Here is a 108,287-nt window from a genome sequence, read left to right as displayed (position 1 = left end):
TTCTTGAATATATTTAATGAATTGGCCTCAACTGCATTCTGTGGTCGAGAATTCCACAGGTTCACCACTCTCTGGGTGAAGAAATTCCTCCTCATCTCATGGCTTTACCCCTTATCCTTAGACTGTGACCCCTGGTTCTGGACTCCCCGACCATCGGGAACATCCTTCCTGCATCTAGTCTGTCTAGTCCTGTTAGAATTTTATAAGTTTCAATGAGATCCCCTCTCATTCTTCTAAACCCCAGCGAATATAAGCCTAATCGACCCAATCTCTCTTCATACGTCATTCCTGCCATCCCAGGTATCAGTCTGGGCATAGCAAGGCATTCTCCCAGTGTCCTTCCCAACATTCCTCCCTCATCCAACACCAGGACAAGCAGATTAACTAGTCCCTTATCTCATTGAGGTTTCTGTGCACAAATTAACTGCCATGTTTGGCTAGTTGGCCCCCTCCTATTTCTCGTCTACATGCAGCCCCTCGGCGACACCATCTGAAGACATGACGTCCGGTTCCACACGTGCGCTGACGACACCCAGCTCTACCTCACCGCCACCTCTCTCTGTGTTGTCACCATTCTCGACCCCCTCCACTGCCTCTGTGTTGTCACCATTCTCGACCCCCTCCACTGCCTCTGTGTTGTCACCATGCTCGACCCCCCTCCACTGCCTCTGTGTTGTCACCATTCTCGACCCCCTCTACTGCCTCTGTGTTGTCACCATTCTCGACCCCCTCCACTGCCTCTGTGTTGTCACCATTCTCGACCCCCTCCACTGCCTCTGTGTTGTCACCATGCTCGACCCCCTCCACTGCCTCTGTGTTGTCACCATGCTCGACCCCCTCCACTGCCTCTGTGTTGTCACCATGCTCGACCCCCTCCACTGCCTCTGTGTTGTCACCATGCTCGACCCCTTCCACTGCCTCTGTGTTGTCAGAATGCTTGACCCCCTCCACTGCCTCTGTGTTGTCACCTCTCTCGACCCCCTCCACTGCCTCTGTGTTGTCACCATGCTCGGCCCCCTCCACTGCCTCTGTGTTGTCAGAATGCTTGTCAGACCTCCAGTCCTGGATGAGCTGCAATTTCCCCCTAATTAAGCATTGGGAAGACCGAAGCCATTGTCGTCGGCCCCCACCACAAACCCTCGTTCCCTCCCCACCGACCACATCCTCCTTCCTGGCCACTGTCTGAGGCTGAACCGGACCGTTGGCAAACTTGCCATCCTATTGGACCCTGAGCGGAGTTTCCGACCCCGTATCCACCCCAATACAAAGACCCGCCTCTGTAACGCGCCTCTGCCTCGGCCCCTCTGCTGCTGAAATACTAATTCGTGCTTTTGTTGCCTCCAGACTCAACTATTCCAGTGCTGTCCTGGCCGGCCTCCCATCTTTCACTGCCAAACAGATCGCCCAATCCAGCACGGCAGGAGATCGTGGGTGCAGGTCCCTGTTCTACAGCGTGTTGGTATTCCAACATGTCTGCCACCCCAACACAAATCCTGCAGTATTTTCAATCACCCTTTACTATTTTCTTCTGTAATCACAGTTACTACCCCTTTTTGCCATCCCCCCAATTTTTTTTTAATTCGTTTTTATGGGATGTGGCCGTCGCTGGCAAGACCAGCATTTATTGCCCATCCCTAATTGCCCTCAAGAAGGTGGTGGTGAGCCGCCTTCTTGAACCGCTGCAGTCCGTGTGGTGAAGGTACTCCCACAGTGCTGTTAGGGAGGGAGTTCCAGGATTTTGACCCAGCGACGATGAAGGATTGGTGATATATTTCTAAGTCAGGATGGTGTGTGACTTGGAGGGGAACTTTGAGGTGGTGGTGTTCCCATGCGCCTGCTGCCCTTGTCCTTCTAGGTGGAAGAGGTCACGGGTTTGGGAGGTGCTGCCGAAGAAGCCTTGGCGAGTTGCTGCAGTGCATCTTGTAGATGGTACACACTGCAGCCACGGTACGCCGGTGGTGGAGGGAGTGAATGTTCAAGGTGGTGGATGGGGTGCCAATCAAGCGGGCTGCTTTGTCCTGGATGGTGTCGAGCTTCTTGAGTGTTGTTGGAGCTGCACTCATCCAGGCAAGTGGAGAGTATTCCATCACACTCCTTACTTATGCCTTGTAGATGGTGGAAAGGCTTTGGGGAGTCGGGAGGTGAGACACTCGCCGCAGAATACCCAGACTCTGACCTGTTCTTGTTGCCACAGTATTTATGTGGCTGGTCCAGTTAAGTTTCTGGTTAATGGTGACCCCCAGGATGTTGATGGTGGGGAATTCGGCGATGGTAATGCCATTGAATGTCAAGGGGAGGTGGTTAGACTTTCGCTTGTTGGAGATAGTCATTGCATGGCACTTGTGTGGTGCAAATGTTACCTGCCACTTATCAGCCCAAGCCTGAATGTTGTCCAGGTCTTGCTGCATGCGGGCATGGACTGCTTCATTATCTGAGGAGTTGTGAATGGCGCTGAACACTGTGCAGTCATCAGCGACCATCCCCATTTCTGACCTTATGTTGGAGGGAAGGTCATTGATGAAGCAGCTGAAGACGATTGGGCCCAGGACACTGCCCTGAGGAACTCCTGCAGCGATGTCCTGGGGCTGTGATGATTGACCTTCAACCACCACAACCGTCTTTAGCAAATGGTGCATGAAGGCGGGGCTTGGAACGGAGCCTGATCTGACAGGCACTGAATCGCAGTCGGTGCCCCAGAATTCGAATGCCCATCATGTGTAATGACATTGTAACTGCATTTGCAAAGGTGTTCTCGGTCTGATCCTCAGGGCTGCCTCTCGACATCTCTCTTGTGCTCGGCACCCCGGCCACACCTGGAGGACGGGCCTCACTCTCGAAATTGTGTTGTGAGCTGACACACAAAAATCTGGTTAGTGGCCAGAGGTCGAACATTTTGGAATAATTACCAGCAGATCTCTTGTGGCATTGCTCATAGTGAGCCTGTTTTATAATGGGCGTTACCAACAAAGTGACAGAAAATGAGTTATTGGAAATGTGTAACCATAACAACAACTTGCATTTATATAGCGCCTTTAACGTAATATAAACGTCCCGAGGCGCTTCACAGGAGCGATTACCAAACATCGTTTGATACCGAGCCACCTAAGGAGACAGGTGACCAAAAGCTTGGTCAAAGATGCAGCTTTTAAGGAGCGTATCAAAGGAGAGACAGAGAGGTTTGGGGAGGGGGGCGGATTAGGGCCTCGGTAGCTGAAGGCACGGCCACCAATGGAGAGAGCGAAGGAAATCGGGGATGCGCAAGAGGCCAGAATTGGTGGAGCGCAGAGATCTCGAGGGGTTGTGGGGCTGGAGGGGGCGAGAACGTGGAGGGATTTGAAAACAAGGATGCTTACATAGGATTACACAGGATATACGGCACAGAAACAGGCCATGCGGCCCAACCAGTCCATGCCGGCGTTTATGCTCCACTCGAGCCTCCTCCCGTCTTTCCACATCTAACTCTTATCAGCATCACCCTCTATTCCCTTCTCCATCATAGGCTTGTCTAACCTCCCCTTTAAATACATCTATACTATTCGCTTCAACCACTCCCTGTGGCAACGAGTTCCACATTCTCACCACTCTCCGGGTAACGAAGTTTCTTCTGAATTCCCTATTGGATTTCTTGGTGACTATCTTATATTGATGGCCTCTAGTTTTGCTCTTCCCCACAAGTGGAAACACTCTCTCTCTATCCACTCTATCAACATTTTTCATCGTTTTAAAGACCTCTAATAAGTCACCCCTCAGACTATTTTCCAAGAGAAAAGCGACCCAGCCTGTTCATCCTTTCCTGAGAATTCTAAAATCGAGGCATTGCCGGGACCGGGAGCCAATATCGGTCAGTGAGGGCGGGGCGGTGGGGCGAACGAGATTTAATGCGCGTTAGGACGCAGGCAGCAGAGTTTCAGATGACCTGATGTTTCCGGGGGGGGGGAAATGCGGACTGTGCGCACGGGACATTTAATGCCCGACAGTGACTGGGCTTCAAAAACAGTTCACTGGCTGTAAAACCCTTTGGGACGTGTAGAAATGCAAGCCTTTCTTTCAGAGGGTGCGCTCAGCATTAAAATATTCCCCTTCCAGGTGTCCAAAGGAGTTGGAGCCCAGCACCTTTAAGGATATTTGTCGCCGTCGGGAAACAACAGCGGGCTGCCCCTTTAAGAGGCGGGGCCGGGCGAGGCAAGATGGCGCTGGCGGGGAGCGGCCGCCCGCTGGGCCGCGGCGCGGTAAGTCCCGCCCCCTGCAGCCCAACATCGCCAGACTCAACACATCCACCTCACACATCAACACGTCCACCTCACACATCAACACGTCCACCTCACACATCAACACATCCACCTCACACATCAACACGTCCACCTCACACATCAGCACGTCCACCTCACACATCAACACATCCACCTCACACATCAACACGTCCAGCTCACACATCAACACATCCAGCTCACACATCAACACATCCACCTCACACATCAACACGTCCAGCTCACACATCAACACGTCCACCTCACACATCAACACATCCACCTCACACATCAACACATCCACCTCACACATCAACACGTCCAGCTAACACATCCACCTCACACATCAACACGTCCACCTCACACATCAACACGTCCACCTCACACATCAACACACCCACCTCACACATCAACACACCCACCTCACACATCAACACGTCCACCTCACACATCAACACGTCCACCTCACACATCAACACGTCCACCTCACACATCAACACGTCCACCTCACACATCAACATCTCCATGATCAAATACAGAAACTGAACTGGAGACACCCATTAGAGCGGGGGTCAATGTGCGCACGCGCACTGGTCCCTGATCCAGGGGAGGGGCTCTGGTACTGGGGGAGGGGCTCTGGTACTGGGGAGGGGCTCTACTACTGGAGGAGGGTCCTAGATGCTGGGGAAGGGGCCTGATGCAGGGGGAGGGGCCTAGATACTGGTGGAGGGACCAAGATACTGGGGAGGGTCCGAGACACTGGGGGAGGGGCTCTGATACTGGGGAGGGTCCGAGATACTGGGGGTAGGGCTCTGATACTGGGGGAGGGTCCGAGATACTGGGGGAGGGGCTCTGATACTGGGGGAAGGTCCGAGACACTGGGGGAGGGGCTCTGATACTGGGGGAAGGTCCGAGACACTGGGGGTGGGGCTCTGATACTGGGTGAGGGGCGCAGATACTGGGGAGGGGCTCTGATACTGGGGGAGGGTCCAAGATACTGGGGGAGGGGCTCTGATACTGGGGGAGGGTCCAAGATACTGGGGGTGGGGCTCTGATACTGGGGGAAGGTCTGAGACACTGGGGGTGGGCCTCTGATACTGGGGGAGGGACCTAGATACTGGGGGTGGGGCTCTGATACTGGGGGAAGGTCTGAGACACTGGGGGTGGGCCTCTGATACTGGGGGAGGGGCTCTGATACTGGGGCAGGGTCCGAGATACTGGGGGTCGGGCTCTGATACTGGGGGAAGGTCTGAGACACTGGGGGTGGGCCTCTGATACTGGGGGAGGGACCTAGATACTGGGGGAGGGGCTCTGATACTGGGGCAGGGTCCGAGATACTGGGGGTCAGGCTCTGATACTGGGGGAGGGTCCTAGATACTGGGGGAGGGTCCTAGATACTGGGGGAGGGTCCTAGATACTGGGGGAGGGTCCTAGATACTGGGGGAGGGTCCGAGATACTGGGGGTGGGGCTCTGATACTGGGGGAGGGGCTCTGATACTGGGGGAGGGTCCGAGATACTGGGGGAGGGTCCGAGACATTGGGGTTGGGGCTCTGATACTGCGGGAGGGTCCAAGATACTGGGGGAGGGGCTCTGATACTGGGGCAGGGTCCGAGATACTGGGGGTCGGGCTCTGATACTGGGGGAAGGTCTGAGACACTGGGGGTGGGCCTCTGATACTGGGGGAGGGACCTAGATACTGGGGGAGGGGCTCTGATACTGGGGCAGGGTCCGAGATACTGGGGGTCAGGCTCTGATACTGGGGGTCAGGCTCTGATACTGGGGGAGGGTCCTAGATACTGGGGGAGGGTCCTAGATACTGGGGGAGGGTCCTAGATACTGGGGGAGGGTCCGAGATACTGGGGGAGGGTCCGAGATACTGGGGGAGGGTCCTAGATACTGGGGGAGGGTCCTAGATACTGGGGGAGGGTCTTAGATACTGGGGGAGGGTCCTAGATACTGGGGGAGGGTCCGAGATACTGGGGGTGGGGCTCTGATGCTGGGGGTGGGGCTCTGATACTGGGGGAGGGGCTCTGATACTGGGGGAGGGGCTCTGATACTGGGGGAGGGTCCGAGATACTGGGGGAGGGTCCGAGACATTGGGGTTGGGGCTCTGATACTGCGGGAGGGTCCAAGATACTGGGGGAGGGGCTCTGATACTGGGGAGGGTCCGAGATACTGGGGGAGGGGCTCTGATACTGGGGGAAGGTCCGAGACACTGGGGGAAGGTCCGAGATACTGGGGGTGGGGCTCTGATACTGGGGGAGGGGCTCTGATACTGGGGGAAGGTCCGAGACACTGGGGGAGGGCTCTGATACTGGGGGAAGGTCCGAGACACTGGGGGTGGGGCTCTGATACTGGGGCGTGTCCAAGACACTGGGGGAGGGGCTCTGATACTGTGGGAGGGTCCGAGATACTGGGGTTGGGGCTCTGATACTGGGGGAGGGTCCGAGACACTTGGGGAGGGTCCTAGATACTGGGGGAGGGGCTCTGATACGGGGGGAGGGTCTGAGATACTGGGGGCGGGGCTCTGATACTGGGGGAGGGGTCTAGATACTCGGAGGGGCTCTGATACTGGGGATGGGGCAGAGACCCTTTAAAAGGGGGGGGCATGAGACTAGCTGAAGTGCTCTTGTAGTGAACCGGCACAGGCTCGATGGGCCAAATGGCCTCCTTCTGTGCTGTAACCATTCTATGATTCACTGATACTAACGAGGGGGGGTGGGTGCAGTATCCCCGTGGGACCACCTGTTCTGAGGGAAGGTGAGCGGACAGAGACTCCCTTAAAATTGGGAGAAAGGAAAAGGAGCCCCTTACAGGCGGGGAAAGGGACAGAGATCGAGGGGCAGGGGGGCAGGAAAGGTCAAAGGTCCCCCTGTACCGAGTAGGGGGAGGGTCAGGAACCGGATCACCTTTCACTAGGGGGGCAGAGACCAAGACCCTGAGAGAAGGGACAGGAACCCCATGCACTGGGGGTGGAACCCTTCGTGTACTAAGGTGGAAGGGGTTGGATGAGATCAGACCTCTGCTGCGGGAAGGGCAAGAAACCCCACCCTCTGCAATGGGAAGAGGGATTAGGAGCCCAGCGCCTGTATTCACTACACTTGAACATAGTACTGGGGAAATTAATGGGACTAAGTGATGACAAATCCCTTGGACCTGACGACCTGCATCCTAGGGTTTTAAAAGAGGTCGCTGCAGAGATAGCGGATGCACTGGGATTAATCTTCCAGAATTCCCTAGATTCTAGAACAGTCCCCAAGGATTGGAAGGTAGTAAACATAACCCCGCTATTTAAGAAAGGAGGAAGAGAAACAATGGGAAACTATAGGCCAGTTAGCCTGACATCAGTAGTAGGCAAAATGCTAGAATCTATTATTAGGGACGTGGTAACAGGGCGCTTAGAAAATCATAATATGATCAGGCAGAGTCAACATGGTTTTATGAAAGTGAAATCATGTTTGACAAATCTAGAGTTTTTTGAAGATGTAACTAGTAGGATGGGTAAGGGGGAACCAGTGGATGTAGTGTATTTGGATTTTCAAAAAGCATTCGATAAGGTACCACACGAGGTTATTACACAAAATTAGGACACATGGGATTGGGGGTAATATATTAGCATGGATTGAGGATTGGTTACTGGACAGAAAACAGAGAGTAGGCATGAACAGGACTTTTTCGGGTTGGCAGGCTGTAACTAGTGGGGTACCGCAAGGATCAGTGCTTGGGCCTCGGCTATTTACAATCTTTATTAATGACTTAGATGAAGGGACTGAGTGCAACACATCCAAGTTTGCTGATGATACAAAGTTAGGTGGGAAAGTAAGCTGTGAGGAGGATGCAAAGAGGCTGCAGAGAGATACAGACAAGTTGACTGAGTGGGCAAGAACATGGCAAATGGAATATAATGTGGGGAAGTGTGAAGTTATCCACTTTGGTAGGAAAAACAAAAATGCAGAATATTTTTTGAATGGTGAGAGACTGGGAAATGTTTGCACTCAGAGGGACCTGGGTGTCCTTGTACATGAATTACAGAAAGTTGACATGCAGGAAAAGCAAACAATTAAGAAAGCAAATGGTATGTTAGGTTTTGTTACAAAGGGATTAGAGTATGAGAGTGTAGGGGGTGGCCTGTGGTGGTGGCGCGTACGTGCGCCCAGTCAGTTATGCCCCTGACTGTTTTATGAGCGGTTCGAATCGCTCCAACGCCCCTGGGTTCTAGACACCGGACTTAGGTACAAGGCGGCGGTACAGAGAAGACTCGAGTAGACAGGTGGTTGGATGTAAACAAAACCAAGATTTTATTGAAAATGAAAAAAATGGATACAATCTTATGGAAAATTACTAGTGTACACTTCTACAGGCGAAAATACAAAAGAAGAATAACTATACTTATACAGGGAATGGGGAACACACGGCACATCGAGGGAAAACAACTATCTTAACAATCCCCTTATCCTTATCCCGCCCCCTATACCTAACTAGGTTAAGCTATGAGGGGTCAGAACTTCATGCTCACCAATAAAAAGGTTTGTTGGACTCAAAACAGCGGTGGGGTTCGGGGTTCGCGCTTGGTGCTCTCTGGTCATCACGTGGTCTTCGGGCGCTGCAAGGGCGTTGTTCAGGTTCGAGTACCCCAAAGTTAAAGTCTCTGTTTGGGTACTTTACCTTGCAGGGATGATTCTTCATCAACAACCGCCAGATTGAGTTGGTGTGCAGTTATTCGAAGGTCGGCTGAGGCTGAAGGCCCGATAATTCGAAGCCTCCCCTCAGTTCGTCTCCTCAGTTGGTCTTCTTCAGTTGGTCTTCTTCAGCCAGTCTTCCTCAGGTGGCCTTCCCTCCGGTGGTCTTCCCTCCTCCCCTCGTCGCGTCCCGCCTCGCCTGGCCTGAATTGTCCGTGTCCGCCCGACCCGGTGCCGGGGCTAGTTCCAGATGGAGTGGGAAAAGGGCACGGGCAAAGGCCAGGGGGTAAGCTTGGAGAAATCTGCGTTGCAGAGTCCATTTTAAAATCTCACAGGCTTGCTGCCACGAGGCACGGATGCCATCTTGGGTACCCTTTTTGATTTAAAATGTCCACACAGGGTCCCGTTTATTAATAACAGCCTTCGGGGAAATGCAGAAATTTTGCAAATCTTACAGAGAGTAAAGAAGCCTTACTACAATTATACAGGGCATTGGTGAGGCCATACCTGGAGTACTGTGTACAGTTCTGGTCTCTGTAGCTTCCAAAAGCTTTTCTAATAATTTGCCCGTAACTACACAAACCACTCTGGGTACAGGTATATTGTGTATCAGTAAAACAGGTTTATGAAGCATTAAACATCCAATACAAAGAAGTAATACTTAACAAGAAGATAGTCACAGTCTGTTCGTTTGAGCCTCGGCATTCCTTCCGAGTGACTGTGGCGCCGTCTCCTTCTTTGTCTTGCTGTGTTCTGTTGACTGAAGCTCGCTTCTCTGGGTTCTTGCTGTGTTCTGTTGACTGAAGCTCGCTTCTCTGGGTTCTTACTGTGTTCTGTTGACTGAAGCTCGCTTCTTTGGGTTCTTGCTGTGTTCTGTTGACTGAAGCTCACTTCTCTGGGTTCTTGCTGTGTTCTGTTGACTGAAGCTTCTCAAACTCTGGTTACATGGTGCGCTGCTTTCGGTGTTCAATACCTGTATATACCCTTTTTCCTCTCGTTTTGCCTACGTGGCAGTAATTAACCCTCTGACACCTGGTAAATGTCTCGCTTCCCTCGTTAGCCATCATATGACCTTGTTAATCCCACTAGGTCTCTTTCTGTGCACAAAGCGCCCTTATCTTAGATGTTCACTTTTCACAGACCGTTTCTTAAAATGTTTTCTAAACAGACTGTCCATCCTATAGCTGTACAAATGAAGGATGTCTCCAACTCCTATCTCTCTCTCTAGTTCTTATCTCTTTAAACATAATATCACCGAATTCCTCGTCTTCGCCAGTCTCCATGTTGATCCAGCACAACATTCCATTACTTCAGTAATCTAAAACAGAGGTTTTTAGTCAGGTTGGCATAATTTCCCATCCTGTTTTTGGTCTCGGCCATTCGCCATTTTATACAGGCTTTTAGGTTTTCAACATAAAATTTCACATATTATAGTTACACAAAAATGGTTATAGAAACTTAATAATGTTCACTAAATCATACAGATACACCTTATCCTACAGATCCCTACCTTGAGGGCGAGGCATTTGCTGACCCCTCAAAACTAAAATCTTACATATGGATTAGTTCTCCTTCGTTTATGTAACTCTAAAGATACTTTGGGCTGTGATCATATTTAAATGCGATTGGGTATTGGACATTAGGTGTTTCAGGTAGCAGGTGTAGAATAGTAAGCATATTAGGACTATGAGTTGGGCTATGACCAGTGCATGGGAAATTATTCTAATCCAAGGAGGGATTTCCATATTTGTTCCTACATCCCACCAGTGTGTCCGAACCTCGATATCTGGAATTTCCTCAGCTATGGCTTTATTCCCCTGCACCAGTGTATAATAATGGCGTTGGGAGGTGCTCACTTGATTTATTAGTTTGGTTAATGCTTCAGGTAGCTCAGGGATATCATATCTGAATTTAGTGACATAAGCTTCTAGATTTATATTTAAATCATCTTCTACTTGTCATACCTGTTGGCCATGTGAGGCTATTGCAAGGAGAATTCTTCCTCCTATTACCGTAGTCTTTGTAGGGGTGATACAGTAGGTCCCTGGGGTTATTGAACACTCGTGTTCCGTGACGATGAGAGTTTTCTAATGTGGTAAAACAATACTTTCCTTCTCGTACGTAGGCTGTTCTAGTCCTTACATCTGAGGGGCCTGTCACTTCCATAGTACAGTTTAACCTTTATTCCAACCATATCCACAGGTGTCCTTTGAATGCCCATACAGTTTATACAACCAAACGAGCATCCTCATTTGTACTACATCCTTGTAGGTTTGGTTCAATCCATGTCAGTTTTTCTAACTACTAACCATTGTGGTGCCATGAGAAATCGATTAATAGTATTTCCTTTTACTACTCCTATATTCTCTATTCTAAATAGGGTTGGTTCGATTCATTAGACTAGGAATTTGCAGTATTAATCCCATCAACCTTTGACTCCCTACCTCGTGGCATTCATGTTTGACGGGGTGGATCCGAATCAAACTTCTGATCTTACATAATTCTTCATCATCGTAATAATTGGACTGCCCTGACAGATGCTTGTTAGTGACCCAAGTGAGGAAACGTCCCTTATTGATGGTCTGAAGGTTTTCCCTAGTTTGTTCAATCAGCCAATTCCCGTACATAACGCATACGTCATTATGGGCTGCTTGATCCGAGGCATTTCTGTTTTCTCTAATCAGATCATTAATTCTTTTGGCGTGATCCTCTATCTCGTGTATGATGTCCCGCAGGTGTATGGTCATTACCTGATCCTCCCTTAGCTCCTCGCTTTCTATGCTGTTTTCCTTACTGAGTATCTCCTTCAATTTTTCCCATACCATTTGTAATTGTTTCTGTAAATCTGCGGAGTCCATTGAGTTAATTACTGAGGTTACCGTGTTGAAACCTGCGAGCCCATCATTTATCAATCCTCTTCTCCGCCTACTCTTTCCCTGGCTATCCTCCTGTGTGGTACTAAGCTATTGGCAGAAGGCCCATTCCGTTCTCTCTATGCTCGTCGACGAAGTCGCCTTTTCCCAGTATTGGCTAAAAACCTGCTGCAGCATTCTTTGAGTTAATTGTGCTGTTTTGTCAGGGCACCACTTTGGTCGTAATAGGTCTGTTAAATTGAGGATAACAGGGGCCACTTCCGGTATTACTTGATGATACACTGCTTTATAGGTAGGGATAATTACAAGGCCATTCCCAGGTCCCGGTTTTAAGTGGGGACATTGTTTCTCGAGTCCTCCCTCTTGGGGTTCTGAATGGTTTGTTTTCTCATAGGGTGCGAGCCTAACGCTATCGAAATACCCACCCGCCCATCGCATTTTTGAATTCTACTATGCTGCTGTCTTTATTCCCGGGATCCCTATAATTTCCCCAACGTTTAAAGGTTGTCATAAAGGGTTTATTCTCTGCTGAGGTGATCTTTATATCATCTCCGGGAATATCATTTCCTGCTGAGGTAATCTTTATATCATCTCTGGGAATATCATTTCCTGCTGAGGTAATCTTTATATCACCTCCGGGAATATCATTTCCTGCTGAGGTAATCTTTATATCATCTCCGGGAATATATATTTCCTGCCGAGGTAATCTTTATATCATATTCAGGGATAGAAGGCCAATCATCCTGATTTTTAAAGCCCATGATAATATTTGACCCAATGCAAGAATACTGGCCGGTATGTTTCTTCCACCACCGAGGCCAGCAGAATTGTATATATTCCTTGCTTTCTGAAGCTACTGGGCCCTGGTTTGATCCTTGTACCTGTTCCCAGATCCCATTATTTTCCTTCCGGAATTTCCACACATTTGGGCCTTTGCTGTCTCTTATCCCACACCTGATGCACTCTGACGTAAGAAAACTACTAGGCACTTGGTCTGAGTATTAAACAAAGCTTTAATCAACTGTTTCACAACATGGAGATCTAGTTGTGTCCTTCACTAGTTCCTGTTAAAGAATGTCCTGCGCAAGCTGGGCCCATGCCCGAGTATTTATACTCTCCCTGGACAGCGCCACCAGCAGGCCACCCAGTATTATTACATAAGTTATTTTCACATGAATGACAAGATTCATGTCACACACACCATATCCTTCTTTTATTTCCCAACTATACACCTTTCCTTGTAGTGTACCACAACCCGTCACATATGTTGTTATATTATCTTTTGTACTGTTTCTGATCCAAACCGGAACACCCCCCACCCCCCGCCCACATATGTCTTAGATGAACCATTATGGTTCTTTGATTGTTTATGTCCGCCAACAATTTGAGGTTCCGTTCCATAGATGGGGAGTGGGGCGCATTCGCCTCCTTCGTCCGGTGTACAGATGTTAATGGTAATGTCAAAAGTTTTTGTTACCTCTGTAGAACTCACTGCACATCGAATCATCAATATCAGTATAGAGAGCCACATCTTTGACCTGTGGGTAGACCAAAACGTAACATCTTAATTCTTAACAGTTTTCTTCTGATTGATATGGAACCATTTCAGTTTAGGATCTCCCTTCAGACCATATGGAACATTCAGTAGATACACAGCTGGATTTAGTTTATCTACTATGGTATGAGGGCCTGTCCATTTTACCTCGAATGAGTGTTTTTCTGGAGAGAAATTTTGTAACATTACTCGGTCTCCAACATCATACTCAAATGGTTTTACCCTCTTATAATATCGCTTGATTTGTTCATGCGATTTGCCTGTGTTAATGGCCACCAGCCTATTCACCATCTATCAAGGTTTGTAACCATTTTTGGCTACAGGGTTCTAACTTTAATGGTGTGTTATTTCCCAATGTTACGTGTCCTAGATAGCCTCATATGGACTTACCCTCGTAGTCCCGTGTAGGGTAGAACGTATTGCCATCAAACATAAGGGCAACATGTTAGCCCACTGAGTGGGGTGTTCTGTACACAGCTTCTGCAGCGTTGTGTTTACAGTTCGATTCCGCCTCTCCGCAATCCCTGATGATTGTGGATGGTGCGCAATGTGCAATTTATATTTTATCTGTAACATTTCTTGTAGGGTTGTGCAAACTGTCCCCGTGAAGTGTGGACCCTGATCACTGTCCACTTGTAGCAGTAATCCCCAGCTACACAACACCTCACTCAGGAGAATTCGGGCAGCAGTGCGTGCTTTATTGTTTCTGGTGGGAAACGCCTCGATCCATTTAGCGAACTGATCAATTACCACAAGTGCGCACTCGTAGTTACCCTGAGATTTTGTTAGTGGGCCAATAAAGTCAATCTGTAGGTGTGTCCACGGTCCCTCGGGAGGAGGCTGCGACTTAAGTAAGGCGCGATTAGAACATGAAGGAGGGTTTGTTTGTAGGCATGGCAGGCAGCGATTAACATATTGCTCCACATGCTGCTCCATCTCGGGCCACCCGCAAACAGGTAATAACTTTTGTAGTGTAGTGCCCGCTGAGTAATGTCCCGCTGTAGGGTGAGAATGGAAGAGGGCCAGAATTTCTTCCTTCAATTGGGGAGGAATACAATTTACTAAGTCTCCCTCTTTATTCCTGACCATTAGCAGCGGCACCATGTTGTACTATAGTTGAGTCTGCCCATGGGGTGGGTGCTGGTAGTGGGCGTCCCTACTGATGCCAGGCTATTACTTGCGCATAGGGAGCGTGTGAATCCTGTCGGGCCAAAAGATCAATGGTTTTGGTTTTAGTGACCGCTCCCACTACGGGTGTCTGAGTGTCCTTCATCACCCACCAAGGCAATAGACAGCCGTTCTCGGCAGCCTCCTTAGCAAGGCGATCAGTTGCCTGGTTACCTCGGGAGTGGGGGGATGAATCTTTCTGATTGGCTGCTACCTTTCGCACATGACAAGGGGCGACTCGAGCCTGGAGCACTTTCCATAGCTTACTGAGGAGACCAGAATGTAATAAAGATTTACCATCTGATGAGCAAAACTCATTTGTATGATATAGGGGAAGAGCCATAACTGCGTTACAGACGTAGCTGCTGTCGGACCAGATATTCCTTTCATCCATAGTCCTTGTGCACCAGTCGCTGAAGGTAAGCATGCAGGTGCAGCAGGCAGTTAAGAAGGCAAATGGTATGTTGGCCTTCATAGCGAGAGGATTTGAGTACAAGAACAAGGATGTCTTGCTGCAGTTTACAGGGCCTTGGTGAGACCACATCTTGAGTATTGTGTGCAGTTTTGGTCGCCTTATCTGAGGAAGGATGTTCTTGCCATGGAAGGAGTGCAGCGAAGATTCACCAGACTGATACCTGGGATGGCAGGAATGACGTATGAGGAGAGATTGGGTCGATTGGGCTTATACTCGCTGGAGTTTAGAAGAATGAGAGGGGATCTCATTGAAGCTTATAAAATTCTAACAGGACTAGACAGACTAGATGCAGGAAGGATGTTCCCGGTGGTTGGGGAGTCCAGAACCAAGGGTCACAGTCTAAGGATAAGGGGTAAGCCATTTAGGACTGAGATGAGGAGGAATTTCTTCACCGAGTGTGGTAAACCTGTGGAATTCTCTACCACAGAAGGCAGTTGAGGCCAATTTATTAAATATATTCAAGAAGGAGTTAGATATATTTCTTAAGGCTAAAGGGATCACGGGATATGGGGAGAAGGCAGGGACAGGGTACTGAATTTGGATGATCAGCCATGATCTCATTGAATGGAGGAACAGGCTCGAGAGGCCGAATGGCCTACTCCTGCTCCTATCTTCTATGTTTCTATGTAATGTGCGGCTAGAATTGCAGCAATTAGTTCTGCTTGTTGGGAGGAGTGGGCAGGAACTTTGAATCCCACCGACCAATTGGGAGCGTCCATATCAATGAGGGCACATCCAGTTCTAGGATGGCCATCTACATAGTGCGATGATCCGTCTACGTACACATTTCGAGCTCCAGGTATGGTGTTAGCCTTTACCGTGTTTGGTTCCATATCTAGTACTGGTAATGGACACTGGTGTGGGCTTCCCTCACAGGCGAGCATAAGGGGTAACAGTGTAGTTTGTTTAGGAGAAATGTCCAGGTCTTGCTGTAACAATTCAAGTGTCCATTTACTGATTCGCTGAGAGGACACCTTAGTCTCACTTGGTTTTAGCAGCAGATTAAGGGGCGTGTGGGGTGAATGCAAAATCACTTTCTGCAGTCCGGTGATGTAAGTTAAATGATTGACTGCCCAAAGTGTGGCCAACAGGTGGCGCTCGCACACTGTAACTTGTCATGCCAATAAAGCGATTTGAATTGAATTGAATGTGCTTTCTACCCCTGGTAAGATACGTGAGGCGTACACGATAGGGCGTCATGTCTCGCTGATTGCTTGGGTCTGACTTAAAACGGTAGTTAGGCTGGTAGGGGTGGAGCCCACTTCAAGATAGAAGGGCTGGCTGTGACCCGGGGAGATGAGAGCAGTAGCCTGCATCGTGGCTTGTTTCAAAGCACTAACTGCAGCAGTATGGTGGTCTTCCCATTTGGATAGTATCTCTTCCGCATCGCCCTTTAAAAGATCATACAAAGGTTTAGCCAAGTCTGCAAAGTTCGGAATAAAATTTCGCTGATATCCAACCAAGCCTAAAAAGGATCGCAGTGCGGTCTTTGAACCTGGCAGTGGAAGTCTCTGAATAGCCTCTGCCTTTTGGTGGTTCGGACTGAGGCCAGCCGCTGAAATCTTTACTCCCAGAAAGGTCACCTCCTCTTTTGCCAGCTGAGCCTTTTTTGGATTTATTTTCAGCCCTGCCTTCTGTACTAACCCTATCAACTCATCTAGAAGTTCTAGGTGTTCCTCCGTTGTTTCGGTAGCCAGGAGCAGGTCATCAACATACTGGAGGAGGGCTGATGGTTTAGAAAAGTCTTTAACTGCTTGTGCCATATATTGATGAAAGATTGATGGTGAGTTATGAAACCCTTGCGGTAAACATGTAAATGTGTAGCCCTGCCCTTCAAACGTGGAAGCAAATTTGTACTGGTCCTCCTGAGCAACTGGAATACTCCCAAAACCATTCGCTATGTCTGGGGGAGAGAAGACCGTGGCCTTGGGGGGTACGGATGTCAGTAGCGAAGGGGTTTGACTAACAGTCGGACTCTGACGTGGGGAAGCTTTGTTTAGGGCTCGGTAATCAATAGTGAGCCTCCAGGATTCATCCGGCTTCCTAACCGGCCATGCAGGGGAAACTGGTGGTAAACGAACCCTTTGCGCAATACTCCCTATTCTTCCAATGAGGCAATGACCGTTCGCAAATACGGAATACTTTCCCGGGGAATCGGGTATTGTTTACATGCGCGATGGGGTGGCCCATTAATTCGCGTTTCCCCTTCCATTCTCCCGCAGCCGTGTTTAGATTTAGCAAAGGCTGCTGAATGTTTGGCTACTAAAGAGTTAACAGCAGGAAGGGAATGTGTCAGCAGTGCGATCTGCTCAGGCTTCTTCATAGCAAACACCGAGTGAGGACAGAGATGCACTTCCTCACAGCTTGTAGAAAATATCAGGGCATAAGGGAGAATTTCTACCCAAAATTCGCAAAAATATGCCCGGAATTCAGAAATTTGAATGACGACCAAAAACTCCCATACCTACTAGGGGAAGAGAGAAATTGTGTAACCTTAGCGGCACACTATGTTACAGCTTGCCATAAACAGAGGGACAACCACTAAATATAAGAAAAGAGTATATACAAATTATATGAATGTATATTTATACACTCAGGGATATATCTGTTTATACACTGTATGGATAGATCTGTATTTTTGTGTACAACCATGAATGTTTTTCGATGCTTTGGCAACATAAGATGTACCTTGTCATGCCAATAAAGCGATTTGAATTGAATTGAATTGAGTGTCTGAGATTTGCACTACATCTCCCGGCTTAGATTCAATCCATAAACAGTTCTGATTGTAATCTATAATAGCTGTCATTCCCCTTAGGGTGTCATTCCCAAGTATTCCCATTCTGTTTGTCATACACATGTATAATGGATCGGTAATTTTTACGGGGAAGGCCTCAAGGGGAATACTCGGATGTTGCCTGACCTGAGTTTTTCCAGCAGTTTCTGTTGTTATTTGGGAATACTAAGTTGCTCCCCTGGATATACGGGGGCTTGTGCCCCGGTGACTCCTGTAATGACAAAGCTACTTTTGCCTATTTCAAGTTGGCGTTCCGGGTCTGGGGAATGCAGGATTGTAACAGATGACCCAGTGTCTATTCGCATGAAGTCTGCTGTCAGCCCCCAGGCAGCAAAGCTGAGACCACCGGTCGACCATGGCCGTCTCGTCTGAACCCCACTTCAGACCAGGCCGATGGGGTCGGACCCCATCATTGTGGGCCGTTGGGTTGTTGTGTCAATGGTGGGGGCGGCAATAACGAGCTCATAGTTGGGGCCACAGGACTCCCCGACATCTGGGTCCCTGCAAGTGTCTGCATCATACATGACATTCTCTCAGTACGTGAGTCGATGGCGTCTAGCCTGCTATCCACTGGATGGGGTGAACGGGACGGACCATATCGCGGGTAACTATTGTTATTCCTCCCACCTCCAGAGCCTGTTTGTTTAGAACCTCGCCAATCCTTCGCAAAGTGTCCCACCTTCCCGCAATTATAACATATGAACAGTTGTCTACGGGGGTTTGACGCTGGAGAGGCCTGGGGTCCCTCAACTACATTCACTGGCGTTGCTGTTGTTGGTGCCTGGACCTGAGTTTTAGTGCAGGCCCATGCAGAATTAGCAAAATGTCTGTCCATTGTGAGTTGTGGCTAACAGTGTGCCCTAAAGCCGCTCGCAGTGAGGTCTGAATATACTTTAAGTATATTTTCTCAAATGCTGCCTCATTCTTCCCGTTTAAGACATTCTCATTGGGGCGGGCCTACATCATCTCATAAACAGTGTGACATGAATCAGTCATTCATGAAAGAAAGACTTATGAAATAATACTGAGTGGCCTACGGGTGGCGCTGTCCAGGGAGAGTATAAATACTCGGGCACGGGCCCAGCTTGCGCAGGACATTCTTAACAGGACCTAGTGAAGGACACAACTAGACCTCCATGTTGAAAAACAGTTGATTAAAGCTTTGTTTAACGCTTAGACCAAGTGCCTAGTAGTTTTCTTACGTCACAGTGTACAACCGATCCCCGAATGCAGCAGGGGTCTCATGAGGCCCTTGTTGGGTCTGGTTTAATTTCTGGACCAAATCAGTAGTCTCCAAGCCTAGAGCTGTTTGTATGTATGTGATTAAGTTATTCAGGGTGTTTCCCACATTAAAGGCCAGGAATGGGAGACTGGTCCGGAGCCAAGGCAGACAGTATAACATTCTTCATGTCACTGTCCTCAAAATTAGGGTGGTAATTCTGGAATGCCACTATACGTTGCCTTAGGCAGGAAGGATGTTCCCGATGGCGGGGGAGTCCAGAACCAGGGGTCACAGTCTAAGGATAAGGGGTAAGCCATTTAGAACGGAGATGAGGAGGAATTTCTTCACCCAGAGAGTGGTGAACCTGTGGAATTCTCTACCACAGAAAGCAGTTGAGGCCAATTCATTAAATATATTCAAGAAGGAGTTAGATATATTTCTTAAGGCTAAAGGGATATGGGGAGAAAGCAGGGACAGGGTACTGAGTTTGGATGATCAGCCATTAAATCTCATTGAATGGCGGAGCAGGCTCGAGGGGCCGAATGGCCTACTCCTGCTCCTATCTTCTATGTTTCTATGTTAGCTCTATAGGGCATGTTCGTGGGTGAACTGGTCCGAATTGCTGGACACAAGCCTGTAGTTCTGCATAATTCAGGGGCTGGGACCGTTCATTAGTGCCTGCCCACTGGCGGTGCTGCTTGTACCCCTTCACCCTCAGCTGCTGGTGCTGGTGGCTCGTTAGGAATCACCTGGACGCAGGTCAGAACATTAACTGGGGCTTTAACAGGTGCAAGCTCGTCCACTGGGGTTTTTATGATATTGGGATTAGCATAGGCTGGGGGCCTCTCAGTCAAGTCGATGGTGGCATACGAGACGGGGGCCTCTCGAGGTGGGTAGCAAGTTAGAATATAGTTCTCCGCTGAACCCCTCACATTCTTTATTATAACTCGCAGGGGGGTCTATTCCCGTGACCGCCGCTATTACCACCCGTTGTTTTCCCAGCTGGGTTTACAACTGTTGTATAATATTCTGGCATTGCCTGCGGTCTAACTCCCTTTGGGGGCACTGAAGAGCCTCTCGCGGGGCCCCTCGTGAATCATTTAATTGGCTGATCAGACGGTCATTGTCTTTTGTTAAGAAGGCTACTTGGCTTTTAGCCTCCTCAAGATTCTGCATTGCAGCGTCGGCGTGAACTGTGTTAAAACTCTGTTGCTGTATTATTGCTGTTGAAGCACCGACCAGTCCCAGAAGAACATCGTTCTTATTTTTTAACTCTACAGCTTCTTTCTCCCATTTTGACTTCTCGCCCAGTAACATTAGATTCTCTTGTATAAGCCATAGTTTGTCTTTTTCTAATTTATCCTGATCATCTTCCATCTCTAGGAAGGTATCTTTATCTTGTTCTACACAATACACTAATTAGCCATTAGCTGCGCTGCCCTATCCGGCTTCCATCTCTTCTCCTTAACTTGTTTATCAATGAACGCAACAACATCCTCGAAAGGTACTTTCACATCCTTTGTTAGACATTCTACTATTAACGTCTGCATCTGTGCATCCTCACACTTCTTCATTAATTTTGCTTTAAAGTCTATTAAAAAATTCTCACTCGACATTCTTACTGTACGTGAAAGAGACACTATCTGTTAGATAACCTAACCTTCCACAAGGACTTTCGTTGATCAGATGAAAATCCAAGCGCCTGCCTTATGCACAATAGACCTGGCTTCAGTTAATAGTCAAGCCCCACGTTGGCCGCCAATTTCTAGCTTCCAAAAGCTTTTATAATAATTCGTCCCTGACTACACAAACCACTCTGGGTCCAGGTATATTGTGTATCAGTAAAACAGATTTATTAAGCATTAAACATCCAGAACAAAGAAGTAATACTGAACAAGAAGATAGTTACAGTCTGTTCGTTCGAGCCCCGGCGTTCCTTCCGAGTGACTGTGGCGCAGTCTCCTTCTTTGTCTTGCTGTGTTCTGTTGGCTGAAGCTCGCTTCTCTGGGTTCTTGCTGTGTTCTGTTGACTGAAGCTTCTCAAACTCTGGTTATGTGGTGCGCTGCTTTCGGTGTTCAATACCTGTATCTTTATACCCTTTTTCCTCTCGTTTTGCCTACGTGGCAGTAATTAACCATCTGACACCTGGTAAATGTCTCGCTTCCCTCGTTAGCCACCTTATGACCTTGTTAATCCCACATCTTATCTTAGATGTTCACTTTTCACAGACCATTTCTTAAAATGTTTTCTAAACAGTCTTGTCTATCCTATAGCTGTACAAATGAAGGATGTCTCCAACTCCTATCTCTCTCTCTACTTCTTATCTCTTTAAACATAATGGCCCAGAAATTCGGGTCCCCACGGGTGAGTACGCACTGGGTACTCACGTGTCAGCCCAACGAAAGTGCCGGTTTCGTGCATGCACTGCGCATGCGTGGAAAACCGGCACTTCCGTTCCCCTGAAAGAAGGGGTTCAGAAGTCGAACGCGTGCGCGGGAGAGGCAGCGCGTGCGCATCGAACTTACATTTTTTTTCCAGGTTTTTCCGGGAGGGTAAGTCTCCAGCAGTTACACTTTTAAAAAGCAGGCGCAAGGCCTGCCTTTAACAAGGTAAGTGGTGAATTAATTAAAATTAAAACATTTTTTCCACAGGTTTATTATTTTTAAATACTTTAAAGAAAGGTAAGTTTATTTTTAGCCCCGTTAGAAAATGCAATTAATTTTTTCAAAAATTTAAATTATTGTTTAAAATAGTTATTTCATGTAATTTATAGTTATTTTAAAAATGTGATTTTTAAAAAAAAATGTATTTGAAGTTTTAGTTATGTTTTGGGGCTTATAGTACTTATGAATGAAGCATTCCCTGCTACCATTGGCTCGCCATGGCCCACGTGATCCCAGGGGACGCATCGAACTAACTGCGCCCCTGGGATACGCAAGCACTGCGCGCCGGCAGTTGGAGCAGGCCCAGGATCGGAATCCCACGCGGGCCCACAGCTCAACAACCAGCGCGCTAGGTAAGTGCAGGTCGGAGGCTTGCACCCATGGGAAGCCCCCGACCCGAATATCTGGGCCAATATTACCGAATTTCTCGTCTTCGCCAGTCTCCATATTGATCCAGCACAACATTCCATTACTTCAGTAATCTAAAACAGAGGTTTTTAGTCAGGTTGGCATAATTTCCCATCCTGCTTTTGGTCTCAGCCATTCGCCATTTTAGGTTTTTAACATAAAATTTCACATATTATAGTTATACAAAAATGGTTATAGAAACTTAATAATGTTTACTAAATCGTACAGATACCTCCTATCTTACATCTCCTTACCTAAGGAAAGACATACTTGCCTTAGAGGGAGTGCAGCGAAGGTTCACTAGACTGGCACCTGGGATGAGGGGATTGCCCTATGAGTAGCGATTGAGTAGACTAGGCCTATACTCCCTAGAGTTTAGAAGAATGAGAGGTGATCTAATTGAAACATATAAAATTCTTAAGGGGCTTGACAGGGTTAATGCTGGGAAAATGTTTCCCCTGGCTGTGGAGTCTGGAACCAGGGGTCACAATCTCAGAATAAGGGGTCAGCCATTTAGGACTGATGTGAGGAGAAGTTTCTTCACTCAGAGGGCGGTGAATCTTTGGAATTCTCTACCCCAGAGGGCTGTGGAGGCTCAGTCGTTGAGTATATTCAAGACAGAGGTCGATAAATTTTTGGGAACGAAGGGAATTAAAGGATATGGGGATAGTTCAGGAAAGTGGAGCTGAGGTAGATGATCCATGATCGTATTGAATGGCAGAGCAGGCTCGAGGGGCCGAATGGCCGACTCCTGCTCCTATTTCTTATGTTTTTATATAGAGCCTTTGATGCAGGGAAATGTGACGCACCAATGGCTCTAAGGCTGTGCTAATACACCCCTGGTTCTCAGTTTGTTGATCTTCCCATGAGACTCTGCTTGCATTAGCTGCTCAAACAACCTTCGGACGAATAGGTTTCTGCCATTGAGCAGCCAGTGAGGTAATCTCTATAAACACTCCTTACAGATCGATCTTATCAACCGAGAACCAGCACTGTGAAATCAGTCTGAGCAGCTGGCATTGGGAACAGAAAACTGCATGTCTATGATTTGAAAAGGAAGTACTTCTTTCAATGTACTGGAGTGGGGATTGATGTAGTTGAGGATGTTAGTGCCCACCTCACCTGAGAGGGGATGTTTGATTTTTCCTGTTTTGGCACTGTAAGCCAGAACCATGCTGCCCGCACCCTAACTCGCACCAAGTCCCGTTCACCCATCGTCCCTGTGCTCGCTGACCTACAATTAGCTCCCGGTCCAGCAACACCTCACGTTTAAAATTCTCATCCTTGTTTTCCAATCCCTTCATGGCCTCGTCCCTCCCTATCTCTGTAACCTCCTCCAGCCCCACAACACTCTGAGATCTCTGCGCTCCTCCAATTCTGGCCTCTTGTGCATCCCCAATTTTCATCGCTCCACAATTGGCGGCTGTGCCTTCAGCTGCCTGGGCCCCAAACTCTGGAATTAATTCCCTAAGCCTCTCCGCCTCTCTACCTCTCTCTGCTCCTTTAAGACGCTCCTTAAAACCTACCTCTTTGACCGAGCCCTGTCCTAATATCTCCTTATGTGACTGGGTACCAAATACTGTTTGATAATCACTCCTCTAAATCGCCTTAGGACGTTTTACTAAGTTAAAGGAGCCATATAAATGCAAATTGTTGTAAGCAACAATATGAACTTCTACTGTTCTGGGTCCTGATTGAAACCCTTAGCAGTTTGGGAGTGTGCATCTCTGGCCATTAGGCACTCAACTGAGATTACTACATTTTGTTTGACAGAAAAGCATTAGGGCCCTGCGCCACCCATTGGTGCATTAGGGCCCTGCGCCACCCATTGGTGCATTAGTGCCCTGCGAGACCCATTGGTGCATTAGTGCCCTGCGCCACCCATTGGTGCATTAGTGCCCTGCGAGACCCATTGGTGCATTAGTGCCCTGCGAGACCCATTGGTGCATTAGTGCCCGCGCCACCCATTGATGCATTAGTGCTCTGCGAGACCCATTGGTGCATTAGGGCCCTGCGAGACCCATTGGTGCATTAGTGCCCTGCGCCACGCATTAGTGCCCTGCGCCACCCATTGGTGCATTAGTGCCCTGCGCGACCCATTGGTGCATTAGTGCCCTGCGCCACCCATTGGTGCATTAGTGCCCTGCGCCACCCATTGGTGCATTAGTGCCCTGCGCCACCCATTGGTGCATTAGTGCCCTGCGCCACCCATTGGTGCATTAGTGCCCTGCGCCACCCATTGGTGCATTAGTGCCCTGCGCCACCCATTGGTGCATTAGTGCCCTGCGCCACCCATTGGTGCATTAGTGCCCTGCAAGACCCATTGGTGCATTAGTGCCCTGCGCCACCCATTGGTGCATTAGTGCCCTGCGCCACCCATTGGTGCATTAGTGCCCTGCGCCACCCGTTGGTGCATTAGTGCCCTGCACCACCCGTTGGTGCATTAGTGCCCTGCGCCACCCGTTGGTGCATTAGTGCCCTGCGCCACCCATTGGTGCATTAGTGCCCTGCGCCACCCATTGGTGCATTAGTGCCCTGCGCCACCCGTTGGTGCATTAGTGCCCTGCGGCACCCATTGGGGCATTAGTGCCCTGCGCCACCCATTGGTGCATTAGTGCCCTGCGAGACCCATTGGTGCATTAGTGCCCTGCGAGACCCATTGGTGCGTTAGTGCCCTGCGAGACCCATTGGTGCATTAGTGCCCACGCCACCCATTGATGCATTAGTGCCCTTCGAGACCCATTGGTGCATTAGGGCCCTGCGAGACCCATTGGTGCATTAGTGCCCTGCGCCACCCATTGGTGCATTAGTGCCCTGCGAGACCCATTGGTGCATTAGTGCCCTGCGAGACCCATTGGTGCAATAGTGCCCTGCGAGACCCATTGGTGTGTTAGTGCCCTGCGAGACCCATTGGTGCATTAGTGCCCACGCCACCCATTGATGCATTAGTGCCCTTCGAGACCCATTGGTGCATTAGGGCCCTGCGAGACCCATTGGTGCATTAGTGCCCTGCGCCACCCATTGGTGCATTAGTGCACTATACCATGGACTGGCTGGCGCAAGTTTGCATGGTGAGATTTTGGTCTCGACTGTGCACAATTGCCGTATGTCTGGTCACCTGCATGTGGATCAGGATCTTCCATTGTTCTGGATGCAAATCCCATCTGTAAAGTTCGGTATCAGTCAAGCCTCCGGTCCCTCCTGTGGGGAAGCACTTGGCCTCCACCAATCACCTCCCCCCCCCCCCCCCCCCCCGAATAATTCTATGGTTCAGTCTGGGATCTCGCCGTGTGAGAAACTACATCATAAATCCAAGTGCGGCCACTCCTTAGTGTATGAGGAGCCCAGAGTGGTGCCCTACTTTGCTTGTAGGAACCTTTTAAATTAGAGTTGCATTGTCCTCTATTGCTGCATTCTGCCTGGTTGTTAAGCAGTGATCTGTTTTAATTATTCCTGTTGTATTTTCAGAGGCGATATTATTCTGCATACACCACTACTCTCTCTCGCAGCCACTTAAAGGTGTGAAGAGTCCAACAGCTTCCCGAAAGCTTCAGCCTCAAACTGTTCAGGTACAGTGTGACACGTAACAGCGACTTGCATTGGTATAGGGCTCCTTGTGTAAAAGAAACATCTCCCAGCTCTGAAACCAGGCTGAAAGTGAACACTGAGCAAGAGAAAGGAGGATATGTGCGAGAAGGCGACTGAGGGGCCTTCAGAGGCAGGAAAGGGAAGCAGTGAGGCAGAATGGTTTTGGGGGAGAGCAGTGCAGAGGGAGCGCAGTGATTGAAGGAATGGCCTGGGAGGGAGTGGAGCTTGAGCAGTCACTGCAAGTCAGAGTTTGGGCAGGTGGCTGTGACTGGAGAGGATTGCTCTGATAGGATGAGGTAAGACTATGGAGGGATTGGAAGACAGGGCCACGATGTTGCCAATGAATGGAATTCTCTACCCCAGAGGGCTGTGGAGGCTCAGTCGCTGAGTATATTCAAGATAAGAGATCGATAGATTTTTGGATGCTAAGGAAATCAAGGGTTATGAGGATCAGGCAGGAAAGTGGAGTTAGGTAGAAGATCAGCCATGAACTTATCGAAATGGCCTACACCATGCTCCTATTTCTTATGTCCTTAATGAGGCACAGGAACCAGCGGAGCTTGGCAAGGGGCAGCGGCATTGAATTTGCAGGGATTTATGGGGAGAGGACTCAGGCTGTGGGGTTTGGAGTCACAGAAGAGGCACAGGTGTCGGCCCTGGCTCAGTGGGCAGCACTCTCGCCTCTGAGTCAGAAGGTCATGGGTTCAAGCCCCACCCCAGAGACTTGAGCATAAATTTGGGCTGACACTCCAGTGCAGTGCTGAGGGAGCGCCGCACTGCCGGAGGTGCCGTCTTTCGGATGAGACGTTAAACCGAGGCCCCCGTCTGCTGTCTCAGGTGGACGTAAAAGATCCCACAGATGCACTGTGACGTGCCACGTATACGATGGATCATTGCACTCTGATTGCGAGAGCAGTCTACAACGATTGGACTTCTGGGGTGACTGCAGGAAAGTGGCACCTGTCGGTCCATTTGATGGTCCAGAGTAACGGTAAAGTGCCTTATTAACCCCTTCAACAGAAATAAAAATATTGCATTTCTATAGCGCCTTTCACGACCTCGGGACGTCTCAAAGCGCTTTACAGCCAATGAAGTACTTTTGAGGTGCAGTCACTGTTGTAATGTAGATAGCGCGGCAGCCAATTTGCGCACAGCAAGCTCCCACTGTTGTACCTGCAGTTGGCAGCATTCGAACATGGTAGAAGCACCTAGAGATAACTTCCAGTGTCTCAGACCGTCCTGTTCGTCATCCTCTGATTTAAAGTCATCCGACCATCTAGTAAATATAACTAAACTTGGCAACAGAAACCTCGAGTTCCAAGAGAAGCACTCGGAACAGTAAAAGTCGACTGTAGGGATTCATTAATTAATACTTGTGCCTGAGGAGGTGGCAGGGCGGTGTTGACCGCTGCAGGCTGCTGTCAGGGTTTGGGCGGCTTTCAGCTTTGTTCTCGCATTTTCCAAACTCCTCAAGCGTGTCACTGCTTCCTGACATACATTCCCTGTGCTCGCTGACCTACATTGACTCCCGGTTGAGCAACGCCTCAATTTTAAAATTCTCTTCCTTGTTTTCCAATCCCTCCAATCCGCTCGCCCTCTCCCTATCTCTGTAATCTCTTCCAGCCCGACATTCCTCCAAGATCTCTGCCCTGCTCCAATTCTGGCCTCTTGAGCATCCCTGATTTTCATCGCTCCACCATTGGTGGCCGTTATAAAGTATGTGTCTATACTTAATGCAATAATGACGAGACAGCTTGGAAGATTCAACGTAGGTCTTTACTTAATACCAACAGGCGGGAAACTGAGGGGAGATCAGTACCCACAGTACTATTTATACCCCTATGGCCAGGAGTGGTACTACGGTATCACTACGCCCTACAAAGTAGTGCTGCCCTGGCCATAGGTTTAAGGTAACATACCTATTACATACACAACATTCCTCCCCTTTTAATTAAAACGTACCCATGCAATTAAGTCAATAGATGCCCCATAACTAGGGCTAATAACATTTGGTAACACAATATACATAACATATTTACATCAAGAGTTGTCTACTTATATATATATATATATATATATATATAAACAGAAACATGTTATAGATTCAGTCTCTGAGGAGGCCTCCTGTCTCGACTAGGATAACGTCTTTCTCTAGTCGGTCTCGGTGTAGGCGGCGGTACTTCCGTCACCCCTTCATCGCTGGACTCGTCGGTGTCTGATGGCACATCCTGTGCCGTGGAGATCACTGGAGTGCTGAACTCCTCGCAATCCTGAGACCTCTGTAACGACGAGCTGGGCCGTGATTCCGCTGTAACAATGTGCTGAGACGTTTGAGGTAGTGAATCAGTTGGGTTTCTGGACTCCACAAGTTGATCAGCATGTCGTCTGATTATGCCTTCCCCTGTCTCAACTGTGTACATCAAGGGTCCCTGGCGGGCCTTTATCGTACCAGACCGCCACTTTTCATTCCTATAATCACGGGCCAACACTTGCTGCCCCACCTCGAAGCTCCGTGTCTGTCTGTCAGGAGCCCTACGAAATACTCGGTTTTCCACATCTCTCCGAATGTTTGGTCTGAGCAATTCAAGGCGAGACCTTAACCTTCTATTAAAGAACATGACGGCGGGGACCTGGTTGGTCACCGTATGTGCAGCATTACGGTATGCGAACAGGAAGTTGTCCACCTTGTGTTGTAGTGGCAACCTTTCCTCCCCCATCGCCTTGATGGCCTTTTTAAAAGTCTGTACAAATCGCTCTGCCAACCCATTTGTAGCCGGATGATATGGTGCGGACGTATAATGTCGCACTCCATTCCTTTTTAGGAATGCTTGAAATTCTTCTGCCACAAATTGTGGCCCATTGTCCGAACAGACTTGCTCGGGCACCCCGTTTCGGGCAAAAATGGTCCTTAAGACTGCGACCGTCTTTTCGGCTGTCGTTGATGACATCTTTATGACCTCCGGCCATTTTGAATGGGTGTCCACTACAATAAGGAACATCGCATCCAGGAAGGGGCCAGCGAAGTCCACGTGGATCCTTTGCCACGGCGTTGAGGGCCACTCCCATGGATGTAGTGGGGCTTGTGGTGGTACGTTCTGTACCATCTGGCACCCTTGGCACGCTTTTGCTACTTCCTCAATGTCCCTGTCAATGCCGGGCCACCAGACGTAGGCTCTGGCGAGGCTTTTCATTTTGACACCCCCCAGATGACCTTCGTGTAAGTCCTGCAACACTTTATGTTGTAATTTTTGAGGGACCACTGTTAAGCCTGTGAATTATTTAGTTAATTAAGACACAGACTAATGAGTAACAATAAAAACAGGTCTTTACTGGTTGGAGGTAGGGACTATACTGAATACAAGATTACTGCACAGTGCTTATATACCGGTGTGTTCACCCCCGGTATTACGTCTACAGCAGCCTGAGAAAGTAGTACATCTCTTAAGGTGGAACAGGCTTAAGCTCTCTTAAGGTGGAACAGGTTACATACACAACACTCCTCCCTTCTTAGCTTTATAGTCATCCCCCCATTTAACCTAACGTAATAACAGATATACATATATAACTTCATGTTTAACGTAACATAATAACATATATACATATATAACTTCATGTCAAAACAGATCACAGATTCAGTCTCTGCGGAAAACAGTTCACAGATTCAATCTCTGTGGTGTAGTAGTTCACGTTACTCATTCAATAGTCCTTTCATGGATTTAACAGCTTGAACTTCCGAACTGATTTGGCTCCGTTCGGAGGGACCACGTGTGTGATCTGGTAGAGGTGATAATGGTTCAGATGGGTCATCTTCTGTTTCGACTTTTCCTTTTCTGCTTCTTGGATCCTCTCTGGGCTCCACTGTCAGCTGCCAGCTGCATGCAAAGTTTCTCCTTCTCTTCCTCCTTTTTCAGTAGTAGCGCCACCATCTCCCGGTGTTTCTTAGACTTTTTGTGATTCATCATGGTTTCTGCACTTTGGGAGTTTTCATCACAAGCTGGGCAGACCAGGTCACTATAATATTCAGTGTCACTCAATAGGTCATGGTAATATTCGGTGTCGTCCTGATCTAGGCCAGCGAGAGGGTCTTCTATTTCCTCCATACCCAGCTGGGCGTTAGCCAGCTTTTGTTCCAAGTCCAGACATCTTTCCTGAAGAGACTTCTTCATGCGTACCTCTTCATCCAGCTTTTTCTGGGCTTTCAGCAAGTCGTTTACTAATGACCTCATTTGAGATTTTACTACTTCAACTTCTTTTGGAGATTGATTGATCGGACTATTCAATCCCTCTACCGGAGCAGCTGTTTCAGCGGTCTGTTGTTCTACGTTGACGTGAGTCAACGTACTTTTGGCATCCAAGGGCTGCTCTGTTGCAGTCATCTCAGTCTGTGTTGCCACCTCAGCTCTTCCAATAACCTTTGAGAGCTCCGAACCCCTTTCGTTTGAATATTGAAGTTCGTGTTCAAGTTTTTCCCATTTCAGAGTCCTGTCCTTCAGCATATGCAGGAGTTGGCTGACTGTTAACTCCTCTGACATCAGACGTTTTGTGTGCTCCTACTCCATTTTCTCCATCAGCTGCTTCTGTTGTCTTTCCAGATTCTCCAACTCTATATCAAAGAACTCTTTCGTTGCATTCAACTCTTGCTCAAAACGGCGAAGCATTTGTTCTAATTGCTGTTGTAGTTTGAAATGGAGTTGAGTTCGAGCCCGGTGTCCCTCAGAAATGGGCACATCAGTAGACTTGCCAGACTCAGAATCCACAGTTAAACTATGTTGTTGTTGCTCAGTGGAATTCTGTGCTGAAACTTTGTCTTTTGCACCTGAGTTGGGCTTACCATCATCCGTTCCAGAGTCTGGGCCGACTATCTTCACCGAGTTCTCACTCGTTATTGTTTGTAGGAAATGCCAGTCCATATTCATTTTCCTAATCCACTCCCGTCCTAGTAGTGGAGGACCTCCTTCAGATATCACATATAAGTCCATTATTTGACTGTCTTCGCCCTTGTGGACCACTGCAACCTCTATTTTCCCGATGGGGTACACTCTTTGCCCCGTGTATGTTTTCAATATAATCCCCGTATCCTGTAGGGGAATATGTTGGAATAACTTTCCGTAATCTTTCTTATTTATGACCGTCAATGCCGATCCAGTGTCCAATTCCAGTTTTACTTGGACTCCTTCTATCTGAAGAGTGACCCAAATTGTCTGGAGGTCTGCACCCTTACCAGCGTTGAGTACTCTTAAGCTAGCCAGTTCATTACAGCTTAAGCTAGCCAGTTCATTACTGCTAGCGTCTGAATCGGACTCCTGTTCGGTCACCTTGTGTACCTTTGCGTATTTTCCTTGCGATGACTTGTTGCTGGTCTTCTTCCCTGACCTGCATACTCTAGCTATATGTCCAAGCCTACCACAAGTTCTACATTCTTGGTTTTTAAACCAACACTGGTTCTGATCATGCGTTGTCTTTCCACAACGATAACATTTGCCAGAACTCACACCCAATTTGTGTGCACTGAGCTCCAGTGACCGTAGCTGCATTACTGCGTGCCTCTCGCTGCGGCTTCGTGTGCTGCTGCCATAGTGACCGCCTTCTCAAGCGTCAGCTCATTCTCCTCGAGCAGTCGCTTTTGTGTATCCTGTTTAAATAAACCACACACAAATTTGTCTCGTAGTGCATCTGTCAGTCCCGTTCCAAACTGGCAATATTTCGCTAATTTACGCAATTCCAGCAAATATTCAGCATTGCTTTCATGCTGTAGCTGCCTTCTGTCATAAAATTTAAATCATTCCGCTAGCATCAGCGGCGTGGGGTTTAGATGATCTTTCAGGACAGTAACAATCTCATCGAACGTCTTATCCGTCGGTTCATCTGGTGATAACAGGTGTTTCAATTGCCCATATGTCTTCGCACCCATTAAATTTAATAATGTTAGAGCTTTATCTTGGTCACGAATTTTATTGGCCTTACAATAATTTTTTACTCTTTCAACATATATGGCCCAATCTTCGAGGTCACTATCAAAGGTGCTAATATTCCCGTGTTTAGGCATTGTAGATTTGCAATTTCTCAGATTTTATTTTCTTTACTTGTTATCAAAGATGGCGGCTTCCCGCTCTTGCCGTCGTCCTCCGCCCACAAAATGGCGGTTTTCCCGCGCTTGGCAGTCTTCACCCGTCCCCCGACGCCGTCTCCCTTCAGCCCCCGAGTGCGGCCCTTATCTTCGCCGCGATCGCCCGAGTGCGGCCCTTATCAGCGGATGCGATCGATGGCCCGGCTGCGCCTCGCACTTGAAAGCGGCCCGGCCCTTATCAGTGCTTGCGATCGATGGCCCGGCTGCGCCTCGCACTCCAAAGCCCTTATCTCCCGATCGCGATCGATGGCCCGCGCTGTGCACCGCGGCTCTCGCGCCTTCAATTTCTGCAGCCGCTGCCCTTTCAGCCCGAGTGCGGCCCTTATCGGTGGTTGCGATCGATGGCCCGGCTGCGCCCCTCACTTCAAAGCGGCCCGGCCCTTATCTGCCGATCGCTATCGCCCTGTACCTTTGTCTTCCCCAGCCCTGTCTTCTACTCCGGTTCACAAGCTGATGGAGGCTTCAGGGTCCTAATGCCTGTCGCTTCCAGTGGGTTGGTGTGGTCTGAAACCTCTCTTCAACCGCCGTGGAATAACTGCCGCAGGGTAAGAACCTGACTCGTCGCCAGTGTTAAGTCTGTGAATTATTTAGTTAATTAAGACACAGACTAATGAGTAACAATAAAAACAGGTCTTTACTGGTTGGAGGTAGGGACTATACTGAATACAAGATTACTGCACAGTGCTTATATACCGGTGTGTTCACCCCTGGTATTACGTCTACAGCAGCCTGAGAAAGTAGTACATCTCTTAAGGTGGAACAGGCTTAAGCTCTCTTAAGGTGGAACAGGTTACATACACAACAACCACCACCCTGGCTCCGCACATCAATGTGCCCCGGCAGACGGACAACTGGTCCTTCCTTGCCGAAAACGCCGGCAATGATGCGTCACCCTGCGCCAGCCAGCCTTTCACGGTTAATTCGTAAACCCTTGCCAATGTCGGGTCGTTCCGTGTTTCCCGCTCGAAACATTGGCTGGTGATGGGCAAGTGTTCCATAACAGCCGTATGATATATTTCCACGGGGTCCTGTACTATCTCTTCGATCTCGGCAGGCAAGGGTAGCTGCGACAGGCCATCCGCATTGCCATGCTGTTTGGTACCCTTATATTCGATAAGGTACTGGTGTGCTCCTAAGAACAGTGACCATCTCTGTAGCCTTTGGGCCGTCATCAGGGGCACCCCTTTTGTTGGATTAAATATCGACACCAACGGTTGATGATCCGTCAGTAGTGTGAAACGTTGCCCATGCAGGTAGTGGTGGAATTTTTTTACACCCCACACCAGACTGAGGGCCTCCCTGTCGATTTGCGCATAGTTTCTTTCGGCTGTAGTTAACGACCTTGAGGTAAATGCTATTGGCCTCTCCGTCCCGTTGGGAAATTTGTGTGACAACACTGCCCCTATACCGTACGGGGAGGCGTCACATGCCAACCTCATTGGCATTTTTGGGTCAAAGTGTGCGAGCACTTCCTTTGATGTAATGAGTTGTTTACCCTTTTTAAAAGCAGCCTCACACGCTTCGTCCCAATTCCAGGAGACTCCCTTTTGCAGCAAGGAATTTAGTGGATGTAAAATGGACGATAAGTTCGGGAGGAACTTATGGTAATAGTTTATAAGGCCTAAGAATGATCGTAACTGAGATACATTCTCAGGGGGCGGGGCCTTCACTACTGCCTCGATCTTTTCCGGGGACTTATGCAGGCCTTCCTTATCTATAATGTGACCACAGTATGAGATACGTTCCTGGAAAAACTCACATTTCTGCTTGTTCGCCCTGAGTCCGTATTGTTGTAACCGCAGAAGTACTCGCTCCAGGTTAGCGAGGTGGTCGTTATCCGTTTGTCCTGTCACCAGGATGTCATCCAGGTAGCATTGCGTTCCTGGAATGCCCTGTAGGACCTGTTCCATGGTCCTCTGCCATATTGCCGGGGCGGACGCCACACCAAATACCAGGCGATTGTACTGGTACAATCCCTTGTGTGTGTTAATCGTTAGGAGCTTTTTCGAGTCCTGCTCCACCTCCATCTGTAAATAAGCTTGACAAAGGTCAATCTTCGTAAAGCGTCTACCCCCAGCTAACGATGCGAATATGTCCTCTATCCGCGGCAGCGGATACTGTACCGTGTGCAGGACTGGGTTAATAGTTACCTTAAAATCCCCGCAAATGCGAACCTTCTTTGGTTCCCCCGGTGTGTTATTTGCAGATTTCTTTATAACTGGGACGATGGGCGTGGCCCACTCGCTCCACTCAATCTTTGTAAGGACACCTGCACTCTCTAAGGCATCCAGTTCTGCTTCCACCGCTGGCCGAATGGCATAAGGCACCGGTCTGGCCTTACAAAACTTGGGGTTTGCATCTTGAGCAATAGTTATTTTTGCTCTAATGTCCTTTAAGGTCCCCAGCCCTTGTTGGAACACCTCTGGCGTTTTTGCCAATAGTTTCGACAGCCTGCTTGTAATGGTTGTATCATCTGTGGTGGTCTCTACTTTTAACTCGTGTATCGACTTCCAGTCGAAATGGATTTTTCTTATCCATTCCCTACCCAAAGGTGGTGGTCCACCGTTTGGTAGGACGTATAAATAAAGTCCTGGCACTTTTCTGCCGTTGTATTTAACTGTTACTTGCATTTTTCCCTTCGGGTAAACTTTTTGTCCCGTATATGTTTTTAATTTAATTTCCGTATCCTTTAAGGGAATGCGTTTGAACAGCCTGTTATAATCTTGTTCATTAATTACTGATAGGGCTGAACCCGTGTCCAGCTCCATATTAACTTCGACGCCTGCTACCTTCATTTTAACCCACATTGTGCTGTGGTCCTCCGTTTTGTCTACACCATATAACTTGAGACATCCCAGACCTTTAGGCTCTGCTTTTGTGCCTTCCTGTGACTCGTCTGAGCTACTGTCAGACATCTTATGTATTTTTGTCCTTGCCTTGGTACTGCTCGGATTGCCCCCATGATTGGGTTTCGTACCAAACCGACAAACTTTCGCTATATGCCCCTTTTTCCCACACTGCCGGCATATTTTATCACGAAACCAACAATTACTTTGGTCGTGGGTGGTTTTGCCACAACGGTAGCATTTACCTTTGTGAAATGTCACCTCATGGGTGTCATAGCCGGTTGTGTTTTGTCGTATTTGAGCAGCACCCTGTGCTGCTGCTTCGTGGGCCAATGCTATTTCAATCGCCTGATCTAGGCTGAGCTGTTTCTTGGCTAGCAACCGTTTACGTGTATTCTCATTTAACATGCCACAGACAAATCTGTCTCTGATCGCGTCCGCCAATATGGCTCCAAACTGGCAATGTTTGGACAACCTTCTGAGCTCAGCTAAATAGGCTGCCTGCGACTCATCATTCCTTTGGTCGCGTCTGTAGAAGCGGTACCTTTCCGCTATAAATGGTGGCTTAGGGTTTAAATGTTCCCTTAACGTATCAACAATTTGGGCGTACGTTTTGTCTGCTGGCTTTTCTGGAGTAAGAAGATTCCTCAGCAGACCGTATGTTTTTGCCCCCATAAAATTTAATAAGGTTGCTACCTTTTGGTCATCTTCCACCTTGTTTACTATGCAATAAAGTTCATGCCTTTCGATATAGGCATCCCACTCTTCTGTGTCCTCAACAAATGCTGACAAACAACCTTCTTTAGCCATTTTAAACGTTTGAAGAGAAAAAAAAACTTTTCCCGCTTTCTCCACTAGATGCCGTTTTTCCCACCTTTTCTCCCTCTGCTGTCAACGACCTCTCTCCAGCGTCATTATTTTTGGCCCTTGCAGCTCCCGTTATTGCCACCGCCACTATTAACAACGACCTTTCCCTCTCGTGGCCCGCTAGTCCTTGTGGCTCCGTTTGTTCCCCAGATCGCCTGCCCGTTCTGGCCCTTGCAGCTCCCGTTCCCCGGGAAGGATTTCAGTTTACCTGGCCCTGGGTGGACTTTTGCCCCGTGGCTGGAGCGCCCGTTCAGCCTCCTCTCAGCTGCCGCAGCCTCCGCTGGAACCCTCTCTCTCTCGCTCCATTGCTGCCGCTCCTCCCGAACCCGGAGTGCTGGGCGGCCTCCTTCGGTCGACGCTGGACTCTGCAGGCTGGCTGGTAAGAAGCCTCTCTCCTTCGCTCTCCGTACTGCTGCCGTTCCTTTGTTGCACCGTGTACTGGTGAGTTCGAACCTTACTCGTCGCCAGTATAAAGTATGTGTCTATACTTAATGCAATAATGACGAGACAGCTTGGAATATTCAACGTAGGTCTTTACTTAATACCAACAGGCGGGAAACTGAGGGGAGATCAGTGCCCACAGTACTATTTATACCCCTATGGCCAGGAGTGGTATTACGGTATCACTACGCTCTACAAAGTAGTGCTGCCCTGGCCATAGGTTTAAAGTAACATACCTATTACATACACAACAGCCGTGCCTTCAGCTGCTGAGGCCCTAAGCTCTGGAATTCCCTCCCTAAACCTCTCCACCTCTCTCTCCTCCTGTAAGACACTCCTTAAAACCTACTTCTTTGACCAAGCTATTGGTCACCTGCCCTAATATCTCCTTATGTGGCTCGGTGTCAGATTTTGCTTGTCAATCGCTCCTGTGAAGCACCTTGGGACGTTTTACTACATTAAAGGCGCTGTATAAATGCAAGCCATTGTCGTAACATGGCCCCCAGAAAATGTTATTTCTTTGTGCGTCATGTGACGCCCACAGCTTTTTCTAACATGTAATTTTGTCCCTCGGTTCACATTCCTTCCGATTCGCTAAGTTACAGCGTGTGGCCATAATTGCAAAGCAGATGCTCAGAGTCCGGCCTGGTTTTGTTGTGTCGTACCAGTCCCACGGAGTCAGAGAGGAGCTGAGCGGAGCTGAGCTAGAAAGAAACAAGGTCAAACTACCGCCTTGGTCTAATGGTGCTGAGTGCTTTTTCCTCCTTCCCAGATGAATAAGCTTCGCAGTAGGCTGGTGATGGCGGCGCTGGAGGATTACAGTCCCGTGTCCAGGGTGGGCATCTTTGCGAAAGCCGGCAGTAGATATGGAGATGCTGGCAACCTGGGCATCACACATTGCCTCAGGGTGGCTTCCGACATGGCGAGTACCTGCTTTGCACTACATGGTGGGTGCGAGAAATTTCTCGCTGCGCCCACTTGAACTGTAATAAGCACCCAGTGCTGTTATTGGATGTTGCCTTTCCGAAGCGCAGGTGTGCCAGGAGATAGCACCACGTGCTGTATAACGGCAGCGTGAAGTGCCGGTGCTGGGAGCCAATTAAGCTAATGAATTATCTCACAAGTAGGCTCGTGTGGAGCATAAGAACATAAGAAATAGGAGCAGGAGTAGGCCATTCGGCCCATTCAATGAGATCATGGCTGATCTTCTGACTCAACTCCATTCACCGGCCCTATCGCCATATCCCTTGATGCCCTTACTAGTCAGAAATCTATCGACTTCTGTTTTGAATATACCCAATGACTGAGCCTCCACAGCCCTCTGGGGTAGAGAATTCCAAAGATTCACCACCCTCTGTGTGAAGAAATTTCTTCTCATCTCAGTCCAAAATGGCCTACCCTTTATCCTGAGGCCGTGGCCCCTGGTTCTAGACTCCCCAGCCAAGGGAAACATTCTCCCAGCATCCACCCTATCAAGCCCTGTAATCATTTTGTATGCTTCAATGAGATCCCCTCTCATTCTTCTGAATTCAAGAGAATACAGGCCTAGTTTACTCAATCTCTTCTCATACGACAGTCCCGCCATCCCAGGAATCAATCTGGTGAACCTTCGTTGCACTCCCTCTATGGCAACTATACCCTTCCTTAGTTAAGGAGACCAAAGCTGTCCACAGTACTCCAGGTGTGGTCTCACCAAGGCCCTATATAATTGGAGTAAGACTTCTTTACCCCTGTACTCAGATCCTCTTGTAATGAAGGCCAGCATACCATTTGCCTTCCTAATGGCTTGCTGCACCTGCACATTCACTTTCAGTGACTCATATACAAGGACACCCAGGTCCCTTTGAGCATTTGCATTCCCCAATCTTTCACTATTTAGGAAATACTCTGCCTTTCTGTTTTTTCTACCAAAGTGGATAACTTCACATTTATCCACATTATATTCCATCTGCCATGTTCTCGCCCACTCACTGAGCCTGTCGAGATCCCCTTGAAGCCTCTTCACAACTGAGCATAAACACCAGCACGGTCCAGATGGGCCGAATGGCCTGTTTCTGTGCCATACATTCCACGTAACATTGTTCGCACACCAAAGTGGTTTGTGTGATTTACTTTGCTGTAGTGGATTGGTACTGATGCCTTAAATAAGGCTGGTCACACAGTCCCAGCGGTGAAGGGGGCACCCTGCTATCCCGCAGGTTGTAGCACTTGCTTTCCCTAGCAGTGCTCACACACTAAACCTTCCTTGAGGTTTGCCATTTCTTGACTAGTCCTGAGTCGAATGTCTCGTGATTATTTATTGGCAGCAGTAGAAAATTAGCATCATCCACCCCAGCCCTTTAAAGGGGTCGTTGTAAGGGACAGATGTTGGGTTTATATAGAATACTAGCTGGGGGTGCCCGGCGGTGCCGAGGCTTTTTTGAGGGCATGTTGTTGTTGGAAGAGAGAGCGAGAGACTGGGGGGAAGAGAGAGAGCGAGAGACTGGGGGGAAGAGAGAGAGCGAGAGACTGGGGGGAAGAGAGAGAGCGAGAGACTGGGGGGAAGAGAGAGAGCGAGAGACTGGGGGGAAGAGAGAGAGCGAGAAACTGGGGGAAGAGAGAGAGCGAGAAACTGGGGGAAGAGAGAGAGCGAGAGACTGGGGGGAAGAGAGAGAGCGAGAGACTGGGGGGAAGAGAGAGAGCGAGAGACTGGGGGGAAGAGAGAGCGAGAGACTGGGGGAAGAGAGAGAGCGAGAGACTGGGGGGAAGAGAGAGAGCGAGAGACTGGGGGGAAGAGAGAGAGCGAGAGACTGGGGGGAAGAGAGAGCGAGAGACTGGGGGGAAGAGAGAGAGCGAGAGACTGGGGAAGAGAGAGCGAGAGACTGGGGGGAAGAGAGAGAGCGAGAGACTGGGGGGAAGAGAGAGAGCGAGAGACTGGGGGGGAAGAGAGAGAGCGAGAGACTGGGGGGGAAGAGAGAGAGCGAGAGACTGGGGGGAAGAGAGAGAGCGAGAGACTGGGGGGAAGAGAGAGAGCGAGAGACTGGGGGGAAGAGAGAGCGAGAGACTGGGGGGAAGAGAGAGAGCGAGAGACTGGGGGGAAGAGAGAGAGCGAGAGACTGGGGGGAAGAGAGAGAGCGAGAGACTGGGGGGAAGAGAGCGAGAGACTGGGGGGAAGAGAGAGAGCGACTGGGGGGAAGGGGGAGGAAGGGGAAGGGGGCGGGAGGGGGAAGGGGGAGAGGGAAGGCAGGGGGGGAAGCCTGGCGTTGCCAAGGCTTTTTTGTAAAACGGCAGTTTACAGGGCCGCGCGGTTTACGGCCAGCCGCTGCCGCTCTCCCGCTCTGTGTCTTGGGCCGAGCGGTTGTGAGGCCCGGCCCGAGTGACCCCAACTCACCTCCCGCTCCGGCAGGCCGGGAGCGGGATACTTTGCCGGAGCCGCACTGTGGGGGTATGTTGTGCTGGTGCTGTCGCTGTTGGTATTTAAAAAATGGCGGCGACGTTTCGGGAGGCTGCAGGATTAGGCACGCCCACACATGGAATGAAACGCCCCCCGTGATGCAAGATAGACAGGGGGGAGACGAGAGAGAGGGAAGGAGAGAGAGAGAGAGGGAAGGAGAGAGAGAGAGAGAGAGAGGAGAGAGAGGGAAGGAGAGAGAGAGAGAGAGAGAGAGAGGGAAGGAGAGAGAGACAGAGAGAGAGAGAGGGAAAGAGAGAGAGAGAGAGAGAGAAGGAGAGAGAGGGAAGGAGAGAGAGAGAGAGAGAGAGAGGGAAGGAGAGAGAGACAAAGAGAGAGAGAGGGAAAGAGAGAGAGAGAGGGAAGGAGAGAGAGACAGAGAGAGAGAGATGGAAGGAGAGAGAGAGAGTTTTGCCGAATTTTGCCGAAGCATCCTTCGCACCCAAAGGAAAACACCAACAAATGCATGCAGAGCCGAACTAGGCAGATACCCACTGATAATAAACATCCAAAAACGAGCACTAAACTTCCTAAATCACCTCAAATCTAGCTCCCCAGACACCCTTCATTTTAAAGCCTTCCAGACCCAAGAGCTAAACCCAGAAAAGAGTCCCCTGAGTCAGCTGCTACTGAAACTAAGTACTCCTACTCAGCCGGACCCTGACCAGTCCCAGACCAACACTGCCGTCCAAACACCAATCCGAGTGAACCAAATCATTAAACAATGCAAAGAAACCTACCTGGAACATTGGAACAAAATAACCGAAAGCCAAAGCAGATTAGAATGTTACCGGGCCCTCAAAAGAGAATATAAACTGGCAGACTATCTCTCGACCATCAGAGACACAAAACAGAGACAGACCCTCACCAGATACAGACTAAGCGACCACCAACTGGCAATTGAAAAAGGAAGATACAAGAAATCCTGGCAGCCTAGAGAGAATAGAATATGTGATCAATGTCTGGCCGGCGAGGTTGAGACAGAGATGCATTTCCTCCTAAAATGCAAAAAATTCAACACATCAAGAAACATATTATTTGACAAGCTCAGCCAAACAACCCCAGATTTCAAGGAACTGGATGACCTGTCAAAATTAAGATTAGTCCTGGGAGAAGGAGACAGACCATACCTTGGTGCCAAATATGTAACAACATGTCACAACCTGAGGACTGTTTAAAATTAATACTGAATGTACCCACTGATGTACAAAGACTGTTTAAATTAATATTGTTTAAATTAATATTGTATGTACCCAACGAAGGTCAAAATTGTTTCACACCTACAGAATGTTGGAAAACTGTACTTTTTGTTATGTAAGCTTTGGCAATATGGTTCCCTGTAAACTTTCATGCCAATAAAGCATTTGAATTGAATTGAATTGAATTGAATTGAGAGAGGGAAGGAGAGAGAGAGAGAGGGAAGGAGAGAGAGACAGAGAGAGAGAAGGAGAGAGAGACAGAGAGAGAGAGGGAAGGAGAGGGAGAGAGAGGGAAGGAGAGAGAGAGGGAAGGAGAGAGCGAGAGAGGGAAGGAGAGAGAGAGAGAGGGAAGGAGAGAGAGACAGAGAGGGAAGGAGAGAGAGACAGACAGAGACAGAGAGGGGGGGAGAGAGAAAGAGTAGAGAGACGGGGAGATAGAGAGAGAGAGAGACTGAGGGGGGAGAGAGAGAGTAGAGAGACGGGGGGAGAGAGAGAGAGAGAGAGATGGGGGAAGGGAGAGAGAGACTGGGGAGAGAGAGATAGAGAGACGGGGAGCGAGGGAGAGATTGGGGGGAGAGAGAGACTGGAGGAGGGAGAGACTGGAGGAGGGAGAGTCTGGAGGAGAGAGAGACTGGGAGATAGAGAGAGAGAGACTGAGGGTTGAGAGAAACTGGGGGAGAGAGAGAGAGAGACTGGGAGACACAGAGGGAGAGACTGGGAGACAGAGAGAGAGATAAAGAGACGGGGAGAGAGAGAGAGATTGGGGGGAGAGAGAGAAAGGGCTAGAAATTCGGTATCGCCCCGTTTGAGAGGGAAGGAGAGAGAGAGGGAAGGAGAGAGAGAGACAGAGAGAGGGGGAAGGAGAGAGAGAGACAGACAGAGACAGAGAGAGAAAGAGTAGAGAGACTGGGGGGAGAGAGGGAGAGAGAGAGAGAGACTGGGGTAGAGAGAGAGAGAGAGACAGGGGAGAGAGAGAGAGTGGAGAGACTGACACATTGGGCAGAAACAACAAAAACCCAAAGCAAACTCAATTGCTACTTGGCCCTAAACAGACAATACAACATAGCTGATTACCTGACCATGGTAAAGGATAACAAACTGAGAAGAACCTTGACAAGGTACAGACTTAGCGAACATAGCCTAGCGATCGAAAAAGGCAGACACAGGCAGACCAGGCTGCCAAGAGAAGACAGGATATGCTCTCACTGCAGTCAGGGAGTAGTGGAGACAGAGATGCACTTCCTCACAGCCTGTGAAAAATATCAGGGCATCAGGGAGAATTTCTACCAAAAATTCTCACAAATATGCCCTGAATTCAGAAATCTGAATGACAACCAAAAACTCCCATACCTACTGGGAGAGGAGAGAAGCTGTGTAACACTGGCGGCACACTATGTTACAGCTTGCCATGAACAGAGGGACAACCAGTAAACTAAGCAAAGAGTATATATAAAAAATGCGAATGTATATTTATACACTCAGGGATATACCTGTTTATACAATGTATGAATAGAACTGCGTTTATGTGTTCAACCATAAATGTATTTTGATGCTTTGGCAACATAAGATGTACCTTATCATGCCAATAAAGCGATTTGAATTTGAATTTGACTGGGGGGAGAGAGACTGGGGAGAGAGAGACTGGGAGAGAGAGCGAGAGACCAGGGGGGAAGAGAGAGACTGGGGGAGAGAGAGAGCGACTGGGGAGAGAGAGAGAGAGAGAGAGACGGAGAGAGAGAGAGAGGGAGAGACTGGGGGAGAGGGAGAGAGAGACAGGGGGGAGAGAGAGCGATTGAGGGGGAGAGAGAGACTGGGAGAGAGAGAGAGAGTGACTGAGGGGGAGAGAGAGCGATTGAGGGGGAGAGAGAGACGGAGAGAGAGAGAGAGAGAGTAGAGAGACTGGGGGGAGAGAGGAGAGAGACTGGGGAGAGAGAGAAAGAATGGGGAGATAGAGAGAGACTGAGGGGGAGAGAGAGAGAGACGGGGAGAGAGAGACTGGGGAGATAGAGACTGAGGGGGGAGAGAGGGCGACTGAGGCGGAGAGAGAGAGACTGGGGGAGAGAGAGAAAGAATGGGGAGATAGAGAGAGAGAGACAGGGGGAGAGAGAGAGAGACTGGGGGAGAGAGACAGGGAGAGAGAGAGAGGGAAGGAGAGAGAGACAGAGAGAGAGAAGGAGAGAGAGACAGAGAGAGAGGGAAGGAGAGGGAGAGAGGGAAGGAGAGAGAGAGGGAAGGAGAGAGACAGAGAGGGAAGGAGAGAGCGAGAGAGGGAAGGAGAGAGAGAGAGAGAGAGAGGGAAGGAGAGAGAGACAGAGAGGGAAGGAGAGAGAGACAGACAGAGACAGAGAGGGGGGGAGAGAGAAAGAGTAGAGAGACGGGGAGATAGAGAGAGAGAGAGACTGAGGGGGGAGAGAGAGAGTAGAGAGACGGGGGGAGAGAGAGAGAGAGAGAGATGGGGGAAGGGAGAGAGAGACTGGGGAGAGAGAGATAGAGAGACAGGGAGCGAGGGAGAGATTGGGGGGAGAGAGAGACTGGAGGAGGGAGAGACTGGAGGAGGGAGAGTCTGGAGGAGAGAGACTGGGAGAGAGAGAGACTGAGGGTTGAGAGAAACTGGGGGAGAGAGAGAGAGAGACTGGGAGACACAGAGGGAGAGACTGGGAGACAGAGAGAGAGATAAAGAGACGGGGAGAGAGAGAGAGATTGGGGGGAGAGAGAGAGAGGGCTAGAAATTCGGTATCGCCCCGTTTGAGAGGGAAGGAGAGATAGAGGGAAGGAGAGAGAGAGACAGAGAGAGGGGGAAGGAGAGAGAGAGACAGACAGACAGAGAGAGAAAGAGTAGAGAGACTGGGGGGAGAGAGGGAGAGAGAGAGAGAGACTGGGGTAGAGAGAGAGAGAGAGACAGGGGAGAGAGAGAGAGTGGAGAGACTGACACATTGGGCAGAAACAACAAAAACCCAAAGCAAACTCAATTGCTACTTGGCCCTAAACAGACAATACAACATAGCTGATTACCTGACCATGGTAAAGGATAACAAACTGAGAAGAACCTTGACAAGGTACAGACTTAGCGAACATAGCCTAGCGATCGAAAAAGGCAGACACAGGCAGACCAGGCTGCCAAGAGAAGACAGGATATGCTCTCACTGCAGTCAGGGAGTAGTGGAGACAGAGATGCACTTCCTCACAGCCTGTGAAAAATATCAGGGCATCAGGGAGAATTTCTACCAAAAATTCTCACAAATATGCCCTGAATTCAGAAATCTGAATGACAACCAAAAACTCCCATACCTACTGGGAGAGGAGAGAAGCTGTGTAACACTGGCGGCACACTATGTTACAGCTTGCCATGAACAGAGGGACAACCAGTAAACTAAGCAAAGAGTATATATAAAAAATGCGAATGTATATTTATACACTCAGGGATATACCTGTTTATACAATGTATGAATAGAACTGCGTTTATGTGTTCAACCATAAATGTATTTTGATGCTTTGGCAACATAAGATGTACCTTATCATGCCAATAAAGCGATTTGAATTTGAATTTGACTGGGGGGAGAGAGACTGGGGAGAGAGAGACTGGGAGAGAGAGCGAGAGACCAGGGGGGAAGAGAGAGACTGGGGGAGAGAGAGAGCGACTGGGGAGAGAGAGAGAGAGAGACGGAGAGAGAGAGAGAGGGAGAGACTGGGGGAGAGGGAGAGAGAGACAGGGGGGAGAGAGAGCGATTGAGGGGGAGAGAGAGAGTGACTGAGGGGGAGAGAGAGCGATTGAGGGGGAGAGAGAGACTGGGAGAGAGAGAGAGAGAGAGAGTAGAGAGACTGGGGGGAGAGAGAGGAGAGAGACTGGGGAGAGAGAGAAAGAATGGGGAGATAGAGAGAGACTGAGGGGGAGAGAGAGAGAGACGGGGAGGGAGAGACTGGGGGAGAGACTGGGGAGATAGATAGAGACTGAGGGGGGAGAGAGGGCGACTGAGGCGGAGAGAGAGAGACTGGGGGAGAGAGAGAAAGAATGGGGAGATAGAGAGAGAGAGACGGGGGAGAGAGAGAGACTGGGGGAGAGAGACAGGGAGAGAGAGAGGGAAGGAGAGAGAGAGACAGAGAGGGAAGGAGAGAGAGAGACTGGGGAGAGAGAGAGAGAGAGAGGGGGAAGGAGAGAGAGAGGGAAGGAGAGAGAGAGACAGAGAGAGGGAAGGAGAGAGAGAGACAGACAGAGACAGAGAGGGAAGGAGAGAGAGAGACTGGGGGGAGAGAGAGACAGGGAGAGAGAAAGAGTAGAGAGACTGGGGGAGAGAGGGAGAGAGAGAGAGACGGGGAGATAGAGAGAGAGAGAGACGGGGAGATAGAGAGAGAGAGAGACTGGGGAGATAGACTGAGGGCGGAGAGAGAGCGACTGAGGGTGAGAGAGAGAGACTGGGGTAGAGAGAGAGAGACAGGGGAGAGAGAGAGAGTGGAGAGACTGGGGGGAGAGAGACTGGGGAGAGAGAGACTGGGGGAGAGAGTGAGAGACCAGGGGGGAAGAGAGAGACTGGGGGGGGGAGAGAGGGAGAGAGAGACTGGGGGAGAGGGAGAGAGAGACTGGGAGATAGAGAGAGAGCGACTGAGGGGGGAGAGAGAGAGAGAGAGAGTAGAGAGACTGGGGGGAGAGAGAGAGAGAGAGACTGGGGGAGAGAGAGAGACTGGGGAGATAGATAGAGACTGAGGGGGGAGAGAGGGCGACTGAGGGGGAGAGAGAGACTGGGGGAGAGAGAGAAAGAATGGGGAGAGAGAGAGAGAGACTGGGGGAGAGAGAGAAAGAATGGGGGGGAGAGACAGGGAGAGAGAGAGAGAGAGACGGGGAAGGGAGAGAGACTGGGGAGGGAGAGAGAGAGAGCGAGCGAGAGAGAGAGACTGGGGGGGAGAGAGAGAGACCGGGGGGGGGGTGGTGGGGGGGAGAGAGAGAGAGACTGAGGGGAGAGAGAGAGAGAGAGACTTGGGGGAGAGGGAGAGAGGGGGGGAGAGGGAGAGAGTGGGGGAGAGAGAGAGAGACTGGGGGGGAGAGAGAGACGGGGAGAGAGAGAGAGAGACTGGGGAGAGAGAGAGAGAGACTGGGGGGAGAGAGAGAGAGAGACTGGGGGGAGAGAGAGACCTGGGGGAGAGAGAGACCTGAGGGAGAGAGAGACCTGGGGGAGAGAGAGACCTGGGGGAGAGAGAGACCTGGGGGAGAGAGAGACCTGGGGGAGAGAGAGACCTGGGGGAGAGAGAGACCTGGGGGAGAGAGAGACCTGGGGGAGAGAGAGACCTGGGGGAGAGAGAGACCTGGGGGAGAGAGAGACCTGGGGGAGAGAGAGACCTGGGGGAGAGCGAGACCTGGGGGAGAGAGAGAGAGAGAGAGAGAGAGAGACTGGGGGGGAGAGAGAGAGAGACTGGGGGGGAGAGAGAGAGAGACTGGGGGGGAGAGAGAGAGAGACTGGGGGGGAGAGAGAGAGAGACTGGGGGGGAGAGAGAGAGAGACTGGGGGGGAGAGAGAGAGAGACTGGGGGGGAGAGAGAGAGAGACTGGGGGGAGAGAGAGAGAGAGACTGGGGGGGGAGAGAGAGAGAGAGACTGGGGGGGAGAGAGAGAGAGACTGGGGGGGAGAGAGAGAGAGACTGGGGGGGAGAGAGAGAGAGACTGGGGGGGAGAGAGAGAGAGACTGGGGGGGAGAGAGAGAGAGACTGGGGGGGAGAGAGAGAGACGGGGGGGAGAGAGAGAGAGACTGGGGGGGAGAGAGAGAGAGACTGGGGGGGAGAGAGAGAGAGACTGGGGGGGAGAGAGAGAGAGACTGGGGGGGAGAGAGAGAGAGACTGGGGGGGAGAGAGAGAGAGACTGGGGGGGAGAGAGAGAGACTGGGGGGGAGAGAGAGAGAGACTGGGGGGGAGAGAGAGAGAGACTGGGGGGGAGAGAGAGAGAGAGAGACTGGGGGGGAGAGAGAGAGAGACTGGGGGGGAGAGAGAGAGAGAGACTGGGGGGGAGAGAGAGAGAGAGACTGGGGGGGAGAGAGAGAGAGACTGGGGGGGAGAGAGAGAGAGACTGGGGGGGAGAGAGAGAGAAACTGCGGGGAGAGAGAGAGCGACTGAGGGGGGAGAGATAGAGATGGGGAGAGAGAGAGAGACGGGGGGAGAGAGAGAGAGAGACTGGGGAGATAGAGAGAGAGAGACCTGAGGGGGGAGCGAGAGAGCGACTCAGGGGGAGAGAGAGAGTCTGGGGGAGAGAGAGAGAGAGACGGGAGAGAGAGAGAAAGAGAGAGAGAGAGAAAGAGAGAGAGAGAGAGAGAAAGAGAGAGAGACTGGGGGGTAAGAGAGAGCGACTGGGGGGGAAGAGAGAGCGACTGGGGGGGGGAAGAGAGAGCGACTGGGGGGGGGAAGAGAGAGCGACTGGGGGGGGGAGAGAGAGCGACTGGGGGGGAAGAGAGAGCGACTGGGGGGGGAAGAGAGAGCGACTGGGGGGGGAGAAGAGAGAGCGACTGGGGGGGAAGAGAGAGCGACTGGGGGGGAAGAGAGAGCGACTGGGGGGGAAGAGAGAGCGACTGGGGGGAAGAGAGAGCGACTGGGGGGGAAGAGAGAGCGACTGGGGGGGAAGAGAGAGCGACGGGGGGGGAAAGAGAGAGCGACTGGGGGGGAAAGAGAGAGCGACTGGGGGGGAAGAGAGAGCGACTGGGGGGGAAGAGAGAGCGACTTGGGGGGGGAAGAGAGAGCGACTGGGGGGGGAAGAGAGAGCGACTGGGGGGGGAAGAGAGAGCGACTGGGGGGGGAAGAGAGAGCGACTGGGGGGGGAAGAGAGAGCGACTGGGGGGGGGGAAGAGAGAGCGACTGGGGGGGGGAAAGAGAGAACTCCCTCCCCCCTCTCCCTCACACTCCCCCCCTCCTCTCCCTCACACTCCCCCCCTCCTCTCCCTCACACTCCCCCCCCCCTCCTCTCCCTCACACTCCCCCCCCCCCCCCCTTCTCCCTCACTCTCCCTCCCCCTCACACTCCCCCCTTGAGCTGAGCGGCAGCCGGCGCCGGGAGCGGGAGAGCGGGCTCTCGCGGGCGGGCGGCGCAGGCGCGGTCAGTGCCAGCGGCGCGAGGCGGCCCGCGGGGAGCAGGCAGGGAAACCCCGCGGCCCGGCGGCCGTTAGCGAGCGGCTCGAGCGAGAAACTTCGGGCGGCCCGCCCGCGCTCCGGCTCCGGCACCGTCAAACCTCCCCACTGACGGGAAGAGAGAGAGGGGGAAGTAGAGAGAGAGAGAGAGGGAAGAGGAGAGAGAGGGAAGAGGAGAGGGAAGAGAGAGAGAGAGAGATAAATTTTTTCAGCTTCAGGCGGCTCGAGCGGGAAACTTCGGGCCGCCCGCGCTCCGGCTCCGGCACCGTCAAACCTCCCCACTGACGGGAAGAGAGAGAGGGGGAAGTAGAGAGAGAGAGAGAGGGAAGAGGAGAGAGAGGGAAGAGGAGAAGGAGAGAGAGGGAAGAGAGAGAGAGAGAAAAAAAATTTCAGCTTCAGGCCTGCCGCAGCCCGCCCGCACTCCGGCACCGTCAAACCTCCCCACTGACGGGAAGAGAGAGAGGGGGAAGCAGAGAGAGAGAGGGAAGAGGAGAGAGAGGGAAGAGGAGAAGGAGAGAGAGAGAGAGGGAAGAGAGAGAGAGAGAATTTTTTTTTCAGCTTCAGGCCTGCCTGCAGCGGGCCTGGAGAGCAGCCCCGAGTCCCCCCTGCGCGAGGGTGAGGAGGAGGCGGGGGGACGGCGGCGGTTAGGGGATCACTTAATTTCCTACTGTTGCTAAACACAATTTAAAACTCAAATAAATTGCTATTTAATTCCCTAACACATAATTCAAATATTTACCTTAGTTCCCGAACACACAGAAAGTGTGGGGAAAAAATCGTGAAAAATCAAGATGGCGGCCACTCACCTCGGTTCAGAACGATAAGGCCCGCCCACACACGCACCGATTGGTCGACCGTCAGGTCACCGAAGCGTAGGATTGGTCAATCGTCAAGTCACTCAACACTCAACTGTAGGATGGCCCGGCAGCAATTGGTCGACCGTCGGTCAACTGTCGACCACACGATTGGTCAACCTTCACGTCACTCAATGCTAATGAGCAAATGAGCGGAACTTTTCCCATTTAATGAGCGGAATTTTGAACGTTTTTTGGATACCGCAGGCGGGATTTTTGTCCGGCCGAAACGTAAATACGCCTATGACCGGTCCGGAATCGCAAGCTTTCTTTTGACGCGACGCGCGCGTAGGTACGCTCTATAACTTTCAAACGTATAGAGAACGGACGGACAGACAGACAGAAGAGCCGCTTTATATATATAGATTATCATATATCCTTTACCTGTAATACAAGTTTGAGGACTAGGAAACAACTGAAAACATCTGGAAAATACTCTTTATTCAATCAAATCAATGATAAAATAAAACACAACATACAGTGCATATGAGATTAGTATTGATTATAACTCACTCGCAAAGAATTCTTCAGAGCATTTAGTCTTGATTGCTTACGCCAGACTCATCAATACTCAGTCAAAAACTGCCCTCCCAGCAGCTCCAACTTCCACTGGGAAACCTCCCTTCCACGAGTCTACCCAGGAACATCTGTCTACTTCTTCATTGTACTCACTAATGAGAAAGGTGGGTATCAGTTATGACCTTTCTTTTATCTCCTCCCAGTACGTTGATAATATGAGCCTATTCATCTCGTAGATGGTTAACAAGGTGACAGCTCCTGCTCCAAGCCTGACCTTGCGAAGTCCATTGCAGAATCAGTAACTAATATGTGGATGTATATTTTAAAAGCTTACTATGGCTGTGCTACCTGGAACATCTGAAAGTTACAACAGTGTTGTACTGGCCGCGCTAGACGTGCTCCTATGTAGCGATCCAGCAAGTTAAACACTCATTCAAAAATAATTCTTCTGAAGCGGTTGCTGTTTTGAAGCTTTACTTGAACAAATTTGTGAAACTGTAAACAAGGACAAAGTATGTTTTGTACATAAACTGAGTACTATACATTCGATATTACATAAGATATAAACATATTTACAACAGTAGAATGGACTAATTGTATAACTAACTAACATTTGAACTAACTTCTGTAACTATTAAATATTAACCTTTTATAAACATAGTATTATCAAAATATTACTCTGACAACATTGCTATTATGCTAAGAACCAAAGATACTCACAGATATTGCGCTTGGCCTAACATATGAAATCAGATTACATTGGATTGTAAATGGAACCTCTCATGGCAGATTCTCTATTACTCAAGTTAGGTTCTTCCTGGCAAAACTGCTTCCTGGGGTCAACAGGAAGAAAGGTAGGAAGGTCAAATGACCTCACAGGAAGAAAGGAACAAAGGTCAAATGACCTCACACAGGAAGAAAGATCAGATGACCTTTCCAGCATACAAACTGTTAACACAATAACCGCCACCAGAGGGTGCTATTGCATATAAAAATGTCCAGAATGTCACATAATGTCCATCGGTCCAGAACACTCCCCGTCTGGGGTCCGAACATAGTCCGAACTCTACTTGTCACTGGAGTCCTCTGGCGACAAAAGAAGAACCACCTCGAAGACGGTCCGTCGGTGTCGATGATAGGATGCAGCTTCATTAGACTGCTGTGAGGGGGTAGGTTGCGTTCTGCTACGCACAGTTCCAATCTGGGTATGGTGAGGTCTGGCTGGGGCGCCAACTTGCCTCTATCAAAAACGAAGCTGATTTTGCTTTGTCCTTCTTGAGTGGTGACCTTCAGATAAGCCACACTTGCAATGGCCTTAGCTAACGTTGCATTTCTGCTTTTATCTTTCAGTGACGACCTGCTGGAATACCTCGGCAGTGGTAGCCTGCACCAGCGACCGCCTAAACGTAGAGAAAGAAGTAGCATACCATCAGCCACAGATAAGTGAGTTAAAGCGACTGGGGAGGGAGTCGCAGCATTTGTGTTGGTAAAGATGTCGGGTAGTGGAAATGGGGTAAGTGGGTGAGACTGCTTCCTTTCACCTTTAGCTGCCGGCCTCAAGGTTGGCCGCTGTGGGAAATAGAACAAGATTACAGTGGTGTAGCACAGGGTGCTCTTGAGATTGGGAATGAGGCCTGTCATTGGGGCAGGGTAGGGAACACCCTCGCCTCTGAGTCAGAAGGTTGTGGGTTCAAGTCCCGCTCCAGAGACTTGAGCACAAAAATCTAGGCTGGCACTCCAGTGCAGTGCTGAGGGAGTGCTGCACTGTCGAAGGTGCTGTCTTTCGGATGAGATGTTAAACCAAGATGTCTGCCCCCTCAGGTGAACGTAAAAAATCCCAGGACACTATTTTGAAGAAGAGCAGGGGGAGTTCTCCCCGGTGTCCTGGGGCCAATGTTTATCCCTCAATCAACATCACTAAAACAGATTGTCTGGTCATTATCACATTGCTGTTTCTGGGAGCTTGCTGATCGGATCTCTTGTTCCAGGTTCCCCCCACCCCTCCCACCCTGAATCTGCAGATGTCCTTTTGCAATGTTAAGTTTCACGCATGCACGAAACTGTGAATGGGCCGCACAGCCCCTTAAAGGGACCGCGCACCCAAAAAGAAATAAGAGGGAACATTGCTCTTTGCCTCTCTCTCCTCCTTTCAGACACTCCATGAAATGTGCCTCTTTGACCAAGCTTTTGGTCACCCGTAAAATCTCTTTATGTGGCTTGGTGTTTGTTTGATAACGCTCCTGTGAAGCGCCTTGGGATGTTTTACTACGTTAAAGGCGCTATATAAATGCAAGTTGTTGTTGAGTCAGCTGGTCTCAACCAGGCCAAGCTGGGATACTACCAGTGGCCTCAGTGACCCTTGACCTGGGGCGGAGGGAAAAGTGGGCCAGGGTCCGCACTGCTGATTCCCATCTAGTGACAGGAGCTGGAAGGTGCGCGCGTGTGCCGCCCTCCACAGTCTAATATCCTGCCAAAAATCACCTCTAGGTTCACAGAGGAAGAAAGCCTAGGTGAGCAAGACATGAGGGGGTTGTTGTGACCCTGTACTGTACTGGCAGCGTGTCAGCGCCATCAGCGAAAATAAATGGGGACACTTTAGATAGAATGATACAGCACAGGAGGAGGCCATTCGGCCCATGGTGCCTGTGCTGGCTCTTTGAAGCGACCCAGTTAGTCCCACTCCCCTGCTCTTTCCCCACAGCCCTGCCAACTTTTTTTCCTTTTCAAGTATATATCCAATTCCCCAGTTAGCTGTGGGTTTCTAATGGGAGGGGCGGGCGGGAGGGATAGGCCCCTCTCTGTAAAGCTGATGTGAGCTTAGCTTGTTAGATGGTGTGCTTTTAAAAGAAAATCATGTGAATTCTCTTGGCAGGAGTAATGGAAAACCTGCAGGCGGCTGCTTATCGCAACACACTCTGCAACCGGCTCTACTGTCCTGACTTCATGCTGCATCAGTTCACCTGTGAACAGGTGAGCCCAAGAAAGACATCCTCTACTGCAGCTCGAAACGGGAACTCTCCACCTCCCTCCCGTCTTCATCATAGCATCATAGAAATTTACGGCACAGAAGGAGGCCATTCGGCCCATCGTGTCCATGCCAGCTGACAAAGAGCTATCCAGCCTGATCCCGCTTTCCAGCTCTTGGTCCGTAGCCCTGCAGGTTACGACACTTCAAGTGCATATCCAAGTACTTTTTAAATGTGATGAGGGTTTCTGCCTCTACCACCCTTTCAGGCAGTGAGTTCCAGACCCCCACCACCCTCTGGGTGAAAAATATTCTCCTCAACTCCCCTCTAATCCTTCCACCAATTACTTTAAATCTATGCCCACTGGTTATTGACCCCTCTGCTAGGGGAAAAGGTCCTTCCTATCCACTCTATCTAGGCCCCTCATAATTCTATACACCTCAATCAAGTCTCCCCTCAGCCTCCTCTGTTCCAAAGAAAACAACCCCAGCCTATCCAATCTTTCCTCACAGCTAAAATTCCCCAGTCCTGGCAACAGCCTCATAAATCTCCTCTGTACCCTCTCTAGTGCAATCACATCCTTCCTATAATGTGGGGACCAGAAGTGTACGCAGTCTCCACCCACACAACTCCTGACCATGCTCACTTCCCTAATAGAAACATAGAAGATAGGAGCAGGAGTAGGCCATTCGGCCCCTCGAGCCTGCTCCGCCATTCAATGAGATCATGGCTGATCATCCAAATTCAGTACCCTGTCCCTGCTTTCTCCCCATATCCCTTGATCCCTTTAGCCTTAAGAAATATATCTAACTCCTTCTTGAATATACTTAATGAACTGGCCTCCACCGCCCTCTGTGGCAGAGAATTCCACAGGTTCACCACTCTCTGGGTGAAGAAATTCCTCCTCATTTCAGTCCTAAATGGCTTACCCCTTATCCTTAGACTATGACCCCTGGTTCGGGACTCCCCGGCCATCAGAAACATCCTTCCTGCATCTAGTCTGTCCAGGCCTGACAGAATTTTATAGGTTTCGATGAGATCCCCTCTCAATCTTCTAAACTCCAGTGAGTATAAGCCCAATCGACACAATCTCTCCTCATACGTCATTCCTGCCATCCCAGGTATCAGCCTGGTGAATCTTCGCTGCACTCCTTCCATAGCAAGAACGTCCTTCCTCAGGTAAGGCGACCAAAACCGGTGATTCAGTCTAACCTTCAGTTTAATTGCTGCTGTTTGGTTGGATCTGTGACGTTTTTAAATGTGTGTTTATTTAATGTTTGTATATTTTGCATCCTTTCTATAGCTTCATAAATATGTCGAGAAGCTTTTCTGTGTTGGACAGATGGCGTTGGTAGGAATAGGTCAGTGTACACAACAAATGTAAAACGGATGGATTGCTTTTAGCACAAGTCACTCTGGTACCTGGTGCTACTGGGTTACTGAGTGCTGCAGATATTTAGCAATTTAATTTCCACAGGGCTTCTCCGATTGTCCTGCATAACTGCAGCGGAAAATCCGTCGTAACCCTGGGGTTTCCGCGTATCTTCTGCCAAAGTTGTGGAGGACAATCAGGAATATCCCCGCGGAAATTCAATCCCTTGGAGTTGGTGGGTGTGAGGGACTTGATTGGAAGGTTTAGCAAGAGAGCACGAGAGTCCTAATCTGAAGAACCAGACTTACTGGCTGGTTTTAGCTGGTGTTTAGACGCGCTGATCCTATTAATGAATTCCACCGATTCCCTGCTAGACAGGCCACCTCATTGCATAGCAGGAGCATTCCATCATAGAATGGTACAGCACAGAAGGAGGTCGTTCAGCCCATCGTGCCTGTGCCGGCTCTTTGAAAGAGCTCTCCAATTAGTCCCGCTCCCCCGCTCTTTCCCCATAGCCCTGCAAATTTTTCCCCTTTAAGTATTTATCCAATTCCCTTTTGAAAGTTACTATTGAATCTGCTTCCACCGCCCTTCCAGGCAGCGCGTTCCAGATCACAACAACTCGCTGCGTAAAAAAAAAATTCTCCTCATCTCGCCTCTGGTTCTTTTGCCAATTACCTTAAATCTGTGTCCTCTGGTTACCGACCCTCCTGCCACTGGAAACAGTTTCTCCTTATTTACTCCATCATGATTTTGAACACCTCTATTAAATCTCCCCTTAACCTTCTCTGCTCTAAGGAGAACAACCCCCAGCTTCTCCAGCCTCTCCATGTAACCTCCATAGCAGGGAGTTAGCAGTGATATCTCTCCCACCCTAAAGCTGTTGCATGATGGTGGCCTTACAACAGGATACACTGACACTGGCCAATGCACTCCCATCTCTCGCCTCGATAAGATCAAAACCATTTGCCCAAAATAAAATGTATGTAAGCACTCTATATCTATGTCGAAACGTCTGAGCTCCCGGGCAACGATAGCAGTACGCTGTTGGGTTTGTCCATGAGGGTCCTGACGTTCCAGGTCCCGAACTTCATTTTAAAGGGGTGGAAGATGCCTGTGCGTGAATTCTTTTAACGTGGGGTGGCCGTTGTACACCAGCTACCACACGGGCTTGACAGAGCACGGTCTTGGTCTAATGGCAAGGGGATCCAAGACGATTGGAGACCAGGCTCTGCTACATCGGCCTAAGCACCTATAGGAAGTGACGCTTAAACACAGTCCCTGCCGTCCAGAAGCAGTTCCTTCTGTTTTGGTGTGATCAGCTGCTGCATAAATGCAAGTGCAGTAAAGCCTCGATCACATGCCCGAATTTTCTTGGGAGTCGAGACTAGTGGAGGCTGGGTCTTCGTTTTGCACAATCAGGAGACCGAGCGTTTGAATTGGTTTTGCAGACTCGGCATTCTTGACCCAGCCGAAGTTAGTTGCTGTCCAAGTGTCCAGCACTCAGTGGAACTGACTGTCCACGCGGCCCAGACATTTAGCATTGGGTTGGAGACCAGCGGGAGGGCTGCTTGCTGATAAATGCATCCGTTTTTAAAATGGAGAAAGTGGGTCTTAGCTGCACGTGCTGGGAGTTTGATTAGGCAACCGAAAGCGATCAGTCTGAGGTGTCTTCTTCTTAGGCAGTCCCTCGGAACCGAGGATGACTTGCTTCCACATTAAAAATGAGTTCTCAGGTGACTGATGAGTCCAATTCGGGACCGGCAGTCTCTGTCACAGGTGAGGCAGACGGTTGTTGAAGGGGCGGGTGGGTGGGGTGCTTGGGTTGACGTGCGCTCCTTGCGCTGCCTGCGCTTGGCTTCCGCTTGCTCCCGGCGAAGATCCTCGAGGTGTTCGGTGCCTTCCCAGATGCTTCTCCTCCACTTTGTGTGGTCTTGGGCCAGGGATTCCCAGGTGTCGGTGGGGATGTTACACTTTTTCAAGGAGGCTTTGAGGGTGTCCTTGAAGCGTTTCCTCTGCCCACCTGGGGCTCCCTTGCCGTGCCGGAGCTCCGAGTAGAGCGCTTGTTTTGGGAGTCTCGTATCGGGCATGCGGACAGTGTGACCCGTCCATCGGAGCTGATTGAGCGTGGTCAGAGCTTTGATGCTGGGGATGTTGGCCTGAGCAAGAACACTGACGTTGGTGCACCTATCCTGCCAATGAATTTGCAGAATCTTGCGGAGGCAGCGTTGGTGGTACCTCTCCAGTGCTTTGAGGTGCCTGCTGTACATGGTCCATGTCTCTGAGGCATACAGCAGGGCGGGGATCACTACTGCTCTGTAGACCATGAGCTTGGTGCTGGGTTTGAGGTCCTGGTCGTCAAACACTGTCTTCGTCAGGCGACTGAAGGCTGCACTGGCACACTGAAGGCGGTGTTGGACTTCGTCGTTGACGTCTGCCCTTGTTGACAGTAGGCTCCCGAGGTATGGAAAGTGGTCCATGTTGACGTATCACCAGTCTGAGGTGTACTCAGCCATTGTCAGCTGTGGCTCAGTGGGCAGCACTCTCGCCTCTGAGTCAGAAGGTTGTGGGTTCAAGTCCCACTCCAGAGACTTGAGCACAGAAATCTAGGCTGACACTCTACTGCAGTACTGAGGGAGTGCTAAGAAGAAGAAGAAGCCATCTTTTGGATGAGATGTTAAACCGAGGCCCCCGTCTGCTCTCTCGGGTGGATGTAAAAGATCCCATGGCACTATTTCGAAGAAGAGCAGGGGAGTTCTCCCCGGTGTCCTGGGGCCAATATCTATCCCTCAATCAACATCACTAAAACAGATTGACGTAAGAAAACTACAGGTACACTATCCCTTATCCGAAAGCCTTGGGACCAGCTGAGTTTCAGTTTTCGGAATTTTTCGGATTTCCGAAGGTATTATTATAAGACTGGGAAATTTGTATTTAATATAAATTTTAAAAGTTCAGGCTACCTCTTGCGACTGTTCCGTGTCTCATTCCCCTTCCTGCTTCTCTGGAAAGCCGGATATTGGCTGACTCCTACTAAGCTGGCCCGCAAATCAGGTCGGGGGTCGGGTCGGGTCGGGTGTGGGGGGAGAAAAGAATATCGGACGGGCCGCGGTTCAGGTCGGGGGGGGGGGGTCGGGTCGTGGGGGGGAGAAAAGAATATCGGACGGGCCGCGGTTCGGGTCAGGTCGGGTGGGGGGGGGGCGGAGAAAAGAATATCGGACGGGCCGCGGTTCGGGTCGGGTCAGGGGGAGAAAAGAATATCGGACGGGCCGCGGTTCGGGTCGGGTCGGGGGGAGAAAAGAATATCGGACGGGCCGCTGCAGCTATCGGACGGGCCGCTGTATTGTTGGGTTCACTCTCCCGGTACCTCCTTCACACTGCCCGGCTCGGCCTGCAATCTCCTACCCAGGAGGGAACTCTGTGACCCTCTGCCCTGCTCAGCGTAAGTCATGCGCCACTCTGGTCATGTCGTGCGCACGACTTACGCTGAACGAAAAAACTTTCGGTTTTTTGAGGTTTTCGGAAGTTCGGCTAAAGGATAGTCTACCTGTACTAGGCACTTGGTCTAAGCGTTAAACAAAGCTTTAATCAACTGTTTACAACATGGAGGTCTAGTTGTGTCCTTCACTAGTTTCTGTTAAGAATGTCCTGCGCAAGCTGGGCCCGTGCCCTAGTATTTATACTCTCTCTGGACAGCGCCACCCGTAGGCCGCTCAGTATTATTTCATAAGTCTTTCTTTCATGAATGACTGATTCAGGTCACATATGATCTGTTCATTATCACATTGCTGTTTGTGGGAGCTTGCTGTGTGCAAATTGGCTGCCGCGTTTCCTACATTACAACAGTGACTACACTTCAAAGAAACTACTTCATTGGCTGTAAAGCGCTTTGGGACGTCCGGTGGCCGTGAAAGGCGCTACAGAAATGCAAGTCTTTCTTGATGTGCCACTTTCCATTACGCCCTAAAAGGTCCATTTGTTCCAGTGAATAATTGTGGTTCCGCTAGTTTTAACTGCTGTTATTGTGGTTTTGTTTCTCGGGCATGAGTCTCAACCAGCTGACAAAGGCAGCCCAGGGGCTATTTGGTAAGAAGAGTGGGTACGGTCATGCAGGGGCAGAGGCCCAGTACGGTGGAGGTAAGCAGCGCGGAGGAACTGGCGAGAGGAGAATTGGTTTGTAGTTTGTTTGCTAGCTCAGCAGCGGCAAGTTATTGGGTCTTCCCGCGTGGGGAGGGACGTAAGAAAACTACTAGGCACTTGGTCTAAGCGTTAAACAACGCTTTAATCAACTGTTTTACAACATGGAGGTCTAGTTGTGTCCTTCACTAGTTCCTGTAAAAGAATGTCCTGCGCAAGCTGGGCCCGTGCCCGAGTATTTATACTCTCCCTGGACAGCGCCACCTGTAGGCCACTCAGTATTATTTCATAAGTCTTTCTTTCATGAATGACAAGATTCATGTCAGGGAGGGTGGGGGCTGTTGAGACCCCAGCCCCTCCTGTTTATAAAAGCCCCTTTCCTCGGGGTTTTTAGAGGGGCTGGGATCGGATATGTGATTAGTAGTCGATGCCCCTGCTTCAGCTCATCTGCTGCTGAAACCCTCACCCACGCCTTTGTTAACTTTTGTTACCTCCAGACTCGACGATTCCAACCTCTCACGGCCGGCCTCCCATCTTCCACTAAAAGCAAAATACTGTGGATGCTGGAAATCTGAAATAAAAACAGATAATGCTGGAAATACACAGCAGGGCAGGCAGCATCTGTGGAGAGAGAAACAGAGCTAACGCTTCAGGACGATGACCTGAAACTTGAGCTCAACGAAAATTCTGCGCCCCCCCCCCCCTCCCCACACTGTATACTAACGCGCACCCAGTCCCCTTCACCCATCACCCCCTGTGCTCGCTGACCTACATTGGCTCCCGGTCCAGCAACGCCTCGTTTTTTAAAAATTCTCATCCTAGTTTTCAAATTTGTCCGTGGCCTCGCCCCCTCCCTATCTCTGTAACTTCCTCCAGCCCCACAACCCTCCGAGACAGCTGCACTCCAACAACTCTGGCCTCTTGCACATCCCCGATTTTCACTGCTCCACCATTGGCGGCCGTGCTTTCAGCTGCCGAGGTCCTAAGCTCCGGAATTCCCTCCCTAAACCTCTCCGCCTCTCTTTCCTCCTTTAAGACGCTCCTTAAAACCTACCTCGTTGACCAAGCTTTTGGTCACCTGCCCTAATCATAGAATGATACAACACAGAAGGAGGCCATTTAACCCATCGTGCCTGCGTCGGCTCTTTGGTAGAGCTATCTAGATAATCCCACTCCCCTGCTCTTTCCACATAGCCCTGTAAAATATAGCCCTGTAAATATTTCCCCTTCAAGTATTCATCAATTCCCTTTTGAAAGTTACTATTGAATCTGCTTCCACCGCCCTTTCAGGCAGCGCATTCCAGATCACAACAACTCGCTGCGTAATTTTTTTTCCCTTGTGTCTCCTCTGGTTCTTTTGCCAATCACCTTAAATCTGTGTCCTCTGGTTACCGACCCTTCTGCCATTGGAAACAGTTTCTCCTTATTTACTCTATCAAAAGCCTTCATGATTTTGAACACCTCTACCAAATCCTCCTCTTTACCTTTTCTGCTCCAGGGAGAACAACTTTATCTATCTCCATATGTGGCTCGATGTCAAATTTTGTTTGGGAACGCTCCTGTGAAGTGCCTTGGGGCATTTTATAATGTTGAAGGTGCTATATAAATGCAAGTTGTTGATGGTTATATATGTGAGCTGCGACTGGCGCGTAGGCTGAAGGGACAGGCATTGAGTTTAATTGTGTGGGGTTTTCAAGGCTTGAGCAGATTGGGTTTTTAAGTGCAAAGGCTGACCTTTTCATTAGGGCCCATGCAGGTGCGAGGGGTAGTTTGGGAGCTATGCTGTGGAGCGGCGGGATGTGGATGGCTGCCTGTCATCTTCCACCTTCTCCTACCTGAGCCGCAGGGGGAGAGAGAAGGAGCCTCGCAGAGGGAGGTCTGAGGGAGACCCATTCCGAGCACTGCAGGCCAGGCTGCCTCCTAACGGCTGGCTTCATCGTGTGCAGCCCCATCAGTCCGGGATTGGAGAGAGCGCAGGTGGGGCTTAAACTAAATTGAACTCGGTGCTTTTCATTGTCCCTGCCCTACCTTCCTGTTAGAGTTACCGTCGAGAGCCCGAGCAACAAAAGCAGGAGGAGTTAAAAAGAAAAATGCTTGATTTGAAACTCGGTAATTTTAACCTCACTCGCCGGGCTGGAAACCCACGGGATCAGGTGGGATGCCGGTTTTACATCCCGCCCAATATTACTCACTGTTGACTTCACTGGAGATTAAAACCAGCATTGCACCCGATCCCGTCCGTGTCCCGACAAGCAGGTTCGGTTAAAATTTCCCCTTTGGTAACTGATTTTTCAAGTTTTTTTTATTCGTTCAAAGGATGTGGGTGTCGCTGACAAGACCAGCATTTATTGCCCATCCTTAATTGCCCTCGAGAAGGTGGTGGTGAGTCGCCGCCTTGAACCGCTGCAGTCCGTGTGGTGAAGGTGCTCCCACAGTGCTGTTAGGGAGGGAGTTCCAGGATTTTGACCCAGCGACGATGAAGGATCGGCGATATATTTCTAAGTCAGGATGGTGTGTGACTTGGTGGGGAACTTGGAGGTGGTGGTGTTCCCATGCGCCTGCTGCCCTTGTCCTTCTAGGTGGAAGAGGTCGCGGGTTTGGGAGGTGCTGCCGAAGAAGCCTTGGTGAGTTGCTGCAGTGCATCTTGTAGATGGTACACACTGCAGCCACGGTGCGCCGGTGGTGGAGGGAGTGAATGTTTAAAGTGGTGGATGGGGAGCCAATCAAGTGGGCTGCTTTGTCCTAGATGGTGTTGAGCTTCTTGAGTGTTGTTGGAGCTGCACTCATCCAGGCGAGTGGAGAGTATTCCATCACACTCCACACTTATGTTGGGGGAAGAATCTGCCAGCGTTCCCCGGTGATCCGGTAGGAGGGCTTTGTCCCAATCCCTGCTGGTTTTGCAGTGGGTATCATTCTACCAGTGTGACTCTGAGCCATAAGGGTCAGAAGGTCACCAGTCTCTGCCAACCATAGCCAAGGCGATGGGATGCTGCAATCGACCTCAGAACCCCTGGGCTAAGGTGCGAAAGAAAATCGACCATGGCTCCCACTGCTGATGCACTAGCCATTGACCTTGCTTGGCAGTGCAGTGTGCGGGTATTGAGTAAGGACAGGATCTAACTCAACTGTGATGCTACTGCAGTTGAATAGCCGGCCAATACTGGCTGTCTAAACTCACACATGAAGAATGGCCCCTCCAGCGAGGTGCAGGAATCAATCCTCCCCACCCCCCCCCCCCCCGCCACCCCCCCCACGACGTACAACTAAAATGCCAGTCAGCCAGCGACAGCAGCCCATTCTCGCTTTGCGGTTGAAATGGTGCCGAGCGTTCACCTTTCGTTTCTCTTAAAGGCGAGCACCGCGAACCAAACTGCGAGCGCCTGGTTCACGTGGCTGTCGTCTGCGAGGGCGCGGCCCTGGGCTCGCCGGAAGCACTGGCATTCACGGTGCTGCAGCAGGTGCTGGGCGCGGGGCCGTACACCAAGAAAGGGAGCCACATCACCAGCACACTGACCAAGGCCATCAACAAGGCAACAACCCAGCCCTTCACTAAGTAAAGTCGCACTGGCGCCCTGTCTGTAATGTGCTGTTCACTATTTAGCAACGGCCTCTGCCATAACAAGGGAGCTCGCACTATCATCTCTTTTGTCATTTAATCACTGCTGCCCTCCACCCTATCACATGTCCCCTTTATTCTTTCCTCTCTTAAAAACTGTTAAATCTCTAACATCTTCCAGGTCATCTTAAACACTGACATGAATCAGTCATTCATGAAAGAAAGACTTATGAAATAATACTGAGCGGCCTACGGGTGGCGCTGTCCAGGGAGAGTATAAATACTCGAGCATGGGCCCAGCTTGCGCAGGACATTCTTAACAGGAACTAGTGAAGGACACAACTAGACCTCCATGTTGTAAAACAGTTGATTAAAGCTTTGTTTAACGATTAGACCAAGTGACGTAATAAAACTCACTACGCACTTGGTTTGAGCATAAAGCAAGGCTTTAATCAACTTGTTTCAGAACATGGAGGTCTAGTTGTACTTCACTAGCTCCTTGTCTTTACAAAATGTCCCTGGTAAGCTGGGGCCCACGCCCGAGTATTTATACTCCTTGGACGGCGCCACCAGCTGGCCGTCCAGCGTTATTTCATAAGTAGTTTCTTGATGATGAGATTTATAACACCAAGTGCCTAGTAGTTTTCTTATGTCAAACACCACATTTAGATCGCCCCTTAATCATCTACACTCAAGGAGAATACAAACAACCTGTCCTCATATTCTAACCCTTTTAGCCCCGGTTAACGTCGTTCCTTGCTCCACAGACGCTGCCTGACCTGAAAGAAAGACTTGCATTTCTACAGCGCCTTTCACAACCACCGGATGTCCCAAAGCGCTTTACAGCCGATGAAGTACTTTTTGAAGTGTAGTCACTGTTGTAATGTAGGAAACGCGGCAGCCAATTTGCGCACAGCAAGCTCCCACAAACAGCAATGTGATAATGATCAGATAATCGGTTTTAGTGATTTTGATTGAGGGATAAATATTGGCCAGGACACCGGGGAGAATTCCCCTGCTGCTCTTCAAAATAGTGCCACGGGATCGTTTACGTCCACCTGAGAGAGCAGACGAGGCCTCAGTTTAACGTCTCACCTGAAAGACGGCACCTCCAACAGTGCAGCACTCCCTCAGCACTGCACTGGAGTGTCAGTCTGGATTTTTGTGCTCAAGTCCCTGGAGTGGGACTTGAACCCACAACCTTCTGACTCAGAGGCGAGAGTGTGACTTGCTGAGTGTCTCCCAGCATTTTCTGTTTTTATTTTAGCTTTGAGTCTGTCTCTGCTTCCCTGCTGGCTCCTTTGGTTAAACCCACCCCCAGTATTGAACTGAGCTTGCAAGCCAGGCTCAATCCTTGTTCTTTGCTACTTGCCTGAATGGACATTATTCATGGCTGAGGCTCGACAATGTGTGGCAGCTGGCTATCTGACAGCGAAGGGCATCGCTTCCAAGCCCAGTCCAGCCCTCACTTGATATCCACACTTCAAGCAGGAGGTCACAGAATAGCGATCAGAGGCAAGAGTCCTGGCTGATGGCTCAGTGGGTCGCACTCTTGCCTCTAAGTCAGAATGTTGTGGATTCACAGTCCCACTCCAGGGACTTGAGCACAAATTCAAGGCTGACACTCCAGCGCAGTGCTGAGGGAGTGCTGCACTGTTGGAGGTGCCGTCTTTCAGATCAGACATTAAACCGAGGCCCCGTCTGCCCTCTCAGGTGGACGTAAAAGATCCCATGGCTCTATTTCGAAGAGCAGGGGAGTTCTCCCCGGTGTCTGGCCAATATTTATCCCTCAACCAACATTACTAAAACAGATAAGCTGGTCATTATCACATTGCTGTTTGTGGGAGCTTGCTGTGCACAAATTGGCTGCCGCATTTCCCACATTACAACAGTGACTACACTCCAAAAAAAAGTACTTTATTGGCCTCTTGCCTCTGATCGCTATTCTGTGACCTCCTGCTTGAAGTGTGGATATCAAGTGAGGGCTGGACTGGGCTTGGAAGTGATGCCCTTCACTGTCAGATATCCAGCTGCCACACACTGTCGAGCCTCAGCCATGAATAATGTCCACTCAGGCAAGTAGCAAAGAACAAGGACTGGGCCTGGCTTGCAAGCTCAGTTCAATACTGGGGGTGGGTTTAACCAGAGGAGCCAGCGGGGAAGCAGAGACAGACTCAAAGCTAAAATAAAAACAGAAAATGCTGGGAGACACTCAGCAAGTCTGCCGTGCTCAGTGGGTAGCACTGTCTCTCGCTTCTGAGCCAGAAGGTTGTGGGTTCAAGTCCTGCTCCAGAGACTTGAGCACAAAAATCTAGGCTGACGCTCCCAGTGCAGTGCTGAGGGAGTGCTGCACTGGTGCACGTCTGGTGGTCGTGAAAGGCGCTATAGAAATGCAAGTCTTTCTTTCTTTACCCCTGCTACTCTAGTGGTGCTGAAGCTAATCGTGGTGCCTCTGTCCCTGCCTGCTGAGATTAAGTAACTCGCCGTGGACTGGTGGAAGCTGAGGTCTTCCTGCTGTTAGCCGTGGCTCAGTGGCTAGCTCTCTCGCCTCCGAGATACAAGGTTGCGGGTTTAACTTCCATTCCAAGATTTGAGCTTATAATGTAAGCTGGCACCTCAATGCGGTGCTGAGGGAGTGCAGCACTGTCGGAGGGGCAGTCTTTCAGTCGAGATGTTAAACCGAGACCCCGTCTATTCAAGTGGACATAAAACATATCGAATGACATTATTAGAAGATGAGGAGGGAGTTCTCCTGGTTCCCTGACCTATATATTCATCTCTCAGCCGACACGGCCAAAAGCAGATTAACAAGTCATTCATCTCATTACTGCGTACAGTTCTGGTCGACATATTATCAAAAGGATATTGAGGCACTGGAGAGGGTGCAAAACAGGTTTACAAGGATGATACCAGAAATGCGAGGATATAACTATCAGGAAAGGATGACCAAGGCTGGGTCTGTTTCCTCTTGAAAAGAGAAGGCTGAGGGGTGACCTAATAGAGGCCTTTAAAATTAGGAAAGGTTTTGATAGAGTGGACACAGAGAGAATGTTTCCACTTGTGGGGAGGAGCATAACTAGAGGCCATCAATATAAGATAGTCACCAAGAAATCAAATAGGGAATTCAGAAGAAACTTCTTTACCCAGAGAGTGGTGAGAATGTGGAACTCGCTACCACAGGGAGCGGTTGAAGTGAATAGTATCGATACATTAAAGGGGCAGTGAGATAAGCATATGAGGGAGAAGGGAGTAGTGGGTTATGCTGATAGATTTAGATGAGGAAAGACGGGAGGAGGCTCGAGTGGAGCATAAACGCCGGCATGGACTGGTTGGGCCGAATGGCCTGCTTCTGTGCCGTATATCCGATGTAATCCTATGTATTTGCTGTTTTGCATGCAAGGTTGCCGCGTTTACTAGCAAAACAGCACTTCAGAATAATTCATTGGCTGTGAAGCACTTTGGGCATGAAAGGCACTATCTAAATACAAGTTCCTTTTTTAAAAATGTTGTTAGCCTGGCGATAGTGCTTACTCGCTAAACGTACGGAGGCATCAACCTCCAGATTCATGCTGGAAGGGCGTGAGTTAGAAGCAGCGTGCTCGACACGATGGATTTGTGGCTTTCACCTGGCGTTCCTCAGTCCGATAGGAGGGGCTCCTGCTCCTGCCGACTGAGTGCAAGTTCTGATGGGGGGGGGGGGGTCTCCCTCAGTATGTGAACCCTTCTAACCCGTTCAGACACGGTTGTGCGCGCAGTCTCAGCTGCCAAATCAACCCGAAGGGGAGACAATTGCAGGGCTAGGGGGAAAGAGCAGGAGGAGTGGGACTAATTGGAGAGCTCTTTCAAAGAGCCAGCACAGGCACGATGGGCCGAATGGCCTCCTTCTGTGCTGTGCGATTCTGTGATTTTAGTTTTTCCTCACAATTTGTACATCTTTCCTCTTCAGGCCTCTGCCTTCAATGCCAGCTACCTGGACTCTGGACTCTTTGGAGTTTATACCATCGCTCAGGATAAGGCAGCTGCTGACGTAAGTGCGGCCTCGCAGTTTTATACCAACCAGGAAGGTTTTGAGATTCATGAAGTGGAATTGACAGAAGTGACCCAGGCAGATTGCTCTGAATGGAAGAAGGCTCAAATACCGAGGGAGGCACATGCTAAAAATAAGAATGTTAATACAGCCCTTACCCACTTTTGTCGATCATTCCAAACTTGACGACAAAAGAGGTTCCCATTGAACCGACGTGAAACTGACCATGACACATCCTGACTCCAACTTGTATCGAAGCTAGGGTAGACCACGCTTGGAGTACTGTCCACAGTTCTCATCTCCAGATTATAAAAAAGGATATAGAGGCACTGCAGAAGGTGCAAGGAAGATTTACAAGGAAGATACCAGAACTGAGAGGTTATACCTCTCAGGAAAGATTGAACAGGCTGGGGCTCTTTTCTCTAGAAAAGAGAAGGCTGATCGAGGTCTTTAAGATTATGAAAGGGTTCAATAGGGTAGACGTAGAGAAGGTGTTTCCACTGTGGGGAGTCTAGGGGTCATAAATATAAGATAGTCACCAACAAATCCAACAAGGAATTCAGGAGAAACTTCTTTACCCAGAGAGTGGTGAGAATGTGGAACTCGCTACCACAGGGAGTGGTTGAAGCGAATACCATAGATGCATTTAAGGGGAAGCTAGATAAGTACATGAGGGAGAAAGGAATAGAAGATTATGCTGATAGGGTGAGATGAAGAGGAGTCTCGTGTGGAGCTTAAACACCGGCATGGACCAGTTGTGCATGTTTCTGTGCTATAAATTCTATGTAACTATTGTAAATAGTAGCAGTCAGTTCTCGATACCCCGTTGTGTTCTGGACCCCTGACCCCTGTGTGAAGCTAGCTCCCTGGCAGACCCTTCTGATAGAATCATAGAAAGTTACAGCACGGAAGGAGGCCATTTCGGCCCATCGTATCCGCGCCGGCCAACAAAGAGCTCGCCAGCCTAATACAAAAAGAAAATACTGCAGATGCCGGAAATCTGAAATAAAAACAGAAAATGCTGGAGATACTCAGCGGGCCAGGCAGCACCTGTGGAGAGAAACAGAGTTAACGTTTCAGGTCGATGATCCTTCGTCAGAACTGGAAAAAAGCAGGAAATGGAACAGATTTTTAAGCAAGTGTAGGAGCTGGGAAATGGGGGAGGGGATGAAAGAACAAAAGGGAAGGTCTGTGATAGGATGGAAGGCAAGAGAGGTTAAGAGACATTAAGAGATATTCAAGGCAAAAGGAGATGGTAATGGGACAAGTTCAGAAACAAAAGATGGCTCTCGATGAAGTGTAAATTGCGCTGGCAGAGTGAAAGACAGCTGCCATGTAAAAAAAAGGGTGGAAAAAATATATATGATAGGGGCCGAGGTTATGATCTGAAATTGTTGAACTCTATGTCGAGTCCAGAGGGCTGTAAAGTGCCTAATCGAAAGATGAGGTGCTGTTCCTCGAGCTTACGCTGAGCTTCAGTGGAACAGTGCAAGAGGCCGAGGGCGGGGAGTGGAGCGGAGAATTAAAGTGAGAATTAGGCTCTCCAGCCTAATCCCACTTCCCCGCTCTTGGTCCGTAGCCCTGCAGGTTAGAGCATCCCAAGTGCACATCCAAGTACTTTTTAAATGTGGTTAGGGTTCCTGCCTCTACCACCCTTTCAGGCAGTGAGTTCCAGACCCCCACAACCCTCTGGGTGAAGAAATTTCCCCTCAAATCCCCTCTAAACCTTCCCCCAATTCCTTTAATGTTTACTGATGTTTACTTGCCTCCGCTCGCCCCACTCCGCTGGCTACCCGACATATTCCGAGCAACTCCCTCACCGCCGGCAGCCACCCCGGCACAAGTGGCTTGAGTGCCAGCGACGTCCCCTTCACCTCCGAGGGCCACGAGCTCCAAAGCCAACCCGGCAGTGGGCACCGACCTGTGCGGCACCTGCTCATGTGTCGGGGGGTCTTCCAGTCCAGCAAGATGTCAGCGGAATTTACAAGACCTCGTCGGGAAGGGGCAGCGGTTCCCTTTGAATTGACGTGAAACTCACCGGGACATCCCGAATCCAACAACAGCAACAACACCTTGCATTTATACAGCGCCTTTAATGTAGTAAAACGTCCCGAGGCGCTTCACAGGAGCGTTACAAAACAAAATTTGACACCGAGGCACACAAGGGGATATTAAAACAGGCGACCAAAAGCTTAGTCAAAGAGTTAAGTTTTAAGGAACGTCTTAAAGGAGGAGAGAGAGGCGGAGAGGTTTAGGGAGGGAATTCCAGAGCTTAGGGCCTAGGCAGCTGAAGGCACGGCCGCCAATGGTGGAGCGATGAAAATCAGGGATGCACAAGAGGCCAGAATTGTAGGAACGCGGAGTTCTGGGAGTTATCACAACAATGGCAGGAGGGAGCAGTGGAGAATACCTGTCGGCATTCGTGGTAAGTAACAGAAGCCTTTAATGCTATTAGTAGTTAAATGATTGTCAACTTAAGCAGGCCAAAGTTTATATCGACATAAACAGTAAGTTTTTATATTAATGTCTGGAGATGGGATGGGGATTTCACTTTTGTTGTCCATATAGGTGTGATGTCAACATGAACATGTTGGAGATAAGTGGGTAGGACTGTAAAGGGAAGTCATTGCAGTGAGATTACAGTACCCAGTCTGCACAACAAGGGGTTTCATTATTAAAGCCCTAGGTCACCCTGTCACATGACTAGATATTGGGCAGTGAAGGTAAACTCCTGATCATAGGGGACGCGTGGTCCCAAGAATATCTAGTGCAGACACAAAACCTGTAACACATATTAACAGATGGCACAGCACATGGGGCAACTACATGAGCTGGCAATATTCAGCTTGGAATCCCATCCATTGGGGTCTCTGACCTCAGCCAGGTGGCAGTCGAGAGAACCAGAGGCAGCCACACCGTTCCTGCAATAGAGAGGAGGAAGGATAGCCAGGATTCCTGATTAGGACCTAGTGATCTTTGGTGTAAAATATGTTTGTGTGAATGCCAGTTGATCTCTCTTCTCTTAGGCAGTCCCTCGGAACCGAGGATGACTTGCTTCCACATTAAAAATGAGTTCTCAGGTGACTGATGAGTCCAATGCGGGACCTACAGTCTCTGTCACAGGTGGGGCAGATGGTGGTTGAAGGGGCGGCTGGGTGGGGTGCTTGGGTTGACGTGCGCTCCTTGCGCTTGTTTTCCGCTTGCTCCCAGCGAAGAGACACGAGGTGGTCGGCGCCTTCCCGGATGCTTCTCTTCCACTTTGTGCGGTCTTGGGCCAGGGATTCCCAGGTGTCGGTGGGGATGTTACGCTTTTTCAAGGAAGCTTTGAGGGTGTCCTTGAAGCGTTTCCTCTGCCCACCTGGGGCTCTCTTGCCGTGCCGGAGCTCCGAGTAGAGCGCTTGTTTTGGGAGTCTCGTATCTGGCATGCGGACAATGTGACCCGTCCATCGGAGCTGATTGAGCATGGTCAGAGCTTTGATGCTGGGGATGTTGGCCTGAGCAAGAACACTGACGGTGCGCCTATCCTGCCAATGGATTTGCAGGATCTTGCGGAGGCAGCGTTGGTGGTACCTCTCCAGTGCTTTGAGGTGCCTGCTGTACATGGTCCATGTCTCTGAGGCATACAGCAGGGCGGGTATCACTGCTGCTCTGTAGACCATGAGCTTAGTGCCGGGCTTGAGGTCCTGGTCTTCAAACACTCTCTTCCTCAGGCGACTGAAGGCTGCACTGGTACATTGAAGGCGGTGTTGGACTTGGTCGTCGACGTCTGCTCTTGTTAACAGTAGGCTCCCGAGGTATGGAAAGTGGTCCACGTTGTCCAAGGCCTTGTCGTGGATTTTGATAATCGGGGGGCAGCACTGTGTGGCGGGGGCAGGTTGGTAGAGGATCTTTGTCTTACGGATGTTTAGTGTAAGGCCCATGCTCTCGTATGCTTCAGTGAAGGTGTTTACGATGGTTTGGAGTTCGACCTCCGAGTGAGCGCAGACGCAAGCATCGTCTGCATACTGTAATTTGACGACAGAGGATGGGACGACCTTGGTTCTGGACTGGAGGCGACAGAGGTTGAACAGTTTCCCGTTTGTTCTGTAGATTAGCTCCACTCCAGTGGGGAGCTTATGAGGGCGAGATGGAGCATTGCAGCAAGAAAGATTGAGAAGAGCGTTGGTGCGATGACACAGCCTTGCTTGACCCCGGTTCGTACGTGAATTGGGTCTGTGGTGGAACCGTTGGTCAGGATCACGGCTTGCATGTCTTCGTGAAGCAGGCGGAGGATGGTGACAAACTTTTGAGGGCAGCCAAATTGGACTCAGCCTAACTTCAGCGCAATGTGATTAAGCACATGTACTTGTAGGCTGAACGAAGCACATGTTCTACTGAAAACTGTGAATGGCCGTTCTTGCTGTTCCAGGTTATCACTGCAGCTGTGTCCCATGTCAAGAAAGCGGCCCAAGGCAAGATCTCTGAGACAGACAGAGAGAGAGGAAAGTAAGTACAGGGCACTTTCATGCCCAGTATCTGGTTCAGGCATGTACAGAGTTGAAAACACTTTCGGTATTCCTCTTCTGAATCTGCACATTTTGTATTAAGAATAAAAATGAGGTAGCTACAGTACTATCATCATGTTAATATACCAGCTCAGGAGCCAGATTGGATCCCCTTATGATAAGAACATAAAAATAGGAACAGGAGTAGGCCATACGGCCGCTCGAGCCTGCTCTGCCATTCAATAAGATCATGGCTGATCATCGGCCTCAACTCCACTTTCCCGCCCGATCTCCATATCCCTCGATTCCCCTAGAGTCCAAAAATCTATCGATCTTGACCTTGATATTCAACGACTGAATATCAGATCCCTTCATAAGAGTGCTGGCAGTTGCCACACCAGTAACCAGAAGGGCCTAGCCCATGAGAAGTTTCAGGTTCAGGAGATGCCGGAATGACGTTCCCTGTATGATTTTTAGTCTGGTGCCGCACTGTGCAGGGATCAGTTGATAGCTCGCAGTCTGATGACGGTGGAGACACTTGATGCGCTGCTGGAGGAGATGGGATCGCAGGCTCTTGCTACCGGGAGCTACATCTCACCCACAGCTGCTGTGGAGCAGATCAAAGAGATTACTAAAAAGGATGTAGTAAAAGTGAGTACTTACTGTGACGAGAACATTAATGCGGGCCCTTCAAGCGCTCTCGAGGGGGCAGGCAGAGATGCCAACCATCCTACTGTAAAGCATTTCAGAGAAAAGCTAACTCAATATTATACAGCTGGAGTCTCCAAATTCAGTGAGCGTGGCTCAGTGGGCAGCACTCTCGCCTCTGAGTCAGAAGGTTGTGGGTTCAAGTCCCACTCCAGGGACTTGAGCACAAAATCTAGGCTGGCACTCCCAGTGCAGTGCTGAGGGAGTGCTGCAGTGTCAGAGGTGCCGTCTTTCAGATGAGACATTAAACCGAGCCCCCGTCTGCTCTCTCAGGTGGGCGTAAAAGATCCCATGGCACTATTTTAAAGAAAAACAGGGGAGTTCTCCCCGGTGTCCTGGCCAATATTTATCCCTCAATCAACATCACTAAAACAGATTATCTGGTCATTATCACATTGCTGTTCGTGGGAGCTTGCTGTGCGCAAGTTGGTTGCTGCGTTTCCCACATTACAACAGTGCCTACACTTCACAAAGAGCCTCATTGGCTGTGGGACATCCTGAGGTACTATATAAATGTAAATCTTGCTTTAATCTGTGACTCGCTGGGGGAACTCTGATGTCTGGCTCTGTAAATCCAGACCATCATTTTCTCTTTCTGTGTTTATAGGCTGCAAAGAAGTTTGCTCCAGGCACCAAGTCGATGGCGGTCAGCGGCAGTCTCGTTAACGCACCGTTTCTGGATGAACTTTAATCAGAATGAAAGCTTGCACCGTATCCCAATCATTCACTGTGCGAGCACGAATCTTTCCAGGTTCTTGATGGGAGTTTTCTATGCCCATCGATGATTGAGGACATTGTTTGATGTTGACTTTTTTCATGCTGACCGCGTGAGGTTTTTTGAAGGACTTTCTGGTTTTCATTTTCATGTACACGTTGTCAATTAAATTATTATAAAGAATAAAACATTTTGCACGATTTATTTAATGATGCGGGGACCAAGGAGAGGCAGAAGTGAGTTGCTTTTCTGCCCAAGATGCTGCCTTGCGCTGGGAGGGTTGCTCCTGGGTATCTTGACCATCCTTTACATGTGAGGTTCGGTGGGGAGTGATAGCAGGCTCTTCCACCATGGAGCCACCACAGCTGAACCTGATCCTGTTCTGTCCTCACCCCCCTCGACCTGTGCACTGTTTTTACATGTTCTCTCCAGATGTGGGCAACACTGGCTTGGCCACATTTATCAACCATCACTAGTGGCCTCGTGAAGGTGTGGGGGGGCTGCCTTCATAGAAACATAGAAGATAGGAGCAGGAGTAGGCCTTTCGGCCCCTCGAGCCTGCCCCGCCATTCAATGAGATCATGGCTGATCATCCAAATTCAGTACCCTGTCCCTGCTTTCTCCTCATATCCCTTGATCCCTTTAGCCTTAAGAAATATATCTAACTCCTTCTTGAATATATTTAATGAATTGGCCTCGATTGCCTTCTGTGGTAGAGAATTCCACAGGTTCACCACTCTCTGGGTGAAGAAATTCCTCCTCATCTCAGTCCTAAATGGCTTACCCCTTATCCTTAGACGGTGACCCCTGGTTCTGGACTCCCCCGCCATCGGGAACAGCCTTCCTGCATCTAGTCTGTCTAGTCCTGTTAGAATTTTATAAGTTTCAATGAGATCCCCTCTCATTCTTCTAAACTCCAGCGAGTATAAACCCAATCGACCCAATCTCTCCTCATACGTCATTCCTGCCATCCCAGGTATCAGCCTGGTGAATCTTCGCTGCACTCCCTCCATGGCAAGAACATCCTTCCTCAGATAAGGCGACCAAAACTGCACACAATACTCAAGATGTGGTCTCACCAAGGCCCTGTACAACTGCAGCAAGACATCCTTGTTCCTGTACTCGAACCCTCTCGCTACGAAGGCCAACATACCATTTGCCTTCTTAACCGCCTGCTGCACCTGCATGCTTACCTTCAGCGACTGGTGCACAAGGACACCCAGGTCTCTTTGCACTTCCCCTTCTCTCAATCTATTGCCATTCAGATAATAATCTGCCTTCCTGTTTTTGACACCAAAGTGAATAACCTCGCATTTATCCACATTATATTGCATCTGCCATGCTTCTGCCCAATCACCCAACCTGTCCAAATCATACTGGAGTTTCTCGGCATCCTCCTCACAGCACACGCGCCCACCCAGCTTTGTGTCAATCATTAAGGGTCAGTTGCATAGTGGGGACTAATGACATGAAGGACATCAGTGAACTCACTGTTTTTACCACAGTCCAGGAGCTTTCATGGTCATTTGACTTCAGTTTTGTAAATTGCTGTGGTAGGATTTGAACTCACAGACGTCTGCTTTGTTAGTCTAAGATCATAACCACTACAATACATTACCCTGCGAGTTCTACCGGAGTGGGGGGAGGGCAGGGGTCACTTGTGTCAGCCGTGGCTCAGTGGGCAGCACCCTCGCCTCTGAGTCAGAAGGTTGTGGGTTCACAGTCCCACTCCAGGGACTTGAGCACAAAAATCTCGCTTGACACTCCTGTGCAGTGCTGAGGGAGTGCGGTACTGTCGGAGGAGCTGTCTTTCGGGTGAGACGTCAAACTGAGGTCGTTTGCCCACTCAGGTGGATGTAAAAGATCCCACTGGCACTATTTCAAAGAAGAGCAGGGAGTCCTGGGGCCAATATTTATCCCTCAATCAACATAACAAAAACAGATTATCTGGTCATTATCACATTGCTGTTTGTGGGAGCTTGCTGTGCGCAAATTGGCTGCCGCGTTTCCCACATTACAACAGTGACCACACTCCAAAAGTACTTCATTGGCTGTAAAGCACTTTGGGATGTCCTGGGGTCGTGAAAGGCGCTGTATAAATGCAAGTCTTTCTTTCACTATGCAGTGATCAGGAATGGGAACCTTGATTCTCGGTCTCTCCCTCCCCCACCCCTCTTCACTAATCATGGGGCCCTTGCCCTGCAGCTATACTTTGACTCCGTGGGCAGCACTCTCGCCTCTGAGTCAGAAGGTTGTAGGTTAAAGCCCCACTCCAGAAACCACCCCCCCACTTCCCCCATCATAGCATCCCGCTCGATGAGAGCACAGATCGGAGAATCAAGTGGTGAGATCACTGGGCCTGACTCACAGTGCTCCCTATTTTTCGGTCACTGATTTTAGTGGCTTGGAGAATTGGGAGTGCCATGAATGAGCTGTGCTCCCACTCTGTGCTCGATTATCCAGTATGTGCTCCCATGAAAAGAGACTCTGCCCGGGGAGCAAAGTCTCAGGTAAATAGAAATAAAAAGGTAATGTCATCACAGTTAGAAGGTTATAAACCACTCGAGTTTCACTCCGAGTGTCAGCCTTAGATCAATAGTTGCCCACTAGACTTTGGTCATTTAAGTTCTAGCCCTACTCCACATTTGAGCACAAAATCCAGGCTGACACTCCAGTGCAGTGCTGAGGGAGAGCTGCACTGTCGGAGGAGCCGTCTTTCTGGTGAGACGTTAAACCGTCTGCTTTCTCAGGTGGCTGTAAAAGATCCCGAAGAAGAGCAGGGGAGTTCTCCCCGGTGTCCTGGCCAATATCTATCCCTCAATCAACATCACTAAAATAGATTATCTGGTCATTAGCTCATTGCTGTTTGTGGGAGCTTGCTGTGTGCAAATTGGATGCCGCGTTTCCTACATTACAACAGTGACTACACTTCAAAAATACTTCATTGGCTGTAAAGTGTTTTGGGACATCTGGTGGTCATGAAAGGCGATTATATAAATGCAAATCTTCTTTCTGGGCACTGCAACCACCAGAGTCCTGGGCACCTATAATACCAGGGTCCAGGGCATCACCAACACCAGGGTTCCGGGCACCTACAACACCTTGTTCCTGAGCATAACCAACACCAGGGTCCTGGGCACCTACAATACCTTGTTCCTGGGCACCACCGACACCAGGGTACTGGGCATCACCATCACCAGGGTCCTGGGCACCTACAACACCTTGTTCCTGAGCATAAACGGGTCTTTTTCTGAGTGGCAGACAGTGACTAGTGGGGTACCGCAGGGATCGGTGCTAGGACCCCAGCTATTCACAATATATATTAATGATCTGGACGAGGGAACTAGATGTAATATCTCCAAGTTTGCAGACGACACAAAGCTGGGTGGGTGCGTGTGCTGTGAGGAGGATGCAGAGAAACTCCAGTACGATTTGGACAGGTTGGGTGATTGGGCAGATGCCTGGCAGATGTAGTATAATGTGGATAAATGCGAGGTTATGCACTTCGGTGGCAAAAATAGGAAGACAGATTATTATCTGAACAGCAACAGATTTGAAAAAGGGGAAGTGCAATGAGACCTGGGTGTCCTTGTGCATCAGTCGCTGAAGGTAAGCATGCAGGTGCAGCAGGCGGTTAAGAAGGCAAATGGTATGTTGGCCTTCATAGCGAGAGGATTTGAGTACAGGAACAAGGATGTCTTGCTGCAGTTGTACAGGGCCTTGGTGAGACCACACCTTGAGTATTGTGCGCAGTTTTGGTCGCCTTATCTGAGGAAGGATGTTCTTGCCATGGAGGGAGTGCATCGAAGATTCACCAGACTGATACCTGGGATGGCAGGAATGACGTATGAGGAGAGATTGGGTCAACTAGGCTTATATTCGCTAAAATCTAAGAAAAGAGTATATACAAATTATATGAATGTATATTTATACACTCAGGGATATATCTGTTTATACACTGTATGGATAGATCTGCGTTTATGTGTTCAACTATAAATGTTTTTCGATGCTTTGGCAACATAAGATGTACCTTGTCATGCCAATAAAGCGATTTGAATTGAATTGACATTGACCTCATTGAAACTTATAAAATTCTAACAGGACTAGACAAGACTAGATGCAGGATGTTCCCGATGGCGGGGGAGCCCAGAACCAGGGGTCACCGTCTAAGGATAAGGGGTAAGCCATTTAGGACAGAGATGAGGAGGAATTTCTTCACCCAGAGAGTGGTGAACCTGTGGAATTCGCTACCACACAAGGCAGTTGAGGCCAACTTATTAAATATATTCAAGGAGTTGGATATATTTCTTGAGGCTAAAGGGATATAGGGAGAAGGCAGGGACCGGGTACTGAATTTGGATGATCAGCCATGATCTCATTAAATGGTGGAGCAGGCTCGAGGGGCCGAGTGGCCTGTTCCTATCTTCTATGTCTATAACCGACACCAGGGTTCTGACTGTTGATGGTGGTCAGGACCAGGCACCAGTCGCCCTCCCCCTCCTGTTAAGTGTGAGAGCAGCAGCAAAATAAATCTCTCCTTGCTCTCCTTATCGGTGATTGACACCAAAGACAACCAATCAGAGGCACCCGGAAGCAAAGTGTGACCAATCGTTTCTTGTCAGAGGCGGCGCTGTGAGCTCATCCAATGAGGAGCGAGCGTGCGTGTTGCAATCTGAGGCCGCAGCCAATCAGGAGGCGCGGAAACTGACATTTATCCAGCAGGTGGGGGTGTGGGGATTTCTTTTGCCATTTTTCCGGGTGGAGCGGCTGCAGTTTGAGTCCCTGCCCGGCCCGGGCATCCGATGCTGGGGGCGAAAATGAAAGGGAACACGGGGCTATCGGTGGGCCATGTCTTTTCTTACGAGAGCCTGGTGCACGCTGTGGCCGGGGCTGCGGTAAGTCTGCTGGGCCCCCCAGTGAAGGGGACACTCAGTGCCCCCACTGACCTGCAGGCTCCGTGAGTCTTGTCATATGGTTGGAATAATGTTTCTCTGAAAGGAAGAGGGAGGGGAAAAAAGCTTCTGTTTGGGGGGGCGGGGGGGAAATAATCAATCACGCACTTAAGTGGCAGAAAATCAGCCATCCCAGAATTTCCTGCACCCTGAGCTGATTTATCCCCAGTGCCATTGCTGAATTAAACTCAGGAACCCTTGCTCCCCAGGGTCAGGGAGAGGGGAAATCTCAGCCTCAGTTCCTGCTCTTGCTCACTATCCATGGGACCAGGAGGTGTAGGTGTGTGTGTGTGGGGAGGTCAGATTAGACAGGTGTGTGTGTGTGTGGAGGTCAGATTAGACAGGTGTGTGTGTGTGGAGGTCAGATTAGACAGGTGTGTGTGGGGGGAGGTCAGATTAGACAGGTGTGTGTGGGGGGAGGTCAGATTAGACAGGTGTGTGTGGGGGGAGGTCAGATTAGACAGGTGTGTGTGGGGGGAGGTCAGATTAGACAGGTGTGTGTATGTGGGGAGGTCAGATTAGACAGGTGTGTGTGTGGGGAGGTCAGATTAGACAGGTGTGTGTGGGGAGGTCAGATTAGACAGGTGTGTGTGTGGGGAGGTCAGATTAGACAGGTGTGTGTGTGGGGAGGTCAGATTAGACAGGTGTGTGTGTGGGGAGGTCAGATTAGACAGGTGTGTGTGTGGGGAGGTCAGATTAGACAGGTGTGTGTGTGGGGAGGTCAGATTAGACAGGTGTGTGTATGTGGGGAGGTCAGATTAGACAGGTGTGTGTGTGGGGAGGTCAGATTAGACAGGTGTGTGTGTGGGGAGGTCAGATTAGACAGGTGTGTGTGTGGGGAGGTCAGATTAGACAGGTGTGTGTGTGGGGAGGTCAGATTAGACGTGTGTGTGTGGGGAGGTCAGATTAGACAGGTGTGTGTATGTGGGGAGGTCAGATTAGACAGGTGTGTGTGTGGGGAGGTCAGATTAGACAGGTGTGTGTGGGGAGGTCAGATTAGACAGGTGTGTGTGTGGGGAGGTCAGATTAGACAGGTGTGTGTGGGGAGGTCAGATTAGACAGGTGTGTGTGGGGAGGTCAGATTAGACAGGTGTGTGTGTGGGGAGGTCAGATTAGACAGGTGTGTGTATGTGGGGTGGTCAGATTAGACAGGTGTATGTGTGGGGAGGTTAGATTAGACAGGTGTGTGTGTGGGGAGGTCAGATTAGACAGGATCAGGTGCCACAATTAGCGTCTGGGTTCACACATAGGAGCAGGAGGAGGCCATTCAGCCCCTCGAGCCTGTTCCGCCATTCAATGGCTGATCTGTGTCTTGACTCCGTCTACCCGCCTTGGTTCCGTAACCCTTGCCAAGCAACAGTCTCACCACGCACAAAGAATGGCCACATCAGCGAGGTACCAGGACCGCGGCCAGTGGGAGTCGGACCTGTGCGGGACCGCGGCCAGTGGGAGTCGGACCTGCGCGGGACCGCGGTCGGCAGGGTTTATGGTTGCCAGTAAACGAGAGACATTCAAGCGCTGGAAGCAGTGCAGAGGAAAAGCCAAGTTTTTCATCGCCAGTGTCGGGGGGACTGCGTTTTGTGGTAAGGCTGGCAATACTGGGGGGGTGGGTGGGGGGTTCAGTCTAGAAAGGAGGCATCACCGTATAACGGTAGTTCAGCTAGTTACGGTAATTCCAAAATATTACTTTAAATAATTAAATTAGAACCGGGGATGCACGTTTAAACTAGCAAACAATAAAAAGATAGTCGTTGAGGATATTCAAGACAGTGATCGATAGATTTTTGGATATTCAGGGAATCAAGGGATTATGGAGATCGGGCAGGAAAGTGGAGTTGAGGTTGAAGATCAGCCATGATCTTATTGAATGGGGGAGCAGGCTCGAGGGGCCGACTCCTGCTCCTAATTCATATGTTCTTATAAATTGAGGACTAACATCAGAATGGTCTTCTCACACACAGAATGATCAAAACATGGAAAGGATTCTCAAAGTAAGAAAGGCCTTCCATTTGTATAGCACCGTTCACGGCCTCGGGATCCCTGACCTGTTTCCCTGGATTACAACGGTGAAAAGTTGTCAACACTGTAGGGAAATGAGGCATCCAAATTTTGCACAGCAAGGTCCCACAAACAGCGATGGCAGTTAATCTGATTTTAGTGGAGTTTATAGATGGGTAAATATTGGGAGAACGCCACACGATCTATAACCTCCGCCTCAACAGCTTTGAACTCTGTTTAACGTCTCACCCTGACCGTGCAACCCTCCCTCGGTACTGCACAGGTGTGTCAGCCTAGATATTGTGCTGAAGTCCTGGAGTGGGGGGGTTTGACTCCAGTGAGAGCGCTGCCACTGAGCCAAGCTGACACTTAGCGGGGGAGCTTTTGGAGGCGGGACTCCCACTTGTCGGGTTTCAGCCCCGCCTCCATCAACTTCTGGCCAACCCACGCTATTTTCCCTTGATTGACCTTGTTAAGCCCGCCCAGCGGGCATAGCAGGCCAATTAAGGGGAAGCCGGTTGCAGAGCACGTCAATGTATGATGTTTCATCTGTCAAAAATTTTTGACAGATGAATTGTCATCGTTTGAAGCTGTCAAACACTGACATTCTCTGTAGTTTGATGAGGTCTTGAATTCAAGACCTCATCAAACCTCTTTCTTTTGCAGAAATGAGAAGGTTGTTGCATTGGAGAATGCAGCGGTCATCTGTCATCTCTACCCCGGAGGTCCGAGACTCTCCGCATCCCCAACTCGTGAAGCCTGCAGGAAGAAACAAAGGTAAGTAAACTTTTTCTAACACATTCCACTCACCTCACATACTCACCTCTCCACACTTGCACCCATCACTCACCTTCACAGCGCACTTTTGCACCTCTCCGACCCCCGCAGACCCACTGCTCGCCTCGGTGACCCTGGCGGGGTTCGCAGCCTTCGGGAAGCCCACACTTGTGTGGGTAAAATGGGGATAATCCTCTTATCTGCCTGTTAAGTGGCTGTAATCCCCTTCCCGCCTCCAAGGAGACAGGACCCGGCGCGGGTCGACTTCCCGCCTCCTGGCAAGATGGCACGGAGGCGGGTTGGAGGCGGTTTGGGCACCCGCCCCCAGATTCTGCCATTTTCCCGGCAGTCCCGCCTCCCCAGGGCTGGCAAGATCGCGCCCATAGTAATTGAAGGGGGAAAAACCCAGGAATCATTTAAGAAGGAATTTGATGTGAGGGGGGACTGTAAGGTCCTTCTGAATGGATGAATTAAGACGGGCCGAATGTCCTTTGTCGTCTGTCATTACCTTGTGCTCGTGCGATGAGCTGCTGCATCAATACAACTCTGTCTGTCTGTCTGTCTGTCTTGTAGTCCTTTAGAAATAGGGATAATGCAGGAACTATTCAGCTCAAAACAATCGACACTCTCTTTGCGGCTAAAGAAAGACTTGCATTTCACAACCACCGGACATCCCAAAGCGCTTTACAGCCAATGAAGTACTTTTTGAAGTGTAGTCACTGTTGTAATGTGGGAAACGCGGCAGCCAATTTGCGCACAGCAAGCTCCCACAAACAGCAATGTGCTAATGACCAGATAATCGGATTTGGTGGCTTTTTTAATTCGTTCATGGGATGTGGGCGTCGCTGGCAAGACCAGCATTTATTGCCCATCCCTAATTGCCCTTGAGAAGGTGGTGGTGAGCCACCTTCTTGAACCGCTGCAGTCCGTGTGGTGAAGGTGCTCCCACCGTGCTGTTAGGGAGGGAGTTCCAGGATTTTGACCCAGCGACGATGAAGGATCGGCCGATATACTTCCAAGTCAGGATGGTGTGTGACTTGGAGGGGAACTTGGAGGTGGTGGTGTTCCCATGCGTCTGCTGCCCTTGTCCTTCTAGGTGGTAGAGGTTGCGGGTTTGGGAGGTGCTGCCGAAGAAGCCTTGGCGAGTTGCTGCAGTGCCTCTTGTAGATGGTACACACTGCAGACACGGTACGCCGGTGGTGGAAGGAGTGAATGTTTAAGGTGGTGGATGGGGTGCCAATCAAGCGGGCTGCTTTGTCCTGGATGGTGTTGAGCTTCTTGAGTGTTGTTGGAGCTGCACTCATCCAGGCAAGTGGAGAGTATTCCATCACACTCCTTACTTGTGCCTTGTAGATGGTGGAAAGGCTTTGGGGAGTCGGGAGGTGAGACACTCGCCGCAGAATACCCAGCCTCTGACCTGCTCTTGTAGCCACAGTATTTATGTGGCTGGTCCAGTTAAGTTTCTGGTTAATGGTGACCCCCAGGATGTTGATGGTGGGGGATTCGGCGATGGTAATGCCATTGAATGTCAAGGGGCGGTGTTTAGGCTCTCACTTGTTGGAGATAGTCATTGCCTGGCACTTCTGTGGCGCGAATGTTACCTGCCACTTATCAGCCCAAGCCTGAACGTCGTCCAGGTCTTGCTGCATGCGGGCATGGACTGCTTCATTATCTGAGGAGTTGTGAATGGCACTGAACACTGTAGTCATCAGTGAACATCCCCACATTTGACCTTATGTTGGAGGGAAGGTCATTGATGAAGCAGGTGAAGATGGTTGGGCCCAGGACACTGCCCTGAGGAACTCCTGCAGCGATGTCCTGGGGTTGTGATGACTGACCTTCTATAAGACAGGAGACGTCCGACAATCTGAAACAGCCACTGGTGTGGGACTGAGTCATTCGTGTAAGAAGGTAAGGGTACACTGCGCTGAACATGGGGATGAGTGCTTTCTGTTTGTCCCCCAATATCAGCATCTAAGTATTTGACCCCCTCCATACAGGACTCGAGAGTTTAGACACTGTTGGGTCTGCAGCTTTACCCCCACAGAAAAGAACCTACACTCCCGGTTACTGATGATCTTTTCTCTTTAGGGAGGGGTGACTGCGATGACCATATTCTACCCACTCGACATAGCCCGCTTGAGACTTCAAGGTAAGATTCCGTTCAGGACTGGTGCTGTAAGCACCTCCCCTCACCCCTCTCCCCCTGGGGCCTAGCAATACTGAGGTCCACTCAGCAGCGAGGGGCCCCAAGTTCGATCCCTGGTCTGTGCCGCGTCATGTGCCTTCAGACAGGGCACTGCAGTTAGAGAGGGAGGACTAGCCTCAGTCGCCCTCCGCGTCCCTGGGCTAGGCAGAGGAAAGATCGGCCGGGATAGCTGCGGCTGATTTCTGTCCGCCCAACCCTAGTGGAAAGTGGAGGTGAGTCCACATTGGGCGAGGACAGCAGTCGGGCGCGGCTGTGATGCCCTACTTGGTCGAGGAGCCTCATATTTTCTAGGCTCACCCATAAGGAATAGAATTCTCAAGCAGAGAAGTTATGTTAAACTTGTATCGAGCTTTGGTTACACCACACTGGGAGTACAGTGAACAGTTCTGGTCTCCATATTACAAAAGGGACATGGAGGCACTGGAGAAAATGCAAAAAGGATTTACAAGGAAGATATCAGAACTGCGATGTTATAACTATCAGGAAAGACTGAACAGGCTGGGGCTCTTTCCTCTGGAACAGAGAAGGCTGAGGGATGACCCGATAGAGGTCTTTAAAATTATGAGGGGGTTTGATAGGGTAGACGTAGAGAAGATGCTTCTACTTGTGGGGGAGACCAGAACTAGGGGCCATCAATAGAAGATAGTCACTAATAAATCCAATAGAGAATTCAGGAGAAACTTCTTTACCCAGAGAGTGGTGAGAATGTGGAACTCGCTACCACAGGGAGTGGTTGAGGCGAATAGTATAGATGCATTTAAGGGGAGTTTAGATAAACACACGAGGGAGAAAGAAATAGCAGGATATGCTGATAGGGTGAGATGAAGAGGCTGGTGTGGAGCATAAACACCGGCACGGACTAGTTGGGCCGAATGGCCTGTTTCTGTGCTGTGAATTCCATGAATGGCCAGCTGAGTGAGGCAGCAGAGGCGGGGGGGGGGGAGGCGGGCTAGCATCCATCGGAACCACCCCCCCACCGCACCCTCGAGAGTCCGCACCTTCGGGCGGGAGGATTGGAGGAAGAAACAGATTTACTATGAAAGAGCCTTTCCGTACCTGATGTGCTCTTTCTCTTTATTGCAGTGGATGAGAAGATGAAGGCCCGATCTACCCCCATCGTCCTGGCCGAGATCATCAAAGAGGAGGGGCTGTGAGTACAAACAAGGTCGCGATTTGCATAACAAAATGGTTCCCTTTCTGCTCCGAGACCGAAGAGCTGGAAACCAACTGAAAGCTCAGCAGCTCCCCCGCTGGTTGAGTTGGTAAATGCACTGCCCAGGTGCCCGTCCCTGAATCAGGCTGCGCAGGAGAGGGTCCCTGGTTTATGCTCAGTTAGCTAAGCTCACACAGGGGCACGACAATTGCTCTCCGTATCCCTGGGTTACGGAGTGGGGAGGGAAGGGGAGGAATCGGCCAGGGTTCCTGCTCCTCACCGAATCACAGAAACCCCACAGTGCAGATAGAGGCCATTTCGGCCCATCGAGCCTGCACCGACACCATATCCCACCCGATCCCCGTAACCCCTACACCAACACATATCCCACCCTATCCCCGTAACCCCACGTATTTAATCCCCCTAACACTAAGGGTCAATTTATCATAGCCAATCAACCTAACCCGCACATCTATAGGATCATAGAATGGTTACAGCACAGGATGAGGCCATTTGGCCCGTTGAGCCTGTGCCAGCTCTCTGCAAGAGCACTTCAGCCATTCCCACTCCCCCCGCCCTTTCTCCGTAGCCCTGCAAATTTTTTCCTTCAGGTACTTACCCAACTCCCTTTTGAAAGCCACGATTGAATCTGCCTCCACCGCCCTTTCAGGCAGCGCATTCCAGATCGTAACCACTCACTGCGTAAAAAAGTTTTTCCTCATGTCGCCTTTAGTTCTTCTGCCAATCACCTTAAATCTGGGACCTCTGGTTCTCGACCCTTCTGCCAATGGGAACAGTTTCTCTCTATCTACTCTGTCCAGACCCCTCATGATTTTGAACACCTCTATCAAATCTCCTCTCAACCTTCTCTGCTCCAAGGAGAACCACCCCAGCTTCTCCAGTCTATCCACGTAACTGAAGTCCCTCATCCCTGGAATCATTCTTGTAAATCTTTTCTGCACCCTCTCTAAGGCCTTCACATCCTTCCTAAAATGTAGTGCCCAGAATTGGACATAATACTCCAGTTGAGGCCGAACCAGTGTTTTATAAAGGTTCATCATAACTTCCTTGCTTTTGTACTCTGTGCCTCTATTTATGAAGCCCAGGATCCCGTAAGCTTTTTTAACCGCTTTCTCAACCTGCCCTGCCACCTTTAACAATTTGTGCACATATACCCCCAGGCCTCTCTGTTCATGCACCCCCTTTAGGATTGTACCCTTTAGTTTATATTGCCTCTCCTCGTTCTTCCTACCAAAACGCACTTTTCTACGTTAAATGTCATCTGCCACGTGTCTGCCCATTCCACCAGCCTGTCTATGTCCTCTTGAAGTCTTTCACTATCCTCCTCACTATACTTCCAAGTTTTGTGTCATCTGCAGATTTTGAAATTGTGCCCTGTACACCCACATCCAAGTCATTAATATATATCAAGAAAAGCATTGGTCCTGGTACCAACCCCTGGGGAACACCACTGTATACCTTCCTCCAGTCCGAAAAACAACCGTTCACCACTACTCCGTTTCCTGTCACTTAGCCAATTCCGTATCCACGCTGCCACTGTCCCTTTTATTCCATGGGCTTCAACTTTGCTGGCAAGCCTGTTATGTGGCACTTTATCAAACGCCTTTTGGAAATCCATGCACACTATGTCAACTGTATTGCCCTCATCAACCCTCTGTTACCTCATCAAAGAACTCAATCAAGTTAGTTAAACACGATTTGCCTTTGAAAAATCCGTGCTGGCTTTCCTTAATTAATCCACACTTGTCCAAGTGACTATTAATTTAATCCCTGATTACTGTTTCTAAAAGCTTCCCCACTACTGAGATTAAACTGACCGGCCTATAGTTGCTGGGTTTATCTTTACACCTTTTTTTGAACAATGGTGTAACATTTGCAATTCTCCAGTCTCCTGGCACCAGCCCTGTAGCTAAGGAGGATTGGAATAGTATGGCCAGTACCTCCGCAATCCCATCCAGTCCTGGTGACTTATCAACTTTAAATACAGACAGCCTTTCTAGTACCTCTTTATCAATTTTTATCTCATCCATTATCTCCACTACCTCCTCTTTCACTATGACTTTGGCAGCATCTTCATCCTTGGTGAAGACAGATGCATGCGTAGGTCTCCTTTTTGGTCCCTAATCGGCCCCACCCCTCCTCTTCCTACCCGTTTACTATTTATATGCCAATAGAAGACTTTTGAATTCCCTTTTATGTTGGTTGTCATTCTATTCTCATACCCTCTCTTTGCCCCTCTTATTTCCTTTTTCACTTCCCCTCTGAGCTTTTTATACTTAGCTTGATTCTCGGATGTATTCTAGACCTGACATCTGTCATACGCGCTCTTTTACTGCTTCATCTTACTCACTTACTCTCTCTATCTCTTTTGTCATCCAGGGAGCTCTGACTTTAGTTGCCCTGCCTTTCCCCCTTGTGGGAATGTACCTCGACTGTGCCCGAACCATCTCCTCTTTAAAGGCAGCCCATTGTTTGATTACAGTTTTGCCTGCCAAACTTTGCATTTCTATAGCGCCTTTCATGACCTCAGGACGTCCCAAAGTGCTTTACAGCCAATGAAGTACTTTTTGAAGTGTGGTCACTGTTGTAATGTAGGAAACGCAGCAGCTAATTTGCGCACAGCAAGCTCCCACAAACAGCAGTGACCAGATAATCTGAGGGATAAATACTGGCCCAGGACACCGGGGAGAACTCCCCTGCTTTTCTTCAAAACAGTGCCGTGGGATCTTTAACATCCACCTGAGAGGGCAGACGGGGCCTCGGTTTAACGACTCATCCGAAAGACGGCACCTCCGACAGTGCAGCACTCCCTCAGCACTGCACTGGGAGTGTCAGCCTGGAATTTGTGCTCAAGTCTTTGGGGTGGGACTTGAACCCACAACCTTCTGACTCTGAGGCGAGAGGGGCTGCCCCAATTGAGCTAGTATTGGGGGATGGTTGACTGGACTCGGCTGTGCACCACAGTCGAATAGCCCGCTGCCTTGGCTCGCGTGTGTTTTTTTTTTGAAAAAAGGGTACTCGGTCAGTTCCGTGGAGTTGAACCCCAGCAGGAGAGAAGGGGAGCAAAGCCGGGGATGTGGCGGGGGGGTTGGGGGCTGAGCTGCTTTCCTCGCTCGTGGCATAAGCCGGCCGTGTAAATAAAGGGATTGAGCCAGTAACCTCGGCCTCTTTTATTCCAGGTCGGCGGTGTATCGCAGCTGGTTCTCCGTCATCTCCAGCCTCTGCTGCTCAAACTTTGTCTATTTCTACACGTTCAACACCTTGAAGGACATCTGGGTCAAAGGTCAACCCTCCACGAACAGCAAGGACCTCATGATGGGCTTTATCTCTGGTAGGTAGGTGGCTACATTTGGTGCCTGCAGTCAATTACAGCAGTTAACAAAATAATATCTCCTCATCTCCCCCCTGGCTCTTTTGCTAATGATCTTAAATCTGAGTCCTCTGGTTACTGAGCCTCCTGCTACTGGAAACGGTTTCTCCCGATCTTCAAAACCCTTCATAATTTTGAACACCTCTATTAACTCTCCCCTTCACCTTCTCTGCTCTAAGGAGAACAACCCCAGCTTCTCCAGTCTCTCCACATCACTGAGGTTACTCATCCCTGGAACCATTCTAGTAAATCATCTTCTTCCCTCCCCACCCCCCAAGCCCTACTTCCTTCTGACTCTGTCCCTGGAAAAAAAAACTCTCGCCACCGTCCATGAGGCAGCACGGTGGCATAGTGGTTAGCACTGTTGCCTCACAGCGCCAGGGACCCGGGTTCGAATCCGGCCTCGGGCGACTGTCTGTGTGGAGTTTGCACATTCTCCCCGTGTTTGCGCGGGTTTACTCCGGGTGCTCCGGTTTCCTCCCACAGTCCAAAGATGTGCGGGTTAGGTTGATTGGCTATGATAAATTGACCCTTAGTGTTAGCGGGATTAAATACATGGGGTTACGGGGATAGGGTGGGATATGTGTTGGTGTAGGGGTTACGGGGATCGGGTGGGATGTGTGTCGGTGCAGGCTCGATGGGCCGAGATGGCCTCTATCTGCACTGTGTGGTTTCTGTGATTTCTTTCTGTGAACTCACTTACAGCTGCACATTCAAAATTCCAACTGTCCAGCCTCTGGCCCTCCAGTCACCCCGACATTTCTGCAGCTACTGATCTGCTCAACCACACCCTCACCACCGCCTTTGATGCCCCAGTCCCTACTAAAACAATTACTCTCTCTCACCCTGGCCGTTCCCCTGGTACGGCCCACATCTCCGCTCGTTTACGTCCAAGGGACACAGACTTGAACGGATATGGCGGACAACTGGTTTGGCCATTCACCGCCGGATCTGGCTGGACCACATAAAGCTTTATCGGGTCCTGCTCGCGTCTGCCAAAACTGCTCATTATTCCAGGATCATCCTGGAATGCAAAAATAATCCCCCGGCTTCTATTCTCCACTGCTAACCGTCTTATTAAACCACTCTCCCTGTTTCCTTCACCCTGACCTCCAACAAGTGTGAGGAGCTCATGGACTTCTCTGTCTCTAAGATTGAGACCATCCATTCAGCTGCCTCTGCCACTTCCCTTCCTTCCCCTAGCCCACTGGGCCAAACTTCCTCTACGGTCCCCCCCTGCCCTAGCCCTGAACTCAGATCTTTCTCCAGTTTTTCTCCGATCTCCGCTCATGACCTCTCCGTGCTCATCTTGTCCATGAGACCCACTTCCTGCTCCCTCGACCCTATTCCCAACAAACTGCTGACCACCCAACTTCCTTTTCTGGCTCCCATGTTAGTTGACATTGTTAATGGTTCTCTCTCCTCAGGTACAGTCCCCCTCTCCCTCAAATCTGCCGTTATCACCCCTCTCCTCAAAAAATCAACCCTTGACCCCTCTGTCCTTGCAAACTACCGCCCCATCTCCAATCTCACTTTCCTTTCCAAAGTCCTTGAACGTGTCGTCGCCTCCCAAATCCGTGCCCATCTTTCCCACAATTCCATGTTTGAATCCCTCCAATCAGGTTTCCGCCCCTGCCACAGTACCGAAACTGCTCTCATCAAAGTCACAAATGACATCCTTTGTGACTGTGACAAATGTAAACTATCCCGCCTCGTCCTTCTTGACTTGTCTGCAGCCTTTGACACGGTTGACCACTCCATCCTTCTCCAACGCCTCTCCACCGTCGTCCAGCTGGGTGGGACTGCACTCGCCTGGTTCCATTCTTATCTATCTAATCGTAGCCAGAGAATCACCTGCAATGGCTTCTCTTCCCGCTCCCGCACCGCTACCTCTGGTGTCCCCCAAGGATCTATACTTGGCCCCTCCTCTTTCTCATCTACATGTTGCCCCTTGGTGACATCATCTGAAAATACAGCATCAGTTTCCACATGTACACTGACGACACCCAGATCTACCTCACCACCACTTATCTCGACCCCTCCACAGTCTCTAAATTGTTAGACTGCTTGTCCGACATACAGTTCTGGATGAGCAGACATTTTCTCCTACTCAATATTGGGAAGACCGAAGCCATTGTTTTTGGTCCCCGCCACGAACTCCGTTCCCTAGCCACCGACTCCATCCCTCTCCCTAACATCTGTCTGAGGCTGAACCACACTATTCGCAACCTGGGTGTCATATTTGACCCCGTGACAAGCTTCTGACCACATATCTGCGCCATAACAAAGACCGCCTACTTCCACCTCCGTAACACCGCCCGTCTCCGCCCCTGCCTCAGCTCATCCGCTGCTGAAACCCTCATCCATGCCTTTGTTACCTCCAGACTTCACTATTCCAACACACTCCTGGCCGGCCTCCCACATTCCACCCTACGTAAACTTAAGGTCATCTAAAACTCGGCTGCCCGTGTCCTAACTCGCACCAAGTCCCGTTCACCCATCAGCCCTGTGCTCGCTGACCTACATTGGCTCCCAGTTAAGCAATACCTCGATTTTAAAATTCTCATCCTTGTTTACAAATCCCTCCATGGCCTCGCCCCTCCCTATCTCTGTAATCTCCTTCAGCCCCACAACCCCCCGAGATATCTGCGCTCCTCCAATTCTAGCTCCTTGAGCATCCCTGATTATAATCACCCCACCATTGGTGGCCGTGCCTTCTGTTGCCTGGGCCCTAAGCTCTGGAATTCCCTCCCTACACCTCTCCGCCTCACTACCTCTCTGTCCTCCATTAAGACGCTCCTTAAAACCTACCTCTTTGACCAAGCTTTTGGTCACCTGGCCTAATATCCCCTTGTGTTGCTCGATGTCAAGTTTTGTTTTGTAACGTTCCTGTGAAGCGCCGTGGGACATTTTGCTACCCTAAAGGCGCTACATAAATGTAAGTTGTTGTTGTCAATCTCCTCTTCGTGGGAACAGGAGGAGGCCATTCAGCCCCTCGAGCCTGTTCCGCCATTCAGTTAGATCGTGGCTGATCTGTATCTTAACTCCATCTACCCGCCTTGGTTCCATAACCCTTAATACCCTTACCCAACAAAAATCCACCAATCTCAGTTTTGAAAGTTATGAGTGACCCCCAGCCTCAACAGCTTTTTTGGGGGAGAGAGTTCCAGATTTCCACCACCCTTTGTGTGAAGAAGTGCTTCCTGACATCACCCCTGGACGGCCTGGCTCTAAATTTAAGGTTATGCCCCCTTGTTCTGGACTGCACCCCACCAGAGGAAACAGTTTCTCTCTATCTACACGATCAAATCCTTTAATTACCTTAAACACCTCAATTAGATCATCTCTTAATCTTCTATACTCGAGGGAATACAAGCCTGGTCTATGCAACCTGTCCTCATAATTAACCCCTTTAGCCCCGGTTAACTCTGTTTCACGCTCCACAGCTTTGCCGAGCCTTCTTGAGGTGTCTCCAGCATTTTCTGTTTTTCTCAGATTTCCAGCGTCCGCAGTCTTTTGTTTATTTTGGAAAGAGATGCCGTCGGAATGCCAGATGATGTGTCTCCTCGAGAGGGGCCGCTCACACCTGGTGGCGAGACTCCCACCACCAACCGCGCCACACCCCAGCGTCTTGGGAGTAAGCTCAGGCCCTGCAGCTCGCAGGGCCCGCTCAACCCCCCACGGACGCAGGGCCGGGTGCGGAGCGCCCACAGCCTGCTGCGCTCTCGGGAGGTGAGGGGAGGGGATGGCTGTGAGGGGGGTGGGGGAACCATCTCGTCCGTGGTGGTCATGTTTTCCTCCTCCAGCCCTTGGCCATTTCGCCAGGCATCCATCAACTAGCTTTTCAAACCGGCTTTCCCAGATCCCAGAGAGACGGCGAGGGAACTCTGGGTGGATGGGAGGGGCCTGCGATATTGTTTGGTTTCTTTATTTGTTGACTCACTAGCACATTAATAAAATATCTTTCACGTAATACTGGCACTGTTTTCTTTTTGGGGCAGTGGGACATATTTTGGAAGTTTCCTGGGAGTGTGTCAGTATTTACAGGGGGTCCCTGTGAGTGTGTCAATATTTACAGGGTGTCCCTGGGAGTGTGTCAGTATTTACAGGGTGTCTCCGGGAGTGTGTCAGTATTTACAGGGTGTCTCCGGGAGTGTGTCAGTATTTACAGGGGGTCCCCGGGAGTGTGTCAGTATTTACAGGGGGTCCCCGGGAGTGTGTCAGTATTTACAGGGGGACCCCGGGAGTGTGTCAGTATTTACAGGGGGTCCCCGGGAGTGTGTCAGTATTTACAGGGGGACCCCGGGAGTGTGTCAGTATTTACAGGGGGACCCCGGGAGTGTGTCAGTATTTACAGGGGGTCCCCGGGAGTGTGTCAGTATTTACAGGGAGTCCTCGGGAGTGTGCCAGTATTTACAGGGAGTCCTCGGGAGTGTGTCAGTATTTACAGGGAGTCCTCGGGAGTGTGTCAGTATTTACAGGAGGTCCCCTGGAGTGTGTCAGTATTTACAGGAGGTCCCCGGGAGTGTGCCTGTATTTACAGGAGGTCCCCGGGAGTGTGTCAGTATTTACAGGAGGTCCCCAGGAGTGTGTCAGTATTTGCAGGGAGTCCTCGGGAGTGTGTCAGTATTTACAGGAGGTCCCTGGGAGTGTGTCAGTATTTGCAGGGAGTCCTCGGGAGTGTGTCAGTATTTACAGGAGGTCCCCGGGAGTGTGTCAGTATTTACAGGGAGTCCCCGGGAGTGTGTCAGTATTTACAGGGAGTCCTCGGGAGTGTGTCAGTATTTACAGGAGGTCCCCGGGAGTGTGTCAGTATTTGCAGGGAGTCCTCGGGAGTGTGTCAGTATTTACAGGAGGTCCCTGGGAGTGTGTCAGTATTTACAGGGAGTCCCCGGGAGTGTGTCAGTATTTACAGGGAGTCCCCGGGAGTGTGTCAGTATTTACAGGGAGTCCCCGGGAGTGTGTCAGTATTTACAGGGAGTCCCTGGGAGTGTTTCAGTATTTACAGGGAGTCCCTGGGAGTGTTTCAGTATTTACAGGAGGTCCCCGGGAGTGTGTCAGTATTTACAGGGAGTCCTCGGGAGTGTGTCAGTATTTACAGGGAGTCCTCGGGAGTGTTTCAGTATTTACAGGTGGTCCCCGGGAGTGTGTCAGTATTTACAGGGAGTCCTCGGGAGTGTGTCAGTATTTACAGGGAGTCCCTGGGAGTGTTTCAGTATTTACAGGTGGTCCCCGGGAGAGTGTCAGTATTTACAGGGTGTTCCTGATCTATTTTACTGAGGCCTGTTCTAGGCCCGTTACCTCAGTGAATCATCAGCGCTCACTACTAAATGGCCATTGCCTTGTGTTGCAGGTGTTGTCAATGTGCTTGTTACCACCCCATTGTGGGTGGTGAATACCAGACTCAAAATGCAGGGGGCGATGCTCCGAAATGACGACATTCAGCAAACCAACTACAAAGGCATTCTGGGTAAGCACTTAAAAGTCAGTCGTGACGTACATACGAACATACGAATTAAGAACAGGAGTCAGCCACTCGGCCCCTCGAGCCTGCTCCGCCATTCAATAAGATCATGGCTGATCTGATTACTCCACATTCCTGTCGACCCCCGATAATTTTCACCCCTTGCTTATCAAGAATCTATCTACCTCTGCCTTAAAAATATTCAAAGACTCTGCTTCCACCGCCCTCTGAGGAAGAGAGTTCCAAAGACTCACGACCCTCTGTGAGAAAACATTTCTCCTCATCTCTGTCTTAAATGGGCGACCCCTTATTTTTAAACAGTGACCCCTAGTTCTAGATTCTCCCACAAGAGGAAACATCCTCTTTATTTTTAAACAAGATTTCCCCAGTCAGAAGTGGTTCTGGTTTTTAAAGTTGGTAAACTCACCATTTTCTTTCAGTGAAAGCCTCCTCCAGAGTCATTCTCTTGACCCTTTGAATTCTCAGGTGGCGGGGCGTCAACCCCTGGGCCCCCTGCAGCTCCGTCACTGCCCACTAGCTGGCGCCTGTGAGCGGCCTGGGTGTTGGCCAATCCCTGGCTGACGGAGGAGCCATATTCCCTGCTTGGAACATTCAGCCCTTGGTTACCGTGTCCTTAGCCGGAGTGTGAATTGTTCCGTAGCAGTACCGAGCTTCACGTCTCCGTGCTGTATCCGGGACGCTCTGTCTGAACGTCAGTCCTTTAACCAGCGTTCACGTCTGCCTTTCTATCCGTATCAGCCGTGGCTCAGTGGGTAGCGCACTCTCGCCTCCGAGTCAGCAGGCCATGGGTTCAAGCCCCACTCTAGAAAATCGAGCGCTTAATCCAGGCTGACACTCGCAGGTGCTGCACTGCTTCGGAGGAAACTAAACCGAGGCCCCGTCTGCTCTCTCCGTAAAAGATCCCCTGGCCACTATTTCGAAGAAGAGCAGGGGAGTCCTGGCCAATATTTATCCCTCAACCATCACTAAAACAGATGATCTGGTCAATATCACTTGCTGTTTGCGGGAGCTTGCTGTGCGTAAATTGGCTGCTGCGTTTCCCACATTACGACAGTGACTCCACTTCAAAAAGTACTTCATTGGCTTTGAAGTGCTTTGGAGCACCCTGAGGTGGTGAAAGGCGCTTTAGAAATGCAAGTCTTTCTATCTTTTTATCTTTCTGGGGTCTGCCTGCCTTTCTGCACCACATTCTCGGGCCAAGGGAGCCCTCTTCTCTTTGCCAGATTTTCTATGCTTCCCTCCCCCTCTGCTATTCCGCTGTGACCCTTTACACCTTCTCTAGACCCATCTTTTGTGTCTTTACTTGTCCCATTACCACCCCCGTTTGCCTCGCCCCCATCATCCCTTTTGTCATACCTAGGGGTACGTTAGCATCGTGGTTATGTCACTGGACTAATGATCCAGAGACATTGGGCTGGATTTTCTCAATGGAGACGTGCTGGAGGTGGGACTTCTGGTTTCCGGGTTTCAGTCCCGCCCCCAGCGACGTCTGACCAACCCACGCTATTTTCCCTTGATTGGACTTGTTAAGCGGGCTTACCGGCCAATTAAGGGAAAGCCGGTGACAGATGATGTCAGCGAATGACGCTTCATCTGTCGAAAAATTTTTGACAGATGAATTGTCAGCGTTTGAGAAGCTGTCAAACACTGACAATCTCTGTTCTAAGGTGAGCCCTTGCACAAAGGCTCACCAAGACCTCTCTCCTCAGCAGAAATCAGATGGTTGCTGCATCTGAGAATGCAGCAGCCATCCTGTCATCTCTGCTGTTGAGATGAGGCACCTCCGGAGCCTCAAAGGTTGAAGCCTGCAGGAAGAAGCAAAGGTAAGGAAACTTTTTCCAACACTTTACACTCACCTCTCATAATCACCTGTCCACACTTGCACCCATCACTCACCTCTACAGCTGACATTTTGACCCCCTCACCCCCGCAGACCCATTGCTCACCTCGCTGACCCTGGTGAGATTCGCAGCCATCGGGAAGGCCGCACTTGCAGGCGTAAAATGGTGAAAAGCCTCAATTGGCTCTAATCCCCTTCCCTCCTCGAGGAGCTGGGTCCCTGCGTGACTCCGGGGACGTGACTCCGGGGACCCGCCTCCCGGGACGATGCCACGGAGGCGGGTTGGGAAGTGGAGTCGGTACCCGCTCCCAGTTTCTGCCATTTTCGCGGCTGTCCCGCCTCCCCAGGGCTAGGAAAATTCCCCCCAATGAGTTCAAATCCCACCACGGCAGCATGGGAATTAAATTCAGTTAATTCAATAAATCTGGAATTAATAAGCTGGTGTCAGTAATGGTGACCATGAAACTATCGGATTGTCGTAAAAACCCACCTGGTTCACTAATGTCCTTTAGGGAAGGAAATCTGCCGCCCTTACCCGGTCTGGCCTGTATGTGACTCCAGACCCACAGCAACCGCTATGAAAAAGTCACCACATGGAGGGCAGCGGTTCAAGGCGACGGCTCACCACCACCTTCTCCAGGGCAAATAGCGATGGGCAATAAATGCTGGCCTTGCCATGAACTAATACATTTTAAAACAATGTAATCGCTCCTGCCTTCCACCCTATCGCAGACCTTCCCTTTTGTTCTTCCCTGCCCCCCCCCCTTTCCCTGCCCCTGTATTTACTTAAAACCTGTTTCATCTCTTAACATTTTCCAGTTCTGACGAAGGGTCATCGACCTGAAGCGTTAACTCTGTTTCTCTCTCTCCGCAGATGCTGCTGAGCATTTCCAGCATTTTCTGTTTGTATTTCATTGCCGTGTGTCCGGTGCGTCCGGTTTCTTGTTGACCTCTGATGTTGGGTGACCTCTCGGCTTGGATGATCCCACCTGACCTCTGAACCTGGATGGTGCCGAGCCTGCGGTGCGTGTCCGGCGCTCTCTGTTCCCATATCCGCTCTCCGGCTCCTGTTATTTCTAAGGCGGTTCCCTTGGCTCTGTTGCAGATGCCGTCACCCAGATTTTGCGGAAGGAAGGTGTCCTGGCCCTGTGGAGCAGCACCTTCCCGTCGCTGCTCCTGGTCTTCAACCCAGCCATCCAGTTCATGTTCTACGAAGGGTTAAAGCGACAACTGATGAGGGGACGGACTGAGGTAAGGGCGCCGGGGGGCCTGAGATTCAGCCCACGTCCAGCACTGGCCGGGGAAGAGGAGGGATCAGATGGTGGGGGTGGGGCATCGGGTTATTGGGAGGCGGGATGGGGAGTGGCCGGGCTGGGGGGTGTGGGGAGGGGGTATGGAGTTGTGGGGGTCAATGGGGAGAGGGTATGGAGTTGTGGGGGTGTGGGGAGGGCGTATGGAGGTGTGGGGAGGGGGTATGGAGTTGTGGGGGTGTGGGGAGGGGGTATGGAGTTGTGGGGGTGTGGGGAGGGGGTATGGAGTTGTGGTCAATGGGGAGGGGGTATGGAGTTGTGGTCAATGGGGAGGGGGTATGGAGTTGTGGGGGTCAATGGGGAGGGGGTATGGAGTTGAGGGTGTGAGGAAACTAAAGTAGAGGAAACTAAAGATCTAGATATTATCATTTTACAGGAAACTTGGTATAAAGGAAAAGGACACACCGGCTGTCCCCAAGGGTACACTGAGCTAGTGGTCCCCTCCAATAAATTACCAAGTGTAACCCAAGGCAGAGACTCCGGAGGCATACTGATCTGGTTTAAAACAGAACTTAAGAATTACATCAAATTTATAAAAAAGGGCGAAAACCATATGTGGCTCAAACTTGAGAGGGAGATTATCTCAAACACCCAAGATGTTTACATTTGCGCACTTTATATCCCTCCAATCGATTCCCCGTACTACAAAGAGGACACCTTCTCCAACATGGAGGGGGAAATTATCCAATACCAGGCCCAGGGGAACGTGTTGATCTGTGGGGACCTCAATTCAAGAACGGGCGAAGAACCAGACTTCACCAATAATCAGGGAAACAATTACGTATTCGGGAATAACCACTTTGACATCCCTTCCCTTCCATACAGGCATAACTGCGACAAGCAGTCAAATACCAACGGTAAACAGCTACTACAGCTCTGTCGAAACCTGGGTCTGTACATTGTCAATGGTAGGTTCATAGGAGACCTCCTAGGAAGATCGACCTACTGCTCACCTCTTGGCTGCAGCACAGTAGACTATATGATTACAGACTTGGACCCATCCTCTTTCAGAGCATTCACAGTCAAACCACAAACAACACTGTCAGATCACAGTCAAATTACTATGTTTCTCAAAAAGACAGAAACAAACAACATAGAAACACAACCCAGTAAACTGTACAACACCAAAAAATCGTACAGATGGGCCAAAAACGACACGGAAAAATACCAGAAAACAATTAGCAATGCATCAACTCAAGCTCTCTTAGACACCTTTCTGGATAACATATACACTCACAATAAAGAAGGCGTAAACCGGGCAGTTAGTAAACTAAACAATATTTTTGATAATTTGGCAACAAATGCAAACTTGAAAGCTCGCAAGAACAAACCCAAAACAAAAAACTATGAAAAATGGTTTGACCATGATTGCCATAACATGAGGAAAAAACTTAGAAAACTATCAAACCAAAAACACAGACATCCAGAAAACGAGGAATTACGCCTTACTTATTGTCAGACGCTAACACAATACAGAAACACACTCAGGACCAAAAAAGAGCAATTTATTAAGAATACACTCAGCTCCATGGAGGAATCCATTGAGTCGAATTGTTTCTGGGACAACTTGAAAACACTACACAAAAAACAACACGACGATTTGTCCATTCAAAATGGGGACACATGGGTAAACCACTTTGAAAAATTATACCAGAAAAACACACTAGGACCAGAGCAACACCAAATACGCAAAAAACTTGAAAAGCTTGAAATGGCCATAAAAGATAACCAAAACCCGCTAGATGCCATAATAACAGAAAAAGAACTTCTTGAAAAACTCAAGGACCTGCGACCAGGAAAAGCTTGCGGGACAGACGGCATACTAAACGAGATGATTAAACACGCAGACGACAAACTGAAACTGGCTATCCTAAAACTCTTCAACTTGGTTCTGAGTGTCGGTTATTTCCCTGACATCTGGAACAAAGGACTCATAACACCCATATACAAAAGTGGGGACAAAATCGACCCAAACAACTATCGAGGCATCTGTGTAAACAGTAACCTGGGGAAGGTATTCTGTAGCATCATAAACAAAAGACTTATAAACTTCCTTGAAGAGCACAATGTCTTGAGTAAAAGCCAAATTGGATTCCTGCCAAACTATAGAACATCCGATCATATCTTCACCCTACAGACCCTAATTGACAAACACGTTCACCATAACAAAAGCAAAATCTACGCATGCTTTGTAGATTTCCAGAAGGCTTTCGACTCCATCTGGCATGACGGTTTATTCCTGAAACTTATCGAAAGCGGGGTAGGAGGTAAAACATATGATGTAATTAAATCAATGTATACAAACAATAAATGTGCAGTTAAAATTGGAGACAAACAAACAAAATACTTCCCACAGGGGCGGGGGGTGACGCAGGGCTCGCCAATCTCACCGACACTCTTTAATATTTACATTAATGGATTGGCAAAACTACTTGAACAATCTACAGCACCCGGCCTCACCCTATATGAATCCAAGGTTAAATTCCTCCTCTATGCCGACGACCTGGTTCTGCTGTCACCAACTAAGGAGGGTCTACAGCAGAACCTGGACCTGCTGGAGTCGTACTGCCAGACTTGGGCCCTGACAATAAATCCCCAAAAAACCAAAGTCCTTGTGTTCCAGCAAAGATCCAAACAACATGGACCCACAATAAATTTCACAGTAGGAACAACCAAAATTGAACAAACCACTCACTACACATACTTGGGCTTAAAAATCAGTTCTACGGGAAACTTCAAACTGGCTGTGAATGAACTGAAAGAGAAAGCAAGAAGGGCTTTCTATGCCATCAAAAAATCAATCCAAATAGAAATCCCAATTAGCATTTGGCTCAAAATTTTCAAATCAGTAATTGAACCAATTGCACTCTATGGTAGTGAGGTCTGGGGACCACTAACACAACAAGATTTTGCAAAATGGGACAAACACCCAATTGAGATCCTACATGCGGAATTCTGTAAAAGTATCCTCCGGACTCAAAGGAAAACAGTAAACAACGCATGCAGGGCGGAACTAGGCCAATACCCATTAATAATCACTATCCAAAAAAGAGCCACCAAATTTTGGAATCACCTACAAATGAGCAACCCCCAATGCTATCACTACGACGCCCTGAAATGCCAAGAGCTGACCATAAAGAAGAATACCCTCAGTCAACTAGTCCTGGGACTCAATAAAGTAACTAATAACAATACGAACAATAACCAGCCCCAGGACAGTGACAGGGTAACACAAAGAATTCGACCCAACACAATCGTCGCTAAGAAAAAGGAAAAATATCTGTCATATTGGGCAGAAACAACAAAAACCCAAAGCAAACTCAATTGCTACTTGGCCCTAAACAGACAATACAACATAGCTGATTACCTGACCATGGTAAAGGATAACAAACTGAGAAGAACCTTGACAAGGTACAGACTTAGCGAACATAGCCTAGCGATCGAAAAAGGCAGACACAGGCAGACCAGGCTGCCAAGAGAAGACAGGATATGCTCTCACTGCAGTCAGGGAGTAGTTGAGACAGAGATGCACTTCCTCACAGCCTGTGGAAAATATCAGGGCATCAGAGAGAATTTCTATCAAAAATTCTCACAAATATGCCCTGAATTCAGAAATCTGACTGACAACCAAAAACTCCCATTCCTACTGGGGGAGGAGAGAAGCTGTGTAACACTGGCGGCACACTATGTTACAGCTTGCCATGAACAGAGGGACAACCAGTAAACTAAGACAAGAGTATATATAAACAAGGCGAAAATATATTTATAAACTCAGGGATATACCTGTTTATACACTGTATGAATGGAACCGCGTTTATGTGTTCAACCATAAATGTATTTTGATGCTTTGGCAACATAAGATGTACCTTATCATGCCAATAAAGCGATTTGTATTGTATTATTGTATTGTATTGTGTGGGGAGGGGGTATGGAGTTGTGGGGGTGTGGGGAGGGGGTATGGGGGTGTGGGGAGGGGGTATGGAGTTCTGGGGGTCAATGGGGAGGGGGTATGGAGTGGAGTTGTGGGGGTGTGGGGAGGGGGTATGGAGTTGTGGGGGTCAATGGGGAGGGGGTATGGAGTTGTGGGGTCAATGGGGAGGGGGTATGGAGTTGGGTCAATGGGGAGGGGGTATGGAGTTGTGGGGTCAATGGGGAGGGGGTATGGAGTTGTGGGGGTGTGGGGAGGAGGTGTGGGGGTGTGGGGAGGGGGTATGGAGTTGTGGGGGTGTGGGGAGGGGGTATGGAGTTGTGGGGGTGTGGGGAGGGGGTATGGAGTTGTGGGGAGGGGGCATGGAGTTGTGGGGAGGGGGCATGGAGTTGTGGGGAGGGGGCATGGAGTTGTGGGGGTGTGGGTATGGAGTTGTGGGGAGGGGATATGGAGTTCTGGGGGTGTGGGGAGGGGCGTATGGAGTTGTGGGGGTGTGGGGAGGGGGTATGGAGTTCTGGGGGTGTGGGGAGGGGGTATGGAGTTCTGGGGGTGTGGGGAGGGGGTATGGAGTTCTGGGGGTGTGGGGAGGGGAATGGGGTCGGGTCATTGAGGTGCTGAGCCCAGTGAGGTCGTAGATACGATCCACACTCTCTGCTGAGCCCCAGTGCTGCTCCAGTTGGCCTCAGCACCCCCGGGTGATGAGGAGGAGGAGGAGGAAGTGTTTGGGGATTCTGCTCCTGATTGATATCCATGGATTCCTCCTGGAGAATGGCAGTCGGTGAGGGTGGGATTGGACTCTGCTCTGTTGCAACCCCTGTAGTTTTAATGGGCTCCGGGTCAGACGGCTACTCGGGCCTGTGGAGCTGCCCCACAGAGAACGGGGATGTTTTCAGGGGCAACCCGGGAGAAGATTGTCGGAACTGATGAAGAAATGTTGGGGTCATTGTCCCAGATTAGGGCCTAGTTTGTATTGCGGACCTACCGAGGCCAAAACAGAATGGTTCAAATGGGGCTCAGTCCAGAGTGTCACCTTGGGGGCGGAGCTGGAACGCAGCAGGAGTGCAAGGCCCGGGGTAAGACCTGAGGCTGGGCCCAGATCACAGTGTGAGGGTTGGGGTTGGGCCTGGAGCACGATTTAAGGCCTGTGGTTGGGGTTGGGCCCGGACCACGATGTGAGGCCTGGGGTTGGGGTTGGGCCTGGACCACGATGTGGGGCCTGGGGTTGGGTTTGGGCCCGGAACACGATGTGGGGTTTGGGCCCGGACCACGATGTGGGGCCTGGGGTTGGGTTTGGGCCCGGACCACGATGTGGGGCCTGGGCCCAGAGGACGGTGTGAAGCCTAAGGTTGGGGTTACGCCTGGTGCAGGGGTGACCGTATTTCAGGATGTTTCTCTTCCCGTCTGTTTTAACAGCTTTTCGCACTCGAGGTCTTCATTATTGGAGCCATCGCCAAGGCGATCGCCACCACGGTAACCTACCCCCTACAGACAGTACAGTCCTTGCTGCGGGTAAGTAGGAGAACATTCCCCGATTGTCAGCACCTGATTTCCTTGGCCCTTTATTTTCCCCGTTGCTGTTGAAACCCTGACTCTGAGCGCGTTCTATAAACAGCGGTTAATGGCGCCCATCCGCCGGCGTGTGATGTAACACCACTGCCGCAAAAATCCCGGTCACATGGCCTTCCCCTCGCTGGGAGTTCAAGGGTTGTCCGGCCTACCGCCAAAACTGAAACCGGAGCGTTCCAGGGTTTCTAGTGACTGGGCCTCAGTACCCCTGGGGCAAGTTGTGCTGGAAAAATAAAGGGATTGGCCAGTAATGGCGAGAAGGCCTGAGAAAGGGCTCGAAGGAGGTGCATTGTCACCTCTGAGTCAAAGGTTGTGGGTTCAAGGCCCACTCCAGAGACTTGAGCCACAAAATCCAGGCTGACACTGCCAGTGCAGTGCTGAAGGAGAGCCGCACTGTCGGAGGTGCCGTCTTTCGGATGAGCCGTTAAACCGAGGCCCCATCTGCCCTCTCAGGTGGACGTTAACGATCCCATGGTGCTATTTGAAGAGCAGGGAAGTTCTCTCCGGTGTCCTGGCCAATATTTAATCAACCAACCAACCAACACCACCAAAAACAAATTAAACTGGTCATTTATGTCTTTGTTGTTTGCGGGATCTTGCTGTGCTTGCAGTTGGCTGCCGTGTTTCCCTGCATTACAGCAGTGCAGGTTCCAGGTGCAGCAGGGGAGGTTGTACAAACGGGACAGGGTACGGTGCTCCTCATCCAGTGACACAGTGCTCCGCGGGTGGGTGTCTTGGCGAGGACGGCACTTGGCTCCGTTGCGATGCCCTCTGCAGTGGAATAGTCCACCGACGCTCGCTGTCGAGGCTCATAGCTGAAAAGCGACCATTGTTAAATGTGCGGGGCGGGGGCGCGGTCCTCGCTGTAACACTGGTTAATCGTTTTTTTTCTCTTTTCCCCCAGTTTGGCCAACAGAGGATGGGCCCAGAGAACAGGATTCTGGGAAGCCTCCGAAGTGTCATCTACCTCTTGAGTCAGAGAGTGAAGTGAGTTGCGGCCTTCCCGAGCCGGCTATTGTTCGTTTTATTCATTCATGGGATGTGGGTGCCCCTGGCAAGGCCGGCATTTATTGCCCATCCCTAATTGCCATCGAGAAGGTGGTGGTGAGCCTCCTTCTTGAACCGCTGCAGTCCGTGTGGTGAAGGTACTCCCACAGTGCTGTTAGTGCACTGAGTGACTGAGCTGGCGATCACCTCTCATTCTTCTAAACTCCAGAGAGTATCGGCCCATTCTACTCAATCTCTCATCATAGGACAGCCCTCTCATCCCAGGAATCAATCTAGTGAACCTTCGTTGCACCGCCTCCAAGGCAAGCATATCCTTCCTTAGATAAGGAGACCAAAACTGTGCACAGTACCCCAGGTGTGGTCTCACCAAGGCCCTGTACAATTGTAGTAAGACTTCCTTACTCTTGTGCTCCAAGCCCCTTGCAATAAAGGCCAACATGCCATTTCCCTTCCTAATTGCTTGCTGTACCTGCATGCTAACTCTCTGTGTTTCCTGTACGAGGACACCTAAATCTCTCTGAACACCAACATTTAGTAGTTTTTCACCATTTAAAAAATATTCTGCTTTTCTATTCTTTTTACCAAAGTGAATAACCTCACATTTCCTCACATTATACTCCATCTGCCACCTTATTGCCCACTCACTCAGTCTATCTATATCCCTTTGCAGACTCTGTGTTCTCCTCACAGCTTACTGTCCCCCCTAGCTTTGTATCATCAGCAAACTTGGATACATTACACTCGGTCCCTTCCTCTAAGTCATTAATATAGATTGTAAATAGCTGAGGCCCCAGCACTGATCCTTGCGGCACCCAACTAGTTACAGCCTGCCAACCCGAAAATGACCTGTTTATCCCTACTCTCTCTTTTCTGTCTGTTAACCAAACCTCTGTCCATGCTAATATATTATTATCCCCAACCCCATGAGCCCTAAACTTGTGTAATAATCTTTTATGTGGCACCTTATCGAATGCCTTTTGAAAATACAAATATACTACATCCACTGGTTCCCCTTTATCTACCCTGCTAGTTACATCCTCAAAAAACTCTAATAAATTTGTCAAACACAATTTACTTTTCATAAAACGATGTTAACTCTGCCTCACCATATTATGATTTTCCAAGTGCCCTGTTACCACTTCCTTAACGATGGATTCCAGCATTTTCCCCGACGACCGATGTCGGGCTAACTGGCCTGTAGTTCCCTGTTTTCTCTCTCCTTTCTTGAATAGCGGGGTTACATTTGCTACCTTCCAATCCGCTGGGACCTTTCCTGAATCTAGGGAATTTTGGAGGATTACATCCAATGCATCCACTATCTCTGCAGCCACCTCCTTTAGAACCTTAGGATGTAGGCCATCAGGTCCAGGGGATTTGTCGGCTGTTAGTCCCATTATTTTCTCGAGTACTTTTTCTCTACTGATATTAATTACATTAAAAGCTCCCCATTAGCCCCTTGGTCCCTTACTATTTTTGGTATGTTTTTTGTGTCATCTACTGTGAAAACAGATGCAAGATATTTGTTTAGCTAGTGAGCTGCGAATGTGAGGAACCTGCTAGTCGTGCATTCTCAGGATGACTTCGAATGGTACAACACAAGGAGGCCATCATGCCTGTGCCGGCTCTTTGGAAAGAGCTATCCAATTAGCCCCACTCCCCTGCCCTTTCCTCATAGTCTTTCAAACTTTTCCCCTTCAAGTATTTATCCAATTCCTTTTTAAAAGTTATTATTGAATCAAAACCCTTAATAATTTTGAACACCTCCTATTAAATCTCACAGAATCACAGAAACCCCACAGTGCAGATAGAGGCCATTTCGGCCCATCGAGCCTGCACCGACACATATCCCAACCGATCCCCGTAACCCCTACACCAACACATATCCCTCCCTATCCCCGTAACCCCACATATTTTAATCTCCCTAACACTAAGGGTCAATTTATCATGGCCAATCAACCTAACCCGCACATCTTTGGACTGTGGGAGGAAACCGGAGCACCCGGAGAAAACCCACGCAAACACGGGGAGAATGTGCAAACTCCACACAGACAGTCGCCCGAGGCCGGATTCGAACCCGGGTCCCTGGCGCTGTGAGGCAACAGTGCTAACCACTATGCCACCGTGCTCACCTTAACCTTCTGCTCCAAGGAGAACAACCCCAGCTTCTCCAGTCTCTCCACATCACTGAAGTCCCTCAGCCCTGGTACCGTTTCTAGTAAATCTCCTCCGCACCCTCTCCAAGGCCTTGACATCCTTCCTACAGTGTGGTGCCCAGAATTAGACGCGATACTCTAGCTGGAGTCTAACTAGTGTTTTATAAAGGTTTAAACTTCCTTGTTTTTGTACTCTCTACCTCTATTTATAAAACCAGGGATCCCATGTGCTTTTTTAACAGCCTTTTCAACTTGTTCTGCCACCCTCAAAGACTTGTGTACGTACAGCTCCCAGGTTTCCCTGTTCCTGCACCCCCTTTTAAAATTGTACCCTTGAGTGTCAGCTGTGGCTCTCCGAGTCAGAAGGTTGTGGGTTCAAGTCCCACTCCAGGGACTTGAGCACATAAATCCAGGCTAACACTCCAGCGCAGTGCTGAGGGAGTGCTGCACTGTCAGAGGTGCCGTCTTTTGGATGAGACGTTAAACCGAGGCCCCGTCTGCTCTCTCAGGTGGATGTAAAAGATCCCGTGGCACTATTTCAAAGAAGAGCAGGGGATTTCTTCCTGGGGCCAATATTTATCCCTCAATCAACATCACTAAAACAGATTGTGTGGTCATTATCACATTGCTGTTTGTGGGCGCTTACTGTGTGAAAACTGGCTGCCGCGTTTCCCGCATTACAACAGTGACTACACTTCAAAAAGTACTTCATTGGCTGTAAAGCGCTTTGGGACGTCTGGTGGTCGTGAAAGGCGCTATAGAAATGAAAGTCTTTTTTTTAGTTTATATTTCCATCTCCCCATTCTTCCGACCAAAATGTATTACTTCACACTTCCCTGCGTTAAATTTCATCCGCCACGTGTCCGCCCATTTCACCAGTCTGTCTCTGTCCTCCTGAAGTCTGTTACTATCCTCATTGTTTACTACATTTCGCAGTCTTGTATCACCGGTAAATGATGCCCTGTATACCCAAGTCCGGAGTCATTAATATGTATATTGCTTGTATGCTTTATTATAAAGAGATGCCTTTGGAAGCGGGTGGGGCAGCCTACTGCGGGAGGGAGGAGGGGGGGAATGGGCTGGTGGATTGGAAAGTACGGGGAGGGAGGGCTGGATGAAGATTCTGAGCGTTAGGACTGTGGGTCGTGCACGGTTGGAAGGAAGTTCTCTTCGGACAACACCAAGAACGTTGGAGTGAAGTCGGCCTGTCGAGCTAACATTCCCCCCCCCCCGCCCCCCCGACCGATGTTCCCATTTAAGCTGAGCGGTCGCTCTGGGAATCCCGCTCGAGCCGTTTACCGGCTTTGCGATTGGGTGGGGGGGGGGGGGGGGGAAACAACCTATACGCGGAAATTTGAATGGAGCACGCAGCCCATTAAAGGGGCCACACACCCAAAAATAATAATTCGAGGAAATATTGCCCCTGACTCTAGCACAACTGGGAAATGCAGAGCAGGTGAGTCAGTATCTGATGGAGAAATGGCGGTTAAACATTGTGGGTGTGAAGGATGAAAAAGCCCCACCCCAAAACACCTTTCTCTTTCAGAAGCTAACTGACCACCCCCTCTGACATTCTTGGTTTTAGTTTGGATTTCTAGCATTTACAGATTCTCTTTTCGCCTGGCTTGTGGTAAAGTGTCTTTTTTTTAATTATTCTAAACAGGAGGCAAGGTTTCCTGGGCCTGTACAAGGGGTTAGAAGCCAAGCTTCTCCAGACTGTGCTCACCTCTGCCCTGATGTTCCTCATCTACGAGAAGATTGCGAGCTTCATTTTTCGAATCATGGGCGTGATCCCTCGCGTGGGAGACTGACAAATGAAGGAACTACCTCAGGGACATTGTCTGCTTCACTCCCGCTCTGGGCGGGTCCTCATTCTCTTTTCCACCCCCCCCCCCCCCCCCAACCGCCCCCCACCTTGGAGCGACAATCCAGAGATACAGCGTTGCACTTTAGAGGGACACTAAAGAGGCTGTGAAGATTAAGTTCTCATCGAGCTGACTGACAACTCACGTTAACTAGAAGCAGCCTCGGTGGGATTAATAATGTCGATAGTTATTAAAATGAACTTTACCAATGGTGTGTCCCCCGCCTTCTTCACTGACTGAGGTTTGTGTGTGAATTCCTTTCACAGTTACATAGAATTACATCGCACATTCGGCCCAATAGCTCCATGCCGGTGTTTATGCTCCACACGAATCTCCTCCCATCCCTCTTCATCTTATCCTGTCAGCATATCCTATTCCTTTCTCCCTTTGTGCTTATCTAGCTTCCCCTTAAATGCGGTTAAAAAACGTTTTTATTTGTTCCTGGGATGTGGGCGTCGCTGGCAAGACCGGCATTTATTGCCCATTCCTAATTGCCCTTGAGAAGTTAGTGGTGAGCCGTCGCCTTGAACCGCAGAGGACAGTTAAGAGTCAACCACATTGCTGTGGGTCTGGAGTCACATATCGGCCAGACCGGATAAGGATGGTAGATTTCCTCCCCTAAAGGACAGTAGTGAACCAGATGGGTTTTTACGACAATTTGGTCATTTCATGGTCACCATTGCTGACACTAGATTTTTATTCAGATTGTTGGTGGGTGAGTGCTGGGGGGTGTGGTGCTTTGGGCAGTGTGTGAAGACTGAGGTTCAGATAGTGGTATGGAGCATTTGTTGAAGCCTTCACCCACCCTGACCACCCGAGTGAGGTCGTTAAATTACCGCCCTCCGTCTCTCCACAACGAACACCAATGCCTCCAATGGGTTTTAAGGAGCATCGTAAAGGAGGAGAGAGCGGCGAAGAGGTTTAGGGAGGGAATTTCCAGAGCTTTGGGCCTTGGCAGCTGAAGGCACGGCCACCAATGATGGAGCAATTAAAATCAGGGATGCTCAAGAGGCCAGAATTAGAGGTGCGCAGATATCGCGGGGAGGGGGAGGAGAGAGGGGTGGAGGGGGGGCGGGGAGGAAGGCGAGGGGGGGGAGGAGGGCGAGGAGGGAGGGAGGAGAGAAGGGGGAGTGGGGGGGGGGAGTGGGGATGAAGGAGATTAGAGATAGGGAGGGGGCGAGGCCATGGAGGGATTTGAAAACCAAAAGCTTGGTCAAGGAATTGGGTTCTAAGGAGCGATTTAAAGGAGAGGCGGCGAGGTTTAGGGAATGAATTGCCAGAACTTAAGGCATAGACGGCTGAAGGCATAGCTGCCAATGGTGGGGCAAAGGGAGTGCGGGGGAGTGCACCTTGGTTAGAATTGGAGGAAGGCAGAGCTCGCGGAGGGTTGAAGGGCTGGAGGAGGTTACAAGGATGGGGGAAGATCGCGGCCAGGGAGGGATTTGAGGATGAGAATTTTAAGAGCGAGGCGTTGGAGGGCCGCGAGCCAATGTAGGCCAGCGAGCACAGGGCAAAATGGACAGTTTCACCAGAAAGGGAATTGGCGGAGTTCATCAGGACTGAGCCGACAGAGACAAAGCCTACTTTCTGTTCCGAAAGCTGGCTCGAGTGCCTGAGCAGTGCGGGTGAAACTGAAGCCTTCATTAAATGATCGGCAATGAATTAAAGTCAGCCTGAATAGTGTTTTCAGTCTTGGCACAGTTGGAGGCCAGCACGGCCAATGGAAACACAAACGTGGAGATGGCAGAGCAACTGATGCTTTACAATCGGGACAATGGCCCCACGGCACTTTTGGATTCATCAGCTGATGGGCTTCAGTCTGCATTTAAGAACAGGAGGATTTGGATCCAATCCACAAGGATGTGAATGAGATAAAACAATGGGAACTACTTCTTAGGCAGTCCCTCGGAACCGAGGATGACTTGCTTCCACATTAAAAATGAGTTCTCAGGTGACTGATGAGTCCAATGCGGGACCGACAGTCTCTGTCACAGGTGGGGCAGACGGTGGTTGAAGGGGCGGGTGGGTGGGGTGCTTGGGTTGACCTGCGCTTGGCTTCCGCTTGCTCCCGGCGAAGAGACTCGAGGTGTTCGGCACCTTCCCGGATGCTTCTCCTCCACTTTGTGCGGTCTTGGGCCAGGGATTCCCAGGTGTCGGTGGGGATGTTACATTTTTTCAAGGAGGCTTTGACTACTTTCCCACTCTACAGTAGGATTCCATCCCACAACTTGGCAGCTATGATTGGATGTCTGATGCTTCAGTGCATTGGTGCTAACCGGTAAAAACCCTCTGGTCCATCGATACCTTGTGCATCACAATATACATACTCCACACCCCACCCAAATCCCTGGGATCTCCTGGGAGAGGCGAGAAACCAGATTTTAAAAAACCCAGGCCGATTCAGGGAAAAATAAAAATCTGGGAAATTTCTCTCCGACTCATCTGGGCGATCGAAACTAGCCCAGGAGCTCGCTCTCGTCCTGAATTCCCTGCAGTGCCCACCTTCTGTAAGAGGTGATCTCCGCCCCAGCCAGAAACAGGTCCAGCTCTTGCTTGAAGAAATTCAACGAGTCGGCCTCCACCGCACGAGCTGGCAGCCTGTTCCAGAGGACCACTGTTCCCTGGGCAGAGAACCACCTCCTGACATCTAACCTCAATCTGACCTGATACAACTTTAAACCGTGACCCCTGGTCCTCCCTAACCTATTTAACTGGAACAAACTGTTAACTTGTTGTGAGAGAACCAGCCATTGAAAGCTTTAACATACTACTTTATATCCAGTTACACTTTAAAGGGTATCTTGTGAACGATAAAGATATGAACTGGAGTCCATCGGATAGCCATCCATCGAAGGTGGGTTAAATCACCTCAACTGTCGAGCACTCTCGAACACGCACTGATACAACAACAATTTATATATATTTTTTTTTTTATTTGTTTATGGGATGTGGGCGTCGCTGGCAAGGCCAGCATTTATTGCCCATCCCTAGTTGCCCTCGAGAAGGTGGTGGTGAGCCGCCTTCTTGAACCGCTGCAGTCCGTGTGGTGAAGGTGCTCCCACAGTGCTGTTAGGGAGGGAGTTCCAGGATTTTGACCCAGCGACGATGAAGGAATGGCCGATATATTTCCAAGTCAGGCTGATGTGTGACTTGGAGGGGAACTTGGAGGTGGTGGTGTTCCCGTGCGCCTGCTGCCCTTGTCCTTCTAGGTGGAAGAGGTCGCGAGTTTGGGTGGTGCTCCCAAAGAAGCCTTGGCGAGTTCCTGCAGTGCATCTTGTAGATGGTGCACACTGCAGCCACGGTGCGCCGGTGGTGGAGGGAGTGAATGTTTAAGGAATATAGTGCTTTTAAAGTAGTAAAACGCTCCAAGGTGCTTCACAGGAGCGTTATCAAACAAAATTTGACACCAAGCCACATAGGGAGATATTAGGGCAGATGACCAAAAGGTTTTAAGGCGTGTTCTAAAGGAGGAAAGAGGTAGTGAGGCGGAGAGGTTTAAGGAGGGAATTCCAAAGCTTGGGGCCTTGGCAGTTGAAGGAATGGTCACTAATCGTGGGGCGATGAAAATCAGGAATCCTCAAGAGGGCAAAATTGGAGGAGCACAGAGATCTCGGCGGGTTGTGGGGCTGGAGGA

General features: G+C 49.9%; 1 protein-coding gene and 1 pseudogene across 3 annotated transcripts; both read left to right on the top strand.

The window, feature by feature from the left end:
- The first annotated feature begins 26,870 nt into the window (after positions 1 to 26,870).
- Positions 26,871 to 71,003, top strand: LOC147099021 (cytochrome b-c1 complex subunit 2, mitochondrial-like; annotated as a pseudogene).
- Positions 71,004 to 75,751: 4,748 nt separating this feature from the next.
- slc25a17 (solute carrier family 25 member 17) lies at positions 75,752 to 104,862 on the top strand. Of its 3 annotated transcripts, XM_085969568.1 has the most exons (10): positions 75,832 to 75,913; positions 78,635 to 78,745; positions 80,837 to 80,897; positions 82,038 to 82,104; positions 85,308 to 85,459; positions 90,852 to 90,968; positions 93,929 to 94,074; positions 99,475 to 99,570; positions 100,532 to 100,614; positions 104,452 to 104,862. In XM_085969568.1, the coding sequence occupies exons 3-10, from the start codon at positions 80,852 to 80,854 to the stop codon at positions 104,597 to 104,599; spliced, it is 855 nt and encodes a 284-aa protein (XP_085825694.1). In that variant the 5' UTR covers positions 75,832 to 75,913; positions 78,635 to 78,745; positions 80,837 to 80,851; the 3' UTR covers positions 104,600 to 104,862. The 3 variants fall into 3 exon arrangements, with proteins under 3 accessions (XP_085825693.1, XP_085825695.1, XP_085825694.1); XM_085969567.1 differs by lacking the exon at positions 78,635 to 78,745 and having other exon boundaries at positions 75,752 to 75,913; XM_085969569.1 differs by lacking the exons at positions 78,635 to 78,745; positions 80,837 to 80,897 and having other exon boundaries at positions 75,776 to 75,913.
- The last annotated feature ends 3,425 nt before the right edge of the window (positions 104,863 to 108,287 follow it).

The sequence above is a fragment of the Somniosus microcephalus genome, chromosome 28 (assembly GCF_052327205.1).
Source record: "Somniosus microcephalus isolate GS21.2 chromosome 28, FLI_Smic_1.0, whole genome shotgun sequence".
In the NCBI taxonomy this organism is placed as follows: domain Eukaryota; kingdom Metazoa; phylum Chordata; class Chondrichthyes; order Squaliformes; family Somniosidae; genus Somniosus; species Somniosus microcephalus.
The sequence above is the reverse complement of the archived record's forward strand: the minus strand, read 5'-3'. Positions and strand labels throughout refer to the sequence as shown.

Excerpts from the sequence above, each read along its gene's own strand:
- slc25a17 (XM_085969567.1), top strand. The coding sequence starts at position 75,821 with ATGCTGGGGGCGAAAATGAAAGGGAACACGGGGCTATCGGTGGGCCAT. Across the intron at positions 82,105-85,307 it reads ATCATCAAAGAGGAGGGGCT|GTCGGCGGTGTATCGCAGCT; the intron begins GTGAGTACAAAC and ends CTTTTATTCCAG. Across the intron at positions 100,615-104,451 it reads CTCTTGAGTCAGAGAGTGAA|GAGGCAAGGTTTCCTGGGCC; the intron begins GTGAGTTGCGGC and ends TATTCTAAACAG.